Here is a 144179-nt window from a genome sequence, read left to right as displayed (position 1 = left end):
GGTCCCGTCTCATATAGCCTCGCTACGCAAAGGGACGATAAACTCAAGTCAACAACTAAACATTTATATTGTTTAATAAGTCAGTGCGAGAATTTCCCTAGATTTTGACGTTTTATCATAAAATTTCCCTTTTCGCTAAATTTACTTTTGAAGTTTTCCTAGATTAGGAAAATTTCACTGAAACTACGAACAATGATTCCACGTTAATCTTCAGGACCCCGTCTCATCACCAGAGTGCAGGAGGGAATAAAGCTCCAGTGGCGGTTCTTGAAGTAACTCACACCGGAAAGGATTACCATTTTATTACTAGTGTCTAATAGGAGAAAACTTGATACTCAGCATTACTTGAGCAGACGGTTCTACCAAATTTTGACACATTTCTTACATTTTCAGGTCAGAATAAAGTTTTGTATTTCTTTTAACATAGCATGCACTAAATGAGGAGCTTACTAGATAGTGCATGCAGCAAGGGTGTAGTCATAGGAGTTCCATCGGGGCCAGCCCCCCCAGATGATTTCCTGAGCACCCAAATACCAAACTTTTAAAACATTGCCATTAGATTATTCGTTTCAGTCATTTAAAAATAACAAAGTTTACATGTAATTAATAATTTACGGAAAATTATTTACCAATTCTTACTGATGGAAAAACACCACCGTTTTAAAAAGCTACTGTAAATACTACCATTAAATAATGGTGCTAAACTGATTTGTAAGTACATTATATTTTTTATATGCTGTAACTAGTGGTTTAGAATACATTTTTATCAACTGGAAAATTTAGTGAAAAACGATGTTTTTATTCCGTTTCTCAGTTCGGATCTCATTCGCTTTTTTTTTTTTTTTTTTTTGCGCAACTTGATGTAAAACAGGAAGCGAGATATAACTGTCAGTAAAATAATTAGGGTGTTTTTATTTTAGTCACGAATAATGAATAAATATTTTTGTCAGGAAATTAAGTGAAATTAAAAAAAAAAAATCAGTTTATGGGCAAGATTCTAGAACACAGGTCCTCGTTCTCATTTAGCTGTAATAAAGACAAAAGAACGTGGCCCAGCGGGGATCTAACCCGCCTTCACACGCTAACGCTCGTTCGTCAATACTATGTGGATTAAACATCAAACTTTGGTGTACAGAAAGGAATCAATCTAGCTACTAATCCATATAGGGGAACATGCTTTCTAGAACCTTACCGTCTTCTGCAGATAGATTCTGTGTAAAAAAGCCTAAATTGAAATAGTTATGCACAAAGGTATAACGTTTGGTCCTGGCAGTAGTTCTTGGTTACGCATAATTAAAACTAACTGGGAGGGGCGCGGTGGCTCAGTGGTAGAGCGTTCACCTCTGGTGCTTGGGGTCCCGGGTTCGATCCCAGCCCCCGCCAAGTGAACTTTGTGGTGGACAAACACCGTGCTCGTGGGTTTTCTCGGGGTTCTCCCGTTTCCTCCCACTTTCTTCATTCCACCATTTCACTCATCTCTCATTATCACCGTCTCCTTTAGCCTAATCGGCATAACCGTGGGACGTAAAACTCAAAGATTTCATTTCATTTTTAAAACTAACTGGTACATAATATTTATGGTGATAAAAGCAAATAAATAAATGAGCAGTCTTTTATTTTTGTGGACGGAAACCAAATTTTCCTGTTTTTTCAGGTTTCAAATCACTACCTGTATCACTTTTTTTTTTGGCTTTGTACATTGTAGCTGCTCCCGCTTCAAAAGCAATGGGCCCCTCCAAGATAAATTTCTGCCTATACCCCTGAATGCAGATGACTTGAGGAAGGCTCAGTATAAATATAGTAGGACATGTGGCATAAAAAAACTTCCGTGAATAAAAGATGAACCAAATTGTGCTAGGTGGCCACTAAAAAGCACGACCTCTGTTTAACCGATTCAGGGCAGAAGGGTAGAGGGTTATCCGAGCAGTAGGGAGGGGTGCATCCGTAGGGAGCAGGCGCGTCAGCGATGGTAGGTATACAAATAAACGAGGACCGTGAATTTACATGTACAAGAGGGGGCGCGGTGGCTCAGTGGTAGAGCGTTTACCTCCGGTGCTTGGGGTCCCTGGTTCGATCCCAGCTCGCGCCGTGTGGACTTTGTGGTAGACACACCGTGCTCGTGGGTTTTCTCGGGGTTCTCCCACTTTCTTCATTCCACCCTATCCGCTCATTTTTCATTATCACCGTCTCCTTTAGCCTAACCGGCATAATCGTCGGACGTTAGACTTAAAGATTTCTTTTCATTTTTTACATGTACAAGAGGAATTTAAAACTCAAGTGGCCGCTCTTGAGCGAAGTAGCATCGGAAGGAATTGCCATTTTATCACCACCGTCCAATAGAAGAAAACTTAATGTACCATACTAATCTTAGTGTAATACATTAACAATGAATTGTCTATCAACTTCCTTAGCTTATGCCAATGAAACGTTTATTTTTAATATTCTGACTTCCCTCGAGAACAACCAATGCTCAATTGTTTCTTTTATTGTAGCTTATTTGAATTTAATGTTATTTATCGATAGAAAGTTCGATTTCTTTACCTCCTACTCAAAAGCCTGGGAAAAAGTTTGTTTCTCTTTATACTAAGGACACATCAGTTTAGTTTTATTTGAAATTATTTCGACCCTGTGTGGTATCTTTGTACGTAATTTTCTCTCGTCACTCTTCTTGTTTTTTTCTTTCTTGTTAAAGGACATTCTTAAAATATCAAATGGGCTACCGTTGATCAGTAGTAGAGCGTTCACTTCTGGTGCATTGAGTCCCTGGTTCGGTCCCAACTCGCAACATGTGAACTTTGTGGTGGAGAAGCACCATGTGTGGGTTTTCTTATGGTTCTCCCGTTTCCTCCCATCATTCCATTCATTTCTCATCATCATAGTGTCCTTTAGCCTAACTGCCATAACCATGCGATGTAAAGCTTAATGATTTCATTTCATGTGTAATTTAATCGGTAAACTAGTTTTCAGCGGTATAACTCCTAATATTGCATAGTTTTACATTTTCGAATGCTACTACTGTTAAAATAACGTTATGTACATGGCCGTTAATGGCTCTAACATTGAGTAATAAACTTATATTAGAATTTAATAGAGTATCTGAAATTGATAATACAGTATTTCTTGATTGGAGATGATGCTTTTTTGTCTGCCTGTTTGAATTTCTTGAATCCGTACTACACATGACAAGATTTTCAGGAACTTGATATTGGTTAGGCAACGAATATTGCACAACTTGCACATGCTGGCCACTATACTGTAGCCGCTGTATCCCTGGCTCTGACAGCTATGCGAAAAAGAAAGCGAGGGTTTATACTACACTGACACCCCCCCCCACACACACACACAAGGCCCAATGAGTGACCGAGCTGTCACCGCGTTGACACGGAAAGCAGACGTTGTTGCCACTCTGTCTTATTCCTTTCGTTTGTGCATAGTTGAGTGAAAAGTACTTTGAGATTGTATTCGATTATTGCAACTTTGAGTTGTTTCCTTTCCTTTTTGGGTGTTTTGGGTGTGCTCTTAAGAATATTGTTGTATTTAATTGGTGACAATGGTTAGTTCTTCAGAACCGAAGCCAAAGAAAATAGGAGTGTATAAAGGACAAAACCGAGAATTTATATGCAGACTTCGTGAATATTTCGAGAACTAGCGCGATAATGGAGGTCCTCTTCTTCCTGTGACCAGTGTGGTGAACAGAGTTGCTGATGTCTTGCGTGTGGGAACATCCACTGTTTAGAACATAACAAACTAAAAATTTTCCGAAGAACTTAATTCTCCTTCTGCAGTTTTGGTTACTCCAGGCAAAAAAAAAAAGTTACTTTTGTATAGTTTTCTTACACGGAAAGTTTAAAAAAGCCATGAAAATTCAGCATTTCTTAAGCAATTCATTTCGATTAAATTCGCTTGCTTTTTCTGTTTATTCTTAGTGTACCTGTATACGGTTAAACCCACGACAAATTGGCAACATTGTTTTGTCCACGTGCAGAACTGTCGGAGCCAGAGACGTAGCGGCTCTAGTATACTAAGATACCGGTTCAATAGCCAATAAAGACAACCAGCGGCAGACGGAATAGGATTCGAAAGTAGTGTATGTTTTAAAGGTACTTAGGATTAAAAAGTAGTGTATGTTGTAAAGGTACTTAGGATTAAAAAGTAGTGTATGTTCTAAAGGTACTTCTTTCGTTTCACAATTTAGTACAGGAAAATGAAGGTCGTACTTGAATAAGGAAAACATATAATAGTCAAAAAAGCTAACATTTCCGTTTTCCTCATAAAATCCGGCTCTATGCGTGATTAGAGTGCAAAATTAAAAAGGTTGTATAATATTTTAAAAACTGTTTAGGCGCAGAACAGGGATATTGAAAGAAAAGATGTGGAAAAATGTTAGATTAGTAATACATAATACAAAATGTTTTATTACAAGGCTTCGGATAGTCATGCACTAAAAACCTCAAAATATGCATGCAAATATGTCCTCTTTTCTGTTGATATGCCAAACTGCAATCATAGATAACACATAACTAGCTTACTTGTCTCTTCAAAACTGCTGGAGTGTTATCATCAATAGATAAAGGTGGCCCCTGTTTCAACTGGATTCCATTGCAAGGAATTTGGTCAGTGACATTTCGTAGCAGATTTCTGATCACTCAACAAGATAGAAAATCTGTGCAAAAATAGAATTTCCGTCCTAGCAGGGACAATTTTGTTAAAAAAATCATCGATAAATGAGTTATATTTCCATGTTCACTTACAAATTATGGTCTTCTTTGCAGCAGATACCATTGAATGTGCATTAGAAGAAAAACAGATGCTATAAAATATGCAGTGTCTCGTAAAATACGATAAATATGCATTTGCATAAGAAACATGGAAAATGCATAACTATTCGAAGCCTATTTGTTACCTAGCCAACTGAAATTTAAATATTTTGCTACGAAAAATAATGGTTCTTGAAATAAACATATTTATTTACTCCTTCATTTTTCTGATAGATTGAGATTGATTTCACACATAAATACAAAGTATTACGTCTCTTAGAGAAGTGGCCAAACCTGAACACAAAAGTGGAGGAAATTTTGGTAAAGAAACCTAGAAGTTTGCCAGAGACACTATATTTAACAACAGTACTGAAAAGAGAAAATCTTAATTCAGGTTAGTGTTGATATTTTTCCCCATAAGGAGAATGTGTTTGCCTTTGCTTCGTTTTCAGCAAATAAATGTAATATATTGTTGTAATAGCAGAATTGCAGGAATACAAATTGATTTATTTCAGTGTGTATGATACAATATAGTTAATTACTGTTATTAATATTATATTCTGTGCTGCGTCATTTGGGTAAGTCGAAGTGTAGAGAGTATAGAATATTCACTGGCTGTACAGAAGATTCCATTCCGGCATTTGTGAGGTGTGACTGAAATATTCCACGTTAATCTTTAGATATCCATATCATCACAGTAGTGCAAGAGGGATTTAAAACTCCAGTGGTGGCTTACTAGTCTTTGTATAATACGCTAACACTGAAATGTCGATCAACTTCCTTAGTTTATACCAATAAAACTTTTATTTTTAACATTGTGACTTCCTCGAGAACCACCATTGCTCAGTTGTTTCTTTTGTTGTGGCTTATTTGAATTTAATGTTATTTATCGATAGAAGGTTCGATTTCTTCATCTCCTACTCAAAAGCCTAGGACAAAGTTTGTTTCTCTTTATACTAAGCTGCAGTCTATCTTGAAGGAAGTCACATCAGTTTAGTTTTATTTGAAATTATTTCCACCCTTTTTGGTATCTTCGTAAATAGCTTTCTGTCGCTGCTGCTCTTCTTGTTTTCTTCTTTTTTGTTATAAGACATTCTTAAAATATCAAAAAGGGACTACGGTTGATCAGTATTAAAGCGTTCATCTGTGGTGCGTGGGGCCCTTGTTCCGATACCAGTACGCGCCTATTGAAAATTGTGATGGACTAACTGTGTGAAGAGGTTTTCTCGGGGTTATTCTATTTCCCTCCACTTTCTTCATTCCTCCTCTTCATTCATTTCCATAATCGATGTCTGCTTTAGCCTATACGCAGTTCCATGGAACGTAAAACTCAGATTTCATTTCTTTTGAAATATCAAAATAATTATAAAAAAAAAAACTACACTTTGCGCCATCAAGAGCAGTATCTCTATCCTTCGTGATTCTGGAACTCAATGAATAATTAACACTTCTGACCAGAGTATATACACTTATTTATTAAAACAAAAATACAATGTAACAGTTTCTATAATATAAATGTCTATGCTCTGAAGATCTCTTTCAGTTAGTGTTTGATGAAGACAACGTTAAGTTAATTTAGTTTTTAATAAATAAGTGTATATACACTGGTCAGAAATGTTTATTATTCCAAGAGCAGTGTGTAATTTTTATTTAGAATGTATCTAATAGCGTGGATTAGCAAGTATGTACATTTTTGGTATAGAGTTTGCTATTTCCCACCATAGTTTCTCAAGGTAGTATTTTCAGCGGGAGAAGCTCAGTTACAGTAGTTCAAGGTAGCACTTTTCTCATGGTAACTCAACTGCTAAGAAGGTAAATACAAGACCTCAGGACATGTTTTATAGGTCATTGACTTATTATTGATTACAAAACAGGTTACGAGTCAATCCTTTTTAGCTGAGCAGTGTTAAACTGTCATAGTTCTAGTTTAAAATGGAAAATAACTGGGTCTTTTAGGGTCAGAAGAGCATGCTTTGTCTTGGAAATGGAGCAGGCAATCCTGACATTGCTTCAGTGACTTGACCCAGGTTTTTTTTTTTATGTAGTTACCATGCTTTGTACCCCTGGAATAATTGCCTTGACGAACATGGTGACATATGTTCAAAATATATATTTTCAGTGTCTTACTACTTGTGAATATGCCTTGGAAATAAAGTTTATTCGTGGGAAGTCTTCGCTATTTTTTATTAGCATGTAACACATACTACCGAGTAATTTATGGTTTAAAATAGTGACACAGTGGCTGTAAATTTGATTTGTGGCCAAGGAGATGCCTTATACTAAAAGAGAACGATAATGAATGTTTCACAGTTTATTTTTTTAAGTTTGAAAGGGATGCTGAATGCTTATTCTTTTCTTCCAGATACAAGAAGCACAGTCCTTTTTACTTTATTGAGAAGACATTTTCCTGTAGTAACATCAACTGCGAAGAAGAAAGACACAGCTGGAACGTGGAGACCCACAAAATACGAAAGCCAACAAAGATTCTCCTTTTTTCACGTAAAGGTAAAAATAATAATATTTACTTTCATATATGAAATTACAAATTTGTATAATTAGCTAGTTTCCAGGCCTTGAAAAGTAAGAAGTGGGAGAATGTATTTCAACTCTGCTTAATCTGAACAAAAAATTCTAGGTTTAACACAGATAAAGGGAATTTGGATAAGGATGGAATGGTACCATCTAATTTTATCAATAAGAAATAGTCTAAGTAATGAGTTAATATTTTTATTTCAATAAATGTACATAGTTATATTACTGGCGTGTACAAACCAATTATTCACTCCTTATTTGATATAAAACTTGGAAAAAGCTTTTATTTTACTGTTCTAAAAAAATGGTTTTATATTCATAATAACGAGCCACAAAGCCCCGTTGAACGAATCCTGATAGTGATTCCGAAATATCGGTGAAGTTATTAGCACTAGGAGGCGAGTATTTTAATAACTAAAATATAGCATCCTTAACTGTACTTCCTTACTATAACCGGAGGTGGGGGAAATTTACTACTTCCGGTTTTAATATTAATCTACGTAGAGCAAACACTTAGGTATGTCGAGAAGCAGCTTTACACAATCAATTTAGTATTGCAAGAATAAGAACCCATTTTTTATCTTGAAACCGTATTCAAACCGGAAGTTGCAAAGATCAACCACTTCCGGTTTTATCGTTGATCGCTATAGAATTCAAACGGTATTGCGGTTTTCTGCAATAAATTTAGCGTCTCAATAGTATTTTCTGTTTCTAATATATACGAAGAAAAGGAGAGTTAGAAATCTACAATAATTTTCGATTGTAATATTGAAAGAAAAAATATTATGGCATACAAACCAAACTCCTTCACGTGGTGTACACGTGGCAGTACTACTTGTTTGTATATACAATATATCCCATCAATAGGTAATTTAAGAAATTATAAGACACTATTCATAAATTGTGTAGTTTGTCACGAATTATAAATAACAGCAAGAACAAATCTAAAATATTACTAATTACAATTCCACAGTTACTTTTTTAATTGCTAGTTTATATATACGGTGAGTCATTTAGAATATTCAACCTTAAAACGGAAAACCAAAAGAGTGAGAGAAGCGAAACTGTGACAAAGCAACTAGAAGATAAGGGTACACACATATTAAGCATCAACACCCGGAGAACAGTCTTGCTAGTGTAACATAAAGTTAGGTTTTTCAGAAAGCAAATTGCATACCATCTTATTACAAATTCCAAATCTACGCTTAAAGAGAAAACAAACAATACCACAATTGATGTTCAGTGGTGGAAACTAACAACCCTAGTTTCCCAAACATGAAAAGAAAAAAGGGGGCGCGGTTGCTCAGTGGTAGAGCGTTCACCTCCGATGCTTAGGGTCCCTGGTTCGATCCCACCTCCCGCCGTGTGGACTTTGTGGTGGACAAACATCGTACTCATAGGTTTTCTCGGGGTTCTCCCGTTTCCTCACACTTTCTTCATTCCACCATTTCATTCATTTCTCATCATCACCATCTCCTTTAGCCTAACTGGCATAAACGTGGGACGTAAAACTTTTAAGATTTCATTTTCATGGAAAGAAGAAAAAACTTGGAAGGCTTCTACAATAGAAATGATACGAGGCAAGCTTATCGAATGTACCTTAGTGTCAAACAGTACACTCAATACTTGACATATTGATACGTACAAATTTGTAACAAATTAAAAATTGAACTTTTTCAAAATGTTCTCGAAAATTATCTCGAACGGTTTGAGATATCAAAGAACAATAAAATTATTATGGTTTTAATGTTTTTCGAAAGCAATGTACGTAATTAAATGTGATCGTAACATATTAAACTTTCCAAAATAAAGCCTTTGAAAAGTCAGATTTTCAGTTTGTTATAATTTTGTTCCTATCTCTTCGAAATACGTCAAATCTTCATGGTAGTATTTTACCAAAAGGTACATTCGATATGCCTTGCCCCGTCTGCCTTATTTGCGTTATTACTATTGTAAAAACCTTCAAATTTTGTTACTTTTTCATGTTTGCTATATTGTAGTATTGTTGGTTTGCAACATTGAACAATAAGTTTGGCATTGTTTGTTTTCTCTTTAAATGCAGATTTTAAATTTGTAATAACCTAATGTGGTGTTATTTAAAAAAAAAACTAATTTTATATGGGGTTGACATCACTGTTCACTGGATGTTGATGCCTAATACAGATTAATGTGTCCCCCTCCCCCTACTTGCATCCTACGAAGTTTCGCTCCTCTTCCTGTCTTTTGGTCTTCCCGTTGTAATCATTGGAGTTTATAAATGACGCACCATATATATATATTGTACAGCGTGTGAATGAACTAGACCACAAACTGTAACAAGTGATTCCTCACATTATAATTACAAAAAAAAAATCTGCGGTTAAAAGTGCATAGTTTCGGAGTTAAGACTGCCGAAGAAGTGACCAGATTAACTTTAAAGGTCCATAGCTCCATTAGTATGTGCCCTATCCAAATATCCATTTTTGAGAATTCTCCAGTTGGAGAATACTCCAACGTTATGCATAACGATTTTTAGACAGGCAGTTTGGGAGTACTCATAAAATTTTAACTAGTCCCAAACTGCTTCTCTAAAAATTGTCGCACAAGTACCGGAGGGTTCTGAAACAGATATTCGGATCCAATTGAAATATGCTCCATAGGAGTGGAGCTGCGGAACTTTGAAGTTAATTTTTTCGCGTTTTTGGTAGCTTATAACTCCGAAACTATGCTCTTTCGACCACACTTACTTTCATATGAGGAGTCACCTGTTCATTAACACTTATATATATATATATATATATATATATATATGGTGTCTCAAAAGTCCCCTGACATAGGGTAACACTGTTATTATCAGAGTTACAACAAAATGTAAGAGTAAAAACCATCTACAAATATGATGTTTTCACTCTAAAGTGAAGGATTTTTTTTTTTTTTTTAATTGGACGAGCCGTTTTGGCTGTACACTCTTTATGCGCCCAATGTTAAACGAAAATGCAACGTTGGCATTAACCTAGACCTACAACATAAGTGGATGAATTTACTGTTTGAAAGGGGGGCTTTCCGTCGACATGTTAGAGTAAAAGACAGTAACATCATTCACTTATGTTGTGGGTCCAGGTAAATGGCAACGTCGAAGTTTCGTTTAACGTTGGGTGCATAAAGAGTGTACAGAACAAACGGCTCGTCCCATTTAAAAGATCTTTTCACTGTAGACTGAAAATATCATATTTGGAGATAGTTTTCCCTCTTACGTTTTGTTAAAACTCTGATAATAACAGTGTTACCCTATGTCAGGGGACTTTCGAGACACCCTACATTATATATATTTGGTCTAGGAATTAATTCGTGCGGTTGGTACGCACACATTGAAGCTGTAGTACAAACACAAAATACATAAATATCTTAAGAAAAATATTGTCCATCGCTAGCCACCACTTTCGCCCATCTGTCAGGCAATGTACGGATTCCGTGGCGAAAGAAGTCCTCATCCTTGGAAGCGATCCAGTCAGAGACCCATGTTTCGATATCTTCTGAAGAAGTAAACCGCTGTCCAATCAAATCGTTGTTCATGCAATCGAACAAGTAGTAGTCCGAAGGAGCAACGTCTGGTGAATACGACGGGTGGGGTAAAACTTCCCATCCGACATTTTCTAAATAGGTTTTGACCGGTTTTGCGACATGTGGGCGAGCGTTATCATGTTGAACAATAAGTTTATCATGTCTGCTCTCCCATTCTGGTCGTGTTCTGGCCAGAGCTTGCTTCAAACACATTAATTGTCGTCGATAACGTTCTCCATTCATAGTTTCACCCGGTTGCAGCAGCTCATAGTACACCACACCTTTCATATCCCACCATATGCACAGCATAACCTTTGCACAGTGAATATCTCGTTTTGGTTGTGATGGACCTGGTTCACCTGGTTTCACCCAGGCCTTTTTTCGTTTAGGGTTCTCGTAATGGATCCACTTCTCATCACCCGTAATAATTCGATGCAGAAACCCCTTTCTGCTCTGTCGTTGAAGCAGCAATTCGCAAATAGTTTTTCGTCTTTCAACGTCTCTGTCTTTCAATTCATGTGGAACCCAATGTGACATCTTTTGAATCATTCCCATGGCTTTCAAGCGTTTTGAGACTGTTGTTTGATCAACGCCTAATGCTGCTGCAAGTTGTTCCTGCGTTTGACAGGAATCCTGCTCGAGCAAAGCTGTCAATTCTTCGTCTTGAAATTTTTTTGGCTGTCTAGCTCCCTCTTGGTCTGCCAAGCCGAAATCACCACTTTTAAACCGTGCAAACCACTTCTGACACGTTCGCTCAGCTAGAGCATGGTCACCATACACTTCCACCAAAATACGATGACTTTCAGTCGCACTTTTCTGCATGTTAAAGTAATGCAGCAGGACACCCCGCAAAAACACTTTATCAGGCACAAATTGCGCCATGTTCACTTAACTACAAACTGGTGTTGTTGACGCTTTAATCCACTGCCCTATACTACGAACGATACGCGATGACAGGGGTTTGCAACACATGTGTGGATACACGGAATTGTGGGACGCTCCGTTCGTTGCGCTATCTCTTGTCCACCCGCACGAATTAATTCCTAGACCAAATATGTGTGTGTGTGTGTGTGTGTGTGTGAGTTTATAGCTTTAAGATTGGTTTTGACTTCGTTTACAATTTATGGACAATTTCTTATTGAGTATATTTTGTTTCAGGCTATAGATGAGTTGCTGCCTGAGTGGAAGGACATAGAAGATGAGAATATTCTCAAAGGATAAATGTAAAGGCTACAATTTTTGTAATACATTTTCCTTCAGAATATCCATCTATCCACAACCAAAAAGTTCCTTATGTAATCGACAATGTTCTGATCATGCACTCTTGTATATCTGGCCTGCTATTCAAGTTTGGTTTTAAAAAGAATAAAACTTGCATAACGTCTTTTCCAACTGTTCTTTCATAAACTTCTACATCAAATCTTGGAAAGGCTGATCATTGGTTGATCCTTCATAAGTTTCTACATTAAAATTTGGAACAACGTGTACACCAATTCATAAGTCACAGCTGAAGCAACGGGTTTTGGAACATTTTCAACGAGGTTATGGTGAGAAACATTTGCAGTAAACACCTGTTAGGCTGTTCGTGTTTCTGGAGATGTTTTCTAAGCGACTTAATATTTAGAAAATCACGAAAGCAGTATTTTTCTCCGTCGATATTTGCTACAGGTTACAACTTGTGGAAAAAACGAAAGCGGAGAAGAAGATATTTAGGTGATTTAAAGCTAACTTGCACAAGAATGGGGGTATTGTTGATATAGGGATGGTGTTGTTACTAGTATAACTTGTTAAAGAAAAGAAGTATAACTTGTTAATCCTTATTAAAAAGATTACTTTGTTTCAAGACAAATATATTTTGGATATATAATGTATACGTTACTTATATGAAGTTGTAATTTAATATAAAATATATTGTGTTGGTTATGAAAAAATAAATACAATTAAATGAATTCTGATAAAGTCTGCTTTGTGCGTTCATTAGCCATTACTTACTATTCTAAAAGAACTAGGAATTACGATAAATAACAAATTATTGTTTTGATGTACACTGAAGGCAAAGTTTCCTCATGACATTTTGTTTAATAGCTTCTGATGGATCGTAGTAATTTTTATTCAAAGTATCTTAACCACTTAATATTTGCGTAATTTTATGTATGATATATGAGACGATTTTTTTTTTTTAATTTTCGTTACTACGAGATTTCTGTTAACTTCCTCTGGGGGTTCCTGTTTGCTTAATCTGAGTTATCTTACAACATATTATGACAGGAATCCAACCTGGGTCTCTGACTTACCATGCAGAGTGCAAATTCCATCATATTCAAAGAATGAAAAATATGAAATAACTGGTTCGAGACTCGAACCCAGGTCTCCGAGAACAACCAAGTCTCCCGGTCTAGTCGTATACTTTTGTTATCCCTCGAATGTACTTAAATTCGTACCTATAGAAGGATTAGTCTGTTCTAAAGTAAGTTAGTTTTTCCATTATTATCTAAAAGCTCTATTATACTTATCTACAATCACTATAATAATACTCAATAATTTAAAGGGTTTGTTCTTTCAATGTAACGATACAGGAAAGGAAAAAGAATTATATCAGCATGTGGACATTTATATTTATACGAGAATAGATATCCCAGAAGTTTTCCAGTGTACAATCATGTACAAAAGATCTTGAACATCCATTCCCTTTGTAACAACACCCTATATTATTAGTATTGGTATTGCACTAAACGAAGTCTATATTACTATAGTCCGCGTCACCCGAATTGGCGTGTGGCATCAGCCAATAAGCTCGCAGTGTGCTGTTACTAAGCCTTCAGGGAGGAATCATTCATAATTGATTTTATTCGTATTTGTGGACAATTAAGAATGATTAGATTCCTCCCTGAAGGCTTAGTAACAGCACACTATGAGCTTATTGGCTGATGCCACACGCCAGTTTGGATGAAGCGGACTATAGGTAGTATGGGTCTTTTAATGGGCTATTAACCAAAAATAAAAAGCATGAGTGCAAAAAAAAAAAAAATGAAGATAAGAAGGTAAGTGTAACTTGACTATATAGCTTATATTGAAACACTTTCTTTGAATTTCAATTAAGCACGTTTTGTGTTAATTTAATCATATACATTTTTACAAGTTCTTATCGTCAGTAAGTGTTAAGGTCTCTCACAATGGTATTTTTTCACTTTTTTGGTAAGAAAGAAACACTGATTTTAACAGTTCAGTAAAGAATTTGAATGATTGACGAACTTCCGCGTTCGTGGCCCTCTGTTCACATTTACAGCAAAATAATTCGTAGGTTAAGAATGAATTCTTTTAAATGCTGAGTCCATATTCTAAACGCTTTCTGAGTTCGAATTACTATAATAGCAGTTGCTTCCACTTTTAAATTTTCAGTCTGTTGTTCGATTATATTATTGTACAATGATTTTCTTGTTTAAAAATCGCTGTTGCACTTTCAACTTTAATATTTGCTGGTAAGCCATCTAATTTTACATATAGTTTAGGAATGTATATACTATATATGAGGACGCAAACAGGAAGTCACATATTGTGTGACGTCGAATTTGTACACTTCAAGCGGTTCATTCAAGTTATAAATCCTTAGTTGTGGTTTCTGTTAATGAAATATAATAGTGTTTCTTCTTTCTAACGACTGAAAAATTTACCATTATGTGAATTCGTGAATATAAATATTCATTAAAGTCACTTCTTTGTTTAACGTCACACGATTATGCTTCCAGGCAAATGAAAACTATGATGATGATAATGAACGACATGGTGGAATGAATCAGGTTTGAGGAAATGGTGAAATCACGAGAAAGGACACGTACATAGTGTTTATCCAATAAAAGGCCACTTCATGTGACCTGTGATCAACCCAAGAAACCCCTCGCTCTAGAAGTGAGCGCTCTACCATTGAGCCACGGATGATGATAAAGAAATCATCGAAACGTATAGGAATAAATTAATAAAACGGTTGCTTAAGTGACGTTGGAAGGTTCATCAGATTATTAAATATGCACTCTATCAACTCATGTAGTCTGTATATTATTCTTACAGGTGCTGCTGTATAGTTTTACTACTGCTGTTCATTGTGCCAATTCCAGTGCCGTTATAGTGACTGTTGCCGTACTGTGGACTTTACCTATATTGCACTGCATTCCTATTATGTAACACATTTAAGAAACAGGATGACGACACATACCACCATGGATCGTTACCATTTTAGATACAATCTGCCTATATGCAATATTGGTGCCGTTGTACTCTGAGAGCTGCTGCACAAGATTGCATCTAAAATGCTAACTATCATTAAACTAGTTTAATACTTGTGCATAGTTTTGTGTGTCAACATCCTTCCTTAAGACATGTTACATAATAACAATCCCATGCAATATAAACCCGTCGGAAAAAAAACTCCGGACCTCATGCAATTTTGGCTGAGAAAATTATCTGGCTTGGTAGACAGCGTTGTTTGGTTTCGTCTTTATTGCTGGGAAGCGATCCAACAGTAAATATCAGAACCCACATATGCCTATGCGTAAATATTTCCGTCTTCAAAATTAAACAACACTGTCTATCAAGTCAGATAATTTTCTTAGCCAAAATTGCATTAAGTTCGTAGGTTTTTTCGGCGCGTATAACACTCACAGTATGGCAGCACTCACTATACCCGTATTGCTAAGACAACATAACAGTATCGTTAGGGCAACTATACCAATATTGTTAGGGCAACAATAATAGTATGGCCATAACCATACCAGTATTGTTGCCTTAGCAATACTGGTATAGTTATTAACATGATATGCATAGTACGGACAGCCTAAAACTATAGCTGCGATAACAATACCACATTTATTGGACAACAATATTTATGGTAAGTGCAGCACAACAATATAGTTTTACTAACAACGCAGATATTTATACTGACCATAAAGTATAGTCGTGAAAGCATCAGGACACGTCACACCAACTATTTTAGCACTTCGAGTATGGCTACAACAACTATACAAGTTGGTGTCACAACATATATTGTATGGTAGAGACAAACACAATACCTTTTTGGATAGTTCCGATGACAATATCATATAGTATTTCCAACTATATAGCAGCTGTATAGTTGCAAGTACAATAATTGGCATAGTTGTTAATATCATAAATATGTCTAGGACAACCATAATTATTGTTGACCCAGCTAAATTTTTTTAACAATATAATATTGTACTCCCAGTCATAATTCTTGCTGGCGCTATATTAACATTACTGTATAGTTACATTCAACCATAATCATGGTTGAATATAACAATACCGTTTTTAGAGTGCATGCAACAGTTGTTCTGACAAATTTGCCTCAGGAGATTTGTTCGTACTTCCGCTGTCTTGAAAGTAGGGTGGTGGGAAACTGGATGGCGTTCTGGTCACCAGCATCCTTGTAGTAAGTTATCAGAGAATGAAAAATATCTTCCATGGAAAAAGGGATTTCATTCCATCTCGCCTAACGATTTATCAGTCACTGATATCTCCAAGAGAAGAATGTCAGCTATTTTAGGTGAGACGGGAATTCACATCTTGCCTAATCCCTTCTCGCCTAAAATGGCGGTAAGATACAAGGAGGGAATTTCTGCACTAAAGAGAGAATTCTTCTACTAGCATTTTAACCAGATATTTTAATCAATATTTTCAATTTCTGTCAACTAAGTTATAAATATTTAATAAGTACTCTACAACAAGAAAGCACAAGGGAGGGGGACGATGAAGTGGATATAGTTCACTTTTGGTTTGTTTTGGGAAAACTGGAAGGTGCTTAGCAGACAGGAGCTAATCAGAAACAGGATAGAAATATACAGTGTTTCAAAACAACACTGACAACGTTTGGGAGCAGATTCGTGACTCCAAGATAAGACAAAAAGTATATACCAACCTGGGTGTACAAATACTTCGTTTCGGTACTATGAGCAGCCAAAAATCTGTCGGGAGATCGAAAAAAAAGCCATAACTCGAGAACAAAATGTCGGATCGAAGTCGGGGGAAAGGGAATGTTTATTATTTTTAGCCGTAGTTTCCATTAATACACAACTCGATGTGGTACAGGGCGGGGGCAAGGGTCACCCCAAAGAAATTGAAGAAATCCTGGGATATTTTATTAAACGTTGAGTATAATGACATACGATTAAACTAACTAAAACTAAAGACGATGTTTCAACTAACAAAAGTCTTAGAACGTGGTCCTCGTTACAGAAAAACCTCGTTAGAATTCGAAAAAGGAAAGATAAGTATATTTGATTGATCTACTTTGTCTCAGTACAGAATTGGCTATCGAGGAAGAACTGAAATTATATGAAATCCGAAACGTTTAAATATTATGCCTTCTAGGCTAATGAATACAGAGAAATCACTCACGGCTATGTGGGTAGCATACGGGACTTTGGCATAGGAGACCCAGCTCCGATTCCCGGCAGGAACGCAAGCAGTTTGAATCTCACGTTAATTCGTAGCTCCATGGCTCATATAACTTTGCTACCGAAGGAATGTTAAACTCAAATCCGATCCAATAATACAGACAGGTAATAGATGGAAGCTAATTATTGGAAAATAATTCGTGAAATGAGAATGTAAGTGAAAATAGATAATGCCGAGAAGATTCACTGGTACGATGGTATCCACCACGAACTTTTATAACCTGGGATCGAACGAGGTCCATCTCGCACCAGAAGTAAGCGCTCTATCACTAAGCCATCGTGACCCTACTTTGGAGAAAGCACTATGATTCTGACCGAAGTATCGGTCTAGAAAATATTGTGTGTGATAAACCAATATAACTTACTAGAAGTACAAACAGTCAGAATGTTGAACTTCTTTCGTTCGGGTCGCATGATTTTCGATAAGTACCTCGCATATGATAAATAATACAAAATAGCAGAAACGTGAGAACAGCAGCCAACAGTTCTGTTCACGAAAACCGAAATTGTTCCAATATTGGACGGAAACAGTGATGAGGATTAATTTCTTTCTATTCATTCTTTATTTGATCATATTAAACACACATATACAGTAATACCATCGAAACAAACTAAACACATGAATAGCTATTAACAACATGCATATTATTAACGAACTGTTACAAAAAAAAAGAACAATTACTAAAGAAAGATCTATATGTATCACACAACATTGATTATGTGCACAATTAACACAAAATGCGGGAATGTATAATTTCAGTTGATTTACAGCAGTGGTGTAGCCAAAGGAGGTGTGAACATGGTCGAGAATCCCCTTCATCCTCAGAGACCAATTACCGTTAAGTCAAAAAATACTTGTTATCATAAGATTCCAATGTTATAACAACTTCATCTCCTCCCCCATTCAAAGGTATTGGTTATCCTAGTGGTGTACAGTGTGTATCATACGTATACCACATAGATGCTGTTCTATGTACATTTGCCTTTTTTCACTATGAGGTACACTTGCGAACAAAATGAAAACAATATATGTTGTTAGGGACCCTCTCAAGAAAAAGCTGGCAAAAAATTGTGGGTGTCCCAGTTAGTCTTCTACTAATTTTTTTTGAAAATTTCAAAAAAATACCAATTTTCAACCTCAAAATATAAAAAAAAATATTTTCCCACTTTTCTCTTGCTGAGAACAACTAACATCTTTTTTTTTTCATGCAAATCAGTTGAAGCGTTTAGGAGAGAAAAAAATCAATTTTCCTTCCCCCCTCCTAACACCCCTCCGAAAGCGCTTGGGGGGCTGAAACTTTTGGAAACCGAGTTTCTCATAAATGTTAATCGATACTGTAAATTTGGTGCAGATATGCTTGGGGGAGCTTTCACATCCTTATTCCGCTAAGCCCTTTTTTCCAAGGTGAGTAACTATAATATGTATGTTTTTCCGGAAACAAATCTTTGTTTTCTTTACTGTTATAAATCTTATAATGGAGCAATGGAGCATGAACTGTCAGTGACCAACAGTCACCGACACACAAAGAAACAGATAAGATCTTAAGGCCACTTGCTGGTTTTAGAAGGGGAGTATAACCTCAGGGAAATCACGTGTACTGATTGCAAACCAAGCACCTGGAAGATTTTGTTTTAGATTTTTACAGCTCTAAATCAATACATTCAGTGAGTGAACTGCAAGTGCAATGATAGTCTAGCTTTCCTTAACGAAAATATTTGAAAAAAATACTTTTTCTTAAAAGCTGATGATGAGGACATAATTTAAAAGTAAAATGTCTGAAGTGTACCGGCGGGAAATATTTATCAATAGGCAGGAGTTCGTCTACATATTTGAAGAAACATCTGAAGCTTTTTTTATTATTATTGTTTCTAGAGCATACCGAAACAGTACCCACACAAGCATTGCGGATAAAGCTATTGTCCAAATGTTAATAATTTCTTTACACGTGCTCTTACTAATACTATATTAATACTTTCTTCAATACTTCATTCTAGTTTAGTGCTATTCTGATTATACTTATGGAGATTTGTTTATATTTATGGAAGTTGCAATTTCTTCGAAAAAATGTTTCAATTGCAATTGAGTAAGAAAAAAGATTTCATTTTCTCAAGAGATTTAAAAAAACGAAATGTATATTGAGTGTAGGTGAAGTAATATGTCGATTGGTTATCCTGACAATAATATAGTGATTTTATAAATAGGTTTTAAGTTAATCATCGAAACGTAAAAACTTTGACGTAAAAAATATTCTAACATGTTTTATAGGATATGATTTTCCTTTAAATCAATAATTAAGAATCGCGGTTAATGTATACAGTGGCGTATTTACGATTTTGTTTCGGGGGGGCTTTGCCTGAAAATGTGAAAATTCTGCAAGATATTACACATACTTTACTATAGTAAGTAAGATTTCGGGGGGTGGGGCTTAAGCCTGGAAGCCCCCCTAAAACGCCACTGTATATATATATATATATATATATATATATATATATATATATATATATATATATACTTTTCAAAATATTTTTATTTGTAAATAAACATGTTTACAATATGCTATAGCAACTACTAATAGTGCAACAGAGACTATGTAAAAAAAAATCCCACAATTTTTGGATCTAAATATCCAATATATTTCATTCCAAAATTTTCTTGTATGCCTTATATCTGGAGAACTACATGCAGTATAGACATACCCAAACTATCTCTTAACTTAGTATAATGTGATCATTCCGTAAAAGGAGGGCCGCGGTGGCTCAGTGGTAGAGCGTTCACCTCTGGTGTTTGGGGTATCGGGTTCGATCCCAGGACCCAGCCAAGTGAAGTTTATGGTGGACAAACACCATGTGCGTGGGTTCTCTCGGGGTTCTCCCGTTTCCTCCCACTTTCTTCATTCCACGATTTGATCCATTATTCATCATCACCGTCTCCTTTAGCCTAACCGTCATATCCTTGGGACGTAAAACTCAAAGATTTCATTTTTTTTTTCATTCCGTAAAAAAATACGAAAATTCGATTTAGAGGCCGTTCAAAAGTTTTGTAGGCCCTGATCCAATTAGCCCGAAAGATCCAATATATTTCAATCAAAAATTTTCTTGTATGCCTTACATCTGGAGAACTTCATATAACTAACTAACTAACTTTATGGCGTATGGAACCCCGAGGTTCAATGCCGCGTTCACAAAAGCTCTCCATTGAATTTAACCTTAGCCAATTGAATCCAATTGAACCCAAACTATCTCTAAAGTCAGTATGATGTGCTCATTCCGTAAAAAAGACGAAAACTCAATTTAGAGGCCGTCAAAAGTTTTGTGATCCCTGATCCGAAAACTAATTATTAGCCAAGATCGCAATCCTTTGATGCATTTTTTAATCATTCTTAAAGTTCTTTCCCAAGATCGCAATCTTTCGATCATTTTTTGGGATAATCCCTAAAAGTCATGTACGCGTAAACTGGAACGACTTTTAATTACTGTACTTCTTTTCACACACACACACACACACACACACACACACATATATATATATATATATATATATATATATATATATATATATATAGATAGATAGATAGATAGATATATGCGTGCAACAGGAGTGCAATTGTGACAAAATGTGTGGGAAATGTGCAGAAACTTCCAAGGGTGCAAGTCGTGCACATTTCTCACACGTTTTGCACACGCTTCTCACTCCTTCTGTTGCACTGCAGTTTACGCATACATTTTTTTTACAGTGCAGTACAGCATTTCAATAATAGCGCATTGTTTATTGTTGCTATTAGTGTAGATATGTTTGATGGGTGCCATAATTAACGCTGATGAGCAAGTCTAAACTGTCCGCATGAAGGGATGTAGCAGCGCTCCTATTATAAACCTACAGTTTTAAACATTTATTACGATCGGGAAAGATCAGAATGTGTAATAATAATAATAATAATAATAATAATAATAATAATAATAATAATAATAATAATAATAATAATAATGATAATAATAATAATAATAATAATAATAATAATAATAACAATAATAATAGTGATAGTAGTAGGAAACATTTAATGAAAAGAATGTATTTTGTATATGATTATATTCAAAGTTCCGGACATAAAAGTAACGCGTTACTTGTCTTGCTTTCGAAGTAGGGTAACAGTTACTTTTCTAGGGAAAGTAACGTTCCCTTACTGTTAACGATATGCAGTAAGGGAAAGTAAAGTAACTTATAGCGCGTTACATTTTTACAAGTAATTTACCCAACAATACCTCAAAGCCTCAACAAGTCTTCGATGGGTACCTAAAACAAGCTTTCGGAAAACTGATTCTATGCTATTTTCCAAAAGTAGATGGGACAAATCTATTCACATGAGAGTGTTTCATGCATAGTGTAAATAAAATTTTGTGAGAATAGCGTTTTATAATAAAATGAGCCTTGTAACTATTTGAATGACCCTCGTCTTTGTTCTCTTCACAACTGATTCTATATGCCCAAACACACACACACATACACATTGATGATTTCAGAAGAGTCTCCCCGGAGAAACTGAATAAGCAACGAGTGTAAGTAGTACAGTACTACTAAAATACTGGTTTCCCAGAGGAATGCCCACGGAAATTTCGTCGTTCTGGTGCAGTATCCTCAGGCCACATCATGAAATCACTGCTCACACAATATTAAACACCAGTAGTTTAAGCAGTAACGCCCGCGGGGTTTTTCCAGGGAGGGAGGCTGACATACAAGCAAAATTGCAAATACAAGCCCCTTGAAACACACAATATAAGTTCTACTGCATGTAAAACAATTACTTACGCTCATGGCGTAAGTTTACTACAGTAATGTGTTTGAATAAGGAAATTTGCTTTGATATGTATTTTGAGGAATCGAACCAATTTTGATAATCCAGGGGGCAATGTCCTCCTTGACTCCCGTTGCAGGTGGGCATGAAAGTAAGGATATAATTTTTTGGTAAGGTATACGCGCAACTGTTTTCAAACATATAATGTTACCCATCATCCCCATATATGCTTCTTCTTTCGTAAAATTAAAATGGGTGAGTAATATGGTTACCAACTCCAATGGTGCCCACCCCCCTTATGTCTATGACGCACCCCCCTCAATTGTCTATCCGTAGGTGTTCTTCCATGAAAAAAATCTTCTTTTCGATTAAGTTTACCCCCCCCCCTCATCAAACATATTTATATAGATTTTAACCTCCCAAATATTTCAATGACGCAGTTTGCGTCATAGCCCCTCCTTGTGGGCACCCCTGCCAACTCTGAAAAAAATTACCGGAACCCGTCCAAAATTTCCTGCGATATAGGCCTAAGTGAAAAATCTCTCTCTTCGAACCCATCTATGGGAAGGAAATGTACTATCCTGGAGAAAATGCATTAGGATTTACATTTCTGGGCTATCGGCATTTAAGGCCATTTAGCGCTTCACGTTTTGAGGGATGACGTCCCTCGGCGAGCACACAATCCGGGAAAAGGGAAGGAAGAAAGGATTGGGAAAGGAAGGAAGTGGCCTGGGACTTAAAGTTAGGTACCACCCTGGCATTTGCCTGGTGTGAATGAGGAAAACCCAGGAAAACCTCATTCAGGATGGCTGGCATGAAAAAAAGTTTTACACTTTTTCGACCGAGTGCCCCCACCAGGAATCGAACCCGGGACTGCTCACACCGAAGGCAAAAGCGTTAGCGACCACCAAAATGCATTAGGACCCGTATTCTGCATATCCTTAATACATGCACTTATAAGCGTAATATATACAGTGTGTTCTGAAGTCGTATCGATCATTTTCTTCTATTTACCAGTAACTGCTACTTCTTTAAAATTGTCGAGAGATGAAAAAATAGTATCTTAATCTGTACGTGTCAATTTTGGACAAATCCTCACGCTATATTTCTGCCGCACAATTATGACAAATTGAACACTTCTGTATCCAGGGGCGGATCCAGGGAAGTGGGCGATCGGGGCGTTGGTTCCCCCCCAGAAGAGAAAACATTCTTATTTTTTATATATATAAATAAAACCCATCCCAAAGTTTGGAGCCTTTAAAATTAGCAGTATGACAACCCACCGCCCCCCAGAAGTCGGCTCTGGATCCGCCATTGTCTGTATCTATTGTCGAAAACTGTTTCACAATAAAATTTAATTATCAAATTTCTTGTTAAATAAATGAAAAGAACACTCATAAGCATCGCTGCTAAAAGGGATGTTAAACTCAAAATGAAAATCATGAAAAGAACTGCCCTAGGTTTTTAAAAAAATCACCGAATGTATAATACCATAAAAATTTGTATTTGCAAATAAGACACTGTTCAAGAATTAGGATGTTTAATGTTTCATTCTGGGTTATAAATTTCAAAATAGTGGTCATAAAGAGGCTGGTAAGAAGTTTATAGTGTGTACTGGTCACCGACCTTAATAAAAATAACCGCAATATATAATAACGGGCTGTTGGCAACCCTAGTTAGTATGCACAGGGCTATAACAATATAAGAGGCCTCAAACTTTAATGTACAGTAAGGAACACTTCTGAATGGTACACCCATATGGAAATTTACGGCAAAAGTGTAACATCCAGAAGTGTCCCTCCCGGGGCTCAGCCCCGGTACTGTTTTGGTTGCCGGGGCTCAGCCCCGGATCTTTTCTCATTGCTTTTTAAAAATTTTTCTCCGCATCTGAAATAATGTTGATAAAATCCGTACTTTAACTTTCCTTTGTCACTGTTTCGGTAGCTCATATTAATTTAAAATTCAAGTGCATTATTGAGGCAACCGGGGAGTGAGAAAATAGCAGAAACAAGGTTCTCTTCTCTCCGGTCGCTGCTGGTAATTTTCTTATTTCTATTTGTTTTTCAACAGGGGCTATAGCTGAGCTATAAAATCCTTGGGGGAGGAGGGGGCGGATAGTGACAGAAACTAAGAAGTTCTTTCTTCTACTGTCTTGTGTGAGCTTTCTAGCTTTTCAGAGTCCTTGCAAGAAAAGACTATAGCCCTACCAAAGGCAAACAAGCTCATATACAGAACGACTGAGGTGTTTAAGGCCCATAAAGAGAAAGGAGGCATATACTGGAGAGAAGTACAGAGAGCCGTGAAAGAGAAATATTTTAAAGAAGTTCCCTTGAAAATGAGTGTCAGTAAAAACAACGCTTCGGAAATTAACAAAGGACAGTTCTATGAACAAAAGGTGCTTGACTGAGAAGGACACTGTGTACTCCGAAATGATGAAATTTTTTTACGCTGAGTACTGGCCGGAAAATATTAATGTTGATTATAGCAAACAAGACTTGAAAGAATTGTGTGAATTGTTTTCTTTGTGTTTTCGAGAAACTATTCAAACTTATCACGACTTTAAGGATAGTGGAGGCAGGCAGGTCTTGGAGAGAATGAAGGTACTAATGCAGTGTGTGCAAACGATACCAGTCAGCAATGCTGAGTGTGAGAGGGGTTTCAGTGTAATGAATAATGTTGTCACGCCAACTAGAAACGCGCTATCGGTTAGAAGTGTGTCATCTTTAATGACAAAAAATAATAATGGTCCGCTATTGTCCGCAACCCCTCCCGTACGTTAAGCGCTGGATATCACAAGGAAGAAACACCGCCCTCTCAAGTTGCTAGGAAAGAAATCGAGGCAGAAGAAAACAAATCGAAGGAAGCTTTATGGAAACTACTGTGACTTAACTGCATTCATTGTCTTATAAGAGGTAAATTCAGCTATTTTGATATTATTATTCACATATAAATTATGTGAAAATACTATGTTGTCATGAGATTTGATTTGATTTGTGTTTGCACAAGTTTTCCCAACTCTATTTAATATGGAAGTGCCTGGAATTTTACAAGATTTGACTAAACCGCACAAACACACACACATTATATATATATATATATATATATATATATATATATATATATATATATATATTGTAGCCAGGAAGGGCCCTGGTACTTTTTTATCACGAATTTAAACACTGCCCTTACTGTACATCCCATTATCCCTTAAAGCCACATTTAAGGTAAAATAAAATAACGAAAGTTTTGGTTTGTTTCAGTTTACCGCCCCACGGTTATGCCATGATGACTAAAGGAGACTTGGACTTACTGATTATAATGGAATCTTAACCACTTTTTCCGTTCAACTGTATCCCACCGGGAACCGAATCCACGCGTGCCGTAGGCAAGCTTGTTAGCCACTAGACCAAACGGATGTCCAAAATAACGAAAGTTAAATATTAAGTGAAATATTACATGATAAAACACACGACGGTATATATCCCTTGAATCAAATTACATAAGAAAGAAAAGTGTTTAAATCTTCTTACCTTAACGCAGGGCCGTGCTGGGATACTAATGAGGGCGGTGGACAAGTCTACTAAAAGGACGCCCATACAAACAGGAATATATATATATATATATATATATGAGAGAGAGAGACTTAGAAAGAAAGTATGGCTGCTATTTTATATCAAAATCACCACCAAATTTGTTTTAGTATTAACGTAAATAGCTAACCTCGAATCGAAATCTTCTTTACTACAGAAAAACGTTTAGTTAGAAGCAAAATGTATCAACAACTTAATATAGCACGCCAATGGGCGCAGGAGGTTCATTGCCGTTTTTACTAAAGCTCTCCATTGATTTATGTCCTTAGCCAACTGAACCCAGTTTCCACTTTATATTTCAATCTCTGCGAGAACCATTTTAATATTGTCCTATCATCTGCGCCTCGGTCTTCCTATTTGGATTTCCAGTTACAACTTCGAAAGCGTTTCTAATTTCTTCCATTCTGGCTACATAACCTGACCATTTGAGCCTCCCAAACTTGATGACCGTAACAATGTCTGATAAACGGTATAAAATTATGCAGTTCCTCCTTATGAAGTTTCCGCCTTTCCCCATTCTCGTTCCTTTTGGTGTTCGAATATTGGTTTAAGAATCTTGTTTTCAAATTCTTTCAGTCTGCGATCTTCCCTCAGAATCAGTGACCATGTTTCGCAACCATATAGCACAACAGGCATGATTATCGTTTTATGTTTTGAGCTACAAACTCCTCAACAGAATTAGCGACAACAAAAGATTTTTAACTGAATAATAACACGAAATCCCCACTTTCAGTTGACATCAATTTTTTTAGTGATTATGGTTTTGGTCTGTTAATAATGATCCTAGATATTTGAAAGTATCCACTTTGTCGCAAGAAAATGTAAGTTGGTATTTTAACGCATCCATAAAGTGAAGTATTACGATCCCGACAAACTTCCGTTAATTTAGTTTTCTCTGCATTAACTTTTAAGCCTATATCCCTGAGAGTGTTAATTAAGATTTCTGCATTCCTTTCTATTCCTTTCAGGATGTTGTATTCTCTCATTTATTTTCAAGTATCAGTCGAATTGTAAATATCTGCTCGATAGTTAATCGATTACCTATACCGTTACCTATATCCGGGCTGGTAATCTCCAATAATTTCATCTGCGTATGGGGTCAGTCTTGCTAATAGAATATTTGAAAGGATTTTATAGGATGTTGACAGAAAAGAAATGCCTCGATAATTATTACAGTCAGTTTTTTCGCCTTTCTTGTGAATTGGAACAATGATTGACTCTTTCCACTCTTGTGGCAATTCTTCCTTGTTCTAAATAAGGAGAATGAGTTTGTGTATCTTGTTCCACAATTTTTCGCTTCCAGCTAACATTAACTCAGCCGGAATTTCATCTACATCCGGAGATTTGTGTTTCTTTAATTTCTTTATAGCGGTTTCTACTTCTATTCGGTTGGGTTCTGGAATATACAGTTCTGCGGTGTGCAGTGGCGTATTTACGATTTTATTTCGGGAGGGGCTTTGCTAACTTTCGGGGGGGACTTTGCCTGAAAATGTGAAAATTCTGCAAGATATTTCATATACTTTACTATAGTAAGTAAGATTTCGGGGGGGGGGCTTAAGCCCGGAAGCCCCCCCTAAATACGCCACTGGCGGTGTGTGTCTCCTTTTCTCTACGCACACTAGTTTTTGGTTGCGTGTTAAGCAAATCGTCAAAGAAATCTTTCCATCGATTTAAGATGCTATCCGTGTCAGTGAGAACACCGTGTCAGTGAGTCTGTTTTCTTTAATATATAAACACGAGGTGATAGCCTTTCTTAAATTCGTTGATTCTCTTATAAATGTCCCGGATGTTTTTTCTATTTTTACTATTATCTTCAAGTTCCTTAATTTTAGCTTTCAGAACATTGCGTTTCTTTGTTCTAAAAGTTTCGGAAGTTTCCCGCCTGATATCTGCGAAATTTTGTGTAGTCAATTCATTCGGATTTTGTAGCCAGCGTAATTTTGCATGTTTTTTCTTCTCTGCTAGTTTTATGCATTCTTAGTAGAACCATGGTTTGTTCCTACGTATTTCCTAGCGTCCCAATTTTTCTTTTGCTGAAATTTTAATGCTCTCTAATTTCAATTCAGGTATCCTCAACACTAGTGCACTCCGAATCTTCTAAAGCCGAGAATCTATTCGACACTTCCATCTGGTATTTCTCTCTTACCTGGCTCTCTTCTAATTTCTTTAAATTGAATCTCTCCGTTTTCGGACAATGAATATTCCTTTATTCAACGATAACCTCTCTCGTATTATCGCTGCTACCAGGTAGTGGTCAGTGTCACAATCAGCCCCTCTAAACGACCGGACATCAATTATGTTAGATTGCCTTCTTCTATCTACTAAAACGTGATCAATTTGATTATGTGTTTTCCCGTCTAATGATGTCCAAGTGTATTTATGAACGTCGCGATGTGGGAATTTTGTACTCTTCACGCATTACTTTCCTTATGCAGACTTTCGTTCCCTATAATCGGTTTGAAAATATCCTCTCGTCCTACCTTCGCATTGAAATCCCCTAATAGAATTTTCATATGGTATCGCGGGAGTTGGTCAAATATCCGTTCCACTTCTTCGTAAAAACTGTCTTTTATGTCGCCATCCTTATCTTCAGTTGGGGCATGCACATTTAAAACAACAATATCGCACCACCGTTCCTTAAGAGTAATAAAAGAAAATCTGTCAGTAACAAACTCAACCTGCTTAATTGCTGGTACTATACGTTTATGAACGTAAAACCCTGTTCCTAACTGGTGATTTTTATTTCCTTTCCCGCAAAAGAACGTAAAATTTCCGGAATTCACAGATCCATTTCCTTCCCACCTAACTTCTTGAACTCTTACTACGTCCATCCTGTATTTTTCTAACTCTCTCGTTACGGATTTTAACACGCCTGCCCTATAAAGACTCCTAATATTCCATGTTCCAAATCTCATGTCCATTTTCTTTTGCTGAGGTCGTGCCAAGTTATCAGTCCTTGTCCGAGGCTTTTGTTAATATTTCTGAACAAGTGCTTTTTTTTTACAGGATGAGGTTGTTAGCCCTAAACAAACCCCCAAGCTGGAGGACCACTCCTAGTCGGCTGTCCGCGACTGCTTATTCAGTATATTCGCAGCTAACCTCTATATCTAGAGGCCTTCTCCTCGATCCGCAACCTGAGAACGCGCCATGCCGTGGTGACAGGAACCCACGTAACACGGTAAAATAAAAAATAATAATGTCATATTTCGCAGGGCATCTTATGTATAGGGCGCTTGTATTCTTCACAGGTTCTGTACTACCAGTCAGTATTTGAATTTATTATACAAAGCTCGTATACAGAATAACTAAAACCATTTATCTGTAATGTGATGTTTCGTAGGGCGCCTTATGTAAAGGGCGCACTGTACCTTTCACGGGTTCTTCGCAAACAGTAACTGTGTGTATTTATTGTACAGAACTGTACTATACAGAAGAGTAAATAAAATCGTTCATCTTTGATGTGGTCTCGGAAGGGCGCCTAATGTAAAGGGCGCGCTGCACCTTTCACGGGTCCTTTACCAATAAAACTGTAAGAATTTATTACTAAAAACTTGTACCTTTATTTATACTGTGATGTTTCGGAGGGCGCACCGGGACACGTCCCGGTGGGCCAGCACGAGCCTGCCTTAACGTGATGTGTTTTGTAGAACCAGAGATTCCAGGATCGTCATCATCTTCTGATTGAGTGTTCCGTGCAATCACTTTATTAATACAAGACATGTGTTTAGTTCTCAAGTGCGATAATAAAGCACTTGTCGATCCTCCTTTGCATCTAAGTACTTTTTTACACAAGAAGCATTTATCTTCTTCTCTAGTCTCGGCACGTTCAAAGTATTTCCACACTTCACTCCGTGACATATTGTGCTTTGCTTCACCTTAATTGCTTAACACTTAATTGCTACTTTCACCCTTATCTTGCAGTTCACTGAAATGAATATTAAATGCTTGCTCAGTGCGTTTGCGCAGTTGACCTTGACAATCGTTGCACCATATGCACCTGCAAATTTTTACTATCAAAAGCTCAAAACATTATAGGCTTAAGACTTTTAGGTTCCAAAACGTTCAAATTAGAATAAAGTAAATTTAAGGACGTTATACGTTATCAAAAACGTTGTTTAGGATTTTGTTTTATATATTACAGAAAATGACATTTTCGTACATTTGATTAGCAGTATATTTTAACAATGTTAGCTATTGTGCACATCGAAACATCTTTTAATACAACAATATTTTAGTTTTAAGCTAACATCTCAAAATAAAATATTAATAGAACTTTCCTTACCTGGAGTTGTTATTCAAATCTGGTACAAGTAACATTGCCAAAGGGGGCCAAGAAGGCGGGCGCTACCCGTAGGCTATACCTGCACCCCAGACTGGTAGTATATATTAATATTGCGCAAATAATGTGAAATCAACCTTTTCAGTATAACCTCTCTCAAGTAAAATGTATCCACCCTTCGATTGTGTCCCCAAGAACTTAAATCTGATACTGTAACTGGTGGTATAGCATATCATAGCCAGTTTAGAACAACAATGAACCTAATATTTTTACTTTACTTATTTATTATTTTTAATTTTCCTATTTTTAAAATCAAATGCACTTCACTTTCCTAGAATCACACTAAGAGAGAAAATAATACCTATATGAGGAAGAACATACCGCGTAGAGGGAGCCTTGTTATTCCATAGTTCAAACCTGTTTGACGATGAGAGGCTAAATCAATATTTCGTGCGTTGATATATATACTACGGCAACTTAGGGTATAGATTCTAAACGCGGGGGAACTCCGTCCCGACTTCGAAAAAATATGTAGGCGTCGCCCAGTTCCTTACAAAAAATACAATGGAGAAAGATAGGAAGGGGGAACAAGCGTGACGTCATGCTGCTACCTACCGTCCTTAGTGATGGGCAGTGGGAATATTCCCGGTGGGAAGGAATTTAAAAATGGGAATATTCCCGGGTTTTTTCCCTGGCCTATAAATTCCCGGGAAGGAATTTATTTTCATTTCTTTACTTTATCTTCCAAATTATAAGAACAATATGACTAATAACTTTATTTTAATATATTATAATTTAATTCTAGGTTTTAAAAAATTTGGAGGTTAAAAAATTTAAAATTCTTTGACTGTACTTTATATAACTAATACAGTGAAACCTGTCTATGTTGGCCACCATCGGTTCCATCGAAAAGTGGCCAACTTAGACAGGTGGCCAACTTACAGAAAATAAGTGTGATTTATGTATTTTTAAAATAGGGTTTCTAGTATTACTTGATTGTAAAATTTTAATTAACAGTGTCACGACAGCTACATATAAATAATGTATATAGAGTAATCATAAAAATATACAGTACTAGAAAATATTACTATAGTATGTTTAATGTATGTGCATACCTTTTCCTGAAAACTAGTCTGTACTTTGGGTTATTTGGATTGAAAACACAATAACACAAACAACCATGAAATAGAAGCGTATGTACGCAGTTTATTGAAATTGATATTATAGCACACTGAGTTATTCAGATTGGAATGAAGAAAAGCTAAGTTATGAATTGAGAAATCCATATGCAATTTATATGACTTCTTTTCAGTTGTTACTGAATGGCGGTTCATTCTAGACGTATTCGTTTTATTCTTTTTGACAGATATGCACTAATATTGTAGTTAACTACCTCTTGCTAATAAGCTAGAAGTGTTTCCCTCGGAGCAAAAGATGTTTTGAGAAAATCTTGAGAGAATTAATATCTCAAAAACTCCGCTATCTTTTAACAAGCCGACAGTTACCAATAGTTGACAATTGAGATGGTTAGTTTTAACCTCGAGAATTTTCCGGCATTACTAAAGCTCCCCACTGTTAAGAGGAGCTGATATAGCTAATGGTTTTATCAAAACAGACAGGGTAAACAAATACATACAACCATTTCCTGAATTCCTGTACGTGCTTTTTCTTATTCACATCTTCCTTCACCATCCCTTTATCAGGGTAGTCTTCAGGCCATTGACCTCCAAGAGCAAATCGCGGGAATCCTTGCTTCTTTTCTCCAGTCACAAATACAGAACATCTGCCTCTAATATGAGAATTCGAAAGAGTTAAGAAAAATAACAAAACCGTATTTTGCGTGGCCAAGATACGCAGGTAAATTTATCATTATCATCATAGGATAAACATTGCTTCAGTGTGGCCAACTTCCAAGATAGACAGGTGGCCAACTTATAGAGTAGTAAATAACGAATGTCTTATGAGAAAATGCAGGTTCAAGACAAACTAGGCCAAGATAAGCAGGTGGCGAACTTAGAGAGGTGGCCAAGTTGACAGGTTTCACTGTAATATATTTTTTGTTCCATTTTCATTTGCACTAAAAAGTAACGTAATTGTTTAGAATTAGGGGGCCAAAACTAGCAAAAAGTAGGATGATTTACGAAAGAAATGAGTTGATAGTGATGTTCAAGTAGTCAAGAAAGTATCGAACACCTTTTTTTTTTTTAGGGTAGTAGGGGATTTATAGAAAACGGAAAGGTAAGAGAAAGTGATTTATGTGAGAAAAGAAAGTGAATTGTTGGTAACGAAGATAGAAAACAACGTGCCATGGGGGGCTCTAACCCGCCTTCATTCGCTAACGCTCGCTCTGCAATTCTGTTTGAATTTAAAGTTGGTAACGTAATTTAACGTATGAAACCATAAAACAACCTTATCGAAATAGAATATCGCAAAAAAGCAGGTGCAAAAGCTGGCCCCCAATGCTAAAGAACAGCCAAAATTAGCAAAGTACTAATTTACAAATGATGAAAAGGAACCATTTTGTAAAGTAATTTAGAATTATATAGAAATAGAGATGAAGTACTATTAATAAACACCAAACCACCATTAGTAATAGACGTCGGGCTGTCTCCTCTCTCTGACTCGAATTTCTGAAGAGGTACTCGGACTTCTTCTACATGTGAATTAACGTATGGAATTTCGAGTAATAGGTAGAATGATAGGTCGTGTATGGCAATGCTACGTGCTAAAATATAAAGATAAGTAAGTATCTTGCAAATTTTGTGAACATAAATATGTATGCGCAAATGTTGATAAAGTGGTGAGACAGGTATCTTCTATCATTAACCCAGTCTAATTGGTTTATAACATTTATAAATTTAATGTGTTTATAATATCAGTAATAGAGTCAAGTTGAGCAAATCCACTTACATATAAATTTAAACTGTTACTATATAATTTACTATATAATTTTTCACACATATTTAATTGATAGAACATGTAAATAAATATACATTTATGCATACTCTCTAAATATAATAAAGTGTTAATAAAGTAACATAGTACCGTTCAGAATATATAGATTTTAAAGAATCCTCTGTGGACAACAGTAATAATATGCTGTGATATAAACATTAAATCAACTTTGAAATCATAATATAGTAATAGAATGCAATTTTCTTTCTGATTGAACATAAATTCCCAGATAAATTCCCATTTTGGGAATCTTCCCGGGAATATTCCCGAAAAATATCTTCCCGGGAATTTACCCATCACTAACCGTCCTCCTACCTTTTCAGATCCACTTTTACCCCTTTTTATGACCCCCAAATTAGAACATTTTAGAAGGTTTAAAATTCTTGTATTTTTGAACATAGCAACTTGATCTGTAAAGAAGACACAAAATTTCTCCATTAGACCTAACTGTACAGGAACGAAATAGGATCATCCTTAAGAATCTGAAGCTTCGACATAACACTCCATTTGTGATGTGTGTCACTGCATGAGAGCACTGCGTGGTAGCGATTTGTGTTCATGCAAAGCAAAATGTGCGTACATCAGCACAATACAAAACTGAAAAAAGCTATTTATTAATGCTTATTTTCATTACCCGAAACTAAACGCAAATATTACGTTGTGTCGAGCTCGAAATACCGCTAGTGAATGAGGGCTCAGAGCGCTTGAAAAAAATTGATTTGCACAATAATTTTGTACTCTGAGTCCAGGAAATGAACACCAATAGGCCTACATACATTTCAATTTCTTACTGGTAAATAGTTATCCGGACTTTCGGTATCCAGTTCTCAAACAAGCCAAAAAGTTCGCTATAGTAGATAAATTCAACGACGGTACTAAGAAAGAGCTGTTTCAAACAAACAATACACAGTAATTTTTTAAAAGGCGGTAGATGAGCCTCCATTGGAATGCCTCCGTCTGTCTTTATTCGTGAAGACAATAAATCAAGCAATTTTTGTACTAGTATTACCATTTCTTCTATCTACTACATAATATTACGCAAATCTATCATACAGGGCATAGTGTTTCTTTCAGTATTCTCCCCATTAAATTGATCACTTGTGACTATAAATATCTATATATTAAAATGCTAGGTTTATATGTTTGTGTGCAAAGAAAAGTTTATATGTTTGTCTCCAATCTTTTGTCAATGAGATCTCGAAAACCACAAGTGCTAGAATCGTGCCATTTTTGCTGGTCGATTCCAAATTTTGTGTAGATTGGCCCAGTTCCAACTGAATATTTAAAAAACGTTGACATTATTTCTTTAGTACATATTTTAGGGTACACTGGAAGTGTTGACATTTTAAAAAAAATAACACATTCTATAAGTTATACACTCCAACACAACATGTTTGTATACAGTGGTTGTATATTTCTCAGGCGTTTGTTTCATGATCAATTGATAATGAAAATCGAAGAAAACTATTTCTCGAGTGATGGAGAATCTTTAATGTTTAGAATGTTTTCCTAATGAACTCCATATATCAGTGGCATTGTAATAAATTGTGTATGTAATGTATTTACTTATTACATACTGCATGCAAGAAGAAAGAAAGCACTGATCGTACAAGAATTAGAAACTCCAACGAGAAGTAGGCTCACTCTTGCAAACGGTGCGAGATGTTGAAAAAATAATCGAAAAAATCTCTCCTTTGTGGTACCCCTTGCCGATTTTTATCAAGACGTCTTTCATTTGTGTCTATAAGGGGACATGTACAGATGTTGTGAGAAATGACAAGGAGATTCATACTCATATGTGAATGATGCGCTGTGTAGAGAGTGCAGGTTAAGCTAGTCTAATTAAAATAAATCCAGGTTCTGAAAATCTATTTATAATATGGAAGGTAATTGTATTCGAAACAACTAGAGAATTACAGAAGAGTGAATACTGAATCCAAGGAAAAACATGTTTTTAAGCGTAACTAATAATAATAATAATAAAAATAATAAAGTACCGTTATAACAAAAATCCCAACTGGGTGTTGATGAAATTTGAAACTGGATTTAAGTAAAAGCTCAAAGGTAGTTTCATGAAAACGGAAGCCATTTTTGATTGAAAACTAAGCCGATTTGAAGATCTAAAACATATGTAGATTCTTAAGGAACCAATACCGGCTTCGGTAAACATCGCAATGGTTTTAGTAAAAACTAAAACTCAAAACTTTTCTGGAAAACACATAAAATTATCTGTGGAAAGGAAATGCGTTCCGGAGAGCAACGAAAATTATTCTGGTCAGAAATAGAACCAGTTTTGGAAAAACTGATACAGGTTTTGATAAAAAACAGAACCGTCTTTGAAGAAAACCGAAATCGGTTTCAGTAGAAAAACCGTGGCGGTTTTTGAAGAATACAAGAACCGGTTTTGGAGAAAACAGAAACCGGTTTCGATTAAAACCTAGCCGGAAATGAAAACCGAAACCGGTTTTTGAAGAAACCGAAACCGGGTTCTGAAGAAAACCGATACCGTTTTTTTAGAAAACCGAAACCGGTCTTTTGGAGAAAACCGGTTTCGGTGAAAACAGTTTTTTTAATTTTGAAAAACCGGTTTCGTTTTTTCCTAAAAACCGGAAACCGAACAACCGGTTTCTGTGCCAACCACTTGTATATACTGTATGTGTGTGTCGTCTTTTTAAGCGTATGAGTAATTGTATGTTTATCTGTTTATTTATATATTTATTTATTTATGTGTATTTATATATATATTTATAAATGTGTACATTATATATATATTTATAAATGTGTACATTATATATATATTTATACATGTGTAAGGATAAAATAGTATTGTAACGCCGCTAGTGGTGCATCGAGCCGGAAGGTTCATATCGTGTGGAATGAGTTGATAGCCGGTAAATTTGCAATTAAATTTGGGAGTGAGATGCGTTTTACTGATAAGTAATGTGTCAAATTGTTCCTCGTGTAATAGTTGTTAAAATGTGAGTTTATGAGGTAAGTACAAGAGAATGTTGAGAAATAGAAATAAAAGTCATAGTCAAATAACTAGATACATGATCACTATGAAGTTAAATAGTCGTTTCGGGTGGAGATACATGAAAGTGCACGTACGAACCACTGTAAGCGGCATGAAAATCGAGGTGAAGAATGTTGCGAGCTGCGTGCTCAACGTGTTTTAATATTAATGGTTGTGCAAAAGATGAACGTTTTGAAGAGTGTGGGCGACAAATGCTAATAGTTTATGCATATAAAGAAATTGATTAGTCTTTCAAAGTCTCACCTTTTCGATTTTGAAAATAATGGGTCAATAGTGGTACTACAAGTTTCGGCTTGAATTCTTCTGGAGCAAGCAGAGACTTGCACTTGTTGCTGTATGTCGGAGGCGGGAATTGATACCAAGTGTTGCAGATTGGAACTTGTTGCAGATTCGGACAGTTTTCATAGGAAGAGGAAAAGTGTGAACCTCTTTGTAGGATAACAGGTTCATAGGTTGCACCTGTTAGTAGGATGTAGTTTATTTTCTTGACAGCGTTTACCTGGGAGAAGAATTGGTCGTAATGAGCAAGATTGTTCAAATCGGCGTCTCTTCTTGAAAATTAAGATTTGTTTATGCAAAAGGTCGTTGATAGTATCTTGTGATGTTCTCAGAATTCGAACTATGTACGTTGGTCCCTGATTGTTCCGAATATGGATGCATTTTTAAAGGTGTATCCAACTTCAGGAAGTTAAGCCTATATATCAAGTGTTATAGATAGAGGGACCCCTCGTACTACTACTATTGACACGGTATGTGGCTGAGGTTGCTAGTGTCGGATGTTGTTGAGAGAAGTTAAAGTTGCAGTTTTCCTGAACATTTCGAAACTGGATTGTCACGAATTATTTTGCAAAGTTAGCCGACTGTGATTTAATGATGAATCCTTTTTTTTTTCGTTTCTACCATTTGCGAAATACCTTTGCGTTGCCCATACTGGAGAAGTTAGAGAAGTAAAACCTTCGAACTAAAGTACTTTGGATTGTAGTTTTGCCGTAGCAAGCTGTAGACAGGCTGCAGAGGAGGATAAGCTGGTTGGAGTCAGTGTCGGAGCTCGAGATGCTATGTGCATTTGTATGCTTCTTAAATGGTGGTGAACTAGTTGATGATGCTTGGTGGTTGCCACTGATTGGAGAACGAGAACTCTGGGAACCTGGATTAGTGTATGCTCTGTCTCTTCGATTTTTCCGCATCTCGTTTACCTCCAAACGAATAAACGAAATGAAATTTTGAGTTTTACGTCCCACGAATATTCCGGGTAGGCTAAGCGAGGCCATGATGATGAGCAATGAATGAAATTGTGGAATGAAGAAAGTGGGAGGAAACTGGAGAACTCCGAGGAAACCCAAGCACACGGTGTTTGTCCACCACAAAGTTAACTTGGGGGAGCAGGATTTGGACCCGAGACCCCATGCATCAGAGGTGAACGCTTTACAGCTGAGCCACCTTGGCAATTTTATCTTCAAAGAATGTATGAAAGACTTTCCATCGTCAATTATCATATGCGGTAAAATAACCGAACTGAAACAGTATCCAAAACTATGAGATGAGAACAGAATAAGAGTGAAAATGATCATAAAGATAATCAAAAATTATACTACTTGTGTACTCCAGCCAGTACACTCGTGAAAACTCTCAATTTCTTGCAACCTGTCTCCTGTTAATGAATTAGCATCACTGTTCGCCCACATGAGTGCAATAAACAGAGTCTAGACTTGGCAGCTACGGTTCACTACATGTGCGCCAGCTGAGAAAGTATGTGAATGCACTACGTTTTACCGGCAAACCAAAGTGGCTAGCAACCTATGAGAAGGTTACGCCCTCTGTAACGTGAGTAATGGAAAAGAATTTATTTACAAAATGTAAGTTGAGACCTGTGCTCTATCGAAATTTTACAATTATACGGTATAACAACTAAAAAAAATCAAAAAGAAAAAGAAAAATGGGCGTATGGAACTTTGATCCTTAGCATTATAATGTAAGTAAACATATATAACACAACGTAATATAGACAGATTGATTCAATATAAGTACAATACAATTAAAGAAAATAAAAATAAAATGTGTAAAGGGATAACGAGGATGGAGAATGAGGGGAGGTGCGAAGCACAAGTTAACACATGTGTATTGTTAATTAGCCAAATGAATGTGTCTTTTGCGTAGGGTCATCTCTATGTGATGATGGGAATCGGAGAAGCCAAACTGAGCAGAAAGTGATTACTGTGCAGGATATGATGGATGAAAAAGTGGAAGATGCTAGTAAATAACATAATCAGATATAACCTTCAGCCCCAGATTATCCCCAATTCGTGACTTTTTTAAAATTATTTGTAAACAAGTGCAACAACAGTTTTCTTAATTGGTATGTTAGGAACTTTGGTTGAGACACTTGTCGGTTTCCTGGAAAGATGTAGATTACGCATTTATATGCCTAAAAGACCTCCAAAATGTGGAATTAAAATTTTTATTCTTGTTGGTGAAACATTATACTACACAACAAATATAGAAGTGTATGTGAGGACACAACCAGAAGGACCGTTCCAGATAAATAACAAACCTGAGGAAGTAGTGAAGAGATTGTGTCAACAGATTCATGGTTCATCTTGCAAAGAGACCTTTTTACAATAATCGGTTTACAAGCTGCAATTTGTTTAAATGAATGGAATGAGACAATAAGTTAACAATTATAGGGACAATTCGTAAAAACAAGAGAGTTGCCCTCGCGTTTGTGAATGTCAAACGGAGGAAAGAATACAGTAGTGTATTTGGTTTTCATTAGAACTGCACCATTGGTTCGTATGCATCTAAGAAAAATCTGTGTTTAGTGCTGATCTCAAGTATGCACAATCACGTCAAATTAGATGAGAGTACCAGAGATAACAGGAAGCCAGATATTGTCACATTTTACGATACTAAAGGTGGGGTGGACATAGTAGACCAGATACCTACTGAATATGACGAAGAAAGAAACACTACACTATGGCAAATAACGTGATTTTATCACTTCCAAAATGTAGAACCGAACAATAGTAATGTTATGCATTCAGCGAACACAGCAAACTTTTTCGGATTGACTCTAGAAGATGCTTCTGTACCTCCTCATGTAAGAAAGCGAGTACGATGTTACATGTATAAACACAGTAAGGCCAGATATTTTGCCAAAAGTACTGTAAGTGGATTTGCCTAAGTCACGCAAAAATGATGTGTGAAGACTGCTGCAGAATTGAAACCTTAATATACCGCTATTAGGAGAAATCCTGGTTTACTTCTTTCTAGCTAATACATATTTTATTTTCAGTACCGGTATTTAAGCAATGAAATAGTAACATAATTATCGAACTTAATTTTAGCAATAAAGGTATTGCCTCAATAAAAATGTACAGTTTCGCTTAAAGCGTATCCACTCTGGTGTTTGTATTTAATATTGTAAATATAATACAAATTTAAATCCTAGTTCACATCTTATCAGACAAAAATGTTCCTGGGTCCAGGAGGCAAAATGTTACTATTCATAAAAAATTTTTCACCTTACCACTATACGATTAAGAACAATGAATCTCACGAGGGTAAAGTGTACTCACAGAGCTTAAACCTTAGTCACAAGCAGTATGCTGATAGCGATTTGGTGTGGAATCTAAAGTGAGGTAAAATATATTGCATGAATAAAGGGTTTTGAGTTTGGAAGCGTTTGTTGATATAGGTGAGACTTACTTTTTCGATATATTACTGTAATATGGACAAGTTATGCATTGGTATAGTTCCAGAGTGGGACTAGGTAATCGGACAATGAAAGGTATGTGGAAAACTTTTGGTTAGAGTGTCAACAGTTCTTTTATAGATTTTGAATAATGAAGCTATCCTCACTGTAAATCTGTATGTTAATTTTGGCAGTAACAAACCTTTGTATGTACTTAGGATTGTCTATGCATGAAATACAAAAAGACGGCATTAAACCACAGAAAAGTTAAAGTTCGTGCTACTGCTTCGGGAATATTTGTGCTATCTCTATGCTTTATCATTTCCATTGTGAACCCAGTAGTAAGGTTACGGCTAGAGTCTGCGTTTGACAGTTGGAGATGGAGTGAAATATTGTTATCATTTATTGGTAGAGAACACTCAATTAAAATAATTTACAATGTTCAACTCAGATGGCAAGAAAAGAGTGAGAGTGACTTGGACAACGTGATCCCACGCTACAGAAGTGTGCCAAATCAGATGTTTTTTTTTATTCTGCGTTTAATGTGGTAATGTACAGTAGATTGCTGCTCAAAAGTGCAGTGAACAGAAAACCACCTTTAAACTATACTACAAAAATGTACAGTGTTACAAACAATTTTAAAGACTGTGCCGTAAATATGGCTGTTTAGTGGTGAGCAAGACATGTCTGAAAATATCGATATGGAACAGTGGAATGTCGTTTCTCAACCAATTCTCTACATAGAAATAAGACCGCAAGGTCATAGAGTTGGATTGTTTGTAGTATTAAAATTAATGGGGCAGAAGAGCAAAGAATGATCTCGTACGTGAGTGTGAAACTATTTGAGCAGAGTTAAGTCTGTCCAAAAACAATCTTCGTCGGGTGTTTCTGCAGACCATATAGGAACAGTGCTCAAAGTTCACTTGAAAGATGCCACGAATCATTTCCAGATGTTGTCAGAAGGTGACAAAGTTGGTCATTTTGGTGACTATAACTTGAGCTTAGATATGGATCTACAGTAAACATGGGATAACGTCAGACACAAATGACATCCCTTTGTCGACTATTCTACTCAAGCACTCAATTTGGGATAGTACAATGTTCATAGCACGCGTAAAAATAACAGCTTAGGTTATATCATTTCTATTCCTCCAACAGAATGCGACATCTCATATAAACTCTCCGCACGTGTGAGATTTTTTTCCTTTGTGGATTTTCATTTACTTTGCAATATGTGAACCTTGAGTAAATGCCTTGCTAAGCTCTTTGCATCTCTTTGGTGACTGATATGTGTTCAACTGCATTTCAAGGTTTCAGCGTAGACTATATTGTCTTCCACACCTCTCACGTGTGAGGTTTTGACCCTGTGTGGCTCAGCACGTATCACCGTTGAATAAATTCTATTCCAGGATTTTTGCAAGGTGAGATTTTACTACTGTGTGGACTAACATGTGTGTAGCCAAATTTGAAGCTTGATTAAATTTTTACCAAACTCTTGACATGTGTAATCTTTTTCCCCTGTGTAAATTAAATGTACCCAAACTTGAACGTAGTCAAAATCCTTTACCACACGCTTTGCACGTGTAAGTTTCTTCAGTCTGGACTAACATTTGTGCACCTTAACTTGAAATGTGATTAAATGCCTAACCACACTGTTAGCACATGTGAGTTTTTTTCCTGTGTGGATCAACAGGTGTGTAGCCAAATGTGAACGATGAATAAATGGCTTACAACACTCCTGGAACGTGTGAGATTTTTATCCTGTGTGGATTGACATGTGTGTAGCCAAATTTGAACATCGACTAAATGCCCTACCACACTGTTGGCATGTGTAAACTTTTTCTCCTGTGTGGATTAACATGTGTGTAGCCAAATTTGAACGATGATTAAATGCCTGACCACACTCTTGGCACGTGTGAGGTTTTTCTCCTGTGTGGATTAACATGTGTACAGCCAAATTTGAACGATTATTAAATGCCTTAACACACTCTCGGCATGTGTGAGGTTTTTCTCCTGTGTGGATTAAAATGTGTGTAGCCAAATTTGAACGTCGGTTAAATGGCTTACCACACTCTTGGCACGTGTGAGGTTTTTCTCCTGTGTGGATTAACATGTGTTTAGCCAAATGTGAACGTTGAGTAAATGCCTTACCACACTCTTGGCACGTGTGATGTTTTTCTCCTGTGTGGATTAACATGTGTTTAGCCAAATGTGAACGTTGAGTAAATGCCTTACCACACTCTTGGCACGTATGAGGTTTTTCTCCTGTGTGTATTAACACATGTGTATCCAAATGTGAACGTTGAGTAAATGTTTTACCACACTCTTGGCACATGTGAGGTTTTTCTCCTGTGTGGATTAACACTAGAACGGCGGCTGGGTCATTTTTGACCCATTTCAAACTTTACGTTTTAACAACTTTTCTATTTTCTTACGAATCGGATCGAACTTTTGTGACTTTTACTCATTCTCTTGAAGAAATATTTGTACTAAGTATCACTCTTATCCACACGTTTCCTTTTGAAATACCAAACAATTACACTAGAACGGCGGCGTGGGTCAGTTTTGACCCACCTCTTTTATTAGTGATATTTTGTTGAATTGTAGCAACACTGCTGGCTAGCGTCTTTATTTTGCGACCGTCCTTTCTCATAATACTCTCCCATTCCGCCTCGTGTTCAAGACCAGCTTCTCAGCAATTTTGTCAGTTTAGTTGGAGTTAGTAATACTTTAGAAAGTCTGTTGATTAGGAGAATCTCATTATTTTCGGATTGATGTGCTATTTCAAACACTCATTATGAGCAAGAAACTGATGACACTGGATGAAATACTTGCAAATTTCAATGACATAAGTGAGGCCGAGTCTGACGCTGAATGCCTTGATATTTCTTCAAATGAAGAATACCTGCCGAATAACAACGAATATGATGATTCGGATGAAATATTGAAAGAGGAAGAGATAAGCACAGAAATCCATACTTCTGCAAATAAGCGTCGTAAAATAGGTAAGACTATTATTATTATTATTATTATTATTATTATTATTATTATTATTATAACACAAATTATATGTCTTACATCGTAACAAAATATTCATAATATTTTCAATCATTTTAACAAAAAAATTGCAAACAATTTCCATGGTAATGTGAAAATATATAACTAGTGTTTTTTTGTTGGTATCACTATGTTGAAATGTTTCATGTGAACACGTTTATAGTACAAATAAATAGTAATAAATTGCCCACAGCCATTTTCGATGCACTATTGGATGAGGCCTCTCCCCGGAGGGAGGACTTGGTCTACTGCTCCCACGCTGACCAGACGGATTGGGACAAGGTTCCTATATACCAGACGGGTTGGGAGAAGAAAGCCGAAGCTCTCACTGTGATCGACACTATATGACCGCCCCGCTGGTCTAGTGATGAACGTGGCTGAGTACGGATTGAGGGATCCCCAGTTCAATTTCCGGCGCTGACAAGAATTCTTTGACTACTAGCCTGTGGAGTAATCAGAAATTTCAAAGCTACCGAAACCAAAAATTTTAGAGGTCTAAATGGGAGACAACGATCTTTCTCTTATGTTTGGATAAATTATGTTTCAACCAAAGAAGTAGAATCTGTAAAGGTGTTTTTCGAAAGAAGAGGTAGTTTACCAACTTTTCATGTCAGAGCTTTCATGATTAGAACCTAGCAAATCTTATTTATAAAACAATCACTCTATACTGACTTTTTCTGGTTTGAACTACTGCAAGTTTACGACTGTGTATGCTATTTTAGGTTATGTCAGGTTAAGTTTTCACAAATTCTAAATAGGGAGAGCAAAGTTATAGAAATGCATAGGTGCGTATTACAACCATATTAGTAAAATATTTTTTTGTGTAATACGTCACGTTTTTATTGGTGAACAATGTTTTTCTATGACACTTCGCCTTGTAGAGGGGTGACTGAACTTTGTTCTGTGTAAGACTGCAAGTTTAGATGTGTGTAGATTAGGTTAGTTTAGTTCAGTTAGGTCATGCGCTTGAACAAACTATCTAAGAATAATAACTATCTAGGAATTAGAATGATATATAACATTACTATATAATAAACTGACATTGTATATAATACATTTAATAATATCATTCTAATAATATTGTATTCATAAAAATAGCATGTTTCTTAAATTTGTATTATTGGCAAAAAAAACACATTTATCAATAAATAATAAGCTAGAGTTCAAAGAAGTTTTTTGTTTTATTGAATGAAAGTTACATTTTATTATGCAATACATTTTAGTGGCTTAGAATACAAATATTTAATAAAAATGCAATGGGTCATTTTTGACCCACTCCCGCCGTTCTAGAGAGTATCAAAAACCCCGCCGTTCTGGTGTTAACATGTGAGTAGCAAAAGTTGAACGATGAGCAATTGTCTTACCACACTCTTGGCATGTGTAAACTTTTTCTCCTGTGTGGATTAACATGTGTCTAGCCAAAGTTGAACGTTGATTAAATGCCTTACCACACTCTTGGCACGCGTGAGGTTTTTCTCCTTTGTGGATTAACATGTGCGTAGCCAGATGTGAACGTTGAGTAAATGTCTTACCACACTCTTGGCACATGTGAGGTTTTTCTCCTGTGTGGATTAACAAGTGTGTAGCCAAATTTGAACTTCGATTAAATGCCTTACCACACTGTTGGCATGTGTAAACTTTTTCTCCTATGTGCATCAACATGTGTGTAGCCAAAATCGAACGTTGATTAAATGCCTTACCACACTCTTGGCACGTGTGAGGTTTTTCTCCTTTGTGGATTAACATGTGCGTAGCCAGATGTTAACGTTGAGTAAATGCCTTACCACACTCTTGGCATATGTGAGGTTTTTCCCCTGTGTGTATTAACGTGTGTGTAGCCAAAGTCGAACGATGATTTAATGCCTTACCACATTCTTCGCAAGTGTGAGGTTTTTCTCCTGTGTGGATTAACATGTGTTTAGCCAAATTTGAACTTCGATTAAATGCCTTACCACACTCTCGGCATGTGTAAACCTTTCCTCCTGTGTGGATTAACATGTGTGTAGCCAAATTTGAACGTCGATTAAATGCCTTACCACACTCTTGGCAAGTGTGTAGTTTTCCTCCTGTATGAATCACCATGTGCGTAGCCAAACTTGAACATACCTTAAATTCCCTTCCACATACTCCACCGCGCCTGTGACAAATTCAACAAAGAATGAAATGTAAATGGAGATAATGATTAAGTAGAAAGAAAACATCTAATCATTCGCTATATTACATGATAAAGTTACGCCATATTACATGTTTTATTACATTTAATATAGTAGAAATATGAAATGGAGTACCATATCACTATTGTCTCAAATTGCTGTAGTTTGTTTCACTATATCAAATTAAACTATCATTTATATCGTGGCGGATATAAGTCTATGACCAGGTATTGTCGGTTGCCTTGACACAAATGCACAGTATGACAGTTAAATCTGTCTTGTGTGTAGTTTCGTGTGGAGAAAAAACGAACTTGCGATCCAAAGATCTGTACCGAAGATCATTCACTTATATCATCATAAGAGGAACACGAAAGGGGTTTTGAAACGAATTAAAAAATTACATACAACTTTCCAAGCTGAGGCAGAGAAAGTTAGAGTAACAAGACTAAAGACAAATCATTTACAGCGTTGTGATCATGGTTCAGTGATCTAAGGACCTGGCCAATAATCTCGAGGTTCTTCGATCGAATACACGTCAAGCATTTGTTTTTACTTTAGGAATTATGATGGAAATAGATCGGCGATAACACACGCTTCATTACATTCAAGTATTTGAATATATTTTTTTGTACTTTGATTTAGTTGCTCGTAATTCATATTAATATGGAGGCTAGTGTTTTGAACAATTTCAAGCCATGTTGACAGAGGAATTAGAGAAAAAATTAGAAACCATTGCTCAAAAATGGTAATGAATATTGGATGTCTAGGACAAAAAATACATGAATCAGTAGGTGAACTTCAACAGCCTGTAACAGAAATGATTTGGGAGCGTAGGAAAGAGCGAATTGAATGCCGAAGCAGAAAATTTACGTAATGATATCAAAGTAGCCAATAACTCTTTAACTGAAGTACGCTCTGAATTAGTTAACTCGGCCAATCATTTTCATTCAGTAACTGCTGAGTTTAAAAATAGTGTAGCGGAATGAAAGAAAGGTCTTACTGTGTTCTATGAATACATGCGAACGGCACAGTTTGAGTGTAGGAAAACCAACAAAATAAAAAAGTGCAAGGCAGAAAAGAAAACGTAAATACTCTTAAATTCGAGCCTTCCTAAGTTGTGAAAGATATGTGCCAAATAAACCAGAAAGTCGATTACAGACAGGAAAAGGAAATATGCAGTGTAGAGATAACGAAAAAAAAGAATTGTTACGCGTACCTCTAGACAATTGTTTCTAATGTAATTGTTTTGCCGGCAACGGATTCCGATGTCTCACACATGATAAGCGGTAGCGTTCAGGTTGCGCGTATCCGCCCTCTCGAAAAAGCCAGGGAAGGCTTGAGAGTTCAATTGATGATTTTGTGTCATAACGAAGTTACAGTGTTGTTGGATTTTTGTCGCAGGCAAATGGTTTTGCGCGACTTAACAAATTCAAATTTGTCTTTGTAACAGTGTATGTCTAACGTAAGTTGCATTTTAGTGCTGCAAATCCATTCAGACTTTATCAGCTTTGAGTATTGTAGAAGGAAACGACTTCAAATTCACAATAGACCCGCCAAGCGAAATGTGTTTTACGTAGTGAAGGTCTCGTACATAATATATCGGTCGGAAATGTTTACCGTAAACAAGCCTAAAAGTAACAATTCCAACAAAGCACACGCATTCGAAAGTATATTTCCGTTATAGAATCGAAATGTAACACCAAGGTTAAGAAGAAAAATAAGATGGCCAATGATACCCAGTTGAGATTTCCTTATACATTATTAACGTAAACTCGATTTCGAGGATCATAATCAGTAGAATTAAGATGAGCAGACGTGATCATATCAGTACATCAGATGCAACATTTATTAATTTTCAGTTGCCGAAGTGTTTGAATTTTCAAACTAGTACTTCACTATTGCGAAATTGTAGAGAGCGAAAATTTAAGTGTAGTGTTACTCAAAATGTAGACAATTGCTCATGACGAAAACAATGTTCGTCGACCTCCACGTAACCTCAGCACGCACAACCACACATTAGGCGTGTAGTAGGAAATAACTTGAGTATAAAATGAAAGTGCCTTGGTAAGCGTAATTCGGAACGCACTAAGCTCGGTCAAAGACGAACTAGATGCAAATTAAAGTCGAGCTGTAGGCGAGGTTATTTCGAGTCAAACATGCAGAAGAAGTATACATCGACTCCGAAGAGCACTAAAAAGCTTAAGCGAAAACACGTACGAACATTGTTTGGTAAACTACATGGCAAAATATAGTAATAGTAAGCGCAAACCTAAAAAGAAGTTTATGACAGATATCCCAATGCAGCGTAAATCCAAACGTCGTAAAGGAAGGCGTGTCATTACGTGGAACTTTAGTAAATACGCTGTAAAAAGGGGAAAACTTTCCAAATTAAACAAACTAACTGGAAAAGTACACGTAAACGTGCTAAATTACAGCTTACAAGCGTAACCGGCACAGATGGAAAATTAAAATATTAGCACAAAAAAAGCGAGAACTTCACCCGAACTCGGGCTAAACCCCGGAAGAGATGAGAAATCAGAAATACCGAATTTCAGCTTTTAAACTTTTAGATTATGAAAAAAGGATTATTGTTTATTTATTTGATTATTTCCCCGAATTTCGAAGGTTACTTTTCAGAATCAAAGTGTGTGCCCACCGCCACTGACGCACCAGTCCAAGAAACCTTCAATATCGTTCTACAATCAGATACGTTCACTTAGATGTCATGTTTTGTGGTTTCCTTACAGCTTTTGAAGATGAAAGATGAATGTGGAAAGGAGAGGAAGTACACCATTGGAAATTTTAAACATGTAATTGATTTAGAGCGCGATTTCGGACTTTGAAATTGTAATAATACCGCACCACATTTGAAAGGGATGGCTATACCATTTTGAATGCGGACATTCAGTATCGAATTCTTGTTAGGATGTCTAAGTTTTGTATTTTTTTCTTTTCAGGTCTTTCCAGTTTTGGGAACTATACTTCATAATAAAATTTTATTATCAAATCTTGTTATGTTTTTAATCATTCTTCTTTATGTTTATATTAACATTTAGCTGTCTCCATACAATCAAGCATTTAGAGACCTGTTAGGCAATTAGAGATAATAACGAACATGATTAGAGAAATACTAGTAATAAATAGAATTAACCATAAAGTTAAAATTTTGGGTAATTAAAAAAATGTGCTCTTCAGATAGTGAATTTTTTCATTTGATGTTGTGATTGTATAATGAGAAAATATGCGAAATTTGTAATGTAAGATTAAGTCGCCGTTAAAATACTGTAAGTTAAACATAATTTAGTATAATATATAAAGTAATTGACAATAACCTTGAATTTGATAAAGTTGCTCGTTGATTTGTTCGTCGTTCGATATATATATGGCGTCTACTATAAAAAGTCAATGTGCATTCAATGTGACTAATGATACCTGAAGTTAATTGACTTCAGAGAAAGCGATAAGTTAAGAAGAGTTGAAAGTTAAAATATAGTTCATCCTCTAGGGACATCCCTACTTTCGTTATAAAATTAAAGTGATAAAACCAGTGCGACGCCTGGTTGGGTCCCAGCTAATGTGCAGATTCGGCAATTGACTAAAATGTCAAAATTTTGTTCTAACTTTTAATGTTTGGCGTATTTAGAGAAAAGTATAATAGCAGCAAAATTGATGTTCAGATTTTAGATTTTGATATAATAATTAGTTTTGATTTGGATTTGGAGAAAGTAAATTAAATCTTATTTTTTTTGATGTATGAAAATAACTTGTATTCTTGTGCTAGGAATCATAAACCGGTCTCGAGAAAAAGAAAAAGGGAAGACCGTTTACGATTCCACGGTACCCTTTACTACGATAAACACCGGATACTATGATGTATCGATAGTACGGAGTGCCTACGTCAGTTAGGCAGTATATGGTAAAATTAAGGTTTATGTTATGAGAACATATTAAGATTGCTACGTACGAATAGGTCCTGAACAACAATAATGTTTAATGAACAAGTTAATATTACTGTTATCTTGTGTTGTGCCAAAAGCTCTGGGATGTGACTTTATTCTCGATAAAGATAAGTGCAATTGCTAGTAAGCCACACATAAGTATTAACTAGCGCTCTTTAAAAGGTTACATTTGTAAACCTACCAATTTTGTAGGTACTGTAGCATTTGAAATGTGGGACTGTAGCATTAAATCTCCTCCCAGGGTGTATTTCTTGTCGTCCTTTTCATTATATTTATTTTCTTAAAATGCCCCCTCAAGGCCTGAATGTTGACAGCCCAATTGGTGTTCGGAAATTAACCCTGATTTGTCATGACTTGAATGCCGAAGGCATGTACCTAGGGTGGTATGTAAGGTCTTAGGGTAGAAGCGATTCATTCGAATCGTCATGGACCCTGCAAGCTTCAACTGTAAGAGATTGTCAGCACCGTTGGTTGTAGGATCCAATTCATTAATCTGTATTTTTTATGAATGACTTACAACCTGTGTTGTCAAATAATTACGCACAGAATGGCGCTCCGTAGGGCTTCACCGCCATTTAACTCATTTATTTGTATTAAAATGTTCAAACGGCTATGAGTTACGTTGTATAATGCAAGGTACATTGTATAATAAACGAAACTGACTTAACATTGACAGAATTTCTTTTCAAATTTGCGGTCTTTACAGTGACTGCTTTCCATACCACTACAACAACAAACTCTCCCTGTAATTAGAACTGATGCTGACCCCCAACATTAACGCCAAAATAAAGTTACATGTTCTATCGTAGAGGGTAGTTGAAACTTCGTGTATACAATTCATGGTTTTACCATACAGATGACTTTGAAACTCTTTTCATATTTTGTGGGAAGAAATGCCCGATGTGCAAAGTAACCCCTTGATAAGGTAGCTAGTAACCACTGTAAACGAAATGAAGTATCAAAATTCAGTGTGGCGAATCATAACACGGAACGATGAAAATGTTTGGGAATGAAGGGATCCATATAATTAAGAAGTTACGTCCCTAATGTATTGTGTTACTTTGGAACACAAATATACAAGCAAAGAAAGCATTTCAGGATGTTACCTATAAATTACTTAGGAACGTACAAGAACACATTCAACACGTAAGACATGTAAGTCATCCTAAATACAGAATTTTGCGCTATCCTTGTTTACCCAGAATTCTGCGTAATGCTCTAATCTGCATAGCAATTTTATTTTTACCGGCCATCTAGCACATCCTGGTTAGCGTTGTTTTTACAATAATTTATATATTATGTACGTTCAGCAAGCCCCTAATGTGATTCCATATTGAGAAATGCAGGTCCATACCCTAAAAAAGATTCCTGCAGCTATGAAATGGACTGATGTATGGACCTCTACAAATAATGAACATCCATTGTTGGTTAAAATATTCTTTATCTTGTATTTTGCTTATGTCTCTCGAAGCCCGCAGGTAAAATGAGGCTAGACCCATTTGAGATAAATCCTAAATAAAATCACAAACGTCTATAGTTTATGTTCGAATATAATACATAACAGGTTTAGTTTTGTAAAATTTTAGGATAATTACCATTCTCATTATTTGTTATTTTACATAAGTCTCTATATAAATAAAACAATATCGTCGAGCATAGTGATGGGCAGTGGGAATATTCCCGGTGGGAAGGAATTTAAAAATGGGAATATTCCCGGGTTTTTTTCCTGGCCTATAAATTCCCGGGAAGGAATTTATTTCCATTTATTTACTTTATCTTCCAAATTATAAGAACAATATGACTAATTACTTTATTTTAATATATTAAGATTTAATTCTAGGTTTTAAAGAATTTGAAGGTTAAAAAATTGAAAGTTCTTTGACTGTACTTTATATAACTAATAATATATTTTTTTGTTCCTTTTTCATTTGCACTAAAAAGGAAGGTATTTTTTAGAATTGGGGGGGGAGGCAAACCTAAGAAAAATTAGGATGATTTACGGAAGAAATGAGTTGATAGTGATGTTCAAATAGTCAAGAAAGTATTGAACACATTTTTTTAGGGCAGTAGGGGATTTATACAAACCGTAAAGGTAAATGGGTGAGATTTATGTGAGAAAAGAAAGTGAATAGTTGATAAGGAAGATAGAAAACAACGTGCCATGCGGGGCTCTAACCGACCTTCATTCGCTAACGCTCTCTCTGCGACGCTGTCTGAATTTAATGTTGGTAACGTAATTTAACATATGAAACCATAAAACAAACGCATCGGAATAGAATATCGCAAAAAAGTAGGTGGAAATCTGGCCCCCCATGCTAAAGAGCAGCCAAAATTAGCAAAGTACTAATTTACAAATGATGAAAAGGAACCATTTTGTAAAGTAATTTAGTATTATGTAGAAATAGAGATGAAGTACTATTAATAAACCTTGAACTACAATTAGTAATAGACGTCGGTCTGTGTCCTCTCTCTCCGACTCGAAATTCTTAAGTAGTACTCGGACTTCTTTTACCTGTGAATTAACGTATGGAATTTCGAGAAATGAAAGGTCGTGTATGGCAATGTTAGGAAGTATTAGGTGCTAAAATATAAAGATAAGTAAGTATCCTGCAAATTTTGTGAACATAAATATGTATGCGCAAATGTTGATAAATTGGTGAGACATGTATCTTCTAGCATTTACCCAATCTAATTAGTTTATAACATTTATTTATTTATTTCAATTTCCGCCGTAAGAACTTAGCGTTCATGGCTTCGTCAAGAGATACAGTTACTATTACAATTAATAATAATCATAATTACAAGAGAAAACGCTACAATTAATAATACAATTATTTAAAAAATATATATAATAATAATAATAGAAAATATATTCGTAACAATAAAACTAAAAGTGTATTTTTAGAGAAAATATAAATTGTATGTTGTTTTATATATTTCAAAATTCAAATAAATCTTAATATTTACATTACAAAGAAAGATCACACTGAAGATATTCATCTAAACCATAGAAAAGATGTTTAAGTAACAGTATCTTGAGGTGCCTTTTAAACTGCAGGTTTGGCATTCGTTTGACACGATCTGGTAATTTATTATAAAGTTTTATTCCTATGTGGTGTATCGAATTTTGAGTTCTTGTTAGGCGGAAATTTTGTATATGAATATGATTGGTTGTTCATGTGTTGTCTTGGTGTAGGTCCGAATTGAGTTGAAAGTTACTTTTATTCATATGTATGAATGATGTTGTTTCGAGAATGTATATACACGGCAATGGTAATATTTTAAGTTTCTGAAACAGTGGTCTACTTGGTGTATGAAACGGAGCTGATAACATTATTCGTAACATTTTCTTCTGCATTGCAAATACTTTCTTCGCATAACAGGTATTACCCCAGAAAATGATTCCATACGATAGAACTGACTGGATCATAAATTTAATGTGTTTATAATATCAGCAATAGAGTCAAGTTGAGCAAATCTACTTACATATAAATTTAATCTGTTACTATGTAATTTACTATATTTGGTCTAGGAATTAATTCGTGCGGTTGGTACGTACACATTGAAGCTGTAGTACAAACACAAAATACATAAATACCTTAAGAAAAATATTGTCCATCGCTAGCCACCACTTTCGCCCATCTGTCAGGCAATGTACGGATTCCGTGGCGATAGAAGTCCTCATCCTTGGAAGCGATCCAGTCAGAGACCCATGTTTCGATATCTTCTGAAGAAGTAAACCGCTGTCCAATGAAATCGTTGTTCATGCAATCGAACAAGTAGTAGTCCGAAGGAGCAACGTCTGGTGAATACGGCGGGTGGGGTAAAACTTCAGATCCGACATTTTCTAAATAGGTTTTGACCGGTTTTGCGACATGTGGGTGAGCGTTATCATGTTGAACAATAAGTTTATCATGTCTGTTCTCCCATTCTGGTCGTGTTCTGGCCAGAGCTTGCTTCAAACGCATTAATTGTCGTCGATAACGTTCTCCATTCATAGTTTCACCCGGTTGCAGCAGCTCATAGTACACCACACCTTTCATATCCCACCATATGCACAGCATAACCTTTGCACAGTGAATATCTCGTTTTGGTTGTGATGGACCTGGTTCACCTGGTTTCACCCAGGCCTTTTTTCGTTTAGGGTTCTCGTAATGGATCCACTTGTCATCACCCGTAATAATTCGATGCAGAAACCTTTTTCTGCTCTGTCGTTGAAGCAGCAATTCGCAAATGGTTTTTCGTCTTTCAACGTCTCTGTCTTTCAATTCATGTGGAACCCAATGTGACATCTTTTGAATCATTCCCATGGCTTTCAAGCGTTTGGAGACTGTTGTTTGATCAACGCCTAATGCTGCTGCAAGTTGTTCCTGCGTTTGACACGAATCCTGCTCGAGCAATGCTGTCAATTCTTCGTCTTGAATTTTTTTGGGCTGTCCAGCTCGCTCTTGGTCTGCCAAGCCGAAATCACCACTTCTAAACCGTGCAAACCACTTCTGACACGTTCGCTCAGCTAGAGCATGGTCACCATACACTTCCACCGAAATACGATGACTTTCAGTCGCACTTTTCTGCATGTTAAAGTAATGCAGCAGGACACCCCGCAAAAACACTTTATCAGGCACAAATTGCGCCATGTTCACTTAACTACAAACTGGTGTTGTTGACGCTTTAATCCACTGCCCTATACTACGAACGATACGCGATGACAGGGGTTTGCAACACATGTGTGGATACACGGAACTGTGGGACGCTCCGTTCGTTGCGCCATCTCTTGTCCACCCGCACGAATTAATTCCTAGACCAAATATATTTTTTCACACATATTTAATTGATAGAACATATTGTAAATAAAGATACATTTATGCGTGCTGTCTAAATATACAAAGTGTTAATGAAGTAACATGGTACCGTTCAGAATATACATTTTAAAGAATTCTCTGTGGACAAAAGTAATAATATGCTCATATATAAAAATTAATTCACTTTTGAAAGCATAATATAGTAATGGAAATGTGTAGTATAGAAATGTGTAACCAATAATAAATAAATAAATATTTTAGCAAGATATAAACTACATAAGAACTGTATGGATGACATCAATCTTGTTATTATTTTTATTTGGTATAGGCCTACAGCTTGCGTATGTGTGCCATGTCATTTCCAAATTGTAAGCTATTAACTTACGTTCATGATATCTCCCATACCTAAATATTTCTCGTGAAGTATTGCTTTTAACCAACAAAATTTCCGAAACCATGTAACCCTATTATCAATCTGAGCCAATTAATTAATAAAAAATTGAACATTACCTTTCTGGCCGAACTGAATTTAAACTTTTTGTTGTTAATTGTTGGGAGCCATTAGAATACGACGCGCAAGTCTCCTGAACCACAATTTTCCTTAGCGTTTCTATATTACTTTCAAATGCGGGATCTTCTAGTGCTAATTCTGGTTTCACCCTATCAACGTTTAGTTTCAAATCCAAAGAGCACATAGCTGTATCCTTGTCCACTGATACCTCTACTTCCGTTGTAGATAATATTAACTCTTTGTTGTCATTCATTAGTTCGTATGTCCACCATTTCCCTTCGAGTGGATCTTCATGAGGTAAGTCATAAGCAATTTCTTCTTTGCACATCAATTCCGACTTAACAGACGCCTCACCAGCCATTGTGAATTGAAATTTAATAAGAATTTAACACTGTTCTTATACCACCTTATATTTTACGTTGTCAGTGTTAATGAAATGATTTACAAGTATGTTCACAAAAGCAACTTTATATTTCCAATCTTCTTCTTCTTCCTCTTATTCCTCTTCATCAGCCACAATTGCTCTCTCTGCAATAAATTGTTTGTTTGTAGTAAGAATCACAAAAGTTTTGCATAGTATCATTATCACTGTATTGAACAAGAATATCGGCAATTTAGAAAGGTAATTAAACGTGTAAAATGTAAAGATTAGAAGAGTTGAAAAATGATAAAAAGTAACAAGATGTGTACAAAGTCATAAAACAAATTGAAAGTAGTATGATAAAGCGAAAATACGTGAAAAAAGAAGTTTCGCAATCGGGAAAAAGTCAAATTTCAGTTTCAGGTTCAGGTTCAAGGTATTTTCCTTCCTTCTATTCAGAAGTTTGGATCCTGGAAAAAAAGAAAAAAAAGAGAAAGTAAGTACTGCTCTTTTTTCATTTAAAGTTTTCCATTTTCTTTTTCCACCAAAATTCAAGAATTTCTTTGTTTTTTTTTCTATTTCTTTCTCACATAGTTCCCTTCCATTTACATTAAAGCCTAGCCTCCAAGCTAATTTAACCAAATTTCCTTCCTGGGAATAATTTAGTTTCCGGGGGTGAGGTATAAACAGCAACCAAACATATACAATCTATATATCATTCAATTCAGCTTGACAAAGCAAATCGATCGAAACCAAATTCAACTACTTCCGGTTTACTGACCCTAATTTAGTTTCCGGGGGTGGGGTATAATCAACAACCAAACATATACAATCTATATATTTTCGAAACAAGATGTATTTTTCTCTTCAAATAAATTAATACGAAACAGAAAACAAAAGATTGGCTTTACTTTTAAAGCAAAATTTGAAAGTATTGGAGAGGCCAGTGTGAATTTGCCTCGGAACTCCCTCAATTATTGGATACAAAACAAATCGATCGATACCAAATTTAACTACTTCCGGTTAACCACTTCCGGCTTACTGAGCCTAATTTAGTTTCTGGGGGGGTATAATCAGCAACGAAACATATACAATCTATATCTCAATCGATTCAGCTTGACAAATCAAATCGATCGATACCAAATTTAACTACTTCCGGTTAACCACTTCCGGTTTACTGAGCCTAACTTAGTTTCAGGGGGTGGGGCATAATCAGCAACGAAACATATACAATCTATATATTAATCGATTCAGCTTGTCAAAACAAATCGATCGATACCAAACTTAACTACTTCCGGTTAACTGAATCTAATTTAGTTTCCGTGGGTGAGGTATAAACAGCAACCAAACATATACAATCTATATATCATTCAATTCAGCTTGACAAAGCAAATCGATCGAAACCAAATTCAATTACTTCCGGTTTACTGAGCCTAATTTAGTTTCCGGGGGTGGGGTATAATCAGTAACCAAACATATACAATCTATATATTTTCGAAACAAGATGTATTTTTTCTCTTCAAATAAATTAATACGAAACAGAAAACAAAAGATTGGCTTTACTTTTAAAGCAAAATTTGAAAGTATTGGAGAGGCCAGTGTGAATTTGCCTCGGAACTCCCTCGATTATTGGATAAATATCTCATTACGTTTTTCGAAACAAACTATTTTTACTTCAAAACAATCAATAACAAACGAAAAACAATCTCTTGACTTCGTTTTCGAATCAAAATTTGAAACTAAGAGGGGCCAGTGTGAAGTTTCTCCCCCAACTGTATTTTGTAACCCTTACGTTTTTTTAGAACATTTTTTTCTTCAAAACAATCAATATCAAACGAAACACAAATGATTGGCTTCGATTTCGAACCGATATTTGAAAGTACAGGGCCAGTGTAAAGTTATCCTTCCAAATCAACTTTAAATATCTTCTTATTTTTGCCAAACAAACGATTTTTCTTTAAAACAATCAATAACAAAAGATTTTGGTATTGAATTGAAATTTGAAAGCAAGGGTTAACTTCTCGTAGATGCAACTACATAACCGAAATAAAAACATCGAAATTCTTAATGTTCTCTGTTCACGTAATGCTTTTTCATGTTTTTGTTTTGTTCTTAAGCAAAATTTCCTGCTAACTAACTCTAAGGACTATAGAGGCTGAAGGTTGAATGCTGCATTCACAAAAACTCTCCATTCACTTCTCTCCTTAGGCAACAGGATCCAGTTTCTACTTTATATTCCAATTTTGCGAGATACGTTTTAATATTGTCCTATCTTCACCTAGGATCTTCCTATTGGTCTTTCTCCAATTGGATTTCCAGTTTAAACTTTCAAACCACTCTTATTTTCTTCCAATCTGGCTACATGACCTGCCCACCTGAGCTACCTAGATTTCATAACCTTTATAATGTTTGATAAACAATATAAGTTATGCAGTTCATCGTTATGAAATTTCCGCCATTTCCCACTCCTGTCGTTCTTGTGAGCGAATATTCACCTAGGGATTTTATTCTCTAATACTCTCAGTCTGTGTTCTCTCAGAGTAAGCTACCAGTTTCAAAACCATACAGTTCAACAGGGATGATTATTGTTTTGTAGATGTTAAGCTTCAAAATCTACGTCAGAATTCTTGAAGATAAAAGATTCTGATCTGAATAATAACACAAATTCCCTTCTTTCAGTCGAGATCTTATTTCTTCGTAGATATCGTTTTGGTCTGTTAATATTGATCCTAAACTAACAGCACAATTATATAGGAAGCACTGCCTATCATGTTCCCTCAGGTACATGGAAATGTGCCCAGTATGTGCCTTATGTACCTGTGAGAGGGAAACCACATGGATGGCAAGCGATAGTCACAGTCTATGTCCGCCCCTAAGCACATGCCTGGGAAACTTACCTAGCATGTTCCAAGAAGGTTCCTCATGCCCCAAGCATCAATGAACCACATAATTATTCACCCAAAACATGTTAAATCGCCTATATGCGTAATATGCTTACATTAAGGTGAGTCTAAAAAACACTTTAACCAAGTAAAAAAATGTGCCTCAGAGTGGGCGTGAACCAACAACCATTTGATTACTAGGCGCGTTCTCTTCCGACATGGCCACGAAGTCGATGGGGAAAATGTTGCTTGTAGAGGGATAAATCCTTGAGGTATTCTTAATTTGGCTACTCAGAGTGCTGTTGTAACCCTGTTTATTCGACGATAACCATTTGGGATCAGATAAAATCCTCTCGCCATGTAATTTTATAACAAAATGACGCGCTTCTGTTTACTTTATTTCATGGTTCTTCCATTTTCACTTTCAAATGATCGGTGACAGTTGGCATCTAAGAAAATACAATTCGTTATCCCTAAGTACGTAAATAATTAATTGTTCACATAGGTATGAAACATTCATCTTAATTTTTATTCATCAGTTATGTCATTTCTTTCTTCTACATTTATCTCCCAAATTTCATGCATTTGTTGCTACTTTTTTTTAAGCGATTGTGTACTAGGACAGAAAGTGGAGCAAAAAGCGCGAGAAACCATTGCATGTTACTGCGCATGAGCAGGTGCAAAGAGCTGACTGTCATTCGTGTGTCGCTGCAGATATCAATTATATCATAAGTATCTAAAAACGTATGCACCTAAAGTAAGTACCTCGAGCATGAAAGATATATGTCCCAAATGACGATATAAAAACAAATGATTATCACAGTGCTAAACTGAGCCAGGTATATAAATGCTACATTTGTGGTACATAGTCGCAAATATCAGTTAGGTATAACAAGCACCTAAAACTTTAGCTAGCTGAAGTACATACTTAACAGATGAATACCATATCTACCAATTGTCGCGTACCCAAAAAGTAGCTGAGACACCTAAATGGCACATGCCTAGCACATCTTGTAGTGTTATGGTAGATTTTTGAAAGTATCCACTTTATTAAAAGATTTAAACTAAATTAGGCCCCGGTAACTAAATTAGGCTCACTAAACCGGAACTGGTTAACCGAAAGTAGGTAAGTTTGGTATCGATCGATTTGTTTCGTCAAGCTGAATGGATTGATATATAGATTTTATATGTTTGGTTGCTGATTATACCCCATCCCCGAAACTAAATTAGGCTCAGTAAACCGGAAGTGGTTAACCGGAAGTAGTTAAATTTGGTATCAATCGATTTGCTTTGTCGAACTGAATCGATAGATATATAGATTGTATATGTTTCGTTGGGGATTATACCCCACCCCCGGAAACTAAATTAGAGTCAGTAAACCAGCAGTAGTTAAATTTGGTATCGATCGATTTGCTTCGTCAAGCTGAATGGATTTATATATAGATTGTATATGTTTGGTTGCTGATTATACCATACCCCCGGAAACTAAATTAGGCTCAGTAAACCGGAAGTAGTTAAATAAGGTATCGATCGATTTGTTTTGTCATGCTGAACTGATTGATATATAGATTGTGTATGTTTTGTTGCTGATTATACCTCACCCCCGGAAACTAAATTAGGCTCAGTAAACAGGAAGTGGTTGACCGGAAGTAGTTAAATTTGGTATCGATCGATTTGTTTCGTCAAGCTGAATGGATTGATATATAGGTTCAATATGTTTGGTTGCTGATTATACCCCACCCCCGGAAAGTAAATTAGGCTCAGTAAACCGGAAGTAGTTAAATAAGGTATCGATCGATTTGTTTTGTCATGCTGAACTGATTGATATATAGATTGTGTATGTTTTGTTGCTGATTATACCTCACCCCCGGAAACTAAATTAGGCTCAGTAAACCGGAAGTGGTTAACCGGAAGTAGTTAAATTTGGTATCGAGCAATTTTCTTTGTCAAGCTGAATGGATTGATATATAGATTGTATATGTTTGGTTGCTGATTATACCATACTCCCGGAAACTAAATTAGGCTCAGTAAACCGGAAGTAGTTAAATATGGTATCGATCGATTTGTTTTGTCAAGCTGAACTGATTGATATATAGATTGTGTATGTTTTGTTGCTGATTATACCTCACCCCGGGAAAGTAAATTAGGCTCAGTAAACCGGAAGTGGTTAACCGGAAGTAGTAAAATTTGGTATCGAGCGATTTGTTTTGTCAAGCTGAATCGATTGATATATAGATTGTATATGTTTCGTTGCTGATTATACCCCACCCCCGAGAACTAAATTATCCTCAGTAAACCGGAAGTTGTTAACCGGAAGTAGTTAAATTTGGTATCGATCGATTTGTTTTGTCAAGCTGAATCGATTGATATATAGATTGTATATGTCTCGTTGCTGATTATACCCCCCAGAAACTAAATTTGGCTCAGTAAACCGGAAGTGGTTAACCGGAAGTAGTTAAATTTGGCATCGATCGATTTGTTTTGTCAAACTGAATCGATTGATATATAGATTGTATATGTTTGGTTGCTGTTTATACCTCACCCACGGAAACTAAATTAGACTCTTTTGATATTTTAATTGTTATATTTTTACGGCAAGTAGGTATAAAACTCCATAATACACATATTAACTATGAGCGAATGTCATCCAACAATATTGTAAGACTACGCACTATTATGAACAAGCGTAGGAAAATGAACATTGTGGTTGATGGCGCGAAAGACGGCATCAGGAAAACATCATGAACTCAACGAACGACTAGACAAACCGAATGCAATGAAAATCTGCAAAGAAATTGTTCATCTGTTATAGTGTTATAAAATTAATATTCTAAAACGTTTGGAGAGTGAACATAGTTTCAAGATATAAGTGGTTTGTGGAAATTAGTGAACACATTCCAATTTTATGCAAATTACTTAAAATGACATGAACGCACGTCGTAAGAACCAGTTACATTCACGTTGGTTTATAAGAAAATTTAATCTTCGTAGTAGATTACGTTAATATTCGTTGCAAGATGGCATAAGTTATCTCAAAGAATAAATCCATTTGATGTACCATCAAATTATCGAATGTTTAGTGATTTTATCATAAACTTCGCAATGGGAAGATGAAAGGCGAAGTAACCAGAATGGAACCACGAAATCGTCATCAGTATAAGAAAACGGAAATAGATTCCTTTTCAATGGAATAACACAAAATCCCACCTAAAACCTCTGTAATTAAAGTGTAGTGCAGAAAAGTGTTTAGTGAACCAACGTGGGCTAAGTGGTAAAATATTACCAACCTCAAAATAAGCCGCCTACGACAATATTTCATATCATTTTGAATTAACACCTTGCTCTTTTTTTCGTAAAAAGTGAAATGAGCTAAAAATAAAAAAGAAGGTACTAAAAGAATATCAAAGTAAATGTATAAACAAAATTATATTCATAAAAGTTGCACGTAAGTAAATGTTAAGTGTACAATACCTTTTCTTCAAGTAAAATTTATTCTGTGTATTTGTTTGTTTCCAATAATCTTTGCCATGTTTCATACATCAATCACCACAGGAATTCCTGGCAATAGGTACAGGTACTTGGAAGCATAATAGACGGACACGTCAAAGATGGTGAGTACGCGCGAGCGCAACCTCAACATGAGTTTATGTAACGCTAACGGTAACGGTGGAGGGTGTTGGTGATTAAAATATTAAACAAATTTTTAATAACCTCTCGTTATCCGGAATCTCGGTAGCAAAAGCGCACGCTCCGAAAACAGTGTATCAAGAGATAGTGAACTCAAATAAGAATACCAATATTATTACTACAACAACCTTCGGTTGTAATCGACAACTTACCATTTAATCCTTCAATATAAATCCCCACACTGATGTTATTCACGAAGTTGTTAGACGTAGCGTGGACGTAGAGAGATGATACAAGACTCAGAATTTTCAGAATACACTTGCGTAAACTTGTTATTGAAAACCATGTGTATTTATTTATTATATTTGTTTCTATATTACCACATTCTATCACAAAACAGTATTCATATACACAGCGGATAATCCTCACCACAAGTGAACAATATTTTGACGTAAACAGTCGCTTCAATAATGACTTGGTAACATTCCTAATTTTAATTATTGATACCGTTCAACTTAAAACTGAGATTGACAAGTAGTCAACTAAATAAGATATATAAAACAAGGAAATATACAAAATACTATATACAAAAAAATTAATAATAGTACATGCAATAAGGTATCGCTGCTATATTTCTAAAAGTCTTTTCAGAGTAAACAAAAGTCCAGACGACAGTAGCAAATTATGTTATTTCAAGTGTATAGAAAGAATTGTTTCAAAGAAGTTTGACCATTTGTCTATATTTGTATTTCTTATTTTTAATTATTTTCTTTTTACGGATGCACTGAACTACTATATTATACTTGCCACTTGGTATAATTGTTTCTATCTTCAGTTCTGTCTTTGCCCGAACAGATGATTCACAATTGTAATACCAATTTGAATTCAAACTGACTAACTAATTGACACTTGATAATCGTGACTGGCTTACTTTTATTTAGGTTTAATTCAACTTAGTACTGATACTTCAAACATTCTTCACAGATAAATAGGTTAGTTAGCACAGTTTTCAAAAATAACAGTTACATAAGGATGTTATACTACTACTGTGGTTCTTAGATATTTTTATAGCTATTAATTGAAGTTATCCTATTATATAGGCATATATCAAATATAAATTGATTTTCTTTCAAGCGCTTTTTCTGGATATATGCTCCAAATTTGAGCTTAAGACTAAAAGAATTCAATGCAAAGTAACGCGTTCGTATTGTGCGCTCATTATATACATGACGTTCTATATTTACTGATCCTCTAGAGTGTATACAAGTGATTGACTTTTACGAATACTGACTGGCGCAAGAAACTTAATTATATTTAATCCTTGTATCACTGATATGCTGTATTCAATAAAATAGATTAGGTTATGAGTGAAGTATTTGAAATGAATATTATTATATTGCCCTAGGTAAATACTGTATCAATATTTTAAATTTACTTTTTAATGCGAATATGTTTCAACGATTATATCAAAAGAATTCTATAAGGTTACGAGTACAAAGCATGCTTTAGTGTGTCGTATACGGTATACACATATCACTTGTTTAAATCCTTTTCTTAGACATTAGTACGTGAATCCGTGCTATATTCATTTGTTTAAATATATATCTTTTTTACTATGACGAATGCAAACAAACTGTATAATGCAAGTGTTTTCAGTAGGACGATGCCCAAAAGAAATGTGCGATGTTTACTTGCAGTGTCTTTCTTCTCCACAAATACGGTGCACTTGTTAGTTTCTTATCTTGACTGGCAGGTTGACACAAAACAAGTGATTAAAAGTTTCTTGTTCCATTATTAATTCAGTTACAAATAATTCTTCATAGTTGCATTTTTATTTTATTCTTTTCTTTATACCATCCCACCTGTTCTTACTTTCTACACTGCTTCTGCTGATCCTGTGTTGTCAATGTTGCCAGTGAAGTTTAGACAACATTGGTAGAGTTCAGAGGGATACTGAGCGGAGCGCTCAGTCACACCGCTCGAAGTGAGCAAAACGCTAAACTTTTATACAAATGCTGATGGGGCAGCGTGTCCTGTCACATATGGCGTCCGAATATTTTGATCCTTGCGCCGTCACTAAGCATTCAAAAATTAACTTTCACTTAGTTACACAGATACTTATAAGAACAAGATAATACACAAACAAATGAAACATGACACATATACTTATATACATATATACACAATATTTCGAAAAATGTACAGCTCGCAATCTATTCGCAGTATTCATCAGGCAAGTCCTTTAAAAGTTGACTGGCATAATTCCCTTCTGCGTTCTTCCGCCATTTACAGTATTGTTCCTTAGTGGGCTTCCACAATTTACACTGATGTTCGCATCGGTGTCCTATCGATTTCCCATTGTTCGGATCAATCAGGTCCACAACCTTAAGACGGCTTGCGAACACATAAGTATGTTCCTGAGTACAGATCAAACATCTGTTTTATCTGCTGTGCTGCTGCATCACTGATGGGATGTGTCCTGAGGAATATAAGATCGCCTACTTTAGCATGCCGATCTGATGTCATTTTTTCGTTGGTACGTTGATTCTTCTTCGCCATCTGAGACTTCTTACGGTGTGCAATCATAAGTAGCCGGTTGTCCCACGAATTCCCGTCTTCATCAGTCTCCTTTTGGAACAGTCGTTTTATCACAAGCGTTACACCCTTCACGTTTAGATCTGCTTGGACTAGAGCAACGTTCAGATTCTCCACAATATTGTAATTGGGTAACATAACGATATTCTATAAGTGCTTACTCCAATCGACATGTTGTTCAGCACAATACAAACTCCAAAGCCTATTAATTTCTCCATGCATCCTCTCCACGGGATTTGCTTGAGGATGGTATGGTGTGGTGTGATACACTTTAACTCCTTTACTAGCCATTGACCCTAGGAACTTACTAGATACAAAACATGGACCGTTGTCACATATAATGGCGTCCGGAATACCTAAATGCATAAAATACAAATCCAGGCACATCAGAATGGCAGCAGTTGTATTTCGTCTCATTCGATACGCTACTAGATGCTTGATAAACACACCATGCACGTGGACACATATGCCATGTTTGACTTGCTGGTTGGAAGCTTCCCTACTACATCAACTGATAGTAACTCTCGGGCTCTCGAAACGGTGACTGACTGTAACTTCCTTGGGAGAGGATTAGGATCAGCTTTGTGTCTCATACATAATACACAATTGCAGATGTATTGTCGCTCATCAGTATACATGTATTCCCAAAACGAAATTTTCTAGAAGCATCGTGTGTATCTTCGCATAGCCAAAATGACTACTGTCATCATGGTAACATCTCAGTACTCTCTTTACTAAACTTTTGGGTACAACTATCCTCCATTTATCTTTCAAATGAAAATCACGTTTTAACAGCACACCTTGTTGGATCTTATAATACAGTCGTACAGATTTACCCCAACTTATTTCTGATACATAGGTCTGATCTTGCTCTAGAGCATCAATATACTTCATTAACTGTCGATCTTAACGCTGGTATTGCTTCCCATCCTCACTGGTCATATTTGCTAAATCTCCTGGAAGGACATGAAAATTCAAAATTGTAACAATTCTAGGTGTTTCGCATACGGTAATACGAGACAAAGTATCCGCTACTACATTGGTTACTCCTGGTATGTATTGGATTTCCAACTCTACATCTTGCATCTCGATACACCACCGATACAGCCTTGTATTCCAATATTTTATGTTCTTAAAGTGCACTAATGTTTGATGGTCAGTTTGTACGATCACATGATGCCCGATCAATAGATTACGCCATTTTCTTATAGCCTTCACCACACCCAACATCTCTATTTCGGTAATGGCATAGCGAGATTCGCAAGGCTTAAGTATGTGTCCAGTGAAACCAATAACTCGTTTCCCATCTTCATACTCTTGTGTCAGAATAGCAGCAGTCCCAATAGTCGAGCCATCGACTATGATAATGAAGTCTTTTGACATATATAGATACCCCAAAAGTATATTTTTAGAGATCTCATTTTTTATTTCCTCGAAACAATTCGTATGTTCAGGCAACCAGGTCCATTTCTTCCCTTGTTTAAGCAGCTGGTATAAAGGTGCTGACTTACGAGCAAAATCATGTATAAACTTGGAGCAACACTGAAAAAATCCTAAGGTCCTTTGCAATGTTTTTATAGTTGTTGGCCTTGGCAACGACTTAACTATATACACGTACTCTGGATTTTTCGCTATCCCTACCGGTGTTACCACGAAACCTAAGAAATTTGCCTCAGGTACAATAAATGTGCATTTCTTTAAATTGACTGTCATAATTGCTTGCTCTAACTTATACAATACTTGATCTAACAACTCGATATGAGCTACTGGATCAGTCCCGGGAATTAAAATATCATCTATATACAGCAAGATCTTTTCAAGAAAAGCAACTCCCAACACTCTCTGCAACGCAGCCATTAAACAAGCTCCACCGTTCTTGTAACCAAAGGGTACTCTGCAATGCCGATACATCTGGCCTTCAAAACAGAATGCTACAAGATCCCTACATTTTTCAGTTAACTCGATCTGACAGTAGTAATGCACCAGGTCAATGGACGTTGCACACGTCATACCATTAAATCTTGCAAAGAGGTCATCGAGGCGTTCAACCTTCAGATTTGTTAAAGATACGAATTTATTAAGTTGGACCAAATCAAGACAGACTCTAACCTCATCTGAGTTCCCCTTTCTGACTATTGCCAGGGAATGGTGATGTTTTGACACTGCAGGCTCAATGATACCTTGACGCAACCATATTTGGATCTGCTCCCACGACTTATCTCGATAACACAGTGGAATTGCGTAAGGTCGTTTCACAATTGGATCTTCAGTGGTAACCTGGATTGTATACTTAAACTTGTTACATTTTCCTGGGAAATGGGCGAAAACTTTTCTTCTCTTCATCAGCACATTGAATAACATTTCCTTGTGTTCCGAAGCAATAGGAGTTTCCTGAACCACTTCTCTCACTTCTTCTAGGGTAGCGTACAGACTCTCTTCAGTCGTTTTTTCCCTGACTTCCACTCTCTTTGGATGCAAGCCGAACATTGGATCTCCTGAACAAGCGGGTCATACAAATATTCCACAAGAGCTTGATCCTTTATTTGTGCCAGCGCAATTCGTCTCAGGTTGCAATCTTCTCTTTGCCTTGACCTAGCTTCATTATACGAATCTTCTTGTTGCATCAATACGCTGTTAAACTGATTTAAAACTTCTTTCAGATCTTCATAATCACATCCACATACCTGTGAGCCGCATACTTCCTCTGGATGGCATTCGCATTCACTCCAGTCTTCTATGACGTTTCCAGGAAGATTGTAACCCACACTCAACTCATTAATCATATTATTACATGTATTTTCTTCCTCCTTCGCTTCAACCATGGGTACTAGGACTTCTTGCACCCCAGTTTGAATGGTTACCTTGCCATTTCCAAAATTCATTCTGACTTAAAACTTGCTCATGTAATCACGACCCAGTAGAAGATCTTGGTTGAGCCCGTCGACCAGAAAAGCTCGAACATTCGTCTTTATCTCCTTAATTGTCACAGGAAGATATGCTTCTCCTCTCACCATTTTCTTCCTGGTTCCACTATAATCGACAAGAACTACGTTGGGTGCTGATTTCAATTTCGGATGTGATATAATCTTCGTAATCTTTCTCCATAACTCTAAACTACATAATTTCACCTCCGCTCCGCTATCGACAAGTGCTTGCACAACTTCATTTAACACACTCGTATGATACGAGACCATTCCTTTATTTGTTCAAAGTCAGTCTTCACGTCATCAATATTCTCACAATCTGTGTTATACTCCCACTCTTGTCCAGCTATACATTGAAATTTAACTCGAAAAATATTTATCTCATTCCTAGACTCATACTCACGGACATATAAAGGACTATATACATCCCTATACACTTCCTCAGGTATATCCTCACTTACACTTTTCTCCTGAGTTTTCTCACAACACAAGTCGTACCTACTTTCGACCCGCGAGGTGGATACTTCATTTAGTTTTTTTTGAATCTGGTCATCCTCGAGAATTCCAGAGGTGTTGAATATTCTCTTGGGAAGATCTCGGATCATCTCCTTCATATTCTTCGTGTGTGTACCATTTCCTTCCTGGCCGTCTATTTCCCCTCCAAGAACGTCCACGACCGCCTCGTCAATAGTTCCCTCGTCCTCGTGCACCATCTCGTCCTTCATCCAGTGATTCTTGTCTTGTGTTCACAGGCTCTGTCTTGTTGTCCTCCTGGTCCTTCGATATAGCTCCTACTTTAGGTTTACGAGTGATCAACTCTTCTCCGTCCTCCCACCTTCTAGCGCCATCTCTTCCTGTCTTCCGTTTTGCTTTCCATGTGTCGTGAATCAGTTCAAGTCGTCGGACTGTTTCAAGAATGTCTGCTAACTCCTGGTCTCGTCATGAAACCAACTGTCTCTGATACTGAACTGGTAGTAAAGTTATGATGGTGTTACAAATCTGAGCTTCAATGCTCTGGAAATCCAAGTCCCTAATCTGACAAAATCAATTTGTAACAAAACGTTCAACACTCCCATCAACCTTAGGGTTGAATGGTACAGTCTTAAGGTGCGTTAGCCTAGCACACGTCACGTCTTCTGAATGATAATGTCTTAAAAACATTTGCTTGAGTTCGAGATACGTGATGAATTTATTCACATTTGAATAATGCCATGACAGCACTGCGTCTCTTACTACGAACGGTAATATCTTAAGCGCCTGATTAGGTCGCACACCCATTAGAGCGCACTCTCGTTCAAAGTGTATTATAAATGCTTGAGCTGACAAATCACCTCTCTCTGCTGGATAATGCATGAACGATTTTATATCCGTTAATCGCAATTTCAAATCCACTTCGTCTTCTCCCTTTTCCATTTCCTCCCTATAGTCCTGAGATACTTCCGAAGAGGCTCCGCGACGGTTCGTTGGTCTTCTGGCGTTTCCATTTTCGTTCCCATTAGAAGGAAGCTGTCTTTGTCGGTTTCTTCTTCTTTCCGTCTTCGGAGGCCATCCATCTTCTTCTGAATACCCGCTCTCATCGGACGAACTGGTCTTGATCCGTCTTCTCCGATAACTTGGGTGCACTTTAGGTTCCTTGCTCCGAGAAGCCACCGTACTGTTGAGGGCACTTCTTCCATAGTAGGTACCGCTGGAATCACTTCTATTGCGCCTTCCATCTAAGCTTGGTGATTGAGCAGGATTGTATGTCCGCTTCACTTCTGTTTCCTCTTCTACGCCTGAACTATGTCTTCGCCATTCCTCCTCGATCCTTTGTTGAAGTGACGCGATTGCTACCTCCTGACAAGCCAACTTTTCTTGTACTTTCCACAGTTCCGAAGTGTTTTGTCACATGACAGCCTTCGACTGACTCACTTCCGCGTGACACTCTTGCAGTTGATTATTCATCACCGCGATGGCTCTTATCATTCTTCCAGAAACCTCTTCTATCACCTTTCTACATTCATCAGTCTTCTGCAGGACCTTTAATTCTTCTTTGGCTAAACGATCTTCTATGTGTGCCGTAGTCATCTGTAACACCTCATGCTTCACATCTGCAATCTCATCCTGCATCCTGTCCTGCAATTGTGTCATACCTGCTACACAGCTCTTCGATACCTGATCGATTCTTCTATTTACTTCTTCAAATTGCTCACTCACCTTTTTCTCTGTAAGTATTGCCACTTCCTCAAGTTTACAGACTGTATTCTTCAAATCTTGAATCTCCTGCTGAGTTCCGTCCATCTTTCGTGACCGTTCATTTACTTGTTGAGTTAACAAGGCGTTCGTCCTGTCACATTTCCTGCTAACTTCTTCAATCTTGTTCTCCAATTGTTCTCTACTATCCCGTAAATCCTTCTGAATGACCTTCATCTCAATCTGAAAATCTTCCTTGATTTTCGATCTCAGCCCACATTGTTCCTTTTCATTATACTTCTCAAACATCCGGATAAGCTTCTGCTCTATTGCATCCAAAGACAAACTTCGTTCTCCCGTCTCCATCGCCTTATGTGGGTTGCACTGTCCACACTTCCATAACGACTCAACGGATGCATCATCCTCGAGTTCATTTTCTCCATTCCATTGTTCTTCTGTCATTTGACTACACACGCGGTGAAACCAGCGATCACACAGACAACATTGTACATGATACTCATCTCTAGCTGGGTCCTCACAACACACTACTTTATCTGAGTCTGACATGGCCGCAACACCAGATTCACTTGCACTTGCACTGTCTATTTTTCGATTACGCCGATTTCCACCCATGTTCCACCCACTACACAACTAACAGTCCACGAAATTCACTCTTGATTGCAACTATTCTTCACAAGCGTCTGAGTCAGGACCATACCTGTACTCAGGACCATACTTATGTGTTCGCAAGCGAAGTCTTAAGGTTGTGGAGCTGATTGATTCGAACAGTGGGAAATTGATAGGACTCCGATCCGAACATCAATGTAAATTGTGGAAGCCCACTAAGGAACAATACTGTAAATGGCGGAAGAACGCAGAAGGGAATTATGCCAGTCAACTTTCAAAGGACTTGCCTGATGAATACTGCGAATAGATTGCGAGCTGTACATTTTTCGAAATATTATGTATATATGTATTTAAGTATATGTGTCAGGTTTCATTTGTTTGTGTATTACCTTGTTTTTATAAGTATCGGCGGAACTAAGTGAAAGTTAATCTTTGAATGCTTAGTGACGGCGCAGGAATCAAACTATTCGGACGCCATATGTGACAGGACACGCTGCCTCATCAGCATTTGTGCACCCGTTGTTTTCGCAAGTTTTGCGTTTCGCTCACTTCGAGCGGTGTGACTGAGCGCTCCGCTCAATAACCTTCTGAACTCCGCCTTAGCTATAGCTATCTAGACTTGACTGGCAACATTGACAATACATGATCAGCAGCAGCAGTGTAAAAAGTAAGAACAAGTGGGAAGGTATAAAGAGAAGAATAAAATAAAAATGCAACTATGAAGAATTATTTGCAAGTGAATTAATAATAGAACAAGAAACTTTTAAGGACTAGTTTTAACCTGCCGGTCAAAGTAAGAAAAACTGAACATGTTTAAAGCTAACAAGTAAGCCGTATTTGTGAAGAAGCAAGACACTGCAAGTAAAAATAGCATATTACGTTTGGAGAGTGTCGTACTTGAAATACTTGGATTCTATACTTAGTTTGCAAGAGTCATAGTAAAATAAAAGACATATTTGAGCAATTGAATTTAATGTGAATTCACGTACTAAAGTCAACGAAAAGAATTCGTTCGTTCTCACAACACACTACGTGATATGTGTATACGGTATACGACACACTAAATCATGCTTTGCACTCGTAACCTTATAGAATTCTTTTGATATAACCGTAAAAACATATGCGCATATGAAAAGTAAATCTAAAATATTGATACATTATTTATGTAAGCCGATATAATAATATTTATTTCAAATACTTCACTCATAACCTAACCTATTTTATTGAATACTGCATATCAGTGCTACAACAAGTAAATATAAAGTTTCTTGCGCCAGTCAATATTAGTACAAGTTAATAATTTGTATACACTCTAGAGGATCAGTAAATATAGAACGTCGTGTATATATAATGTGCGCACAATATGAACGTATTACTTTGCATTGAATTCTTTTAGTCTTAAGCTCAAATTTCGAGCATATATCCAGAAAAAGTGCTTGAAAGAAAATCAATCTATATTTGATATAGGCCTATATAATAGCATAACTTCAATTTATAGCTATAAAAATATCTAACAACTACAGTAGTAATATAACATCGTTACATAAATGTATTATTTCTGAAAACTGTGCTAACTAACCTATTTATCTGTGAAGAATGTTTGAAGTATCACTACTAAATTAAATTCAATCTAAATAAAAGTTTGCCAGTCGTGACCATCAATTGTCATTTAGTTAGTCACTTTGTATGTAAACCAGTATTGCACTAGTGAATCATCTGTTCGGGTAAAGACAGAACTGAAGATAGAAACAATTATACCAAAGTGGCCAGTACATTATAATAGTTCAGTGCATCAGTAAAAAGGAATTAATTAAAAATAATAAATATAAAAATAAATAAAAGATTAAGCTTCTCTAAAACAATTCTTTCTAGACATATGAAATAATATAATTTGCTATTGTAGTCTGGACTTTCATGTATTCTGAAAGGACTTTTAGAAGTATCGTAGAGGACGCTTATTACATGTATTATTATTATTTTTGTTGTATATAGTATTTTGTATGTTTGCTTGTTTTATATAGCTTATTTCTTTTGAGTACTTGTCAATCTCAGTTTTATGTTGAGCGGGATCAATAATTAAAATTAGGGATGTTACCAAGCCATTATTGAAGCGACTGCTTACGTCAAAATACTGTTCACTAGTGGTGAGGATTATCCATTGTGTATATGAATACCGTTTTGTGATAGAATGTGGTAATATAGAAATAAATATAATAAATAAATACACATGGTTTTCAATAACAAGTTTACGCAAGTGTATTCTGAAAATTCTGAGTCTTGTATCATCTCTCTAGGTCCACGCTACGTCTAACAACTTCGTGAATAACATCAGTGTGGGGATTTATATTGAAGGCTTAAATGGTAAGTTGTCGAATACGACCCAAGAGTGTTGTAGTATTAATATTGCTATTCTTATTTGAGTTCACTATTTCTTGATACACTGTTTTCGGAGCGTGCGCTCCTGCTACCGAGATTCCGGATAACGGGAGGTTATTAAAAATTTGTTTAATATTTTAAACATTACCACCCTCCACCGTTACCGTCACCGTCACTGATATTATTATATACCGTTTTAAAACTCGAAGTGGCAATACTAACAGAGAAAAAGGCGAGTGAGCAATTTGAAGAAGTAAATAAAAGAATCGATCTGGTATCGAAGAGCAGCGTAGCACGTATGGCACAATGTAAGGACAGGATGAAGGATGAGATTGCAGAAGTGAAGCATGAGGTGTTACAGGTGACTACGGCACACATAGATCGTTTAGCCAAAGAAGAGTTAAAGGTCCTGTTGAAGACTGATGAATGTAGAAAGTTGAGAGAAGAGGTTTCTGGAAGAATGATTAGAACCAACGCGGTGATGAATGATAAACTGCAAAAGTGTCGCGCGGAAGTGAGTCAGTCGAAGGCTGTCATGTGGCAAAACACTTCGGAACTGTGGAAAGTACAAGAAAAGTTGGCTTGTCAGGAGGTAGCAATCGCGTCACTTCAACAAAGGATCGAGGAGGAATGGCGAAGACATAGTTCAGGCGTAGAAGAGGAAACAGAAGTGAAGCGGACATACAATCCTGCTCAATCTCCAAGCCTAGATGGAAGGCGCAATATTAGTGATTCCAGTGGTACCTGCTGTGGAACAAGTGCCCTCAATAGTACGGCGGCTTCTCGGAGCAAGGAACCTGAGGTGCACCCAAATTATCGGAGAAGACGGAGGAGACGGATTAAGACCAGTTCTTCAGATGAGAGCGGGTATTCAGAACAAGATGGATGGCCCCCAAAGACGGAAAGAAGAAGAAACCGACAAAGAAGACAACTTCCCTCTAATGGCAACGAGAATGAAAACACCAGAAGTCTAACAAACCGTCGTGGAGCGTATTTGGAAGAAGCTCAGGACTATAGGGAGGAAATGGAAAAGGAAGAAGGCAAAGAGGAATTGAAATTGCGATTAACGGATATAAAATCGTTCACGCATTATCCACCAGACAGAGGTGATTTGTCAGCTCAAGCGTTTATTGTACAGTTTGAACGAGAGTGTGCTCTAATGGGTGTGCGACCTAGTCAGGCGCTTAAGGTATTACCGTTCATACTAGGAGAGGCAGTGCTCTCATGGTATTATTCCAATGACAACAAATTCCTCACATATGCCGACTTCAAGCAAATGTTTTTAAGACATTATCATTCAGAAGACGTGACATGTGCTAGGCTAACGCGCCTTAAGACTACCATTCAACCCTAAGGTTGATGGGAGTGTTGAACATTTTGTTACAAATAGATTTTGTCAGATTAGGGACTTGGATTCACAGAGCAGTGAAGCCCAGATTTCCAACACTATCATAACTTTACTACCAGTTCAGTAACAGAGACAGTTGGTTTCGACACGATGCCAGGAGTTAGCGGAAATTCTTGAAAGAGTCCGACGACTTGAACTTATTCACTACACACGGGAAGGAAGACGGAAGACAGGAAGAGGTGGCGCTAGAAGATGGGAGGACGGTGAAGATGTGGTTACTCGTAAACCTAAAGTAGAAGCTATATCGAATGACCAGGACGATAACAAGACAAAGCCTGCGAACATAAGAGAAGAATCACCGTACGAAGGACGAGATGGTGCACGAGGACGCGGGAACTATCGACGAGGCAGACGACGTGGTCGTGCATGTTCTTGGAGGAGAAGTAGATGGCCAGGTAGGAAATCGTACACACACGAAGAATATGGAAGAGATAACCCGAGATCCTCCCAAGAGGATATTTAACACCGTTGGGATCCTCGGGGAAGTCCAGATTCAAAAAACTAAATGAAGTATCCACCTCGCGGGTCGGAGGTAGGTACGACTTGTGTTGTGAGAAGACCCATGAGAAAAGTGTATGTGAGGATATAACTGAGGAAGTGTATACTGGTGTATATAGTCCTTTATATGTACGTGAGTATGAGTATAGGAGTGAGGTAAATGTTTTTCGCGTTAAATTTCAATGTATAGCTGGACAAGAGTGGGAGTATAACACAGATTGTGAGAATATTAGCGACGTGAAGACTGACTTTGAACGAATAAAAGAATGGTCTGCTATTATACGAGTAAGTGTGTTGCATGAAGTTGTGCAAGCACTTGTCCATATCGGTGCGGAGGTGACGTTATGTAGTTTAGAGTTATGGAGAAAGATTACGAAGATTATATCACATCCGAAATTGAAATCAGCACCCGACGTATTTCTTGTCGATTATAGTGGAACCAGGAAGAAAATGGTGAAAGGAGAAGTATATCTTCCTGTGACAATTAAAGGAATACAAACGGATGTTCGAGCTTTTGTGGTCGATGGGCTCAACCAAGATCTACTGGGTCATGATTACATGAGCAAGTTTCAAGTCAGAATGAATTTTGCAAATGGCATGGTAACCATTCAAACTGGGGAGCAAGAAGTCGTAGTACCCATGGTTGAAGTGAAGGAGGAAGAAAATACATGTAATAATATGATTAATGAGTTGAGTGTGGATTACCATCTCCCTGTAACTGTCATAGAAGAAGAATGGAGTGAATGCGAATGCCATCCAGAGGAAGTATGCGGCTCACAGGTATATGGATGCGATTATGAAAATCTGAAAGAAGTTATAAATCAGTGGAACAGCGTATTGATTCAACAAGATTCGTATAATGAAGCTAGGTCAAGGCAAAGAGAAGATTGCAACCTGAGACGAATTGCGCTGGCACAAATAAAGGATCAAGCTCTTGTGGAATATTTGTATGACTCGCTTGTTCAAGAGATTCAATTTTAGCCTTGTTGTCCAAAGAGTGGAAGTCAGGGAAAAAGCGACTGAAGAGACTGTACGCTACCCTAGAAGAAGTGAGAGAAGTGGTGCAGAATACTCCTATTGCTCCGGAACACAAGTAAATGTTGTTCAATGTGCTGATGAAGAGAACAAAAGTTTTCGCTCATTTCCCAGGAAAATGTAACAAGTTTAAGTATACCATCTAGGTTACCACTGAAGATCCAATTGTGAAACGACCTTACCCAGTTCCACTGTGTTATCGAGAAAAGGCGAAGGAGCAGATCTAAAAATGGTTGCGTCAAGGCATCATTGAGCCTGCAGTGTCAAAACATCACCATCCCTTGGTAATAGTCAGAAAGAAGAACTCGGATGAGGTTAGAGTCTGTCTTGATTTGGTCCATCTTAATAAACTCGTATCTTTGACAAATCTGAAGGTCAAACGCCTTGATTACCTCTTTACAAGATTTAATGGTATGACCTGTGCAACGTCCCTTGACCTGGTGCATTCCTACTGCCAGATCGAGTTAACTGAAGATTGTAGGGATCCTGTAGCATTCTCTTTTGAAGGCCAAATGTATCATCACTGCAGAGTACGCTTTGGTTACAAGAATGGTGGAGCCTGTTTAATGGCAGCGTTGCAGAGACTTTTGGCAGTTGCTATTCTTGAAAAGATCTAGGTATATGTTCCAGATCTGGATATATGTTCCAAATTTGAGCTTAAGGTTGAAACAATTCAATACAAAGTAATGCGTTCGTATTGTGCGCTCATTATATACATGACGTTCTATATTTACTGATGCTCTAGAGTGTATACAAGTGATTGACTTCTACTAATACTGACTGGCGCAAGAAACTTAATTATATTTAATCCTTTTATCACTGATATGCTGTATTCAATAAAATAGATTATGTTATGAGTGAAGTGTTTGAAATGAATATTATTATATTGCTCTAGGTAAATACTGTATCAATATTTTAAATTTACTTTTTAATGCGCATACGTTTTAACAATTATATCAAAAGAATTCTATAAGGTTACGAGTACAAAGCATGCTTTAGTGTGTCGTATACCGTATACACATATCACTTGTTTAAATCCTTTTCTTAGACATTAGTGCCTGAACCCGTGCTAAATTCAATTGCTTAAATATATATATATCTTTTGTACTATGACAAATGCAAACAAACTGTATAATGCAAGTGTTTTCAATACGACGATGCCCAATAGGAATGTGCGATGTTTTCTTGCAGTGTCTTTCTTCTTCACGAATACGGCCCACTTGTTAGTTTCTAACCTTGACTTGCAGGTTAACACGAAACAAGTCTTTAAATGTTTCTTGTTCCATTATTATTTCAGTTACAAATAATTCTTCATAGTTGCATTTTTATTTTATTGTTTTCTTTATACCTTCCCACCTGTTCTTACTTTCTACACTGCTGCTGCTCATCCTGTGTTGTCAATGTTGCCAGTGAAGTTTAGACAACATTGGTAGAGTTCAGAAGGATACTGAGCGGAGCGCTTAGTCACACCGCTCGAAGTGAGCGAAACGCAAAACTCGCGGAAACAGCACGTATACAAATGCTGATGGGGCAGCGCGTCTTGTCACATCTATTTTGATTTGCTATTTAACTTGGAGGCTTGCATGATATTTACTCTAACCACGCCCACCTCCAGCGTGAAGTACTTATTCCCTCTAACCACTAAGTCCGCTTTAAATATAAAATTAACTGCCCGAACATGAGAATCGAACCCCGGTCGGGTTATAAAATAGAGAATATGTAAGTCATATGTAGAGATAAAAACAGCGTAAACAGCGTGAGCAATGTTGTCCGCAAATGAAGAGGGAGTATGCTCTTCAAAATGTTGTTTATCATTTTGGGAGGTGAATTCCTTAACCAACGAAGCTACAACTGTATTTCTGCGAAGCTAAAACTATATTTTTGTAAAATTTTTAATGAAAGCAAAGAAAGGTGGCCATTTAGTTTTCAGGCGTTTACGTTTTTTCTGAATATCTCAGCATATATTTGTTTTATCGAAAAGAAAATTGCGGAATAAATCTCTATTTCAAAATTTCCTTTAGAAATGAGAAGCTACACAAGTAACATTTCCAAGTGTAACACTCCAATTTTGATAGAAATTTGGCAGGCAGATACTACACATAAGATAAATAAATACGTGTTTTTTTTTATTTTCTGCCGAAAAACGGTTTTAGGGGGCAAAAGCCCCCATCCAAAATTTTGAAAGTTGTCGCCCGAAAGGCAAGAAGAAATGGACCGAAATGAACGAAATCATGCACAAATATTGTAGACGAAAAATGATGAAATACGGGTTTCGTGTTTTTCTAGAAAGATTGGTTGGGTAGGGCTCGGATCCCTCCAAACCTTTGCTCATGAAATATCAAAAGTGCTAGTAACAATATGTCAGACGTGCTTAAATTTACATGAAGAATTGCAACGAAACTTTGTGTATGGACAATACGCAAAAATAAATGAACACGGGTTTTTTATTTTCTGCAAAAGAAGAGTTATAGGGTGCAAAAACTCCCACCCAAACTTTTGAAAGTTGACGCCCGAAAGCCAAGAAGAAGTGGACCGTAGTGAATGAAATTGTGCACAGATATTATATTTTCCTGAAAAGAAAAAAACTGTTGAGCGGACCGAGGCGTTGAGTGGCGGAACGTGTGGACTGAAGCGAATGAAATTGTATGTAGATATTGAATACGTAAAGTAAGGCCATTCGTGTTTCACAAGTGTCTCCTTCTGATTTCTTCAAATTTGGCAGATCAACAACACGCACAAACAGTATAGTGTATTTTGTAGCATTTCATGAGGCACCTTTAACCCTTACAATGTTTTTCCGCATAAACAAAAACACGTGTCGATTAATTTCCTGTTTGCTGTCGATGTGCCAAATTTGAAGCAAAGCAGATAGGGACACTTCAGAAACACGAAAGACCTTACATAGGGTCTCTAAAATGTCTACCCACAATTTCATTTGCCTTGGTCCACTACATCCTGCGCTATTACGGTAATATTTACTTTTTTCCGGAGGAGGCCTAGGCCACAAAACACGTTTCGTTTATTGTTTTACGAATTGTCCCTATACGAGGTTTCGTTGCAATTCTCCATACTCTCTAAGAACCTCTGACATATAATTATTTGCACTTTTGACATTTCGTAATCAACAGTTTAAAAGGTCCGTGATATACGCAACCGCTTTTTTTTTTCAGGAAAATACGAAACCCAATAACCTCAATTTACCTCTACAATATCTGTGCACAGTTTTATTCAATTCTGTACACTTCTTCTTGCCTTTTAGGCCTCAAATTTCAAAATTTTGAGTGGGGATTTTGTCGCTTAAAACTGTTTTTCCTCACAAAATAAACTCGTATTCGTTTTATTTTTGCGTATTGTCCCTACACAATGTGTTCATGTGTGGTTTCAATTCTTCATGTCATTTCAGCACTTCTTACATACTGTTATTCGCACTTTTGATATTTCACGATCAAAGTTTTGTAGGGGTCTGTGTCCCACCAACCCTTTTTCTTTTTTCAGGAAAATACGAAACCAGTATTCCCTCATTTTATGTCTACAATATATCTGCACAATTTCATTCACTTTGGTTCATTTCTTGTGACCTTTCGGGCCTCAAGTTTCAAACTTTTGGATGGGGGCTTTTGCCCCCTAAAACCGATCTTTCGCAGAAAATAAAAAAAACTATTTATTTATTTTTTGCGTATTGTCCCTACTCAAAGTTTCGTTGCAATTCTTCATGTTCTTTACACACATCTTACATACTCTTATAAATACTTTTGATATTTCGTGATCTAAGGATTGGAGGGGTCTGTGCCCCACGTAACCATTTTTTTACAGGACAATACGAAACACGTATTCACTCATTTTACGTCTGCAATATCTGTGAACAATTTCTTACACTTCGGTCCACTTCTTCTTGCCTTTCGGGCGCCAACTTTCAAAATTTTGAGTAGGGGCCTTTGCCCCCCCAAAACCACTTTTCCGCAGAAAAACACGTATTCGTTTATTTTATGTGTAATATCTACCTGCCTATTTTTTTCAAAATTGGAGTGTTACACTTGGGAGGTATACATTGTGAGTCATAATGTTATATGCATCACATTTACTCTTCTAATAGAAGCAAACCCTTGACCCCCAAGCGTTACCGGACCAAATGTTCTTGGACGAAATGTGCTTTGAACTAAACATCCCTGGACGAAATGTCCCTTGGACCATTGTCTTTTGGACGATATGTCCTTTGGACCAAATATCTCTTGGACCAATTGTGTTTTGGACGAAATGTCCTTCGGACCAATTGTGTTTTGGACGAAATGTCCTTTGGACCAATTGTCTTTTGGACGAAATATCCTTTGGACGAAATGTCTTTTGGGCGAAATGTTCCTTGATCCAATTGTGTTTTGGACGAAATGTCCTTTGGACCAAATGTCGTTTGGACGAAATGTTCTTTGGACAAATTGCCCTTTGGACCAAATGTGTTTGGACTAAATGTCTCTGGAAGAAAATCCTTTGGACGAAATATTGGACGAAACGAACCCCAACTACCCACCGTCCCATTCTGTTCAGCGCATTGTACACAGCATCTTCTGAACACTGGTGAGCTTGTCTACGTTTTATTTTCAAGATCTCCATTTTTCTTCTTTTTTCATTTGTTTCTAATGAAAAAAGCTCCGGCATTTTTGGATTTTAATATTTGCAATTGTAAGAGTGGCAATAGCAATAGGAGTTCAATTTTGAGATACAACTTGTGAGCTTTAAAAGAAGCTAACTGCTGAAAAAAGATTTGAATTACCTGTAATATATGAATTATTATACCTAGTATAAAAAAACTGAAAGTAACTATGTCTGCGTGATTATCACGGTCAAATTGCAAAGTCAAATGAAATGACATTTGGTATATAATAAGGCCCCAATCCCAACTGGGAAGTTATCATACGCGTATCACTTTCATTATAACACATATCCTTAGTGGGGAGTAGGTGTCCCAATTCTTGCAAAAAACTGAGTATCTTACAAGCCGTTCAACTTAGAGAGCTGAAATTCAGTATATAGCTCTTTATTAAAAATAAAACAGTCTGGGCCTTATGCAGAGTCGTAATGGCGTGTGATTACAGCCATACTAAAGAGTTCGACTAACATATGTTTCCTGCATGTAGTCAGGCTTTTAGCATGATTTTAATCATACGTCAAAACGACTCTGCATAAGGCGGAACGTGTCCTGGCATTTTTAAAAATGTATTTTATGAGCGGGGGATGAGGATTTTCTATATATTGGAAATTGGTAGTGGGTTGATTTGTAAAAATTATCGAAAACGATTGATATTAGTTGAGAAACTAATTGAGGAATGGAAACTACAGTCCTTTGCATTTTATACCCACTGCTTTCTATTATAATAATTGCTGAAGCTGGTGTTTAATATATGGATCGTTCAGAGTACAAGGCAATCAAACCATAAAGTTGTGAGAAAAAAGGACATAACATTTGTATTCCAAGCTTAATTTCATGGGCATTTTAAATTAGTACGACATGCTTAATTATATGGAAAACTAGTTTTTCTTTTTTTTCTTACGTTGGTCTACTTTATCTTGATTTGATACTTTTACGTTTCATCCTGTTTTCTACTGAAATGTATATGTAAGCCAAGAAAGAAATAATTATATATGATAAATTGAAATTCATCTTAATTTGGAAGATGAGAAACATTTTACCATTGTATATCGTAAAGGTCAGATCCACAGGTATTGTAACAGAGCGGTGCTTGAGCGATTGACGGTAGGAATTCAACTCCGATAAGTGAACATTTCACAGTCTTGTTTTATTTCAAGTGTAACCTCTTTAGTCAATGGGGAGAAGGACGTGGATCATGGGTCAGAGTTGATTACGTTGGTGGGTCGGAGTTGGTCACAATGGTTCAGAGTGGTTCATAGTCGGTGGTGGGTCCATTCTGTATTCTACCATTAATTTCATAATTCGAAATCACCCTGTCCTTTAGCTTAAAGACACAATCGTGGAACGTAGAATTTAATATTAGTGATGTAATGAATTCATAATGGGTCGCTTCTTGTTTTACCTTGGTGCATTATACTTTCTCAATGGTAAGACAAGTGTTTATCTATTCTGGGTAGTTTCACAGTTTCACATTTGTAGAGGTGGTCACGGAGTTTTCAATGAAGGATTTATCACCATCTTGAACGTTCGCTATTTTGCACAAGTTAGCATAAAGACTCGAGACTTCACCACTTTTTTTTAAATTTTAGTAATACTTTTAAATGACATACTACTTGATTCCCCTTGCCATTTTCAAATTTTGAGTTGCACCTATCCTGACACCCTCCGGGGAACCTTGGGGCAAATCTTTTTTCTCGACACGGGGTACCTTTGAAATTATAAAATACATGTTTTCCGGTGTTGACATCTGTTTCATCGTTTCAGACTTTTATTAGTGTCAACAGGCTTCATGGATACCATGCTTCTTTATTCTCTTAGTTTTCAGATTCAAGCCCCCATGCCGTAAGCGTCAGTGGACCACCGATGCGCAACTGGCGACCTTTTGCCAAAAGTTGGTGATCCCGCAGGTACGATCCTTGGTGGCCCCACTTCGGTTCTGAAAATTATACCACCAGCGGCAGAGACTCAACGAAACGCCAACGAACCACCAAATTCCTCCCCCAAAATATGTTAAATCGCCCATATGCTTGATTTGTTTATATTCAGGTGAGTGTAAAAAACACTAGGGGAAAAAAGTATCCCAAGGTGGGCGCGAACCTTCAACCTTAAGTTTACTTGGCGCATATTCTTCTGACTTCGCCATGGAAACGATGAAGAAAATCTCGCTTGTAGAAGGATAAATTATTGAGGTCTTAATTTAGCCAATCAAACAAATCCCTCTATCTCGAGTTCTGTGAGATGGTACTGTGAACCGTTTCGAGATTTATTGCTTTCTGGTGGGGTACTATCTATGTGCAAAATTTGAGAAATTTGCCGACGCGCACCTTCGGAAACTCTCCTCTTTAGTGCAATGTTGAACAGAGATGGTGTGGGTCAATGAAACCTTGATCCACAACATACTGACCCACCACACATCGTGACCCACAATGACTCAACACCCAACGTGACCCATTCACCCACCATGACCCAATCTGACCCACCACCAACAATAAACAACTCTGAACCATTGTGACTAACTCCGACCCACTAAAATACATCGTCATTAAGTTTGATTCATTATCCACGCCATCCTCTCTACTGACTTAAGAGATTATATTTGTATTAAACCAATTTTTTCCAGTGGTTAGCCCCTCTAAAAACTCATAGCCTGCATCTCAAAAGCCAAGTAGAAAGTCCTATTGCCATTGCTACAACTGGAAATATCAAAATCCAAAAGAGCCTGAACTTTTATCTTCATTACAACCAAATGAAAAAAAAGAAGAAAAATGGAGGTCTTGAAAGTAAAACGTAGACAAAGTTGCCAGTGTTCAGAAAATGCTATCTAGAAGGCACTGAGCAGAATGGGTTGATTGGTCAATGGGTCAGTGTGAGTCACAGTGATGGTGTTTCGCAGTGGGTCACGCTTTGTTGACCTACGATTCATTGACCCACTCACAAATCTTGACCCATTTGACCCACTGACCAAATCAATCTCTGATTTTACATTTAGTATATCATTTAAAAGACGAAACATACATCTACATATTTTTTTCTCGACTGCGAAGTCTAGCTTGATACATATAATAGTTGAGGCGGTAATTTCTTCCTAAGGTGAGAAATTGATATTATTAAAGAGCCCATCTTGAAGTGGGTACAAACTACATTTTAAAGTCATTAGAAACGCTTTCGGGACCCCAGAAAGCTATTACTTCGACAGATATTTAAGTAAGTTTTTACATTTTATTAATCGTATCTCCAAGCCCCCCATCCTGTGAAGATGGGAGTAGTAAGGGCCTGACTTGAGGCAAATTTTTCCGCCCCCTGGAGCGTTGCGCCCGTCGCCGCCGCCAAAATTTTGCGCCCCGGGCGCCCGGCGCCCATTTTTGGGGTTACATGTTATGACATCATAGGGTCACGTGATGTTAGGCCATGCCTTTTTTGGGTTGCGTGATGTTAGGCCCTGGAGCATGGAGCCCACCGCCAAAATTTTGCGCCCCGGGCGCCCGGCGCCCATTTTTGGGGTTACATGTTATGACGTCATAGGGTCACGTGATGTTAGGCCATGCCTTTTTTGGGTTGCGTGATGTTAGGCCCTTGAGCATGGAGCCCGCCGCCAAAATTTTGCGCCCCGGGCGCCCGGCGCCCATTTTTGGGGTTACATGTTATGACGTCATAGGGTCACGTGATGTTAGGCCATGCCTTCTTTGGGTTACGTGATGTTAGGCCACGCCTTTATGGGTTACGTGGTGTTAGGCCACGTCTTTATGGGGTAGTTTTACCGAGGGGGGTTGATTTTGTTTTCTTTTACGGCATAAAATTTTTGGAGATCGTTACTTTTTAATGGAATATAGGTGTATGTATAGTTTACTTTGCGGTATATAATTTCAATTTAGCGCCCCTAGGCCACACCCCCGTTTGCCTTTATGGGGTAGGTTGTTGATTTTGTCCCCTTTACGGTATAAAATTTGGAGATTGTTACCTTATGATGGAGTACAGGTGTATGTATAGCTTATTTTGTGTTACTTGATTTTAATTTATTGCGCCCCTGGAGTGTGACGCCGCTGAAATTTTGCGCTCCGGCCCCTTTAGTTTACATAGTTTACGATCCGCCTTTATGGGGCAGTTTCACGTATGAGTTTATTTGTTTCTTTTTATGGTTATAAATTTGAAGAATGTTATTTCCTTTTTTACCTTATAGGATGTATATATATATATATATATATATATATATATATATATATATATATATATATATATATATATAGCTTACCTTATTTTTGTTCCCTTTGATACACCCATGCGCACACCTTAGCATTACGTCATGGGGTCACGTGGTGTTAGGCTTTATGGGTAGACCTACCGAAGGGGTGCAGGGGTACATAGGACCACCCCCCCTTAAATTTTGGAAATTGCCAGATCTAAAAATTTGGTATGGTAGCCTAGGACCACAGTATGTACCTCTACTAGTATTGGGTGTCTATGTCGTTCCCTTTCATGGGTAAAAAATTGCCAAAAATTCAAATTTCGGGGTTTTTTGACCTAATTTATCCTCTTGGATGAGGTGTTATTATCCCCCCTTTGATGAGGTGTTATTACCCTATATGGATATATGTGCATATACAGGGTCAATTACCTTTTATAAGACATGGGTATATTTGTGCACCCCTTTAAAAATGTGGGAGGAGTACCTTGGCCCACCCCTTAAATTTTTGGAAATCGTCCAATTTAAACATTTGGTATAATAGTATAAAACCCTAATATAGATCACTATAAATTTGGGTGGTCTACCTCGTTCCCTTTTAGGGGTATAAAATTGCCAAAATATAAACGTAAGCAATACGTTGTATCACGTGTTTGTTTTTTTGACCTAATTTATTCCAATGGATGAGGTCCTATTACCTTATATGGTTATATGGTCATGTATAGGGTCCATCCCCTATTATGAAACATAGGTACATTTGTGCACCCCCGGGAATGATACTTTGGCCCACCCTTTAAGTTTTTAGAAATTGCCAAATTTAAACATTTGGTATCATAGTACTGGACCCTAATATATATTACTATAAATTTGGGTGGTCCACCTCGTTCCCTTTTAGGGGCCATTTTGTTCCGCTTTAGGGGTGAACATGGATACAGTGGTCCACCTCGTTCCCTTTTTAGGGGGCATTTTTGTTCCGCTTTAGGGGTGAACATGGATACCTTGGAATCGTCCCGAGTTTGATTCTTGGAAATGTTGAATTTAACGTCCCCGCAAAAACGATGAGAAATGATAGGACGAAACATGAACTTACTTGACTGAGGATTGAAGCAGGGACCTCATACAGTAGAGACAAGCGCTAAGGGACCGTACACGTGTGTTGATTACTATGCAATGGTCCCGAGTTTGATTCTTGGTGCTAGTGTTAGAAAAATTTAACGTCCCACTTGAAACGATGATGAGAAATGAGAAAACATCATAAACTTACTTGCTTGCGGATTGAAGCTGAGACCTCACACATCAGAAAAAAAAACGCTGAGCCACCATGCCAACTTCAGTGCGAGCAGTTTTGCGTATGAAAAAGAACATGATCAGATTATGTTACATTACACATTTCTGCTCGTTGTTAAGCATAGAAGTTTGTTATTGTGAAATTGCAGCATGTGCTTTTACGAAGAGTACTACATCAGCAATTTTCTCAGCTGACGGACTTTTAAAGCTCAACTTTACATTTATGTCAAAGACAGTTTCGTAACATATCGATGAGTGTTACATTTTTCAATCAAGTTTAAGGAAAATGAATCACATTTTAGATGTGGTAATTTGAATGTCGTATTAAACTAACGAGTCAACGGTATGATGTCATGATCAAAATTGCGATACTAGATGTCGTAACGATTGATGTGTAAGGAGAAAACGTGAATAATGTCACAACCAATCAGATTGCTTCTTACATCACGTTTCGGCTCATGATACATAATGAAAGCTGTGTTTTCATTGGTTCTCCGTGATGTCATTGATTCATTTCCTCGTTTCTGATTGGCTGATAGTGATGTCACTTTATAGTTGAACACGTTTCAGACCTAAATAAATTTCTTAATTTCATTTTTGAAGTTCTACTTCCACGAAGATCGTGAATGAACGTAGGTGTACCTCTAGTGACAGCGTGACTTTACTCCGTTCCTTGAATTTGAGGTAAGTATCGACCGCGTTTTCTTAACATCAATGGAGTGTTTTTGCATGAGGATAACATTGTTATCACTGTTTTTATTTTAACATGAAATATTTAGCAAATGGAAGAATAACCCTCACTTACTTGACCGGGGATCGAATTAGGAATCCCACACATTAGAAGTAAGCACGAGAAATTTGTTGATTTTGGTTTAGCGTCCCTTCAGTAGTGGGGTGCTAGGAATACAGCTTAATGTTGAATTTGAGCGCATACTGGGTGTTGAACCCGGGCCACATCCCACACATTAGAAGTAAGCACGAGAAATTTGTTGATTTTGGTTTAGCGTCCCTTCAGTAGTGGGGTGCTAGGAATACAGCTTAATGTTGAATCTGAGTGCATACTGGGTGTTGAACCCGGGCCAGAGTTGCGTAACGCTAACCACTTGGCTCAGTTTCTGAAAAGTTACCATTAACGTAAACAAAGAAACTACGCACGATTTTGTTCCCTACAACGTGCCTTTTAACAGTGAGACGTGGACTTGCAGTTTAATGTGGGATCTGATCTCCGCCGAGAAACGAATTCGAGTCTGTCTTGTCTTAGCTCGAAAAAAAAAAAGCAAGCGCATGAGATTTTGTTTTCGTTTCATGTTCGTCATACGTTTAAAGTTCAGTGTCAGAGGAAAAATGCTTACTACTACAATGATTCTTTCAGCACAGTTAGAAAAACAATTTCATTCATTCTTTTTATCACTACAGAAACTTAGGTCATTTACATGTTGATGTTGGTCCCGGGTTTGATTTCCAGTATGACGACAATAAAACGTTTCAGTAGTAGAACTATTTGAGATATGATCATTCTTTTAGGATTGATCGTGTAGTCATTTTGATAACGTAGTGATCTCTGAATTCAATTTTAATTCGTGCTTTTTTTTCTCTTCTCGTTTTAGATATTTGTTTTCTTTGCCTATTCCTTTTTGCTTACCTTACCTTTTTTCCTATTTGAATATGGCTACTTCTGGCTTTACTGTCTTGCGAGAAATCAATAGACATTATCGGCGTTTTAATCTCGAAGGACGAATGCTGGAAATTCAAATTAATGCTCCGGCCAGTGGCACCGATATTGTTGAGTGGGTTCAGGCCTCCTTTCAACAGATGTTGGATTATTTATTGGAAAACGTCGACGAATCATCGATGGTTGGATTATCGATTTTATCCCACGATGAGAAGAACAAACCGTTTTATTTATCTTTTCGGCGTGCAAGTAATTTGACACTGGAAACTTTATGGGCTTCCTTTGATCGCATTCTTCAAAGTAACGATAGTTTTCTCATGAACGAACCGTTTATTGTACATTTTCATCATGTGGATGTGCCCCGTGGATTTGGATTGGTGCGTCGAGGTCTTTTATCAAACGACGAATTATTAAAACGCAAGACTGGCATTCTACGAGTGAAAAACACCGACAAGAATTGCTTGGCTTATGCAATTGTGATTGCTATTGGCCTAAAGAAATATAAAGATACAAATCAGAAACTGTACAATCAATATCGCAAACAGCTCAAGTTTGTTGTTATTCCAGACGTACATGAACTTTTGTCTCGATCCTCAGTGAATTTAGATCATGGGGGATCCGTGGAAGAATTGCGACAATTGCAACGTTACTTGACAAATTATAAACTTACCGTATACACCAGTTTTTCAGGAGAAGATATTCTGTATGAAGGACCGGGTGGCGAAGACAAGATTCCAATCAATTTAATGTGCATCAATTCTCATTATGAAATCATCACGTCATTAACGTCTGTTTTTTCTACCAACTATTACTGTGCTGCATGCCACAAAAAATATGATCATCTTAATAGACACGTTAAGAACTGTTCGGCCATGTGTGAGAAATGTTTGCAGAAACCGCCATGCAGTAAGACTAATACGGAGAAGCAGTGTCCAGAATGCAATCGTGAATTTTATGGTGGAACATGCTATACAAATCATCTGACTGTACCATATCATAAGGGCCAACCAATATGCAAGATGGTGAAACAGTGTTCCAAATGTCTACGCATTTATTCGTTTGTCCGTACAGGGGAAAGAAAACATGATTGTACTGATTATTTTTGTAATGTGTGCCATAAACACGTTACGTCTACCCATCAATGCTACATGAAGCCTGATACGACTCAATTAAAACCTGGAGTTCCATCAGTGTTACATGCCAAGAAGGCTATGATTGTCTTCTATGATATCGAAGCCACACAGGATACTTTCTTCGATGAAGACACGTTCATTCATAAGCCCAATTTACTGGTGGCCCAACAAGTATGTTACAACTGTGTTCAAGATGAGGATATACATCATCCGTGTGAAGTTTGTGGACAGCGAGAACATATTTTTCAAGATGATCCGATCAATGCCTTTCTTGCGTATTTACGTCAACCACGACCCAACATCAAACTTATTGTATCTTTGGCACATAACTGTAAGGGATATGATGGTCATTTTATTCTTAAATCTTTAGTGGAAGAACATGAATTGAAACCTACTTTGATCTTGAACGGAGCAAAAATTTTAAGCATGAAAGTGAATCACTTATCGTTTATTGACTCCTTAAATTTCATGCCAATGGCTTTAAGTAAATTATCCAAGGCATTTCATTTACCAGCGACCAAAGGATATTTTCCACACTTTTTTAATACTGCTGCAAATCAAACGTATGTGGGAAAATTACCGGACATCCATTATTATGGTGCAGATGAAATGAAAGTGGATGAACGAGAAAAATTCATGACATGGTACAACGAACACCAGAACGATACGTTTATTTTCCAAGAAGAATTGGTGAACTATTGTGTCCAGGACGTCAACGTACTTCGATTGGCTTGTATATCTTTCATGACCACTTTTGAACAAGAAACTCACGTCAATCCTTTCCTGGAGGCTATCACTTTGGCGAGTGCGTGCAATTTAGTATTTCGACGAAATTTCTTAAAACCTAATACTATTAGCATTCTTCCTGCACGAGGATACCGTCACAGAAACAATCAGTCACGGATTGCTTTGCAGTGGCTTGCCTACATGGAAGAAAAAGAGGGTCATTCAATTCTACATGCTGCGAGAGGAAAAGAAGTTTATGTTGCTGGTTTTCATCTGGACGGCTACTACAAAGATCCCGACACTAAAGAGGAACACGTGTATGAATTTGAAGGCTGTAGATCCCATGGCTGTCATCTATGTGTCCCTACAGGCCGTGATCAGCCCATTTATGAGAACTCCGAAGAAACGATGAACTATCGCTACGAGAGAACACAGCGTAAAATGAAGTTATTACGATACATGGGATATAAAGTACATGAAATGTGGGAATGTGAATTTCGTCAAGTGTTAAAATCCAATCCAGCATTGGCCTCTTCTTTAAGCACACATCCTTATACTAATAAGACACCATTAAATCCAAGAGACAGCTTCTATGGTGGCCGTGTTAATGCCATTAAATTGTATCACGTCGCAAATGAAAATGAAGGCGAAGAAATAAAATTCTTGGATATCGTCTCCCTGTATCCTTATGTGAATAAATGTGGACGGTATCCAATAGGGCACCCACGAATATATCTACAGGCAGATCCAGAAATGCCCGACATTCAAGATGTCAACGGATTGGTCAAGTTGAAGATTTTGCCTAGCAGAAATGCGTTTCATCCAGTGCTGCCATTTCGCTCAAATAAGAAGTTGTTGTTTCCACTTTGTGCTGCCTGTGCCACAGCATTAAATCAAGATTCTGAATGTACACATTCGGACAGTGAACGAAGTCTAACAGGAACATGGGTGTCCTATGAAATTCAAAAAGCCATTGAACTTGGGTATCAAGTCATTGAAATTTACGAAATTTGGGATTACGACATCACCGTATATGATCCAGAAACCAAGACTGGCGGATTATTCAGCGAATACATTAACACATTTTTGAAATCTAAGCTGGAAGCTTCTGGTTGGCCTGCCAATTGCGTCACCGACGAAGAAAAGCAGCAGTATATTCAAGTGGTACAACAACGGGAAGGCGTAACTTTGGATGCAGCAAATATAATGACAAATTCAGCACGTCGTAGTCTTGCAAAACTCTGTTTGAATGCCTTCTGGGGACGACTCGCTATAAGAGACAATTTCAGTCAAACGAACATCATTAACGATCCCAAAGAACTGTATCAGAAATTAACTGCTCCAGACATAAAAGTCAACCAAATTTTACCTGTTAACGATTCGATGTTATACCTTTATTGGCAGTATGAAGATAATGTTCGAGTACAAAATCACAATGCTAATGTTGTCCTTGGAGCATTTACAACGTGTCAAGCTCGTCTGGAACTCTACAAATATTTAGAACTGCTGCAAGAAAGAGTACTATATTTCGATACAGATTCCGTGATATTCACGCAGCGACCATCACAGCCCACAATAGAACCAGAAGTATTTCTTGGTTCAATGTCAAATGAACTTGAATCAATTGGACCAAAAGCATACATTAAAAAATTCGTGTCTGGTGGCCCAAAACAGTACGCCTTGGAAATCTACGACCCCGACACGAAATCAACCAGTTATGTATGCAAAATTCGTGGATTCACACTCAATTATACTGCAAGTCAAAAGTTAAATTTTAATAGTCTGGAGCAAATGATCATAAATCAATCGAGTGAAAAAATCTCCATTAGCACGCCGCACAAAATTTACAGAACCCACGATCATCATCTTGTCACAAAACCTGAAAAAAAGAAGTACAGTTTCAACTATAAAAAACGCCGATTAATACCAGACACATACGAGACATTGCCCTATGGGTATAAAAAAGCCAGAACAGAATAACAGCCATATTTTCCCCTAATCCCACCAACATCACCTCCCAAAGACGGGGGCAAAGAATCAACGCAACACGGGACATGCTTCAACGAGGCCACAGCGGAAAACAAAACTCAGATGACATCACCTTGCAGAAACCCGTGGAGAAAAAAAAAGGAATTCAGGTACGTCACATTTGCGTTTCTTTTCTCACCTCACTCTCTCTTGATCAGTTAGTTCGATGTTAATAATCTGTTTTTCTTCTTTCACAGGAAACAAAATAAATATTACCATGTATATTCATATGTTTTATTTTCTCTTTACAGAATTTGTACCCGTCACGGACACGTCTTCCTTTGAAGAAAAAAGAAATTCTGTATTCTCTTTCACATGCTAAAATAAATGTACAAAAACATGATTCTGTGTTTTTATTTCACATCCTAAAATCAAATTCTTTTTCCTGTACTGCGATTTCAATTTCTTTTTTCTGAATCAGTTTACCAATAAAATAAATCAATGTTTTGCGGGAAAAAAAATCAAACTAAATTTTTGTTTCAGAAAATTTTTTTGTGTACGAAAAAAAAAACTGATTCAGAAAATTTTTGTGTACGAAAAAAAATGTTTTCAGAAAAATTTTTTGTGTACGAAAACAAAATTCTGTTTCAGAAATTTTTTTGTGTGTACAAAACAAAAACTGTTTCAAAAAATTTTTTATGTACAAACAAAATTCTGTTTCAGAAAAAATTTTTATGTACAAACAAAATTCTGTTTCAGAAAAATTTTGTGTGCAAAACAAAAATCAGTTTTCGTCACGAAACTGCTCCGACTAAATGAATCGATTCATTCTGATAGTGTTGGCAACACTGGAAAAATTTCGGTAAGTATCGCTCAGACCCTGAGTTACAGCGAACACAACTAGATTCGAACTAGCAACCTTAAATGTCTGATTCATCTCTAAATACAGCCAACTAAACAATAAGATTATGTGTATACGTCAATGCTTTGCACTGAGTCAACAAGGTTTTCTTCAAGGTCAAAAATCGCACACGAAGTAAAAAGAGGACAACACAGATCTTCTATCTTTCTATATGAAACATAAACCTAGTATAAACTGCTCGCACTGAAATGTGTAATGTAACATAATCTGCTCGTCTTCTTTTCATACGCGAAACTGTTCGCACTGAATGGAGTACGGCGGCTCAGCGCTTCAATCCACAACGAAGTAAGTTCATGTTTCCTCCTATCATTTTTTCAAGGGGACGTTAAACTCAACATTTCTTAAACTAACACAAAAAAAATCGAACTCGGGACCATGACATAGTAATCAACAAACTGAACTTCTCAATGGAGTATGGTAACTCAGCTCTTATGTCTGATATGTGAGATCTCTGCTTCAATCCGCAAGCAAGTAAGTTTATGATGTTTTCTCATTTCTCATCATCGTTTCAAGTGGGACGATAACATTTCCTGAAACTAACACCAAGAATCAAACTTGGGACCATTGCATAGTAATCAACACACGTGTACGATGGCTCAGCGCTTGTCTCTACTGTATGAGGTCCCTGCTTCAATCCTCAGTCAAGTAAGTTCATGTTTCGTCCTATCATTTCTCATCGTTTTCGCGGGGACGTTAAATTCAACATTTCCAAGAATCAAACTCGGGACGATTCCAAGGTATCCATGTTCACCCCTAAAGCGGAACAAAATGGCCCCTAATAGGGAACGAGGTGGACCACCCAAATTTATAGTAATATATATTAGGGTCCAGTACTATGATACCAAATGTTTAAATTTGGCAATTTCCAAAACTTAAGGGGCGGGCCAAGGTACCATTCCCAAAAATTTCAAGGGGGTGCACAAATGTACCTATGTTTCATAATAGGGAATGGACTCCTATACATGACCATATGACCATATAAGGTAATAGGACCTCATCCATTGGAATGAATTAGGTCAAAAAACCAAACACGTGATACAACGTATTGCTTACGTTTATATTTTGGCAATTTTATACCCCTAAAAGGGAACGAGGTAGACCACCCAAATTTATAGTGATCTATATTAGGGTTTTATAATATTATACCAAATGTTTAAATTGGACGATTTCCAAAATTTAAGGGGTGGGCCAAGGTACTCCTCCCAAATTTTTAAACGGGTGCACAAATGTACCCATGTCTTATGAAAGGTAATTGACCCCTATGCATGACCATATAACTATATAGGATAATAACAACTCATCAAAGGGGATAAAATCGACCAAAAACCAAACACGTGGTATAACGTATTGCTTACGTTTATATTTTGGCAATTTTGTACCCCTAGAAGGAAACGAGGTGGACCGCCCAAATTTATCACGATACATATTAGGGTCATGTACTATAATACCCAATGTTTAAATTGGTCAATTTCAAAAAAAATTTAAGGGGTGGGCCAAGGTACCCTTCCCAAATTTTTCAAGGGGTGCATTAATATACCCATGTCTTATGAAAGGTAATGGACCCCTGTATACGTTCATATAACCATATAGGGTAATAACACCTCATCCAAGGGGATAAATTAGGTCAAAAACCCCCGAAATTTGAATTTTTGGCAATTTTTTACCCATGAAAGGGAACGACATAGACACCCAATACTAGTAGAGGTACATACCGTGGTCCTAGGCTACCATACCAAATTTTTAAATTTGGCAATTTCCAAAATTTAAGGGGGGGTGGTCCTATGTACCCCTGCACCCCTTCGGTAGGTCTACCCATAAAGCCTAACACCACGTGACCCCATGACGTAATGCTAAGGTGTGCGCATGGGTGTATCAAAGGGAACAAAAATAAGGTAAGCTATATATATATATATATATACATCCTATAAGGTAAAAAAGGAAATAACATTCTTCAAATTTATAACCATAAAAAAGAAACAAATAAACTCATACGTGAAACTGCCCCATAAAGGCGGATCGTAAACTATGTAAACTAAAGGGGCCGGGGCGCAAAATTTCAGCGGCGTCACACTCCAGGGGCGCAAAAAAATTAAAATCAAGTAACACAAAATAAGCTATACATACACCTGTACTCCATCATAAGGTAACAATCTCCAAATTTTATACCGTAAAGGGGACAAAATCAACAACCTACCCCATAAAGGCAAACGGGGGTGTGGCCTAGGGGCGCTAAATTGAAATTATATACCGCAAAGTAAACTATACATACACCTATATTCCATTAAAAAGTAACGATCTCCAAAAATTTTATGCCGTAAAAGAAAACAAAATCAACCCCCCTCGATAAAACTACCCCATAAAGACGTGGCCTAACACCACGTAACCCATAAAGGCGTGGCCTAACATCACGTAACCCAAAAAAGGCATGGCCTAACATCACGTGACCCTATGACGTCATAACATGTAACCCCAAAAATGGGCGCCGGGCGCCCGGGGCGCAAAATTTTGGCGGCGGGCTCCATGCTCCAGGGCCTAACATCACGTAACCCAAAAAAGGCATGGCCTAACATCACGTGACCCTATGACGTCATAACATGTAACCCCAAAAATGGGCGCCGGGCGCCCGGGGCGCAAAATTTTGGCGGCGGCGGCGGGCGCCACGCTCCAGGGGGCGGAAAATTTGCCTCAAGTCAGGCCCTTACTACTATGGGGATGAATTTGGATATAACGGCATTGAGTTTCTCAGTACTCATCTCAACGACCCAGAAAACAATGGATAACTCTCTACAATCAGTCATTTTACATTATTTTTACATGTCACTCCTCCCAACTTCCATTCCTTGAGGTATCTGAATTCCACAATATTTTTGTCTTAAATTGAAAGTAATATGTCTCCCATGTTGGGTAAAAATTGCTCTAGACATTCCGAAGTTTCGCTGGAATATACACGTATACATACATCAAAACATTTAGAGCTATGTGAGCAATGCTTTCGATGTTGTTCCTGTAAATTCAAAATCCAGGTGGCATAGTCGCTTATACCAAAACGTGGCATTAAATGACATTGTGTTTGTAATAGTGTCACGAACTAAAACTATGGATTTGACACTAATCTCAGTCACTTGAGACATTTTATTTTTCATCCTTTATCGCCCGCCATAATAATGGGTTTTGAATCGATTGAATTGATTTTGAGTTGAACGTCCCGTCAGCAGTGAGGCTATATGAGACGTAGACCTACAAATTAACGTAGAATCCGAACTACATGAGCTCTCGCTGGGGGCCGAATCTGGGTCTCTTACGCCGATACGTGTACGCTATACGCATAACCACAAAGAAGCTTTACGATGAGAGTTAAATTTGGACTTTAACGCTTTCAGAGTTGTAATTATAAATTTCTGCAATAATGAGAACTATGGATTCGACACTAATATCGATCGCTTTTCCATTATATATATATATATATATATATATATATAAGAGGCGGAGAGAAAGGGACCACATCCACATACAAATGCCTTGGAGATTATTGAACTGAAATCCTTCGGAAGGAAATTCTATCTGCCTTCTTTATCGAGTATAAATCTCTTAGACATGACTTCGTGTTCGTAAATTTCCAGTTTACATGGTTTTGGGGATCGGGAGTTTTGTGTCTGTAACGAAGATTGGTGTTTGTATAATATTTTCTGTTTTTACCCGAATAGTCTCATTGCCTTTGAGAAAGCGTAAATCACCTGCTGTAATGACAAAATTCAGAAGTAACTTCCGACGACAAATAGCTGCAAATAAATGCACTACATAATTTATTTATTGCGATTGTATTATTTTCTTAATTTGTATTTAAAATTCACATATATCATAGAATACCAACATACTGTGAACACCTTTTATATTTTAAACATAATAATCACTGTGTTCTGCAATGAGTATATGTTATATATATACAACAGACGTATTTTAATGTAATTATTTTATATGATTTTTCATGCATTGCGGAAAATAGAATTTCATAAAAAACGTTGACTCAGATGGGAATCGAACCCTCAACCCTACGATTTGAAATCCAACGGCGTACCACTGAGCTAACACAAGCGCTTTTCGGAAAATACTTCTAGCGATTTATATATGTATTAAAGATAAAAATTACATTCACATCCACTGCAAACTCTGTTTTTGTTCTACTTTGACTTTTATTTTAGTACTCAGGAGAGAATAACGTTCTATGTCTTAACTTTCACCATTATTTTACATATGGAAAGATTCGTTTACGAATCTAAATATTCCATTAAGTATGCAAAGCAAAATGACAAACAAGCAAGTGCTGATATTAATACAAAGTTTCGAAAACTTGTATCATTAAGTATTTCAATTAATGTTGCTTTTTTATATATAATTCATAACAAGTCTTATTATATTTAAAAGAAGAAAAACACATCTGCAAAATTTTTCCCGTTTGCAAATGTTGGTTTCGAGGTTCAAACCTGGTTTAGTTTTTCCCGAATATACCCGAAGTTGGACTTTGCCTCGAAACAGCAATAAACAATGCGCTCAACCTTTTTGAGACAAGGTGTACATAAAAGTACCTACAAACAGGTTTTTCACTTACTTAGCTTTCTGAAGACTTGATTTTGTAGTGCTCTGAAAGCCTCATGATATTCGTAAGAATGTCACCAAAAACCAATAAATTTATTTGTTCATTATCATAATGGTTTGTTTTGATTAGCGCATGTCCATAACAAAGGTTAAATGATGGCACCAGAAAGTTCACTGATTATCTCCTGATATGTTCTGCTCTCTTATTTTCTTGAGTATTGTGCATCTACTGTGTGCAAATTTATAATATGCATGCTTATATACTTAGCCATATAGCATGGAGACGTCAAGAGCGAAAATCACGCACACGACTGCAAGATGCCCAGAAGTGTTTTTATTATTATTATATCTAGTTCAATTTAAAGCAAAGGGAATTTGAGGAACTGAGCTCGGGTGTAATCCTAGGAGTAGGCGAGATGACAATGGTAGGTTTATGTGGAAAATAACAAGAGTGACAAACACACCCATACCCTGTACTAGGTGGTCCCAACAAGTAGCTTTGAGTCACAATCGCGTAGGAATTGATCGCACTACATAAAACCGTTTTTACGATATCAGATGACACATGCTTAAAATGAAGAAGGGGTCCAGTATTTGGACATTTCCAGATGAAATCAGTCACGTCACAACAAAAGAGTATGCAGAATAGTTACTTCACTCAGGCGACATAGCTGAAAAGTAATAGTGAAGAACTGACACAGCAAATACGAACACTATGTACAAAGTAATGTTCACAGAAGGAGCAATTGTGGACTGTCAAGGATGAAGTGCTTTTCATTCTTTTCGGAGGTGCTGTTACAGGCTTACAACCTGAAACGTGTCAAGCTAGAAAGGAACAGCAATATTAAGAGAAATTATATAGGTCACTTGTAACCATAGAAACGGTTCACTGCTTCTAATTGTAATCAAAACTAGCTTGTAGTGGCCACCTTTAACAAATTAGTATTTTTCGACATCTTGCACGCGTATACCCACCACAGATAACGTGCCTCTTCTGTATGGACACACACGAGTTGTTGAACAGCACCCTAACAGTTCTAAGATATTTGCATCAAATTTGCCAAGAAAATGTGTTTATAGCTATGGGCTAACTGTTGTATCGACGGACCAATTTTAGAAAATTTACCAGATGAATTGGAGAATTTAGTTTGGGTTGTGAAGAAAAGTAAATGAAAGTCAGGTAAAGGGAATAGTTGAAGTTAAGAAAATACTTGTTAGTTGTATTGTTGTAGTAGTAGTCCCCGACGTATGGCTCGCTGAGTCAGCAAAAATTTTTGTGACGTCATAGGTCAAAGGTCAATGACCTTGGCCCTGGGTCAATGACCTAGGGGTACCTAGGACCACCCCCTCTAAATTTTGGCAGGGGTACCTTGGTCCACCCCCTAAATTTTGGCAGGGGTACATAGGACCACCCCCCTTAAATTTTGGAAATTGCCAAATCTAAAAATTGGGTGTGGTAGCCGAGGACCATAGTATGTACCTCTATCAGTATTGGGTGTCTATGTCGTTCCCTTTCATGGGTAAAAAATTGCCAAAAATTCAAATTTCGGGGTTTTTTGACCTAATTTATCCCCTTTGATGAGGTATTATTACCCTATATAGTTATATGGGCGTATACAGGGGTCCATTACCTTTCATAACATATGGGTATATTAATGCACCCATTGAGAAATTTGGGAGGGGTACCATGGCCCACCCCTTAAATTTTGGAAATTGACCAATTTAAACATTTGGTATTATAGTACAGGACCCTAATATGTATCATGATAAATTTGGGTGGTCCACCTCATTCCCTTCTAGGGGTACAAAATTGCCAAAAATATAAACGTAACCAATACGTAGTACCACGTGCTTGGTTTTTTGGTTGATTTTATCCCCTTTGATGACGTGTTATTATCCTATATAGTTATATGGTCATGTATAGGGGATCATTACCTTTCACAAGATATGGATATATTTGTGCACTCCTTTAAAAATTTGGGAGGGGTACCTTGGCCCACCCTTAAATTTTGGAAATTGCCCAATTTAAACATTTGGTATTATAGTACCGGACCCTAACATGTATTATGATAAATTTGGGTGGTCCACCTCGTTTCCTTCTAGGGGTACCAAATTGTCAAAATATAAACGTAAGCAATACGTTGTACCACGTGTTTGGTCTTTTGGCCCAATTTATCCCCTTGGATAAGGTCCTATTACCTTATATAGTTATATGATCATGTATAGGGGTTTATTACCTATCATAAGACATAGGTACATTTGTGCACCCCCGGGAGGGGTACAATGGTCCACCCCTTAAATTTTGGAAATTGACCAATTTAAACATTTGGTATTATAGTACAAGACCCTAATATGTATTATGATAAATTTGGGTGGTCCACCTCGTTCCCTTTTAGGGGTACAAAATTGCCAAAAATATAAACGTAAGCAATACGTTATACCACGTGTTTGGTTTTTGGTCGATTTTATTCCCTTTGATGAGGTGTTATTACCTTATATGTTTACATGAGCGTATACAGGAGTCTATTACCTTTCATAAGACATGGGTATATTGGTGCACCCCCAGGAGGGGTACCTTGGCCCACCCCTTTAATTTTGGAAATTGCTTAATTTCAACATGTGGTGTCATAGTACTGGATTCTAATATGTATCATGATAAATTTGGGTGGTCCACCTCGTTCCCTTTTAGGGGTACAAATTGCCAAATTTTAGTACAACCACGTGTTTGGTTTGACCTAAGTTATCCCCTTGGATGAGGTTCTATTATCTTATATGGTTATATGGTTATGTATAGGGGTCTATTCCCTATCATAAGACATAGGTACATTTGTGCACTCCTTTAAAAATTTGGGAGGGGTACTTTGGCCCACCCCTTTAATTTTGGAAATTGACCCTTTTTACATGTTTGGTATTATAGTATAGAACCCTAATATATATTACTATAAATTTGGGTGGTTCACCACGTTTCCTTTGATTTGTACGAAATTGGCAAATTTTAGTACAACCACGTGTTTGGTTTTGGCTCAATTTATCCCCTTGGATGAGGTCCTATTACCTTATATGGTTATATGATCATGTATAGGGGTCCATTCCATATCCCCTTAGATTTTGGAAATTTTCCAATTTAAGCATTCGGTATCATAGTACATGACCTCAACATGTATCATGATAAATTTGGGTGGTCCATCTGGTTCCCTTTCATGGGTAAAAATTACTAAAATATAAACATAAGCAATACGTTATACCATGCGTTTGGTTTTTGGAACCAATTTCTTCGTTTGATGGGGTTCTATTACCTTATATGGTTATATGGTCATGTATAGAGGTTCATTTTCTATCATAAGACATGGGTATATTTGTGCACCCCCAGGAGGGGTATCTTGGCTCATCCACTCGGTTTTAGAAATTGTTTTAATATAAGCATTTGGTATCATAGTACAGGACTTCAATATGTACCACTATAAATTTGGATGGTCCACATCGTTCCCTTTCATGGGTAAAGAACTACCAAAAATCGAATTTCGGAGGTTATTGACACCTATTTAGCACGTTATATGGTTTATTACCTTTATATGTTTATGTTCCCTTTTAAATTTGGGAATTATCAAATAACAAAATTCGGTAAACGTTTTCTAGGACCCATTGGTGTTCCTCTTATGGCCAAATATTCAAAATTTAAATGTTATTGACCGGCTTTATTATTGAATAAGTACAGGATTTATTACTTTTTTTCATAAGACACAGGTGTATTTGTGTACCAATCTTAAATTTTGGGAGGGGGTACATTTCTTATTCTCATATCAATAATTGGTAAATGTTCTTTGGGTAAATCATTGTGATCACGTGATCAGTTATTGACCTATGATGGGATTAGGAGTCCAGGACATTGGTACATTGAAACTTTGTAGGATAATTTGAGAATGCGTCATTGGTATTGATTATTACAGCCAAATATAAACGTAAGCAAGACGTTGTACCACGTGATTGACCTTGAGTTTTAGAAATCTGATAGCTAACCTTATTGAATCTTATGACTCATAGTCTTAAGGGAATACATGCTACAACACTGGCAAAGTTATTGTTGATGCAATTTGATTGGTTGATCACTATCTTTCCTGCAATCTGATTGGCTGATCACTATCTTTCGTGCAATCTGATTGGTTGATGAGTTTTAAATCTTTTTCTGCATTAAGTTTTGTTTTAACATTTAAAAATCTTGGTTTCGTTCAACATTTTGCACTCACTGATAAATATGATCAAAACCGTTTATTTGTTAATCGAATAGTTAAAACCGGATAAAGTTTGACGGTTAACCGTGAAACGTAAAATTTTTTTAGTTTGAATTTTTTTTGTTTGAAACTTTGTTTTGACATTTTTTCGTTTCCAAATTTTTTTTGTTTCAAAATTTTGTTTGAGATTTTTTCGTTTGAAATTTTTGTTTGAAAATTTTTTCGTTTGAAATTTTTTGTTTGAAAATTTTTGTTCGAAAATGTTGTTTAAATTTTTTTGTTTGAAATTTTTCGTTTCCAAATTTTTTGTTTGAAATTTTTTGTTTCAAAATTTTGTTTGAAATTTTTTTCGCTTCAAAATTTTGTTTGAATTTTTTTCGTTTGAAATTTTTTGTTTGAATGTTTTTCGTTTCAAAATTTTGTTTCAAAGATTTTTGTTCTAAATTTTTGTTTCAAAGTTTGAGTTGACATTTTTAAAAGTTTGTGCACTTATTAGTAAAGAACTGGAACTGTTTAGAACAAAAACATCTGGCAACGTTGTGGTGCAATAGTACACGTCAGAACATGATAATGCAACGTCATCAGTTTTGCATCATATATAAGTATCGTTCGAGTTAGTATTCATGATAACGTCATCATGGCTACTTGTCTGCAGTTTCTAAACACACGTGATGTGATTAAATCATTTACCAAGATTACTGATTTACAACAGAATGTACCTTATAGAATCTTAGCTAGCCAAATGATCCCTACAAAGTTTGGATTAAGAATCGTAGTGAAGCTTGAAAATGATAAGAATATAATTTTACCAGCAAGATATTTACCCATGGAACCATCAAAACAAGAAGAACTGTTGTGTTTCTTAAATACTGGATCTGTATCTTTATGTTACAAAGGATTCTTGGGTCGAAGTCATCAATTTGAATTTAGTACACAGCCAGATTCGTCAGCCATTGTGATGAAACCATGAATTCAAACGTCAGCACATTTCTTTCCAATGACGTCAGCTGTAGTTGTATGAATGTGGTTGGTCTGCATGACGTCAGCAACTGTGATGAAATCATGGATTCAAACGTCAGCACATGACGTCAGCAATAACTATAAACCAGCAAATACAGTGTCATCCCACGAAATCATTTGAGCAAGTGCTTTTCAGGAGGAAAGATGTGTACTTCTAACGATAAAGAGTTCATCTTCGCAAGCTATTATCCAATAAATATATTTCAAACAAAACATGTGATGATTGGTATCAGTGCTAGAACATTTGAACCTGTGATTCGATTGGGCAAAGCAGAACAATTTGGTGTACAACTGACCTGTGAAGAATGGCACGAATCGACCAAATGAACGATGAGCTAAATGTGACCATAGTCAAATCATTAGGCTCAAATCATGAAGTGGTGCTGCGTACAGTCCTCGAAGAGAAGATGGTGTTGTTACGTAAAAAGAATACATTTCATGCCCCTCGCAACATGGTGTATCTAACGGAAACAGAATGGAACAAATTCATCAGCGTATTTCAGTGTGTGAAACATGCAGTGGAAGTGTGCAACAAAACTAGTATATTCCTGAAAAAGTACTATTTTGAAAAATGTGTTATGCATATTGTACAACATGTATCTAGATATTGTGATGGTTGTCAACATCGTTCGTGGGTGCATACCTGTATTGATAAACAGTTTATTTGTGATCAAATGGACATTGAGTTTCCACCAATTGATATTGCAATAGATCTTAAAAGACTTCAACTGGAATTAAAATTATATGCTAAAGACAAACTAGTGCAAGAAGTTCAAAATACATTGTATCGACAATATCCAGAACCACTATCTGGTATGGATGTATGTGGAGTGTAATAAAATGATCCATTTCAATGATTTGTGTTTTTTCATTTCAAGTACAACCCCATGCTCTGACGTGTACTATTGCACCACAATGTTGCCAGAGGTTTTAGTTCTAAACAGTTCCGGTTCTTTACCAATGAGTGCACAAACTTTTAAAAATGTCAAACCAAAATTTTGAAACAAACATTTCAAACAAAAATCTTTGAAACAAAATTTTGAAACGAAAAAAATTCAAACAAAAAATTTCAAACGAAAAAATTCAAACAAAATTTTGAAACGAAAAAAAATTCAAACAAAATTTTGAAACAAAAAATTTCAAACAAAAAAATTTGGAAACGAAAAATTTCAAACAAAAATTTTAAACAAAATTTTGAAACGAAAAATTTTTAAACAAAAAAATTTTGAAACAAAAGTTGTCAAAAAAAATTTCAAACAAAATTTCGAAACAAAAAGTTTCAAACAAAAAAATTTCAAACTAAAAAAATTTTACGTTTCACGGTTAACCGTCAAACTTTATCCGGTTTTTAACTATTCGATTAACAAATAAACGGTTTCAGTGAGTGCAAAATGTTGAACGAAACCAAGATTTTTAAATGTTAAACAAAACTTAAAACTGAATACAGCAAAGATTTGAAAATCATCAACCAATCAGATTGCACGAAAGATAGTGATCAACCAATCAGATTGCAGGAAAGATAGTGATCATCCAATCAAATTGCATTAACAATAACTTTGCTAGTGTCAGATTACATCACCTTATGATTAAATTTCAAACTGTTGTAGCATGTATTGCCTTTCGTCTATGAGTCATAAGATTCAATAAGGTTAGCTATCAGATTTCAAATCAATCACCACCAATGATCTTAGACTATGAGCTGTGACTAAAGTTCAATGTATTGTTTCAAATTTCGCACCTTATGTTAAAATTCTGTTTATCACCATTCCCAAATTTAAAGAATACTTCTCTTGATATACCTAAGTCTTAGAGTTAATCATATCATTATATGTTCAATAAGGTCAATAATGTCCGTCAATTGTTTACCTGAGTAGAACCAACTGTTTAAGTGTGTACTCAAACTTAAGAAGTACCACAACAAAGGAAATGAATCCCTGTACACTACCTCATCAAGGACAATCACGTGGTACAACGTCTTGCTTACGTTTATATTTGGCGGGAATAATCAAAACCAATGACACATTCTCAAATTATCCTACAAAGTTTCAATGTACCAATGTCCTGGACTCCTAATCCCATCATAGGTTAATAACTGATCACGTGATCATAATGATTTACCCAATGAATGAGATACTATCCAATTACCAATTATTGATATGACAATAAGAAATGTACCCCTCCCAAAATTTAAGATTGGTACACAAATACGCATGTGTCTTATGAAAAAGTAATAAATCCTGTACTTATTCAATAATAAAGCCGGTCAATAACCTTTAAATTTTGAATATTTGGCCATAAGAGGAACACCAATGGGTCCTAGAAAACGTTTACCGAATTTTGTTATTTGATAATTCCCAAATTTAAAAGGGAACATAAACATATAAAGGTAATAAACCATATAACATGCTAAATAGGGGTCAATAACCTCCAAAATTTGATTTTTAGTAGTTCTTTACCTATGAAAAGGTAACGATGTGGACCATCCAATTTTATAGTGGTACATATTGGAGTCCTGTACTATAATACCAAATGCTTATATTAAACAATTTCTAAAACCGAGTGAATGAGCCAAGATACCCCTCCCAAATTTTTAAAGGGTGCGTCAATGTACCCATGTCTTATGATAGGAAATGAACCCATATACATTACCATATAACCATATAAGGTAATAGAACCTCATCAAAGGGAAGAAATTGGGCCAAAAACCAAACACATGGTACAACATATTGCTTATGTTTATATTTTGGCAATTTTTACCCATGAAAGGGAACAAGATGGACCACCCAAATTTATCATGATACATGTTGAGGCATGTACTATGATACCAAATGCTCAAATTGGAAAATTTCCAAAATTTAAGGGGGTTGGCCATGGTACCCCTTCCAAAAATTTAAAAGGTGCATTAATGTACCCACGTCTTATAATAGGAAATGGACCAATATATACATGACCATATAACCATATAAGGTAATAGGACCTCATCCAAGGGGATAAATTGAGCCAAAACCAAACACGTGGTTGTACTAAAATTTCGCAATTTCGTACTTATGAAAGGAAACGAGGTGAACCACCAAAATTTATAGTAATTTATATTAGGGTCCTATACTATAATACCAAACATATTAAAGGGACAATTTCCAAAATTAAAGGGGTGCACAAATGTACCTATGTCTTATGATAGGAAATGAATCCCCATACGTGACCATATAACTATATGATGTAATAGGACCTGATCAAGGAAATAAATTAGGTCAAAATCAAACACGTGGTTGTACTAAAATTTGGCAATTTTGTACCCTAAAAGGGAACGAGGTGGACCACCCAAATTTATCATGATACATATTAGAATCCAGTACTATGACACCACATGTTGAAATTAAGCAATTTCCAAAATTAAAGGGGTGGGCCAAGGTACCCCTCCTGGGGGTGCACCAATATACCCATGTCTTATGAAAGGTAATAGACTCCTGTATACGCTCATGTAAACATATAAGGTAATAACACCTCATCAAAGGGAATAAAATCGACCAAAAACCAAACACGTGGTATAACGTATTGCTTACGTTTATATTTTTGGCAATTTTGTACCCCTAAAAGGGAACGAGGTGGACCACCCAAATTTATCATAATACATATTAGGGTCTTGTACTATAATACCAAATGTTTAAATTGGTCAATTTCCAAAATTTAAGGGGTGGACCTTTGTACCCCTCCCGGGGGTGCACAAATGTACCTATGTCTTATGATAGGTAATAAACCCCTATACATGATCATATAACTATATAAGGTAATAGGACCTCATCCAAGGGGATAAATTGGGCCAAAAGACCAAACACGTGGTACAACGTATTGCTTACGTTTATATTTTGACAATTTGGTACCCCTAGAAGGAAACGAGGTGGACCACCCAAATTTATCATAATACATGTTAGGGTCCGGTACTATAATACCAAATGTTTAAATTGGGCAATTTCCAAAATTTAAGGGTGGGCCAAGGTACCCCTCCCAAATTTTTAAAGGAGTGCACAAATATATCCATATCTTGTGAAAGGTAATGATCCCCTATACATGACCATATAACTATATAGGATAATAACACGTCATCAAAGGGGATAAAATCGACCAAAAAACCAAGCACGTGGTACTACGTATTGGTTACGTTTATATTTTTGGCAATTTTGTACCCCTAGAAGGGAATGAGGTGGACCACCCAAATTTATCATGATACATATTAGGGTCCTGTACTATAATACCAAATGTTTAAATTGGTCAATTTCCAAAATTTAAGGGGTGGGCCATGGTACCCCTCCCAAATTTCTCAATGGGTGCATTAATATACCCATATGTTATGAAAGGTAATGGACCCCTGTATACGCCCATATAACTATATAGGGTAATAATACCTCATCAAAGGGGATAAATTAGGTCAAAAAACCCCGAAATTTGAATTTTTGGCAATTTTTTACCCATGAAAGGGAACGACATAGACACCCAATACTGATAGAGGTACATACTATGGTCCTCGGCTACCACACCCAATTTTTAGATTTGGCAATTTCCAAAATTTAAGGGGGGTGGTCCTATGTACCCCTGCCAAAATTTAGGGGGTGGACCAAGGTACCCCTGCCAAAATTTAGAGGGGTGGTCCTAGTTACCCCTAGGTCATTGACCCAGGGCCAAGGTCATTGACCTTTGACCTATGACGTCACAAAAATTTTTGCTGACTCAGCGAGCCATACGTCGGGGACTACTACTGTTGTTGTAGGCGGTACTATATGTGGAGGCGAAAGGAAATATTTGGCGAAGAGGTATACTTGTTATGACTTACGGAAAAGGCAGTGTGGAAATGGTGCGTAAATTGCAAGATTGTCACACATCGTGTTTGCGTTTTACCGAGTTGTACAAAAATAAGGAGTGTCAGCTGTTGAAATTGTGTGAAAGGCATGGTCTAATAAACAGGCGGACACTTAATCGTAAGTGTGGAAACTAAACTGCTGAAAGAAATAGGACATCTAAGGAAACCTAATGTAATCTAACCTAATTTAGTACATTTTTGTACGCTTGGGATGGTGTTTCGTATCTCCCTCAACGCTATGCGACACATAAGCCATGCAGTTTATGACATTTAAAGTGTTTTTCCACCAGCCTCGTTTATACGTATACCACCACCACTAACGCGCCTGCTTCCTAAGAATTCTCACAAAAACTAGCAAAAAGTAGGATCATTTACCAAAGAAATGAGTTGATAGTGGTGCTGAAGTAGTCAAGAAGGTATCGAACACAACTTTTTAGGATAGTAGGGAATTTGTATAAACCGTAAATGTAAGTGGAAGTGATTTCTGTGAGAAAAGAAATTGAATTGTTGGTAACGAAGATAGAAAACAAGGTGCCCTGCTCGGCTCTATTCCGCCTTCGCTCCCTAACGCTTGCTCGGCAATGCTGTCTAAATTTAATGTTTGTAATGTAATTTAACGTATGAAACCATAAAACAATAACTTCGGAATAGAATATCGCAAAAAAGTAGGTGCAAAATCTGATCCGTCAACGCTAAACAATCGCCAAAAGTAGCAAAGTACTAATTTACAAATGAGGGAAAGAAACAATTTTGTAAAGTAATGTAAAAATGTACATTAATGTAGTTATGTACAAATAGAAATGAAGTACTACTAACTGAACCACTGTTTTTAATAGACGTCAGTCTGTCTCCTCTCTCTGACTCGAATTTCTGAAAAGGTACTCGAACTTCTTTTACATGTAAATTCACGCATGGAATTTCGAGAAATAGGCGGGAAGAAAAGTCGTGTGTGGTAATGTTATATGCAAAATTAAAAAAAAAAAAAAAAAAAAAAAAAAAAAAAAACAGGAGACATGCAAATATTGTGAACATACATATTAATCGTAAATGTTGACAAAATGGTGAGTATCTATGTTCTGGCAGTTACCCAACCTAATTTGTTTATAACATTTAGAAATTTAATCCGCCTTATGCAAAGTCGTTTTGACAAATCATTAGCTTCATGCTAAACGCCCGACTTCTGCAGGAAGCATATGTAAGTCGAACGATTTAGTATGGTACTAATCATACGCCAGAAAGACTCTGCATATGGCTCAGTTTTCTTTATCATTTCTGACGAGTGTCGATATGTGTATGATAATTTCTAATTCTATTTCGTACTCATTGATAATTAAATTGCATCAAAGTGTCGCAAATGACTCATCTTCTGCTCCAACTGATATTTGATTCTTAAATCTGCGTCTTAGTTTAATTTTAATAATTCACTTACATGAAGGAGGTTAATGACAGCAGCCCGCCCCATTTTTTTTACACTGACTACACACCTAACACTAACTAATTCGAGCTTACTACGACACACTGACCCGCCAGACTGATCATCACTCAGCACCTATAACGAGGAATTTAACTGCTAGTGTTTCGAAGGATAGGTGGCGCTGTCGGCGGAAAACGAGTTTTACGCGGGAATGACTTATCATACAGTGTTCAGTACTTAGTCCTGTATATGTATACCAAGTTTTATGCCAATCCTCGCGTTCGAACCGAAACATCTCCTTTGTTAGAAAAAAAATCATATGACTAGTTATATAAAGTACAGTCAACGAATTTTAATTTTTTTAAGCTAAAAATTATTTAAAACATAGAAGTATATCATAATAAATGAAAATAAAGTAATTTGTCATACTTTTCCTATAATTTGGAAAATAAAATAAAGAAATGGAAATAAAATCCTCCCCAGAAATTCATATGCAAGAGAATAACCCGGGTATATTCCCCTTTTTTATTTTCCTTCCCACCGGAAATATTCCCACTGCCCCTCACTACTCTTGAATGAGTTGACATTGGTAAAAGTTAACATTTTACGAATACAATAAACGAAAAAAATAACTAGTGCAATTTAATTTACGGTGGAAAACAATAATGATATCAAAACAAAAGTACAAAGAAAACAGAACAACCACTTTTGTTCATTGTTACGCATATTATTATTATTATTATTATTATTATTATTATTATTATTATTATTATTATTGTTAATAATACACAAGGTCAGTGGTAGCTCATGCCTTCAACACAGGCCCAAAGCCAGGGAGGGGCTAGAGCGTGCAATACCGCTCTAAAATATTTTTTGCCGCAGTAGAATATTTTTTCCGCTCTAGAAAGGACGTTGCCCAGAAGTTTGAAATTGTTTCAGCAAAGCCCAAAAAGGAAAATCTTGTGATTTTATATAACTAACTAACTCTATGGCCTATGGAACCCGGAGGTTCAATGCCGCGTTCACAAAAGCTCTCCACTGACTTTTATCTTTAGCTAACTGGATCCAGTTTCTACTTTGTATTCCAATCTCTGCGAGATCCATCTTAATATTTTCCTCCCCTCTGCGCCTAGGTCTTCCTAATGGTCGTTTTCCGATTGGTCTTCCAGTCAAGACTTTGAAAGCGTTTCTACTTTCTTCCATTCTAGCTACATGACCCGCCCACCTAAGCCTCCTAGACTTAACAATGTTGGGTAAACCATATAAATTATGTAGTTCCTCGTTATGAAGTTTCCGCCATTCCTCATTCCCGTTTCTCTTAGGTCCGAATATTCGTCTCGGGATCTTGTTCTCAAATACTTTCAGTCTATACTCTTCCCTCAGAGTAAGTGACCATGTTTCGCAGCCATACAGAACAACAGGCATGATTATCGTTTTGTATATTTTAAGCTTCAAATTCCTCGACAGAATTCGCGACGACAAGAGATTTTGAACCGAATAGTAACACGAATTCCCTGTTTTTAGTCGACATTTAATTTCTCCGTGAATATGATTTAACTCTGTTAATATTGATCCTAGATATTTGAAACTATAAACTTTATCAAAAGTATTATTTAATATTTTAACGCATGCATAATTTGCTGTAGTCCGGTCCCGACGCACTTCCATGTATTTAGGTTTCTCTGCATTTACTTCTAAACCCAAGTCCCTGCAAGAGTTTAATAAGACCTCTGCATTTCTTTCTATTGTTCTCCTATCATCCCCTATTAAATTAACATCATCAGCATATGCCATAACCTGGTGAATACCATTCAACTGTAGGCCCTGGTTGTCATCTTTGATTTTCCTTATAGCGTATTCCAGAACGAAGTTAAATGATAATGGCGACAACGTATCTCCTTCTTTCAGGCCATTTTCGACGTGAAAGCTCGTGGCCAAAAATTTTCCTACCCGGACTTTACTTTGGGATTCATTTAAACATATCTTAATTAATGTAATTAGCTTTCTCGGTATTCCTTGTGATTTTATTTACTAAATAAAATTGAACTTAGCGAGTATTTACTACTAGCCCTACTAACGAATGAAATTGAACGTGGCGCATATTTCTACGAAAACAACAGTTATTCTTATTGCTAGATATACTCAATAATTTCCCAAGTATTAAGAGTTTGAAGAATCACAACCACGACAAGCATTCAAGGTGTTGGACAAGATGCCCTTCCAAGGAATACCCATATGAAAATTGACCCGAAAACAGGCTATGTTACATGAATGTGAGTGCCTGGCTTGTGCATATGTAACATTGCCGACTTGACAGTACATATCCCACGTGTGCCTGTAATTAACGTGTAAAACATGCAACATGTCCATGATCCTTACAGTGCAAGGAAAACGCATGTCTCATACATGAAACTGATACCAAAACTGTGATGTCTGGAGAAAACGTACATACGCCTCTAGAATAGTCAGATACAGAAAAATCTGCTGTTTTTCACGTGATTTGAGTCTTGCGGGGAGCACTCACGAAAATAAATCAATGATTGTAAAATGCTTCTAAATAGCAGTTTGCATCGGCTCACTTTGTGTTTTCTGAGTAGCCCCGAACCATTTTTTTACGATTTGTTTACAAATATACGCAATGGAGAGAACGTTAATTCCTTATATGCACTCAGATAAAAAGATCAAGAAGGCAGCAGAACATCGAACCTATTATTTTAAAAAGATTTTGTCACACACATTATTATAATTGCACGCAATAATAAGTAGCAGAGTGCTTAGCGAATTTCCAGAAGGAAACAAAAGCAGTATAAAATGAACTGCAGGCAATTGTACCTCGCCAGACGTTCCAATTACTCTACTGACTATTATAACGCCATAAATATGAAGCAGGCATCCATCAAGTCATTTTTTGGGCAAAAGTTATCGAAAATGAAACTAATTCAGAAGCAGGCTCATCTGTATCAACATGAGTAGAAGGTCAAGAAGAAACTAAACGTCAAACATCTGATTTCCACCATGTATCAGACCTTGGCGATACAAAACCCGCTCAGCCTCATCTTGCAAATTTTCCAGATTCCAGCATTTTTGGTTCAATTCGATGATTTCGTCCAATATGGTACAAAACGTGGGATTGGCTCGAGTATTGTTATGTTAGATGCCGCGTTTTGCTTCCCATGCCGGAAATATCAATCAAGAAACAGTGATCCCTCGTTTGTGCAGAATAGTTTCAGAGACTGGAAGCATGCAAAAGGAGAAAAATAAGGGATTTCCTCGTCACGCCGATTCTGAAACTCATAGGCACGCTGTGGCTTGCTACTTGGAGCAACGGAAACGTGAGGACTCGGGCAAAACGGTCGTGAAGAAGGTGTGTAATGATCAAGGGTGGATAACTTAACGAAATGTGCAATATTTACAATTTGTTATCTGTAAGGTTACTCTTTTGTAACCCATTTCTGCACCTAGTTAATAACGTTATTGGTCAGTGTAACTTTTAAAATGGTACGCTTTGAATTATGTTACGCTGAGTAACGTTACTCAATGGACGTTTTGGTATTGTAGTTACGGTCACGAAGGGATTAGCGTTACTCGAAATACCCACGTATGTCGTACCTGCTTGAGATTGTTAAGATAAAACTGGTTCCACTGAATACCAGTTCTCTCTCGAACCCAAAGGGTTTTGTTCCTTGATTTTAGCGATATGAAACGTATTGAAATTCTGCAGAACATTTTGTTTAAGTAGACATATTTTTGTTATGATGAGTACCATTTCTATGTTTCTCTTTTCTTTATCGGTTACCTTTTGTACCTGTATTTCATCTTCTTCAATTCTGATGGTCTTGGAGTTACGCTTGAGTAACGTTTAAACATCCTTGGCGACAGGGAGTCTAAGGTTGGCTTTAAAAGAATCTCCATTATACTAGTAAATAAATTCCGCGTTTTTCAGTCTGTCTTCTTTTTCCTCATACTTAAGATTCAGTAAACACCTTAGGCCCTCAGGCACATGTCCTTTGAGAATAGCATTACTTTGATTGCTCTGTATTTAAAAAGAGGAAAAAGAGAAATGATCAAAGAGTGAAGTTTTTAATGTAAGCTTATTGATAAGAGTTTTACTTCTTGTGATGACACTGCCGATAGTTGAGTTGATTTGGAGTTTAACGTCCTTTTCGGCAGCGAGGTTTTATGAGACGGGACCTACTGATTAACATGGAATCGAAACCATATGTGCTCACGCCGGGAATCGAACCCGTACGCTAAGCGCTTAGGCATGAAGGAGCTCACTGCCGGTAGTCACCATATATGTTTATTTTACAACAGTCTTGCACTGACCAATGTAGCTGAAGCTCGAGCTCACTTCCCAACAAGGATCGAACCCGGAGCTACATACACCAAAGTTACACATATACTGGCCCCCAGGGAAGCAGGAAGGACATTTCATTTGCTTGCAAGCAATTTAGTTTATAAATCAAATACATATCAGACATCAGTGGCGTAGCGAGAAACTCATCAAGGGAAACCAACACACAAGATTTGGTAGAAAGGATCTCCTGAGGGGTGCACCAATAACTACCAGTAGGCCTACATTTGAATTGAATTGGATTTTTTTAAATGCATTTAGGCACCTTTGGTGTGAATAAGGAAATGCCCTGGAAATCCTAAGTATCTGTTCTCGGTGAATCCTTTTGTTGAACTTTTAGAAAATTGACTTAAAGTATCGATTTTGCAAAACTTCCCTTTGATTTAAGCCCTAATTGAAACATGACAGAGGAAAATTTCGGAAAGTGTTGCTATTTTCACTCCTAGCTTCTCACTTTAGGTAGTGTATATTTACAAGGAAGGGGGTGCACGTGCACCTTTGCACCTTTAAACATATTTCTATTTTCTCTTATTTTGGTAAAAAAAAATCTGCCAGAGAAAGAAAATTGTCAAAAAGTGCTACCCATTCAGAAGACTATTTTCTTCTCATGTAAATGTTTTGACTTCTCGTGGCAATGTGGTAATCTACAGTTTATTTTGTCTCTTTTTCTCCCTTTGATTTTTAATGTTCATTGTATTGTTTAAATGCTTATAAGTTAACTTGCCAGAAAGTGTCATAGTCGAAGGTTGTACTACTTGTAGAACTGATATTAAAAAGTAAATAAAAGAATTATCATGGAAACAAATTTTTCATGTTGTATTCAGAAAACAAACATAGGGTTCTTGCGGTTCTAAATTGCGGTTCTGAAATTAATATATATCGCAGGCATTCGTTGATATAGTAGCTTACATGTTGGTTTTCACCAGGTACATTCGTGAAGTGTCCTCTCGAGATTCGTGTAAAATTGATTTAAATACAAAGTTCTCTGCTGTCTAATGTGTATTGTACTAAATTTAGCTGCCCATGCCGGTAATTGGCATATTTATGAGCCTTCATATATCCGGAATTCTATCATACACTACCATAACGCTCGGACACAAAATTAATTTTAGTTTATTTAGATGTTACTCACTGGACATGAATATGGGCATATGAAAAACAAATTGGATCAAGTACTGCTTCTGACACATGTTACCCATCCCGGCCGCCATCTTAGATCCGCCATATTAGATTTTACTTTTGTTTTTTCAAATGGAAATAGGTGCAAGTGTTACATCGGAAGGTATTACATGTTCATTCCCTCCAGCCACTTTGCGAATAGACATTGCAGGTTAATATCAGTTACGCTTACGTTTTTGATGTTGACAAATCAAAACAATTTCTAACTGGTAAACTCCTTACAACATAGGTGTCATAATCTTATTACATTTCCATGAGTGATTGTTATTACTTCCATGTTATACTATAATAAGGAAGTATTGTATTACTGTCAAAATGCCTAATGTAGATCCAGATACGGCCAGATTTGGGTGAAGACCTACCATTTCCGTATTGACATCTGTGTGTCTGCATGTATATAAGTTCAGAGAATATTTCATCAACGATAACACATAAAAGATTGCATATACACACGGGGCCCTGCACAACTTTCTATTTGGTTCAATATGAAGTGCTTGACATTTAATGGTATATACAAGCTACGATAAAACTCAGTACACCAATGAAATTCCAAGAAAAGTTTACATTAATTTGATGTATCATTTGAACCTATTGCCATTTGAAAAACCGAAAGTTAAATCCAAGATGGCGGCCAAGGTGGGTAACATATGTCAGAGAAGGAGTATTTGATTCAATGGGTGATATCAATAAAACGGAGAAGTTACTCATTACTCATTACAATTTTGAAGTAGTTACTCGCATTGGTATCAATAAAAAGAGAACTGAGCACTAGTCGTCTCGGCTGACCTCGGAGAAGCCCCGCCCTTTTGAAGTAACCACTCGAACCGAGTAACTACTACGCGTTTGATATCAATAAAAATCAAAGACTCCTCTGTGATGCTAGTAACTTCTCCAAATTTGTGGAGCAAGCTAAATAGGTGACACCGTGCGAAATATGACAGAGTATATGGTTGAGTAAATCCGTAGAAAAACTTATAAACTGCATAGAAATGTTGGAAATGGAGATTACAAAAAGCATTATAAGTTTACGAAATAAAATGTAGTGATTAGCACAACATTTTTAAAGGAGAATCAACCGAAATTCGGGGTGGTGGACTACGTAATGATGAAAAGATGCGGGTTTTCTTCAAGGGCGCCGATCCTGTGGGGGCCAGGGGGCCCGGGCCCCCCAAAGCTCATGTGGGCCCCTATTGTATTTATGAATATACAATATTTGGCATAATTAGAGTGCAATTTGTCTTAAAATCCTGATATATATACCTTCTGCATCTGAATGCCCTCCCCCCCAAATTTACAGAGAAATCGGTGCCCTTTGTTTTCTTGCGTTACGTTAATATTCATCACAAAAACGCACACAGTACGATGTTTCTGTGGTTAGAACGGATTAATTGTGTGCAGGGATGGCAAAAATCAAGTTTTCGTTGTTTTTTTTTTTTTAATAACTAGAGTTTGGTTTATCAAAACTCCATTATATATTTACCATATTCGCGTGTGTCAGTGTGTGACAAAAATAAATAAATAAATAAAGTATTTCATGGACCATCACCAAATTTGGTAAAAATACAAAGAGTCAAGAATTAGGAAGTGAGTTTGTTATTAAAATAGTCTTCTCAAACCGAAAGTGGTTTAAATAAACCATTTCCGGTTTGATCATTGATCATCATAGATCGAAAAACGTAATACGTATTAAGATCCGGGTTTCTGTTTCGTAAGAACATATTTAATCTCTATTATTAACTCTCTACTAAAACCGGAAGTGGTTCATTCAACTATAATTTCTCGTTTCAATAAATATTGGTCTACATAGAGCAAGAGCGGTAAAAGATAGATGAAAGCAGTTTTCTCCATTCGGATAGCTCTCAAGTGTCTCAAAAGTGCAGTGGCGTAGTCAGGGGGGCTCAAGCTCTCCCCATTAGTGTTGTAATGTTGAAAGTGGATTCTGCTTACATGAAGTATGTTCCATTTGTAATGTTAGAACTTTTCTTTTTAGTTTCCTTAGTAAGCATAAGGGAGCTTGTAGTTTTACTCCAGATGTAATTAAGTATGTGTGTATGTAGTACTTTATTCCTCGGTAACTACCAGTTAAATTTAAACCAAATTAGATGTACAAGTACCCAATCATCTAAGGAATAAAGATCACTACATGTGATGGCCGAGCTTGGTCGGCGATAGGCTTGGCTCGGCTCTGTTTGTATGTTGTACTTTATTTCTCGGTAACTATTGGTCAGATTTAAATCAAATTTGGTTTCCAAGTATTGCTTAAGGAATAAAGATCATTATATATTATGTCTGGGTTCGGTCCCCGACATTCTCGACTCGACTTGTCTTGTACGTTGTATCTTCTTTTTCAGTAACTACTGGTCGAAATATTTTAAACAGGGACGAAAGTGGAATGCAGGACAAAAACGTCCTTCTCTCTTCTTGCCTTATGTTTTCTTACTTACTTGACAAAAGTTATATTATTTTGCTTGGTGAATTCTTTTCCTTCAACCTTCAGAAAATCATGCTTTTGCAAAGCTCTGCTTTCTTTTAAGCCCCAAACAGAAACATGATGGCAAAAAGTTTCGGAATGTGTTGCCATTTTCACTGCTCGCTTCTCATTTTAGATAGTGTATATTTACAACAAAGGGGGGAAGTGCACCTTTGCAGTCCCTAAATCCGGCCCTGTATATATATATATATATATATATATATATATATATATATATATAGGTAGATAGATAGGTACAGTGGTGGTTCCAGAATATGAACAAGGGAGGGGCTAAACCATAGCTTGCAGCTTTATCCAGTGTAAAGCAGAATTGAAGCCCATTTTAACCAGTGTATACCTTATCGTCAAGGGGGGACCATAGCTCCTATAGCCTTCCCTCGGATCCGCGCCTGTATACAAGGGCGCCGATTTCTCTGTAAAATGGGGGGCTCATTTAGATGGAGAAGGCATATATGAGGATTTTAAAACAAATTGCATTCAAATTATTCCAAATATCTTCTTAAATACAATAAGGGGGCCCACATGTGCTTTGGGTGGGGTCCCGGGTCACCTTGGTCCCCCCAGGATCGGCGCTCATGCCTGTATATATATATGAAATGCTTGTGTGTGTGAACGCCACCTTGATGAGTTTCTCGCTACGCAACTGCAAAAATATCTTTCATGTCCTCTATTGATCTTCAATTGAAGCCGGAATTCGTAGGAATGAACCACTTCCGGTTTCAATAGTCATATCCATAGAACAGGAATTGTAACAGTAAGAAGCGGTTTTCTGCATTCTATTCAGCGTTCTAAAAATAGCTGCCATCTTCTGTCTTGGGCCTCTATTCAAACCGGAAGTGGTCAAAAATCACAAACTTCCTGTTTTAACGTTGAGAGTTATAGAATAAATCTATAATAGATAACAAGAAGCTGTTTTCTGCTATCAGTTAAGCAGCCCAAAAATATACATTTCGTCTGTATTCTAATCCCTCTACTAAAATCGAAAGTGGAAGAAATCTATTACCTTTTGGGGTTTCAGTATTAATTGTGAAAATATTGCACTACAGAAACCTACTTTGTTTTATGAACTTTTTTTTTACTTTGTTGAGTCGCCCTAACCTGTATTTTCTGTTAAAACATGAAATAAGTCAAACTGGACATCATACGTAAACTAGTTTTACAAATGATTTACGAGTAGAGCACAGATTATTTACCACTCTGCCCATTCAGTACTGTCTAAGCTTGGCTAAGTCAAGCGCAGTAGCGCGTCTGAACAAAGGATTATGAATTAGGAAAACTAATATATAACAGTGGTGTATACTGGTTTGATGGCTTGGGCTACCACTAACCTTTATGATCCCTGTACATTATTATTATTATTATTATTATTATTATTATTATTATTATTATTATTATTATTATTATTATTATTATTATTAATCAATTTGTAATAATAATAATAATAATAATAATAATAGCTCTTCTTCTTTGGAGTAACGAGCAGTTGCTAGTTGGGAGTAGTTCCTCTTTAGTAACGCCTATGCTCTTCCTGCTGGTCTAAAACCTAGAGCCCGCTCCTTTGATGGACGTGGTCCCGGGACGATTTTTGGTGGAAGAGGTTGAAGGCATTACGATGGTTTAGATTCTACCTTAGACTGTTGGTTTGCATCTCCTGTAGTCTCGGTGCTACACCGGAAGGATGTCAGTGTAGCTCTGGGAACACTGCTTTCGAACAAACAAGCAAATAATAATAATAATAATAATAATAATAATAATAATAATAATAATAATAATAATAATAATAATAATAATAATAAAGAAGAAGAAAAAGAAATGAAATCTTTCAGTTTTACCTCCTACGGCTATACTGGCTAGGCTAAAAGAGACGGTGATGATGGTGAGAAATGAATGAAATGGTGGAATGAAGAAAGTGGGAGGAAACGGAAGAACCCCGAGAAAACCCACGTACACGGTGTTTGTCCACCACAAAGTTCACTTAGCGTGAGCGGAAATCGAACCAGGGCCCCATGCACCAGAAGTGAACGCTCTGCAACTAAACCACCGCGGCCTCTTATAAGAGAAAGAGTACAGATGAAGTGTAAAATCAAATTTTTGTGCTATATCAATCACTTCCATGTTGAACAAATACAGTTTTATTGAGAAAGTGTACAAATATATATAGAGTTAGGATGTTTTGAGGGGGCTCTAGACCCGTTGGACCCCGTTGGTGTGTCACTGTGTGCGAGTTATAAATAACGCTGAAATAGGCGATTAGCAACAAAGGAGCCCAGTCTACAAGAGCTAAGATGTCCGACACAGTTCCCAAATACTCCCAAAATGCGTTGTCATTCTCGTATAACTTCATGTTACCTTCGCCCACGCCCAAAAGTGAATGCTGTATCACTGAGCCACGCGGTCCTTTGTCGTTGAACAGGATCGTGTGAAAATACATCATGGAGAACGCATAAATGCGATTGGTATTTTGTTCAAGAGTTCAAGTTAAAATATTCTTCACATCTAGCCGCGGAATACAAAATGCATTTGCTCCAGAAGTGGTGAATAAACACACTATATGGTATTGGTTTGTAAACTTTCGTGCCAGAGAAAACATTGAAAACTAAACCCCGCGTCCACCGACCAACAACATGTTCTGATGAGCTCCTTAGGATGACTGTGAAAGCAGATCTTCGGAAAAGTATTCCTAAAATTGTAAACGAATTTGATACAAATCATGACACTATTGTTTGAGGTTCCACACAATCAGCAAGTAGAAAAAGTTGGATTAATGGCTACATGAGTTACATCGGCTAATATCGCAGTTAAAACGTATGTCATTCTTTGAGTGTATGGAATAACCGAGAAGTTTTCCTGCATTAGATTGTGAAAAATAGATCTGCAATTGTAAACAATCAGGACCTTAGACACAATCGAAAACGGTCAGGACAGTAGTTGGATTGTGATCACTTCAGGAACATATTTTCCAATACCACCACCCACCTGCAGAAGGTGCTGATATGATAATGTTTTATGGTGGAGGTGATAGATCATGTCTTTCTGTGTCGAGGAGAAATTATCACTGTGGATCGTTCAACGGCAAGAAAGTGGAAAGAAACGGGAGAATTCACGCACGCAAGGCTTGTTCACAACAAAAGCCCACTTGGTGCGAGCTTGGATTGAACTGAAGATCACACGAACCAGAGGCGAATGCTCCATCACTGAGCCACCACAACCCCCTGTCATTGAACAGAATCGTGAAGGTGCATCACGGAAGGCGCTTCGGCTAATAAATATCGAGGATCTTATACTTTTTACCATTGGTTTCTCAGGCCTCCTAAGATAATGTAAATTTTACTTCATGAACATCTAATGAAGTATGGTAGTCAACAACTAAAAATGCTCCAAATGTACACAGAAAAGCAATAGAAGTTGGATGATTGTTTCAATTTTACGCTTAATTTTAGATCAAGAGTAACGAACATTTTTTGGTAACATTGAAGTTGTCGGCTCCAATTTGATCTTTGCGAACACATGTGCTGCTCACAGGCAGGGATTTCCCTCCCCCCTCTCAAGACCTTTTCCAATTCATTCTCGTTCTGCCTCCAGCACTTTGTAGAGAATATTTTCAATGATCTTATCTGGAACCACTATGCCATTCCTAAAAGAATTGAAAATCATTTAAAATACTGCTGCTAGAACAACATTATCTAAAAAAAGAAGAAGAAGAAGAAGAAGTATAAAATAAATGTAATTTGTGCTCTACTTCCACTAAACACCAATTGGTGCTTCTAGAAGTAATACAAATCTTTATTGAGATTTTAAATTCTGCAGACCCAAATATTAGTTCTTGCCCTTCCAGGGAAACTTCCCAGTTACGGCGCTGTCATCTTCATAGCTATATACTGTTGGTAGCCATACACTCAGCAATTATATACAGCCTGCGGAAGAAAAATACACAAGTATGCTATGTACTTCATTATAGCAAAGGAGACAAACTTTCTAATAAACACGAGTCGTAAAACTCCTTTCTTCAAAGCAAAGATGGCACCTATACTGAGACGAACAATACTGTCTCGAGATGCGACTGAGATTCGATGTGTCGAGACGAGACAGAGATAAATTTATAATTCGAGACGATATCAACCCAGTCCAAGCCAAGAATACTATTGCAAGGAGTGTGCGTTCTGTATAAATCGATGTGTTTAGCAGCCTTAGAAAATAATATATAATTTCATTTTTCTAGAAACGACGGGCATAAAGTAAAATCTCGGAGATACCTTAGTACAATAATAGTGGTTATAAATTGGCTCCATATCTGTTAAGATTCTACTATACTGTAGATAGAGTAACACAGAAATTTAACCTTTTACATTTTTGCTTCATTCGGTGTAAAATACATAAAACTGAAACCTAGACAAAATAAAATTGTTACATTGTTTTCCCGGGAGAATTCTAAACTTCTGGGGTATTTTTCATCAGACTAACCTCTGGATTCATTCCTGTTTAGCTGTTGTACAAAGCTGCAAGTTAATGGTACATATTGATATGACGTATTCGACAATCTCTGCTTAATAATTCCAAGGGGATATTGCCACTTACGGAGTTAGCTACAAAATGTTTAGATGTGTTGTTTCTTTCGCGGGTTTGCGCAGGAAAGGAAAGAGCGTTCATATTTTATCGTTAGTATGTACACTCATGTCCAAAATTATTGTCGCATGTCTATAAATATGTTGTTTTAGGAATATAATTTGATAACGAAATCGCCCGGTATTTCTTATAATGTTTGTATGTGTATAATCGGCAAAGACATGTATGTGGAAAATTTCATGTCAAAAGAGTAGTAAATAATAATAATAAAACGAAAAAAAAACTTTCTATAAATAAATCCATATGATACAATACTAACATGAATGTATAAATGTTGCATGGAATAGGTTCACCACATCCCATAAACATAGGCACATAAATCCTGCTGAAATGTGATCTGGGCCCATTTCAGTAAAATTATTAGAGTCTCCAGTAATAATACATCTTTCTTAATGCTTTAAGTTGAGTTAAATATTATCCTCTCAATTTAACTCCTAAAGAATGGAATGGCCCCACGATGCTATTTCCAAAAGAACTGAAAATAATTTAATGCTGCTGATGCCCCATCATCATCTCAAAAAAAAACTAAGATGAAGTATAAAATAAATTTAACACCCGCCCTATTTCCACTAAACACCAACTGGTGCTTCTAGAAGTAATACAGATCTTTATTGAGATTTTAAATTCTGGGAACCCACATATTAGTAGATAAATTTCAAGTTACGGCACTGTCATCTTCATAGCTATATACTGTTGATAGCCATACACGTAGCACTTATATACAGCCTGCGGGAAAAAAAAATACACGAGTATGGAATGTACTTCATTATATCAAAGGAGAAACTTTCTAATAAACACGAGTGACAAAACATCTTTTTTTCTAAATAAAGATGTTACCTATACTGAAACGGACAATACTGTCTCGAGACACGACTGAGACTCAATGTGTCGAGACGAGACAGATAAATTTATAATTCGAGACTAGACCAAGACCCAACCCAGTCTGTGTTTCGTTTCGAATCGAATATTGGACCAAGTGTCCCAAATCGTTCTTACCACACATTTAACTTGGTCACTAGTCCAGGCCAAGAATACTATCGCAAGAAATAAATATTCTGCAAAGATCGATGGGTTTAGCAACCTTAGAAAATAATATAAATAGTATTTCATTTTTCTAAAAACAATGGACATAAAGTAAAATCTCGCAGATATGCTAGTATAATAATAATAGCTACAAATCGTCTCCCTATCTGTTAAGATTCTACTATACTGTAAATAGAGTAACACAATTTTACTTTTTTTATTTTTACTACATTTGGTGTAAAATACATAAAACTAAAACCTACATAATATAAAACTGTTGCATGATTTTCCCGGTGAAATTCTGAATTTCTGAGGTATTTTTCACCAGGCTAACCTCTGAATTCATTCCTTTTCAGCTTTGGAAGCAGTTATAAATTAATAGTACATATTGATATGACATATTCGACAATCTCTGTTAAATAATTCGAAGGGGATTTTGCCATTTTAATTTTCTTGCTGACTTAAAAGAAAACTATTATTTTATTGTTAGGTATTATATATGCACGTAATTTTAAGTGAACTAGACATAACTTGCCATTTTCGGAGTCAGCTGCAAAATGTTTAGAGATGTTTTGTCCCTTCCGTGGGTTTCCGCAGAAAAGAAAAAAGCGCTCATATTTTATCATTAGTATGTACATATATACAAGTTCAAGGTAATTGGACGTGTTCTAGCGTTTCTCTCACTGGCATTAAAATATTTCCGAAGGGGCAAAAATATTTCCCTTGAACGGGCTTTTTATGTAAAAGATAAAGTTCATAATATATTATTTTACTATTGTAATGTATGTATGAACGGAGCTACAACTTAATTAGTCATATTCTTCTACTACTTTCAGATTTAGCTGCAAAATATTTCGAGAGGGGCCATTAACTTTTTACACCAGTTTTCACAGAAAAGGAGAATAAACATTATCCCTTATTTATTGTTGCTATGTTTGCACTAAGTTTAAAGTAAATTGGATGTGGTTTTCTGTATTATTTAAAGCTAGCTCTAAAAAGTTCCGGAAGGGCTTTTGCCCCCTTAAACTGATTTTTCAGAGATAGGAGAAAAGCGCATCCCTTTATTTTGTGTATATTGTTTCCATGATACAAATTTTCGTTGGTACTATGCACGTACGTAAGTGTATACTTCTAATCTTTTCTTGTGTTCATGCTTTGCATTAATGTACATTTTCTTTTTTCCCAATAACAAAATGATTGGAGGGGCTTTTCTGCCCTTAGACGAGAGTTACCACAGAACACACATACCAATATATATATATATATATATATATATATATATAGATAGATAGATAGATAGATAGATAGGTAGATAGATATACTTTTACATGTCTCAATAAACGCCTCCTCCCCCTGAGACCCACTGATTTGAATTTAATTTAAAAAAAACAAACTCTTCTCCTTGGTCTGGGACCTGGACGAAAGTACTCGTAAATAAAATTTGGTAACTCACTGTCAATTATTTCTGGTCTCCAGGCCGCACACAAACACGCAGACAAACACACACACACACACACACACACACATATATATATATATATATATATATATATAGGGTGGGCCATTTTAATTAATCCACGGAAATATCTGAAAAATGATAAAACATAGAAGAAATTTTTGAAGTACACGTTATATATTGCTAAGGGGGAAAACCAATTCCGCCAAAAGTACCCCTCTCCGCCCCCCGTAAATGGGGGTAACGGGGGGTAACTTTGAAATGTCAAATGGGAACATGGGTCGAGTAATACCTCATTCGAAAGGTCTTGGAAAACTAAGTAACGCTGTACCAAAAGATGTTTCATATTGTGCACCAGTTTCAAAATGGCCGCCATGATATGGTTCGGAAACTCTAGTACCCGTAGTATGAAAACCATGGAAGGTAAATGAGTGGAACAAAATTGAAATACGTAAATATCATAGGGCATATCGAATGATATAATCCCTGTGATCCCAGTGGCCTCCCTGAAGGGGTCTTGTGGGCTAACTTCAAAATTTCAATGTCCGACCGGACAACGGTTCGGGCGTACGCTTGACCTACTCAATGCTGTTTGGAAGGCAGACTTCATGCATAGAGAATTGGTGCACTAAGTGAACGCGGATGACCACAGTTACATTTTGATTAACTATTAGCATTCATGTCATATTGTGAGCTTGAAGGACGAAACGGTGTGTATGTATATCCCCGAAATGCTTTCTGAATAACCAGCACGCATTGCATAAAAGTTTCTCTTTTTTTAGTTCACTACAGCGTCATCCTTACAAACAAATGTTTCAACCACACCATACCTATTTGTAAGGTTAGCCTTAATTTACGAATTAAAGTAGAGTTCTCGTTTGAACTTTCACTTTACTTTCCACCCCACTCACATACAGAGCGCAGGGAGAGATTATTTTGCAGGACTTGGGATTCTCTCTATACATTATGGCAATTTTACTCTAATATTTTTATCTCTGTTGTATTATTCTCGAGCCTTGGAACGCCTCCGTGGTTTTCCTATTTAATTTTCGTTATTTTCATTTATGTCTAACCGTATTCATACTATGGGCACTAGACGTTTTTTAGACACAGTCACCATGTCTTTGCGATCATTTTGAAAACGGTGTCTCATGTCGAAATTTTTCTTACAGAAGCGTTTGATATTAATTTGTCTATGTAACGTGATGTTACTCGCTTCAAGCTGCTATTTGAAATTTTCAAGTTGGCCCCGGATACCTTTCAGTTGGCCCTTGGAGTCACCCCGACAACACCTCTCGATGTGCCTTACGTCAGTTAGGTACTCCAGTTTTTCTTCTGTTGATTTATCTCCAATCGCTTTCATAGTACGGGTACTAAACCTTTTCTCTGACACGGATACAATGTTTCGGCGGCCTTTTGAGAACACTGCCATTTCACATCAATCGTTTTCTCCTGCAATATGTTAGATTTTGCAAGATTTATCGAACGAGGTACCACTCGACTCATGTTACTATTTGAAATTTTGAAGTTAGCCCCCAAGACCCCTTTAGGGAGGCCACTGGGATCACAGGGATCACACCATTCGATATGCCCTATGATATTTACGTATTTCAATTTTGTTCCACTCATTTACCTTCCATGGTTTTCATACTACGGGTACTGGAGTTTCCGAACCATATCATGGCGGCCATTTTATAACTGGTGCACAATATGAAACATCTTTTGGTACAGCGTTACTTAGTTTTCCAAGACCTTTCGAACGAGGTATTACTCGACCCATGTTCCCATTTGACATTTCAAAGTTACCCCCATTTATGGGGGGCGGAGAGGGGTACTTTTGGCGGAATTGGTTTTCCCCCTTAGCAATATATAACGTGTACTTCAAAAATTTCTTCTATGTTTTATCATCTTTCAGATATTTCCGTGGATTAATTAAAATGGCCCACCCTGTATATATATATATATATATATATATATATATATATATATATATATATATATATATATATATATATATATATTATAATATAAAATTAGTCACGAGTACTTTGGTCCAGGTCCCAGTCCAAGGCGAAGAGATTGTTTTTTTAAAATTCGAATCAGTGGGTCTAAGGGGGATGGGGGAGAGGCGTCTACCGAGACATGTAAAAGTAGTAGAAAATGACCAATATTTTTTCTTTCGTTGTTCAGTTCGTTTACATAGAAATTTTATCTAATCCATGCGAAGAATGGGTATTTCAGCTAGTATTATTTATATTAACCTGGTGGGAGTGAGATAAGTTCACTCAGTTCAAACCGAAGTAGTGGAAATGATTGTGAAGCCTTAAGGAAAATATACGACATATTACACTAAAATCGAACAGTTGTAATGGAAATTATCGAGAAAAATATTTTTTAAATCGAGAGGGAAGAGGATAATCCATACTACATGAGAGGGAAGAGGATAATCCATACTACTAAATTCACCGCTCGTTCTTGAGGATTTTAATCCCAAGCCATGGGGATGACGGAAAAGAGTCAAAGGAAATGTACATCATATTGTATCGAAACCGAATGAATTGTTGAAAATTTATTGTTGAACTCTAAAAGAAATGCACGGGGGCTAGGAGGGTAAACCCACTAACTTATTTCTTACTGATGTTAACTCACTGCATAGGTAATAATTGGGAAGCCTCAAAAAAAAGTACGACATACTAGCCAAAATCGAATACTTTCTAACGAAAATTATCGTTGAGCATATTATATATATATATATATATATATATATATATATATATATATATATATATATATATGGTGTTAATGAACTATATCGACAAACTGTAAGACACGTGGTTCCTCACATCAAAACAAGAGAAAAAGTTCATATGGACCTGTGGGAAAAAGTGCATAGTTTCAAAGCTAGGGCTGTCCAAAATCGCAAAAAAGCCAAATTTCAAAAGGCCCTATTTCGAATTCGAGAGATTTTGGATGGTGATCCTTATCATCGTAAAGCATGTCGTGCATACGCTATCCAAAAATGCATATTTCATTAATATTCAATTGGTGTACAGAGTATTCCCTGTAGATTGAAATTCCCAACCATGCATGACATCAACCGAATTTTGAGATATGCTCTGACTTTATGATTGGTCCAAAGTAGGCAAATGATAAGCCTTGATAGCAGTGAACACGAAATCATTTCGGAATGTCGGAAGTGTTAAGGATCGTCAGCAGCACGGTCTCTCGTACTCGGGAAAACGCATGATGCGATGTTTTCTTTCACACTTGTAAGTGGAGAAAAAGTGAATTATGCCATGACGAAATACATCGCATCACACGTTATTCTGAACACACACACACACACAAAAAAACATGGAGCTGCCGGTTCTTAACACTTCCGACTCCCCTCCGAAGCATTGGATGTCCATTGTTGTCAAGGCTTACCTCCTGCCTCCTTTGGACCTCCTTGAAATCCAGGTATATCTGAAAATTCTATTGAGAGCATATCTGAGAATTACACCCTATAGGGAATACCCTGTACACTTATTGAAAATAGATTAAATATGCACTTTTGGATTGTGTATACGTGGCTTTCTTTACGCTGATAAGGACCACCATCCACAGTTTCTGAAATTCGAAATAGGGCCTGTTGAAATTTACCTTTTTCGCAATTTTGGACAGCCCTAGCTCTGAAACTATGCACTTTTCGCCATAAGTCCATATGAACTTTTTCTCTTATTTTGATGTGAGGAAATCACCTCTTACAGTTATCGGAAATTATCGAGAAAAATATTTTTTTTAAATCGAGGGGGAAGAGGGTAATCCATACTACATAAGAGGGTTAAATTCGCCGCTCGTTCTTGAGAATTTTAATCCCAAGCCATGGGGATGACGGAAAAGGATCAAAGAAAATGTACATCATATAATGTGCATCACATCATAGAATGTGTTTTACTTATAACAAAGTATGTATCGAACACAAAGAAATTGACATATGTAATATGAACTCTATGTTTAAGAAAACTATTGTAAATGTATTATGTAATACATCAACACTATAATTGGGCTTATGCCTGTGGTGTTGATGGCAAATAAATAAAAAAGCTCACCGGCATACAGGGGCGGACAAAAACTCACCAAGAGCAAACATAATCTCCCTTGAGTAATAAAATTCACCAAATATTGAAATTTAGGCTTTGGCTACTTCCTAAGCAAAAAATGGAGCTTATATCATTTATCAGGTATAAAAAATAATAAGAACATTTCGGAGTTGCGTTGTATTAAACGTGGGCAGACTTTGAGAAACTTGTAATAAAATGCCCTGGATATAAACATCTAGCCTTTGACTACAATTACAAATTACCCTAATAACTCAGTAGAAAGTAGGGCTACTAATGTCGTATAGCAGCTATCAGATATCAATAAAATAGGGATGTTGCAAGTTTAATGTGTTAAGCATGGGCGACTGTAGGCCTAATTTGGCACTGGAAATTTTGGAACCAAATTTTTCTTATAAGCCTGACAATTTATCAACTGCATTAAAATAATTTCATGATTAGGCGTGAATACTTACATAATAGAATTTGCTTGCTAACAGGATTCGTGGTTCTACTTTGTGACTTTTTTTTTTTTTACGAATTCATCATACTCACATGTATTTAGGCCTTGCTTCTTTGTGTTGGCATCGTGCTCGCAGACCAACACTCAAATAAATATCTTTCTTATTTCCTAACACTAAGCTTTCTTTTTCTTTTTTTTTGTTTTCTTTTATTGTTCATAAGTTGTCTGGTTCTTAGTAAATAAGGAAGAGATTAATTTGATGAGTATTGGTCTGCAAGTATGATGACAGCCTTAAGATTTGAACTCTGCAACATCTTAATATTTTATTCTGATGTCTGATAACTCCTATATGACATTAGTTATATAGCCTACTTTCTATTGAGGAACTAGGGCTACTAGTAGTCAAAGCCCACATTTAAATATCCGGACTATTTTCTACTGACTTAGGCCTACTACTAGTCAAAGTCTATATTTTAATAAATCTTCATACCAAGCATACGTTTTTCTAAAGCAAAATGAGATATATCTGAGATACTTTCAGCCAGTGTGGAAAAAATAACAAGGAGATATCCTTTCACCAAAGTTTCGTTTACCGATATTTGTGTGCTGCAAAATTTCCTGCACGAAAGTATCAGCACAGGGGAGGGAGTTGGATTGCTTTCTTCAGTAAGAGGAAGTAGTATTCTTTTGTTTGTCCAGATCTATTTTCAGTTTATATTTTAATATTAAAAATCTACTTCATATTAATATTCAAAGTCTAGTTTCATTTCTGTCATATTTTCCGTCTGTCATTTTTCCGTTGCTTATTTATTTTATTCAGGTTTATTTTCCTTTGCAATTAAATTAGTTAATCTATAAATGTAATTACTTATCATTATTGTATTCTTTATTTCGTAAGTTGTCTTATAATACAAATATATTATTAGTGGTGAGCTTATGTCCGAGGAGCTTTTGTCCGCTTTTGCATTAACATAAGTGAGTTTAATGCCGGTGAACCTATGTCCGCGACCCGAAAATATACACCAAGTTTTGACTTATAAATATTTTACATAGTGTATATTGAAATATTGTCTTCCATGTGGCCTACATGTGTAAACTTTCAACATGAGATTGATTTTACTAACTCCCTTCCCCCTTTTATACTTGATGAATTGCAACCTCAAACAACAGCATTATTCCTTAAGTAAAAGGAAGGCACATAACACGTAACCGGACTCCGCTAGTCTACCGTAAGCTTTTCCATTGTCTCAAGATACTAAATCAACGCCGGAAAAGTACTTTAGCTCCCACTGGGAATTGAAACCAAGGCCTATGTGGGGATCCACAGGATTCAGATTCCTCCCCACAAAACTTCGCAAGTCGACGAACATTTGTGAACTTTCTTAGTATAAGTATACTTCTTTGTCATCGAAATGATTGACATAGCCTAAAAAATTTAATATCTTTAGCTCTATCATGTTTAATAAGAGGCACTAATTAACAATTACTTGTCGTCTTTTCGGGTGTTGAATAACACAGGTTAAATACTACATATACGGGTCTAGGGTGTTTCGGTGTAGGACGTTTCGGTGTAGGATGTTTTGGTGTAGGACGTTACGGTGTACGGACGTTTTGGTGTAAGGACGCTTGGCTGTAAAGGATGTTTCGGTGTATAGCCTAATATTTGATTGCATTAATCATATGCTTGTAATGAACAGTCATGAAGTGTCATAGTGTAGCCACTCTGCAACAGTGTAAACTGATTAACATTGTTATTGAGTCTCATTGTTATTGAGACAGGATGATAATACAACACAATGCATTCGTAACAATAATTTCGATTCAGATGTGTCCATAGTCGAGTTTTATAGAATAATAATCAAATGTAATTCAAAAATCATATTTACTGTAAAGTATTCAGCATCATTTCTAAATAGAAATAAATATATTGCACAAAGTTCCTGAGACACAGTAATAATATATACAAACTGAATAATACCTCAAAGGAATTTTGTTGAAAAAATTAAAATTACATAGAACCACTCAACTCAGAATCTAAAATTGTACTAAATTTCTTTTAAGACTGTAATTACATCATCAGATTTGTAATTTTCACAAACGTTTCTCAGTCTCTTCGTAACATCGGCGTATTTTTTCTTTGTTCTGACGTCATGTCCGCCAATTAACTTATTTGTTCCATTTGTACAGCACTAACAAGGAGACTTATGGCAGTGTAATTTACTGATTTGAATGAAACTTTGCATACTTGTAGAATATAAAAAAAATAATCGTCACGTATTTTTTTTAAATTTTGGCAGTGGTGCGGGTTTAAGAGTAGAACCCACCCTTTGAACGTTAGAGATGGCCTCCAAGCATAAACAGAAAATAATCATTAAAATAGAAGATTACATCATACGGCCAGTTTACTGCCAAGGGGGGTTTACGACAGGTGATTCAGAACCTGACGTTAAAATTACAAAATTCAAATTGGTGGATCCAACATGATGATTACAATTACAAATAGTCTTCTGGTTTGAAATGTTCTGCAGTTAGCCAAGAACAATTGTAGTTCGCAGGGGCTACTGAGAGAAGGTACAGACTGATTTGAAACCCCTTTCTGTACTTATTTAAACAGGACGTTTGATTAAATCTATAGCCAAAAAAGTTAGAATCCACAAAGCCAGTGCCAATGAATTTGTTGCGAATGTGAAGCAACACATGTTATTGGTAAAGAAAATATTTATAACTCTGATTAATACGGTTTAATTTGGAAATGCAGACGGGACGTACTCTAGTGTTTACAGGGACACAAACAGTAGAAAGTGTGGCACAGTCAGTGAATTCTATGACTCGTAGCTACATCATACAGCCTTTAATTTCTGCAAATAGTGTTTTGTTATCACGACTGTTAATTGTTTTGTAGGAAAACAATGGAACATTTGGTCTTATAGTCCAACACAACCTCTTTAAATTTGAAAATATCGTTGTGAAGGCATCAAATCCGGAAAAAAAATAACATCAAGTCTTGTGAGAATCATGGTTCCAAGAGATTTTTCTTCAAGCGTCTAATGCAAAGTCCATTTGTTATTAGCTTCATGGAGTGGTCACAATTCATCAACTTTGAACCTATTTTAAGAACAAAAGAGTAATTCATAATAGAAACCATTTCTGCAGAAACAACTCGTAGGATTCAGCCTCTTGTTGTGCTCTTTAGGCCGTAAAAATTTTTCTTGAGACATTTTTCTGACACTGTCCTTCTCTACAACTATAACATGAATTTACATCTCCGTAATAATATAATTAAGATCCCATCACTCATTCATAATCAGTTTTCTTCTCCTAGATTTGCTAATCTTATTGGGTATGTATGATACAAAAGCGGTTATTTGGAAGAAAAACCACCTGTGTTTGAAAATTTCCTTTCAAAGATTGTGCAGCATTTTGCGATTTGTGCACAGTTATTGCCGTAAAAAGGTGTGTGTGGTGTACACAATGTTTATGCATCACACACTTTTTTTACAATATATCATTACCGTAAAACGTTTTCCCAATCAATTCATAATTATAACATTTGAGGATATAAGAAGTTCTGACATAGAGTGAAGCGAGGGGACTCACTATAAATAAGTAAAACCTGCCAATTACAGCAGCATTTAAGTTTTATTTTATTTATTAATTTATATTTTCTACTTCATGAATTTATTTCTCCCTAACGAATAATTTTCATTTTGAAGAGTGGACGTTTCGGTGTAAACATTGGAACTTTTACACCGAACCAGCCTCACACCTAAACGTCCTTACACCGTGACATCTGTACACCAAAACGTCCTACACCGAAACGCCCTGCACCAAAACGTCCTACACCAAAATATCCTACACCGAAACAGCCGTATCCCACATGTATGATCTGTCAGGAAAGTAAATGTACACCTATTTTTCGAGTCTGGCATTCCTGCGCTCCATCCGTGGAGAGTATGAGAATTAAATCAATCAAATGTTTACTGAGGGGCAAAAAGAAAAGCTTAATCTGAATAATACATTGCAGAGGGGCACAAGCTGTGAATACGAATAGTGCATAGTGTAAATAAAGGACGACGCCGAAAGAGAAAGCCAGAAACAGCTGTTAAACTTACAAAAAAAGAGTAAAAATGTCGAAGTGGGAACATAAAACACAAATACAACAAATACACCGACAACTAAAGATCACCATGCCATGATCTTGGTGTACTGGTTAAGGTGTTGGCTTACAAATGCAAAGGTCGCCAGTTCGAATCTTAAGCGAGGACATTTAAAAAAAATTTTTTAATAATACATACAACTCATGAGAGATGGTAAAAGAGGTCGTATTTAGTTTTTCGTAGCAATTATTATTGGTAATCTTTAATACTGATAATACTTGTTGTCTTTGCGTATTGCTTTTGTTCATGTCTTCATTTCCAAAGAGAAGAATATCCGAACAAATGCCACCAAAATTCCTCATATTTTGAATGTAAACGCCATTTGCAATTAGTGAAGAATAAAAATTGAACGTTCCGATGTAGCTACAAAAAGTAAAAAGAAAAACATGGAAGTGGACCATACTCATGGTTATTAAAAATACAATTTCTACATGCCTTACACCTCCCGACCACGTTTCTACGTTAGCAAGTAAGAGGTTTGTTTTTAGGTTAGGCTGGTCAATACGTTTTGCAAAGGGGCCCGGTTTAGCTCTGACGCACCACAGGTGCGAGAAGGGAGAAAAACACTTTTTCTCTCTCCCTCTGTGTGTCTATTTATATATCTATTTGTATATATATAACGCTATTTGTGAATACCATAACCACCCTAATTTTCAACGGATTGAGACGAAACTTGGCACAAACATTAATTGTTGAAATATCTTGATGAGTTCGTTAACCAGAATAATCAGATGAAAATGTTCAAAATGGTGGCCCTTCAAACTCTTAAAAAGTTCCAAGGGAACCAAATTTCGCCCATAAATAGGTATTCAGAAAGTTTGAATAAATTTTCCTCTTTTACTGAAATATTTGTGTGCAGAAACTTATTGAAATACTGGACCCGATTAATCGCCTAAAGAAGGTTCACGCCCTTTCGCTACGGTCAGTTTTTTTTTCAGGAGGAGGTTATTTTCCTATCGGAACAAGATGATTGTTAGTGATGATATGAAATTACACATTGAAAGTGAAGTAACTTGTGAAACGTGTTATTTGAAAGAATAATATAATAAATGTGCATTCCTCTAACACAGAGAACTGTAAATCATGTATTTCGAGTTCGGGAGCCTGAATGGCGAGGAGTGTTATTTGATTTGCTTTTTGGTAACACATTGCATTGCAAATAAAGGTAGGCAACATTACTGGTAAGTAAAATAATAATAATAATAAAAATAATAATAATAATAATAATAATAATAATAATAATAGTAATAATAGTAATAATAATAATAATAATAATAATAATAATAATAATAATAATAATAATAATAGGTGTTGTTTGTGGCAAGGTAATATCTTAATCAATTCTTCTTCAAACGTAATGATTGTAACGCCATATCTCCCTTACAAACAAAATATTAGCAATTTATATCGAGAAAACGAGAAACTGTAGAGCGATGGGAGCAACGTTGGACAGTATGCACTCATAGTACTCAGAAAAGTAAGCGATTTCAATGCAAAAGGAACGAAGAGTCATTGTCATGGGTACTCATGGGGCCACGGCAGAGCCCTCTTTAGGCAAAGTGTCAATAACTTATATCGAGAGGTGATACTGGGATGGGACCAACTTTTGACACCGTGGACCCATAAAGCGCATCGAAAAAAATAGGGGGGGGGGGCAGCCAGCCTTACTTATTTCCACATAATAATATAAAATTATGTTGTCGAAATACACACACGAGTTAGCTACTAATATTTCATATTATTATTATTATTATTATCGACAGCGTCTTTTCATTACGTGTGCGTGTTTGACATGAAGCCAAAGAGAAGATCCATCATTCGCAGAAAGAATAATAGTCAGTTACTTTAACTGTGAAAGACAGCGAAAAATACGAAAAGAGTGGACTACCTGTAGCGTAAAGAAGCAATATTTTCTCTCAAACGGATAAAAAATCAAGCCGAGATTGATTCGAACTCGCATGGACGGCGCGAAAAGCCAGTGCTTTGTCCACTTTTTTTTAACTGACTCACTGAACGTGTTTCAGTAACTTACTTATTGCTAATTTTACTTGCTTCACTCGTTTAACTTGCTTTTTCTAATAACTTATAACGACAGGGACACGAACACAGAAACATCGAGAACAGTTAAAAATCATAGATGCTCTCCCGCCGGGAATCGAACCCGGAGCTCCATACACCAAAGGCGCACGGGCTAGTGACTAGACCAGCGGGAAGGACACCATTCTCTCCCTGTGTCGTTAGGGATTACGACCACTGTCTTGCCAGCTATCACTTCTGTGGGTTGTATACTATGATCACATGTTTCTTCTCTGCTGGAAGAGTAAAACCTACATTATATGTAATACATGAGGTATTTAGACCTACATGCTCTTCATATAATGTAATAAAAGGGTCATGCTGGGAATAAGAAAAAGAGCATTCCTTGGACAAAACGGAAACTATTGGCATCAGAAATATTTATCTACGAGGCATGCGCAGTAGTATATTTCAGAATAGTTACTGTTTTGTTCAGTAAACGAAGAAAGGGGTATAAAAAGCAAATATGTCGCGTCAACGAGATCGACCAGATTTGACAGGGGCGGAAGCAGATGTATAGTAATACAACTTCGCTCAGTTGATACGAGCCGAGCCGGTTGATATCACTACCCGAGTTGGTCTTCTGCTTGGGCTCAAGAATTCGACCGTGCAGGTCTCAGCCTTAATTTTAAGAACTACAGTATATACTTATATTGGTGATTACGACATTTGAGGCTGTCTCGTAATAATAATAAAAAAAACTCTTGTCTTCTCGTTATCTAGACGAGACGAGATACACTAAAATTGCCCCACGAGATGCACCAAAATTACGAGAGGAGAGGCACCCTTGCCGTGAGCAACACTAAAAGTATCCCACATTACTGCCTACATTTCTCATGGCTTTCGGTTTCCAGTCTAATCAGGCCATTATTTCAAAACGAGCTGAAACGAGCTGAACGAGCGAGAGAGACATTATAAAACTCGACTCAACTCGAAACTCGACCTCGAAAACAGCGCCTTGGCTTGGAACTCAACTCAAGAAAAATACCTTTGACTCGACTCGGATTGAACTCGAGTCGAGTCGAATTTTGGCTCGACTCCTGCTCATCCCTATTCGTATTTGTATTTTGTTTCAACTTCAACAATTTCTACTCTTTTTTTTCTTCGTTTACCTATTGTTTCTGGATTTCTCTGTCGGTGTCGTCCTTTATTAACACCATGCACTATTCTTATTCCCAGCTTGTGACCCGCTTCAATGTCTTATTCAGTTTAGGCTTTTCTCCTTACATTGACTTGACATGTGATTGATTTAATTCTCACTTTCCGCGCACGACCGATGAAAATGTTTTATTATTATTATTATTATTATTATTATTATTATTATTATTATTATTATTATTATTATTATTATTATTATTATACTATTGAACTTGCACGGCGAAATTACTGTATAATACGATATCATTTTAGTAATTTTATTCCATTGTATGTTATTTAATTTATTAATGGGCACTAAATTGTCTCCAGATCAACGAATAAATTAACTACGGCATGCACTTTGGTGGAAATATCATTACATGAACATGTTTGGAACGAACCAATAATCTTTTTGTAATCATATTTCCACCAAAGTGCATGCCGTAGTTAATTTATTCGTTGATCTGGAGACAATTTAGTTCCCATTAATAAACTAAATAACATACAATGGAGTAAAATTACAGAAATGATATCGTATTATACAGTAATTTCGCCGTGCAAGTTCAATAGTATAATAATAATAATAATAATAATAATAATAATAATAATAATAATAATAATAATAATAATAATAATAATAATAATAATAATAATAATAAAACATTTTCATCGGACGTGCGCGGAAAGTGAGAATTAAATCAATCACATGTGAAGTCAATGTAAGGAGAAAAGCCTAAACTGAATAAGACATTGAAGCGGGTCACAAGCTAGGAATAAGAATAGTGCACGGTGTAAATAAAGGACGACACCGAAAGAGAAATCCAGAAACAGCAGGTAAAAGGAGAAAAAAGAGTAGACATTGTTGAAGTGGAAACATAAAATACAAACACGAATAGGGATGAGCACAAGTCGAGCCAAAATTCAATTCGACTCGAGTACAATTTGAGTCGAGTCAAAGGTAATTTTCTTGAATTGAGTTCCGAGCCAAGTCGCTGTTTTCGAGGTCGAGTTTCGAGTTGAGTTGAGTTTGGTAATGGCTCGCTCGCTCGTTAAGCTCCTTTTAACTCGTTTTGAAATATTGGCCTGATCAGACTGGAAAGCAAAAGCCATGAGAAATGTAAGCAGTAATGTGGAATACTTTTATTGTTGCTCACGACAGAGGTGCGTCTCCTCTCGTAATTTTAGTGCATCTCGTGGGGCAATTTTAGTGTATCTCGTCTCGTCTAGATAACGAGAAGACAAGAGTTTATTATTATTATTATTATTATTATTATTATTATTATTATTATTATTATTATTATTATTATTATTATTATTACGAGACAGTCTCAAATGTCGTAATCACCAATATAAGTATATACTGTAGTTCTTAAAATCAAGGCTGAGATCTGCACGGTCGAACTCTTGAGCCCAAGCAGAAGACTAACTCGGGTAGTGATATCAACCGGCTCGGCTCGTATCAACTGAGCGAACAGCTCGAGTCAGCTCGGTTGGGATGAGCCGATGACCCGAGCCGGCTTAGTTGGAACAAGCCATCGACTCAGCTCAATTGAGCCGATGGCTCGAGCTTTCTCGGTTGGGATGGGTCACCTACTCGGCTCATGTGAACCGGTTCGAGCCAGCTAAGTTGAAACTAGTTCATCAGCACGTTTCGACTCAGCTCAACTAAGCCGATGTCTCAAATCGGCTCGGTGTGGTGAGCTGTTGGCTCGGCTCACTTCTCGATTCGGTTCGATATTGAATGAGCTGTAAGCCGAGCCGCTCGAGCCGTTGAGAAGCCCAAACCCGGTCCCAGGTCTTTTGAATATGTTTGGATGAAGCCTATAACTTTTGCTCGAGCCCGAATACTTGTCCCTTCGGAACTCAAACCCAGAACGTGACCGATGTCCTTGCCTCCTGAAGACTTCCAGACGACCGAGATTGACAGTCAATTAGCTTTTACTATTACTTTTACTTTTACTATATCTTTTAAAGATTATACATGGAGTTGATATAATAATAATAATAATAATAATAATAATAATAATAATAATAATAATAATAATAATAATAGTTTTAAACTTGCCCTGAAATTTGGCAAAACTTACTTAAAAGTAGAGATTTCGGGGAAAGGGGTCCGTACCTTCAAGACACACCTCTGCAACTACCAACATTTTAAACTAGAACCTTTCATTGAAGTTTCATGTAGAAAGTATGTTTTGAGGAAAATAACTGTAATAAATATAACCAGGGGTGTAGCCAGCAGGTTAATGTAGGGGGGGGCTGTCGTTTTTGAAGGGGGGCCAAGCCAAAAAATGTGTTGCATCTAGTGTTTTTGAGTCCGGAACACTAAAACCACTGCTTTTAAGCTTATTATTATTATTATTATTATTATTATTATTATTATTATTATTATTATTATTATTATTATTATTATACTTTTTCTCCATAAATTATATTCCAGATAGTTTTTATTTTATTTAACTCAGAACTACTGTCCCGGACCAAATGTTATACCTTTTGCGTAACTATTTCAGTTTAAGCTTTTGTACACAGAACCTATCTACATAAGATTGATTTTGTTTAAAATTGCACTTAATTTCTTTAACATTTCCTAACAAAAATATTTATTTATTATTCGTGAATAAACAAACATGATTATTTTATTAACAGCTATAACTTACTTCCTGTTTTACACTAAGTAGCATTTTAAAAAAAACGAATGAAATCCAAACTGAAAAAATAAATAAAAACTTTGTTTTTCACCAAATTTTCGATATGATAAAAAATGTTTTATAAAACACGAGGTAGAGCATATAAAAATATAATGTACTTACAAATTAATTTAATACCAATGTTTTATGGTAGTATTTATAGTATCTTTTTAAAACGTTTGTCATCAAACTGTCAAATATAAATCGCAGTAAATTGTGTAATCTGCTGTCACAGAAAAAGTATACCATGCTACTTTCCGATCGGTATAAGGAAGAGATACCATCAGCGGCGTAGCGAGCATTACAAGATTGGGGGGGGATGAAACTTGACATTGCCAAGTTTTGATTTTAAAAAATGCCAAGTCTTACTTTTAAAAAATGAAAAGTGTTTCGAAAGTCTTAGTCTCACTTTTACCAACCCTGTGGCAATCTATTACAGCAACCTTAGTTTCATATTCGTCCCATTCCATGCCTCGTCTAAGATGCGAATACGAACAGCCCTTGTCCCACTTTCGAGTGCAATTTTACACCTCAACTCAGGATCATTATCACCATGCACGATGCACAACTGCTAATTTGACAACTAATGGCTAGGTTAGGCGTCACCCAATCCTCACAAGGACCTCTAAAGCTATAATCTGTTGTAGAAATGCATAAAAAAAATGTAGAATAAGGTAGGCTACATTTACTGCTTGTGATATAGGGACATATAATTTACATAAACATTCAATTGAGGGGTTCAGTGAGAGACCAGGCTAATACCTCCTTAGCTCATCTACTTCATATTATAAGGACGTTTGGTAAAACGTCGGATCTTGTTGGGTAGGATGCGGAAAAAGGCTCCGGCAGAGAAGTGGGAGAAAGCCTGAGGGAATGTCTTTGTAGAATGATTTGCTACCAAAATTCATTATTTATTATCGAATTGAAATAGTGAAATTTTGAAAAACAGGGTGCGAAATCCTTGGGGAACAGGGGAATTCCCCCCACTGAATATTTTTGAACAAAACTCCCTCACTAAATCCTTGCTGGGGGAGATAATACACTGAAATAATGTCAGAAGTTTCCAAAGTAATTACCGTAATTCATATGTAATTAACGTGTATTTCATATTTAATTATTAAATGAACTAGTGATCAGCGGTATACTAGTAACATCTAACTTTGTATAGTTTACTACTTCTAGATGCCCAAATACGTGAACTTCCTATATTGAAACTTTGAAGCATAGAATTGCGCATTTTTTAACTCTTCAGTCCTCGTCTCCTCCCACTTCGATTTCATGATTTCGCACTCTGATGAAATATATTAAATACCGGCAGGAAAAATACTAATATATAACCTCCCTTTTAGGCGCCCCTCCAACCACGCGCCCGGGGCACGTGCCTCGCTTCCTCCCCCATAGTTGCGGCCCTATGAGCTACATAAGTAACATACGCTTTGACTTACAAATGCGGAAGAAGGAAGAATTGCAATTTTTGTTTAACTTTCGAAAGAAGCAATTACGGGATTAAAAATAAGGTAGGAAAGGCAACACATTTGTATGAAAATGAAGTGAAACACACACCGGTCTATGCTTTCACCCAGCAGACATATTGTTTCGAACCCCAAAATTTGACTTGGCATCTTGCACTTAGGTTCACAGCGGAAGCGACGAAATGACTTGACTCCAGTGCCGTGCCGTGGTAACTCAGCGCCCGGGGGAAGAGTATACGACGATGCCCCCGTACATATGGGTGAGATCGACAGACCAGCCGCGAAGCGCTACCATGCTTGGCGCGAAGCGGTAGAAAATTTTCAAAATTAATCCCTGCTTTCTCTTGATTTTGAGCACTTTTAATTACTTTTTTCCTTGCATTTTATACATGTGCACACCAGTGGTGCCCACCCCCCCTTATGTCCATGACGCACCCCCCTAATTGTCTATCCGTAGGTGTTCTTCCATGAAAAAAATCTTCTTTTCGATTAATTTTACCCCCCATCAAACATATTTATATAGATTTTTAACCCCCCCCCCCAATATTTCAATGACGCAGTTTGCGTCATAGCCCCCACTTGTGGGCACCCCTGGTGCACACACATGCATTTTCCTCCCGAAGTTCGTCTCCCTTTACATCTGCACCCGGGGCGGTCGCCCAACCACAAGGCACGGCACTGCTTGACATCCATTGTAGCTTTTCTACCTACCGAACAACACCCCCAAAAATCTAATGTGATACCATTCCCAAAACGCATTTTGTTCAATTCTCCGTAGTCGAAAAGCCCTATAAATAGAGTCTTACTGCAAAACAACTGAAATAATCTATTGTTTTCATTCATATTAATATGATCACTTTTTGTTCAAAGGCAAAGGTCTATTCACACACAAAGCAGATACGGTTACACAATATATTCACTCTGGTATCAAAATCTTCTTACCTTTGATATTTTAATTTTGGGAAAAAACTCTTAAGTTTGTCAAATTTACATACTATACATAGTAAAAAGTTTATACTAACCAGTCACTGCCTTGTTCTTATTTTATTAATAGGCATATTAATTCTTATTATTTTCTTATTAATCTCCACAATCTACGTGTTGTCTTGTATACGCTCTTGTATCAAATGCTTTTGCGTCCAATACTCTACCTGCAACCGAAACGCTTCTTCTGTCTTTGTTTTAATTTTGCACGCCACCTCTATTCAGCTTTTGCCAGTGGTACAATTTCCCGATTTTTCATTAAAGATTCTTCAAAATGTTTAGGAATATCAAATGAACAAAAGTGAAGTGTGATAACTTGCAGAGTCGGATTTAGGTTTAGTGGGGCCCTAAACTGTTGTAGGTAATGGGGCCCTTTATGTGTCCCGGTGAACGTAGGCACCCTATATACTGAAATGGATAAACTAATGATATTTTAGGAAGCAGACTAGCAGAAGCGGCACCATTACTTACATCATAGTAGCCTACACAACAGGAAGCACTGTTGCTATGTCCTACGTATATGTAAATTTTATTTTATTGATTGATTTTCTTATACATTGGAAATTGATATCCAGTTTTTTTCAGGTTTTCGGGACCCCTAAAACAGTGGGGCTCTAAGTTATAGCTTGTTTAGCTTATACATAAATCCGGCACTGATTACTTACAACAAGCAAAGAAGCTTTCAAGGAATATATCAATTTATTTCAAGATAGGAAACTACACAAAATTTATGCCAAGTCTATAAAAGAACTGAAAATGAGTTGAGTTGAGTTGAATTTCAGTTTAGCGACCCTTTCAGCAGCAAGGCTATATGAGACGTGGACCTACTGATTAACGTGGAATCCGAACCACATGAGCTCCCGCCGGGAATCGAACCCGGGTCTCCCGCGCTAAAGGCGCGTACGCTAACCGCTTAGCCACGGAGGAGCTCAGAACTGAAAATGATTTGCAGCACGAACAAAACGGCATTCTTCAAATTACCAACTAGGTATTTTAATTTGCCAACTTGTTAAGAAATTGGGAACTTTGTGGGAGGGGGGAAGCTCCACTCTTACCCCCTTAACGACGCCACTGGATACTACACTATTTTTCTATTGGTATGTTAAAATAGTATTTTCCATACTATTTTACCGTAAATTATTAATTATATGTAAACTTTGTTATTTTTAAATGACTGAAGCGAGGTAATCTTACGATGATGTTTTATAAGCTGGTCATTTGGGGGGAGGGCAAGAACTCATTTGGGGTGGCCTGGCCCTGATGGGCCCCCCCGTGGCTACATCCCTGAATATAACTGAATATCACGCGACAGTAAGGCATATAATAAACGAATTTTTAGAATATGCAGAGGTAAATATAAAAGCTTTGCTACAAAAATACCTACACAGAGCATAATTCAATGAGCTCTGAAATACAATGTAACGAAATAGCCTATGAGATTCAGTCTACAGAGCAATTGTTACTTAAAGAATGGACATACACTATATCGAGAATCGAGACAAGACGGGAAATGTTTACGACACTTTTCGTCTCGTCTCGATTCTCATCTTCAAAGAGAGACGAAAATTTTGATTTAGCCCTGACTCGTCTCGAATGTAAAATGTTAATTCTCATGTTATTTTATTTGTTTTAGAAACGAGATGAGAAACTCCTCTTCTCGTGAGCAACATTAAACCAAACCGAAATATTCTTTCCAAATGTCACGTTTCTCCTTGTAATGGTATGACCTGAGCGATAATTTAGCTTCTAGCTTTTAATCTTCTACGAGATAATAATAATTATTATTATTACTATTATTATTCCTGAAGATTTGATAGTTCAAGTATTGAAACATCCGAGTATTCAAATATCTGAATATAATAAAACGTATGTTATTGCTGATCAATCGCCATCAAAAATTCTAAAGTAAGAAAAAAAAATTGCAACGTGCATTCGCAGAAGCACCTTGACCACTGAACCGCGATCGCAACGCGGTAAACGATCCGTCTTTAGTCTGGTTACGTTAGGTTTCTTTGTCTCCGCTTGCAAACTTGTATGTTATATTTTTCGATTCAAGATGTCTTTCGTATTTCTTTTATGAAGTCAGCAAAGTTTACATTAATAACTTGAGTTTTTCTTAAACCACTGGTTCACAAGTTCGTTCTTTCTCCACACGAAACTACAAATATGACAGATTGAATTCTCATACTCCCCATTTCTTTCAAAGCAGTCGCCATTACCTGGTCAAAGACTTATTTCCGCCACGATTCATATTAACCAAAATCAATTCATTTTTCGGAAGCGGAACTTTCACTTTCCGGATTTCGCAAAATTATGGAATTCAGTTATACTCCGGAATTCGGAAGAATTTCGGAACTCGGAAAGAATCCGGAATTTAGAAAATTCCGGAATTGAGAAAAACTCCGACTTTCGAAAAAATCCGGATTTTCCGAATTCCGGAATGTTAACGAAATCAGAAATTTATAAATTCCGGATTTTTCCGAATTCCCAAATTATTACAAAATTGGAATTTTTCGAATTCTGGAATTTGTCCGGCTTTACTTTCGGGAGTCCGAGAACTAATAATTCCGGAACGGGCTATCCCTAGTTTATACACAACCTTTCAGAACACTAAGCTAGTAGCTGTCTACAAACAAACAAGTAATGCAAAGCATGTTGTATCCTGCAATACGTCATGTATTAAAATCCGACACCATGACACTTTTATTACATTATATGAAGAGCATGTAGGTCTAAATACCTCATGTATTACATATAATGTAGGTTTTACTCTTCCAGCAAAGAAGAAACATGCGATCATAGTATACAACCCAGAGAAGTGATAGCTGGCAATACAGTGGTCGTAATCCCTAACGACACAGGAAGTGAGCGTTGCCATCGCCGCTGGTCTAGAGGCTAGCACGTGAGCCTTGAGTGTATGGAGTCTCGGGTTCGATTCTCGGCGGGAGAGCATCTATCATTTTTAACTGTTCTCGATGTTTCTGTTTTCGTGTCCCTATCGTTATAAGTTATTAGAAAAAGCAAGTTAAACGAGTGAAGCAAGTAAAATTAGCAATAAGTAAGTTACTGAAACGCGTTCGGTGAGTCAGTGAACAAAATAGTGGACAAAGCACTGGCTTTTCGCGCCGTCCATGCGAGTTCGAATCAATCTCGGCTTGATATTTTATCCATTTGAGAGAAAGTATTGTTTCTTTTCGCTACAGGATGGATTTTCTCTTTGGTTTCATGTCAAACATGCTCACGTAATGAAAAGACGCTGTAGATAATAATAATAATAATAATAATAATAATAATAATAGTAATAATAATATGAAATATTAGTAGCTAACTCGTGTGTGTATTTCGACAATATAATTTTATATTATTATGTGGAAATAAGTAAGGCTGGCTGGCGCCCGCCTCCCTAATTTTTTCGATGCGCCTTATGGGTCCACGGTGTCCAACGTTGGTCCCATCCCACTATCACCTTTTGTTTTCTCGATATAAGCTATCGACATTTTGCCTAAAGAGGGCTCTGGCTTGGCCCCATGAGTACCCATGACAATGACTCTTCGTTCATTTTGCATTGAAATCGCTTACTTTTCTGAGTACTATGAGTGCATACTGTCCAACGTTGGTCCCATCGCTCTACAGTTTCCCGTTCTCTCGATATAAATTGCTAATATTTTGTTTGTAAGGGAGATATGGCGTTACAATCATTACGTTTGAAGAAGAACTGAAAAAGATATTGCCTTGCCACAAACAACACCAATTATTATTATTATTATTATTATTATTATTATTATTATTATTATTATTATTATTATTATTATTATTATTATTATTATTATTTTACTTACCACTAATGTTGCCTACCTTTATTTGCAATGCAATGTGTTACTAAAAAGAAAATCAAATAACACTCCTCGCCATTCAGGCTCCCGAATTCGAAATACATGATTTACAGTTCTCTGTGTTAGAGGAATGCACATTTATTATATTCTTTCAAATAACACGTTACACAAGTTACTTCACTTTCAATGTGTAATTTCATATCATCACTAACAATCATCTTGTTCCGATAGGAAAATAACCTCCTCCTGAAAAAAAAACTGACCGTAGCGAAAGGGCGTGAACCTTCTTTAGGCGATTAATCGGGTCCAGTATTTCAATAAGTTTCTGCACACAAATATTTCAGTAAAAGAGGAAAATTTATTCAAACTTTCTGAATACCTATTTATGGGCGAAATTTGGTTCCCTTGGAACTTTTTAAGAGTTTGAAGGGCCACCATTTTGAACATTTTCATCTGATTATTCTGGTTAACGAACTCACCAAGATATTTCAACAATTAATGTTTGTGCCAAGTTTCGTCTCAATCCGCTGAAAATTAGGGTGGTTATGGCATTCACAAATAGCGTTATATATATACAAATAGATATATAAATAGACACACAGAGGGAGAGAGAAAAAGTGTTTTTCTCCCTTCTCGCACCTGTGGTGCGTCAGAGCTAAACCTGGCCCGTTTGCAAAACGTATTTACGAGCCTAACCTAAACACAAGCCTCTTACTTGCTAACGTAGAAACGTGGTCGGGAGGTGTAAGGCATGTAAAAATTGTATTTTTAGTAACCATGAGTATGGTCGACTTCCATGTTTTTCCTTTTACTTTTTGCAGCTACTTCGGAACGTTCAATTTTTATTCTTTACTAATTGCAAATGGCGTTTACATTCAAAATATGAGGAATTTTGGTGG

General features: G+C 36.7%; 1 protein-coding gene and 1 long non-coding RNA gene across 3 annotated transcripts in view; one reads left to right on the top strand and one right to left on the bottom strand.

Annotated features, from left to right (window-relative positions):
• LOC145674779 (uncharacterized) overlaps positions 1–12213 on the top strand; it is a 14799-nt gene extending 2586 nt beyond the window's left edge. Inside the window, exons 2-4 of one of the 2 annotated variants that reach the window (XR_014129026.1) lie at positions 4992–5151; positions 7120–7262; positions 11988–12213. This is a non-coding gene — a long non-coding RNA (uncharacterized LOC145674779). The remainder of the gene's footprint in view (positions 1–4991; positions 5152–7119; positions 7263–11987) is intronic. The other variant, XR_014129025.1, reaches the window with a different exon arrangement.
• A 32221-nt stretch (positions 12214–44434) lies between these two features.
• LOC145676023 (uncharacterized) lies at positions 44435–107411 on the bottom strand. The gene is made up of 3 exons (XM_081746866.1): positions 107276–107411; positions 54114–54642; positions 44435–44826 (listed from the first exon to the last, which is right to left on the bottom strand). The coding sequence occupies exons 2-3, from the start codon at positions 54473–54475 to the stop codon at positions 44451–44453; spliced, it is 738 nt and encodes a 245-aa protein (XP_081602992.1). The 5' UTR covers positions 54476–54642; positions 107276–107411; the 3' UTR covers positions 44435–44450.
• Positions 107412–144179: the final 36768 nt, after the last annotated feature.

This window comes from Thermobia domestica, chromosome 18 (genome assembly GCF_964235325.1).
Source record: "Thermobia domestica chromosome 18, izTheDome1.hap1.1, whole genome shotgun sequence".
NCBI classification, from domain to species: Eukaryota; Metazoa; Arthropoda; class Insecta; order Zygentoma; family Lepismatidae; genus Thermobia; species Thermobia domestica.
Note: the sequence above shows the minus strand (reverse complement) of the source record. Positions and strands in the feature narration are given on the sequence as shown.

Coding starts and splice junctions, on each gene's coding strand:
- LOC145676023 (XM_081746866.1), bottom strand. CDS start 54,475: ATGGCTGGTGAGGCGTCTGTTAAGTCGGAATTGATGTGCAAAGAAGAA. Junction 44,827..54,113: donor AATTCAGTTCGGCCAGAAAG/GTAATGTTCAAT, acceptor AATTTGTCACAG/GCGCGGTGGAGTATGTGGAA.